Here is a 118,083-nt window from a genome sequence, read left to right as displayed (position 1 = left end):
CAGTCTCTCTCTCTCTCTCTCCTGCCCCTGATCTTCTGTGTGTTGGGGCTGTAGGAGGAGACACTCTGGGCTGTACAGTCTGATCTACAGTCTCTCTCTCTCTCTCTCTCCTGCCCCTGATCTGCTGTGTGTTGGGGCTGTAGGAGGAGACACTCTGGGCTGTACAGTCTGATCTACAGTCTCTCTTTCCTGCCCCTGATCTGCTGTGTGTTGGGGCTGTAGGAGGAGATACTCTGGGCTGTACAGTCTGATCTACAGTCTCTCTCTCTCTCTCTCCTGCCCCTGATCTGCTGTGTGTTGGGGCTGTAGACAGGCGCAAGAATCGCTGCTGTATATTTCTTAATGTTTAGCCTCTTCGACTCTGGGCTGACAAAGTGTCTCTATTGCATACGAAGTGTTTGAGAGTGAAGTACTATATAATTGCAAAGCATTGTTGCTATAGTTTCAGTTAAAATATACATTCTGAAGATAGATTAACAGGACTAAACTCCTGAGACCTGACCTATATTGTCTTGGTGGTTTTATCCAGTGTGATTTCTGAAACGGATGGTGTTGTACTGCCTGTACGAGATGAAATGCTCACATTTCAGAAAAGGCTTGGCAAAGAAAGGGGATTTGAATGGGAAATTACACATTGCAAGAGAAATTTCAATAGGAAAGTGTAAATAGATTAAGCTTGAGAGAAGGATCTGTCAGGCGCAATAACACTCGGATAGTGCCTGAGGTTTCAGAAGGGAAGTACACGGACTCCACAGCGCCAGCAGTACCGCCTGCGGCCACCAGAGGGAGACACTCCTGTCTTCTCTCACAGCGGATCAGCTGTCACACTGCTCACAGACTCCACAGCGCCAGCAGTACCGCCTGCGGCCACAGGAGGGAGACACTCCCGTCTTCTCTCACAGTGGATCAGCTGTCACACTGCTCACAGACTCCACAGCGCCAGCAGTACCGCCTGCGGCCACCAGAGGGAGACACTCCTGTCCGCTCTCAGTGGATCAGCTGTCACACTGCTCACAGACTCCACAGCGCCAGCAGTACCGCCTGCGGCCACCAGAGGGAGACACTCCTGTCTTCTCTCACAGCGGATCAGCTGTCACACTGCTCACAGACTCCACAGCGCCAGCAGTACCGCCTGCGGCCACCAGAGGGAGACACTCCTGTCCGCTCTCAGTGGATCAGCTGTCACACTGCTCACAGACTGCACAGCGCCGGCAGTACCGCCTGCGGCCACCAGAGGGAGACAACGCGCCCGAGATTCCCAGGGCGGCGGCGGCGACGCAGGTATTTCCACGTGCGAATTTGGAATACCTCACGTGGAATTGTCACGCCGGCTCGCAGGTGTTGCTTCTCCACCCCAGAAACGTTTAAGGGGAGAAGGCGAGAAGCAGTCTGGTTTTGACATCAGGAGAAGAGCTGTTTGAAATGATGGAGGAGGTGGGGGGTAGAGTTACAGAGTACGGTGAACTGTTTGAGTAACCTTGTAGTTCTGGGGGTGCTCTTTGCTCTGGCCGGCTTCTGCCCCCTGGTCTTGACCCATCATGGCCTCCTAATCACCCCCCCCCTCTCTGAACTGGCTCCATCCCTCTGCTCTCCTCCCCACTGAGAGCTGCTGTGTGCTGAGCGGACTGGAGCATCATCCAGGTGGGGGCTGCACACTGGGGGGGGCTGGAGGGGATCCCCCTGACCCGGGAAGAGCTATAGAAGAGTGAGGATATCAATATTGGTAGCAGAAAATGCAGAGTGCTTAAAACACCTGCATGCTTTTAAGGTTTGTACTCGGGTTCTTTACATAACAGATATTTAGACATGATGTAAAAATGCCCGTGTAAAATGAGTTTACACACAAATTTTTTGCGTGTAAACTTCTAAGACCCCAAAAGTGACGTTCGTGATGTCGGTAAGTATTCTTAGCTTGAAGCCCTTGTGGGTGCTCTCTGCTCTGGGGCTGTTTAAAGAGACCGGAGGGCTGGAGGAGCAGAGAGGACGTTTCTGCCCCCGCTGGCACGCGGGGGTCTCTGAAGTAAGTGTCTCACGTTTTTATTCACTTTGACCCCTCTTGGTATCGGAACGGTTAAAAACAAGAGGGCATTCGCCCTTATGGCCTGCTTGATAGCTACTACGGTCGTTTCTCTATAATGTGTCTCCTATATGGACACACAGTGGTGAGGTGTGTCTCTGATTCAGAGCAGAGAGACGTCAGTGAGACACTGGAGTGATGGACTGTCCTCTTACCTGTGTTGAGTGACAGTGGTGAAGTGTGTCTCAGGTTTAGAGCAGAGAGACGTCACTGAGATATTTCTCCTATAATTCGTGTTTCCATTGTGCCAATTGGTTATACCTTGACTACTAAACCTCAGATTTGAATTAAGTTGTGCTGATGTCTGTTGGATATGGCACAGTCTCATTCTGTAACGTCTCCCGTCTGTATTGTAAGTATGGGTGACCGAGGCGACACCGATCTGTACTGAAAGCGCAGTGTTAGGAAAATTGCAGGTGGAGATTAAAAAAAGAAAGGCTGTTATTCTCGAGTAAATGTTGATGTAATAAAGCAGTTTGAACGAATTGAAGGCTCATGTGCTATTGTTCATCCAGTAGCTTGTTCCCCACCCCCACCCCCCTCTGTGTACAGTAGAGCCTCCTGTCCTGACAGGAGGAGCTCACCCAGCTGTGTCTGGAGAGATGCCAGGGTATCGGCTTCAACCACAGGGCTGGGGCAGCTTGTTCCCCACCCCCACCCCCCTCTGTGTACAGTAGAGCCTCCTGTCCTGACTGGAGGAGCTCACCCAGCTGTGTCTGGAGAGAAGCCGGGGTATCGGCTTCAACCACAGGGCTGGGCAGCTTGTTCCCCACCCCCACCCCCCTCTGTGTACAGTAGAGCCTCCTGTCCTGACTGGAGGATCTCACCCAGCTGTGTCCTGAGAGAAGCCAGGGTATCGGCTTCAACCACAGGGCTGGGCAGCCTGTTCCCCACCCCCACCCCTCTCTGTGTATAGAAGGGCCTCCTGTCCTGACTGGTCTCCTTCACAGGACCTCTGTTCATCCAGCAGGTTTTAAGTGAAAATACATTCAGTAGATAAATTATAAATGTTATATTTGTATGGGAAAAATTTGTATATTTTGTTCTAGATGGTATAATAATTGCCCCTAGACCTATTTTTCCCATTAAAACAAGCATTTGTATAACTCGGTTTTCTTAAGCGCGATATCACAGGAGCTAAAATATTGTATTATGGCAGAAATTACTCCAGTTGATTGATCCGAGAATCTCGTAGCCTGGTTATTTTCTTGAAACAGCTGGATCAGCTTCAACCACAGGGCCTGGGCAGCTTGTTCCCCACCCCCACCACCCTTTGTGTACAGAAGAGCCTCCTGTCCTGACTGGAGGAGCTCACCCAGCTGTGTCTGGAGAGAAGCCAGGGTATCGGCTTCAACCACAGGGCTGGGCAGCTTGTTCCCCACCCCCACACCCCTCTGTGTACAGTAGAGCCTCCTGTCCTCATTGGTCACAGGGCCTCTCTGACCCCCCCTCTGCTCGCACGGCCCCGGGTACGAGCAGGCGCTCATAGCAGGGCTGTGCTCAACTTCTTCAGACCCCCCCCCCGAGGCTGGCGATGTAACTTAACAGCAGGTTTAGATGATCTTTGCTCTGAGACCATCGGAGGAGCTGAGTCTGTGTGCGGCCCGTCCTGGTGTTTCTCTCCCCCTCTCTCAGCAGGTCCAGAGCTGCCCCAGAGGCCCGGGCGGCGATGAGCCCAGCTCCCCCAGTGTGAGTCTCTAGGAGGCGGCCGCAGGACCTCGGAGAGGGCAGGTCACCCCCCACCCCCCCCAGGGAGGGCGAGACCACCCTTCACTCTGACGCCTGAGCAGGGCAATCGGAGGAGGTGGCGGTGGTGCTGTAGGCGAGTGGAGGCTACATCCAGTCACCACCGGGGGGCGCTGTGTGAGATACCTGAGGGTCATGCAGGAGGGGTAAGAGATGTACACTGAGAAACACAGACGGTTACCCCCTACATACGCACACACACACACACAGACAGACACAGAGTCCTAGACGTGCAATATAAGTTTGTTTCTCATTCAAACGCCCGCACACTGAGGAACACGGACAGTTACCCTCTACCTGGGTCTCTCCACACACCACTAACCGGGTTGACTGAGCTCGGTGGTCTTTCTGTGGTTTAGCACGGGTCGAACTCCAGTTCGTTGTGTGTGTGTGTGTGTGTGAACTGAGAGTTTACTCTATGTGCTGGTCCGTAAGAAGGTGTTTTTAAATGAAAGCAAGGTTATTAACAGCTCATCTGACTCCAGCCGAGTCTCAGCCGCTGTTTTGAAAATCCGGTGACTGCCTTTCTCCAGAATAATTCACAGGGACGGACGAGCCCCGGGTTTTTTGTTTTGTTTGTTTTTTTTCCGTCGTAGGTTCGTTCCCGAAAAGAGCGCCGAATATCGACAATACGTTTAACTCGAGAATCATCTCCCTTTTACAGGACTGTGATGCAGGGAGGAGGGACACGGGCTGGCGAGCTCTTGAAATCGCCCGTGTGAAGGTGAGGGGTGGTGGGGAGGGACGGTCAGGGTGTGTGGTGCCGTTAGAAAGCGGGAATGAGACTTCAGTGTTGTTGTTGTTGTGCTTTTTAAACCTCCCCGAGCGGCCATTTTCATCCACCTGCGAGTCTCGGGAGGGGGAGGAAGAGAAAGCGGAAGTGCGTCACCGAGCAGCGGAAGTCGGAAAGTCTCGTGGAATTAACGGCCGGTCGGACGCCGAGCGCGACCTGGCGAACAAACCACACGACGAGAGAACGGGTACTGCTTTTGTTAGATAATATCATGACCTGGACTGTGGTTTTCCTCAGTAATTATTTTATTACATATTTACTGTACTGGATATCCGGGGAAATGCGTTTATTCGGCGAAATTGTTCGTCGCTTAACCCGACGGTTGTCTTTCCCTCGATACGTGTTGTGTTTGTTCACCGAACTGGTTAGTCACTAAAGCAGACTGTACTTCTCCTAAATAGTTCTGTTATTGGGTATTTACTGTAATGTTTAGTCACTAAAGCAGGCGGTACTTCTCCTAAATAGTTCTGTTATTGGGTATTTGCTGTAATGTTTAGTCACTAAAGCAGGCGGTACTTCTCCTAAATAGTTCTGTTAGTAGTATTATTGGGTATTTGCTGTAATGTTTAGTCACTAAAGCAGACTGTACTTCTCCTAAATAGTTCTGTTATTGGGTATTTGCTGTAATGTTTAGTCACTAAAGCAAACGGTACTGTTTTAAATAGTTCTGTTATTGGGTATTTGCTGTAATGTTTAGTCACTAAAGCAGACTGTACTTCTCCTAAATAGTTCTGTTATTGGGTATTTACTGTAATGTTTAGTCACTAAAGCAGACTACTTCTCCTAAATAGTTCTGTTATTGGGTATTTGCTGTAATGTTTAGTCACTAAAGCAAACGGTACTGTTTTAAATAGTTCTGTTATTGGGTATTTACTGTAATGTTTAGTCACTAAAGCAGACTGTACTTCTCCTAAATAGTTCTGTTATTGGGTATTTGCTGTAATGTTTAGTCACTAAAGCCAACCGTTATTTTCTAAACAGTTCTGTTAGTACTATTATTGGGCATTTACTGTAATGTTTAGGCACTAAACCACTCTCTTTCCTGAATAATTACCGAGTTGGATATTCACCGTGAAGGATGGTCATTGCCAGCAGCCATCTCGCCCTGCAGCTCCCAGCTGGCAGCCTCCTTCCCACTGGAGCCCAGCAGGTGTGAGCCTGGTCAGTACCTGGAGGGGAGACTCCTGGGAAAAACTGAGGCTGCTGCTGCTGGGAGAGGTGTGAGTGGGGCCAGTAGGGGGCGCTCTCACCCTGCGGTCTGTGTGGGTCCTGATGCCCCCAGTATAGTGACGGGGGACACTGGACTGTAAACAGGCGCCGTCCTTCGGATGAGACGTCAAACCGAGGTCCTGACTCTCTGTGCTCATTAACAATCCCGGGGTGTCTCTGGAGAAGAGTAGGGGTGTTACCCCAGTGTCCTGGCCTGATTCCCCCCCCTGGTCTTGACCCATCATGGCCTCCTAATCACCCCCCCCCTCTCTGAACTGGCTCCATCCCTCTGCTCTCCTCCCCACTGAGAGAGACTCCTGACAGGAGATACAGGTGAGGAGCTGGACTGAGAGAGACTCCCCACGGGAGACACAGGGGAGGGACTGGACTCCAGGTAAAGTTCTCCTGGTCTTTCCCTGCAGGCACAGCGCTGTGTTCACCCCTGGGTGGTGATGGCTGCTGCCCTCCAGTCTGCTGGCTTTCATACGGCAGCAGGAGAGCTGCCAGACCGAGACGAGAAGAGGACATGGGAGACAAACACACAGCCAGGAGTCTGAGCTTGACCGGTCTCTGATGTCCAGTGTGCCGAGGGACACCGGAGAGGACCCCCGCCAGTGTCCAGGCAGAATGGACAGAGGTACCCGTGAGACCTGTGTCAGTGTCTGCTGGCTGTCCAGTGAGTCTGGTCTCCTCTCTCTCAGTGCGGTGTTCATGTCCTGTGGTTATCAAAAGTATTCACCCCCCTTGGGATTATTTACATTTTACTGTGTTAGAATATGGAATCAAACCGTTTGGGATTTCTGTGATTGATCAACAGAAAACTCACTCATGTCAAAATGAAAACAACATCCCGCAGGTCCTGCTAAATTAATTATACGTCTAAAATGGGGAAACGATTCATCCCATAGATTTTTTTTACCCTTTTCGATTCTGGGTGGGGCGTGTGCGTCTGGAGCCTGTTGCTGTGGTCCCTCGACACGAGGGCCCAGGAGGTGTCCCTGCCAGTGACAGCGGGCCACCGTGAGGCCGGAAAACCGGAATAAATCCATTGGAGGCAGAGCCAGGACGCGAGGCGTGTCGGGATCGACTGTCTGGTACAGGGAGAAGCAGGAAGTCCTTCGGATGAGACGTCAAACCGAGGTCCTGACTCCCTGTGCTCATTAACAGTCCCGGGGTGTCTCTGGAGAAGAGTAGGGGTGTTACCCCAGTGTCCTGGCCTGATTCCCCACCCTGGTCTTTACCCATCATGGCCTCCTAATCACCCCCCTCTCTGAACTGGCTCCATCCCTCTGCTCTCCTCCCCACTGAGAGCTGCTGTGTGCTGAGCGGACTGGAGCATCATCCAGGTGGGGGCTGCACACTTGGGGGGCTGGAGGGGATCCCCCTGACCTGGGAAGAGCTCTGAGGGGAGGGTCCAGAAAAGAGCTATAGAAGTGTAAGATGATTATTAGGAGTAGTATTATAAGTATTATTTTATTATTATTACTATTGTTGTTAAAACTCTGGGGTGTCAGAATGACGAGGAGGGGACAGAACCCACTTCAGGGGTGAAGTGGGGGTAACACTGTACCAGGACTGGAGAGGGCGCCCCCAGACCTGCAGTTAAGAGGACAAGGGGGTGTGCTTGACTGGTCAGCACAGGAGGGGACAGGGGACCCCATCAGCACCGCAGGGCACGAGGCGCCAGGCAGGTGAGTGCAGACCAGGTGAGTCTCTGCTTCACAACCTTCACAACCCCCCTAGTGAAAGAGGAGCACTGGAAGTATTGAATCAGTACATGATGAAGTATGGTTATGGTTTCATTAACAGTAAGACTGTTTTATTAGAAACACTAGTAATAGAAGCAGTAGGTGCTCTTTTCACTAGTAGCACTAGTAATAGAAACAGTAGTGTTATCAGTAGCAGCACTAGTAATAGAGGCAGTATTATTTTCAGCAAAAGCACTGAGGTTATGAGCAGTGTTGTTATTTTCAGCTGGAGAACTCGTAATAGAAGCAGTAGTGTCGTTAATTTCAGTAGCAGCACTTGAAATGGAGGCAGTAAGGAAACTCACACAGGAAAGCTTTTAGATTTCCATTTTAGTTGTTTTTCTCTCTACAAACATTTCTTTTTTAATTGACCACTTTATTCTTAAGAAGCAAATTTGCCTTGGGAAGAGACAAAAGGAAGTAAGTAAACAGAAGGTGTGAAATGAGCTGGACTTCCTGCGGTAATATTATTTTCAGTAACTGGAATAGAAGCAGTGGTGCTGTTCTTTTCAGTAGCAGCACGAGTAATAGAAGCAGTGGTGCTGTTCTTTTTCAGTCGCAGCACTAGTAATAGAAGCAGTGGTGCTGTTCTTTTCAGTAGCAGCACTAGTAATAGAAGCAGTGGTGCTGTTCTTTTTCAGTCGCAGCACTAGTAATAGAAGCAGTGGTGCTGTTCTTTTTCAGTAGCAGCACTAGTAATAGAAGCAGTGGTGCTGTTCTTTTTCAGTCGCAGCACTAGTAATAGAAGCAGTGGTGCTGTTCTTTTTCAGTCGCAGCACTAGTAATAGAAGCAGTGGTGCTGTTCTTTTTCAGTAGCAGCACTAGTAATAGAAGCAGTGGTGCTGTTCTTTTTCAGTCGCAGCACTAGTAATAGAAGCAGTGGTGCTGTTCTTTTTCAGTAGCAGCACTAGTAATAGAAGCAGTGGTGCTGTTCTTTTTCAGTAGCAGCACTAGTAATAGAAGCAGTGGTGCTGTTCTTTTTCAGTAGCAGCACTAGTAATAGAAGCAGTGGTGCTGTTCTTTTTCAGTCGCAGCACTAGTAATAGAAGCAGTGGTGCTGTTCTTTTTCAGTCGCAGCACTAGTAATAGAAGCAGTGGTGCTGTTCTTTTTCAGTCGCAGCACTAGTAATAGAAGCAGTGGTGCTGTTCTTTTTCAGTAGCAGCACTAGTAATAGAAGCAGTGGTGCTGTTCTTTTTCAGTAGCAGCACTAGTAATAGAAGCAGTGGTGCTGTTCTTTTCAGTAGCAGCACTAGTAATAGAAGCAGTGGTGCTGTTCTTTTCAGTAGCAGCACTAGTAATAGAAGCAGTGGTGCTGTTCTTTTCAGTAGCAGCACTAGTAATAGAAGCAGTGGTGCTGTTCTTTTCAGTAACAGCACTAGTAATAGAAGCAGTGGTGCTGTTCTTTTTCAGTTGCAGCACTAGTAATAGAAGCAGTGGTGCTGTTCTTTTTCAGTTGCAGCACTAGTAATAGAAGCAGTGGTGCTGTTCTTTTCAGTTGCAACACTAGTAATAGAAGCAGTGGTGCTGTTCTTTTTCAGTAACAGCACTAGTAATAGAAGCAGTGGTGCTGTTCTTTTTCAGTAGCAGCACTAGTAATAGAAGCAGTGGTGCTGTTCTTTTTCAGTAGCAGCACTAGTAATAGAAGCAGTGGTGCTGTTCTTTTTCAGTCGCAGCACTAGTAATAGAAGCAGTGGTGCTGTTCTTTTTCAGTCGCAGCACTAGTAATAGAAGCAGTGGTGCTGTTCTTTTTCAGTCGCAGCACTAGTAATAGAAGCAGTGGTGCTGTTCTTTTTCAGTCGCAGCACTAGTAATAGAAGCAGTGGTGCTGTTCTTTTTCAGTTGCAGCACTAGTAATAGAAGCAGTGGTGCTGTTCTTTTTCAGTTGCAGCACTAGTAATAGAAGCAGTGGTGCTGTTCTTTCTCAGTTGCAGCACTAGTAATAGAAGCAGTGGTGCTGTTCTTTTTCAGTAGCAGCACTAGTAATAGAAGCAGTGGTGCTGTTCTTTTCAGTTGCAGCACTAGTAATAGAAGCAGTGGTGCTGTTCTTTTCAGTCGCAGCACTAGTAATAGAAGCAGTGGTGCTGTTCTTTTTCAGTAACAGCACTAGTAATAGAAGCAGTGGTGCTGTTCTTTTCAGTCGCAGCACTAGTAATAGAAGCAGTGGTGCTGTTCTTTTTCAGTAGCAGCACTAGTAATAGAAGCAGTGGTGCTGTTCTTTTTCAGTAACAGCACTAGTAATAGAAGCAGTGGTGCTGTTCTTTTTCAGTAACAACACTAGTAATAGAAGCAGTGGTGCTGTTTTTTTCAGTAGCAGCACTAGTAATAGAAGCAGTGGTGCTGTTCTTTTCAGTAGCAGCACTAGTAATAGAAGCAGTGGTGCTGTTCTTTTCAGTAGCAGCACTAGTAATAGAAGCAGTGGTGCTGTTCTTTTCAGTAGCAGCACTAGTAATAGAAGCAGTGGTGCTGTTCTTTTCAGTAGCAGCACTAGTAATAGAAGCAGTGGTGCTGTTCTTTTCAGTAGCAGCACTAGTAATAGAAGCAGTGGTGCTGTTCTTTTCAGTAGCAGCACTAGTAATAGAAGCAGTGGTGCTGTTCTTTTTCAGTAGCAGCACTAGTAATAGAAGCAGTGGTGCTGTTCTTTTTCAGTCGCAGCACTAGTAATAGAAGCAGTGGTGCTGTTCTTTTCAGTAGCAGCACTAGTAATAGAAGCAGTGGTGCTGTTCTTTTTCAGTAGCAGCACTAGTAATAGAAGCAGTGGTGCTGTTCTTTTTCAGTCGCAGCACTAGTAATAGAAGCAGTGGTGCTGTTCTTTTTCAGTCGCAGCACTAGTAATAGAAGCAGTGGTGCTGTTCTTTTTCAGTCGCAGCACTAGTAATAGAAGCAGTGGTGCTGTTCTTTTTCAGTCGCAGCACTAGTAATAGAAGCAGTGGTGCTGTTCTTTTTCAGTCGCAGCACTAGTAATAGAAGCAGTGGTGCTGTTCTTTTCAGTCGCAGCACTAGTAATAGAAGCAGTGGTGCTGTTCTTTTCAGTCGCAGCACTAGTAATAGAAGCAGTGGTGCTGTTCTTTTCAGTCGCAGCACTAGTAATAGAAGCAGTGGTGCTGTTCTTTTTCAGTCGCAGCACTAGTAAGAGAAGCAGTGGTGCTGTTCTTTTTCAGTAGCAGCACTAGTAAGAGAAGCAGTGGTGCTGTTCTTTTCAGTAACAGCACTAGTAATAAAAGCAGTGGTGCTGTTCTTTTTCAGTCGCAGCACTAGTAATAGAAGCAGTGGTGCTGTTCTTTTTCAGTCGCAGCACTAGTAATAGAAGCAGTGGTGCTGTTCTTTTTCAGTCGCAGCACTAGTAATAGAAGCAGTGGTGCTGTTCTTTTCAGTAGCAGCACTAGTAAGAGAAGCAGTGGTGCTGTTCTTTTCAGTAGCAGCACTAGTAAGAGAAGCAGTGGTGCTGTTCTTTTTCAGTCGCAGCACTAGTAAGAGAAGCAGTGGTGCTGTTCTTTTTCAGTCGCAGCACTAGTAAGAGAAGCAGTGGTGCTGTTCTTTTTCAGTTGCAGCACTAGTAATAGAAGCAGTGGTGCTGTTCTTTTTCAGTAACAGCACTAGTAATAGAAGCAGTGGTGCTGTTCTTTTTCAGTAACAGCACTAGTAATAGAAGCAGTGGTGCTGTTCTTTTTCAGTCGCAGCACTAGTAATAGAAGCAGTGGTGCTGTTCTTTTCAGTCGCAGCACTAGTAATAGAAGCAGTGGTGCTGTTCTTTTTCAGTCGCAGCACTAGTAATAGAAGCAGTGGTGCTGTTCTTTTTCAGTTGCAGCACTAGTAATAGAAGCAGTGGTGCTGTTCTTTTTCAGTTGCAGCACTAGTAATAGAAGCAGTGGTGGTGTTCTTTTCAGTCGCAGCACTAGTAATAGAAGCAGTGGTGGTGTTCTTTTTCAGTAACAGCACTAGTAATAGAAGCAGTGGTGCTGTTCTTTTTCAGTAACAGCACTAGTAATAGAAGCAGTGGTGCTGTTCTTTTTCAGTAACAGCACTAGTAATAGAAGCAGTGGTGCTGTTCTTTTTCAGTAACAGCACTAGTAATAGAAGCAGTGGTGCTGTTCTTTTTCAGTCGCAGCACTAGTAATAGAAGCAGTGGTGCTGTTTTTCAGTCGCAGCACTAGTAATAGAAGCAGTGGTGCTGTTCTTTTTCAGTAACAGCACTAGTAATAGAAGCAGTGGTGCTGTTCTTTTCAGTAGCAGCAGTAGTAATAGAAGCAGTGGTGCTGTTCTTTTCAGTAGCAGCACTAGTAATAGAAGCAGTGGTGCTGTTCTTTTTCAGTAACAGCACTAGTAATAGAAGCAGTGGTGCTGTTCTTTTCAGTAGCAGCACTAGTAATAGAAGCAGTGGTGCTGTTCTTTTTCAGTCGCAGCACTAGTAATAGAAGCAGTGGTGCTGTTCTTTTCAGTCGCAGCACTAGTAATAGAAGCAGTGGTGCTGTTCTTTTTCAGTCGCAGCACTAGTTATAGAAGCAGTGGTGCTGTTCTTTTTCAGTAACAGCACTAGTAATAGAAGCAGTGGTGCTGTTCTTTTCAGTAGCAGCACTAGTAATAGAAGCAGTGGTACTGTTCTTTTCAGTCGCAACACTAGTAATAGAAGCAGTGGTGCTGTTCTTTTTCAGTCGCAGCACTAGTTGTAGAAGCAGTGGTGCTGTTCTTTTTCAGTAACAGCACTAGTAATAGAAGCAGTGGTGCTGTTCTTTTCAGTAGCAGCACTAGTAATAGAAGCAGTGGTGCTGTTCTTTTCAGTCGCAGCACTAGTAATAGAAGCAGTGGTGCTGTTCTTTTTCAGTCGCAGCACTGGTAATAGAAGCAGTGGTGCTGTTCTTTTCAGTAGCAGCACTACTAATAGAAGCAGTGGTGCTGTTCTTTTTCAGTCGCAGCACTAGTAATAGAAGCAGTGGTGCTGTTCTTTTTCAGTAACAGCACTAGTAATAGAAGCAGTGGTGCTGTTCTTTTCCAGTAGCAGCACTAGTAATAGAAGCAGTGGTGCTGTTCTTTTCAGTAGCAGCACTAGTAATAGAAGCAGTGGTGCTGTTCTTTTCAGTCGCAGCACTAGTAATAGAAGCAGTGGTGCTGTTCTTTTTCAGTCGCAGCACTAGTAATAGAAGCAGTGGTGCTGTTCTTTTCAGTAGCAGCACTAGTAATAGAAGCAGTGGTGCTGTTCTTTTCAGTCGCAGCACTAGTAATAGAAGCAGTGGTGCTGTTCTTTTTCAGTCGCAGCACTAGTAATAGAAGCAGTGGTGCTGTTCTTTTCAGTAGCAGCACTAGTAATAGAAGCAGTGGTGCTGTTCTTTTCAGTAGCAGCACTAGTAATAGAAGCAGTGGTGCTGTTCTTTTTCAGTCGCAGCACTAGTAATAGAAGCAGTGGTGCTGTTCTTTTCAGTCGCAGCACTAGTAATAGAAGCAGTGGTGCTGTTCTTTTCAGTCGCAGCACTAGTAATAGAAGCAGTGGTGCTGTTCTTTTTCAGTAGCAGCACTAGTAATAGAAGCAGTGGTGCTGTTCTTTTTCAGCCGCAGCACTAGTAATAGAAGCAGTGGTGCTGTTCTTTTCAGTCGCAGCACTAGTAATAGAAGCAGTGGTGCTGTTCTTTTCAGTCGCAGCACTAGTTGTAGAAGCAGTGGTGCTGTTCTTTTCAGTCGCAGCACTAGTAATAGAAGCAGTGGTGCTGTTCTTTTTCAGTCGCAGCACTAGTAATAGAAGCAGTGGTGCTGTTCTTTTTCAGTCGCAGCACTAGTAATAGAAGCAGTGGTGCTGTTCTTTTCAGTAGCAGCACTAGTAATAGAAGCAGTATTGGTATTTTCAGCAGGAGAACTAGTAATACAAGCAGTAGTGCCGTTAATTTCAGTAGCAGCACTAGAAATAGAAGAAGTAGTGTTACTCGCAGTGGCTACTAGTAATAAAAGCAGTAGTCCTATTTTTTCATTAGCAGCACTAACAGTAGAAGCAGTAGCGTTATATTCGTAAGCAACAGTAGTGTTGTAATTTTCAGTAGCAGCACTAGTAATTCATACAGTAGTGTTATTTTCAGTAACCACTAGTATTAGAAGCAGTCGAGTTATTTTCAGAAGCAGCAGTAGGAAGAGAAGCAGTAGTGTTGATATGTTTAGTAGCAGGACAAGAAATGGAAGCACTAGTGACCTTTTCAAAAGGAACAGTAGTGTGATTTAGATGCAATTGTATTGTCATTTTCTGTAGTTGCAGTAGAAATACAAGCAGTAATGTTATTTTCAGTAACAGTACTAGAATGAGAAGCAGTAGTGTTGATATTTTCAGTAACAGTACTAGAATGAGAAGAAGTAGTGTTGATATTTTCAGTAACAGCGCTAGAATGAGAAGCAGTAGTGTTGATATTTTCAGTAACAGGACTAGCATGAGAAGCAGTAGTGTTGATATTTTCAGTAACAGTACCAGAATGAGAAGCAGTAGTGTTGATATTTTCAGTAACAGTACTAGAGTTAGAAGCAGTAGTGTTGATATTTTCAGTAGCAGCACTAGAAATTGAGGCAGTAGTAGTGTTATGTTTCATAGTTTTGTCCAGTAACAGCACTAGACGTAGAAGCAGTAGTATCGTTATTTTCAGTAACAGTACTAGAATGAGAAGCAGTAGTGTTGATATTTTCAGTAGCAGTAGTAGAGTTAGAAACAGTAGTGTCGTTAATTTCAGTTGGAGCACTAGAAATAGAGGCAGTAGTAGTGTTGTTTCATAGTTGCAGTAGAAATACAAGGAGTAATATTATTTTCAGTAACAGCACTAGAATTAGAAGCAGTAGTGTTGATATTTTCAGTAGCAGCACTAGAATGAGAAGCAGTAGTGTTGATATTTTCAGTAGCAGCACTAGAATGAGAAGCAGTAGTGTTGATATTTTCAGTAGCAGCACTAGAATGAGAAGCAGTAGTGTTGGTTTTTTCAGTAACAGTACTAGAGTTAGAAGCAGTAGTGTTGATATTTTCAGTAGCAGCACTAGTAATAAAAGCAGTGGTGCTGTTCTGTCCAATAACAGCACTACCTGTAGAAGCAGTAGTATCGTTATTTTCAGTAACAACTAGTAAAAGAAGCAGTAGTGTTGATATTTTCAATATATTTTCAATAACAGTTCTAGAGTTAGAAGCAGTAGTGTTGATACTTTCTGTAGTTGCACTAGAAATACAAGCAGTAATATTTTCAGTAACAGTACTAGAATTAGAAGCAGTACTGTTGATATTTTTAGTAACAACTAGTAATAAAAGCAGTAATGTCGCTAATTTCAGTTGCAGCACTAGAAATAGAGGCAGTAGTAGTGTTATGTTTCATAGTTGGAGTAATAATACAAGGAGTAATATTATTTTCAGTAACCGTACTAGAATGGGAAGCAGTAGTGTTGATATTTTCAGTAGCAGCACTAAAATTAGAAGCAGTAGTATTATTTTCTATAGTTGCACTAGAAGTACAACCAGTAATATTATTTTTAGTAACAGTACTAGAGTTAGAAGCAGTAGTGTTGGTATTTTCTGTAGTTGCACTAGAAATACAAGCAGTAATATTGTTTTTAGTAACAGTACTAGAATTAGAAGCAGTAGTGTTGATATTTTCAGTAACTAGTACTACAGTTAGAAGCAGTACTGTTGATATTTTTAGTAACAACTAGTAATAGATGCAGTAGTGTCATTAATTTCAGTTGCAGCACTAGAAATAGAGGCAGTAGTAGTGTTATGTTTCATAGTTGGAGTAATAATACAAGGAGTAATATTATTTTCAGTAACCGTACTAGAATGGGAAGCAGTAGTGTTGATATTTTCAGTAGCAGCACTAAAATTAGAAGCAGCAGTAGTATTATTTTCTGTAGTTGCACTAGAAATACAATGCGTAATGTTATTTTTGGTAACAGGACTAGAATGTGAAGCAGTGGTGTTGATATTTTCAGTAACTTGTACTACTGTTAGAAGCAGTACTGTTGATGTTTTCATTAACAGTACTAGAGTTAGAAGCAGTAGTGTTGTTATTTTCTATAGTTGCACTAGAAATACAACCAGTAATATTTTTAGTAACAGTACTAGAATGAGAAGCAGTAGTGTTGATATTTTCAGTAACAGGGCTAGAGTGAGAAGCAGTAGTGTTGTTATTTTCTGTAGTTGCACTAGAAATACAAGCAGTAATATTTTCAGTAACAGTACTAGAATTAGAAGCAGTAGTGTTGATATTTTCAGTAACTTGTACTACTGTTAGAAGCAGTACTGTTGATATTTTCAGTAACAGGACTAGAATGAGAAGCAGTAGTGTTGATATTTTCAGTAGCAGCACTAAAATTAGAAGCAGTAGTATTATTTTCTGTAGTTGCACTAGAAATACAAGCAGTAATATTTTCAGTAACTAGTACTACTATTAGAAGCAGTAGTGTTGACATTTTCAGTAGCAGCACTAGAAATACAACCAGTAATATTTTTAGTAACAGTACTAGAGTTAGAAGCAGTAGTGTTGATATTTTCTATAGTTGCACTAGAAATACAAGCAGTAATGTTATTTTCAGTAACAGCACTAGAATGAGAAGCAGTAGTGTTGATATTTTCGGTGTCAGTACTAGAATGAGAAGCAGTAGTGTTGATATTTTCAGTAAAAGTACAAGAGTTTGATGCAGTAGTGTTGATATTTTCAGTAACAGTACTAGAAAGAGAAGCAGTAGTGTTGATATTTTCAGTAACAGTACTAGAATGAGAAGCAGTAGTGTTATTTTCTGTAGTTGCACTAGAAATACAAGCAGTAATATTTTCAGTAACTAGTACTATTGTTAGAAGCAGTAGTGTTGATATTTTCAGTAATAGTACTACAGTTAGATGCAGTAGTGTTGATATTTTCAGTAGCAGCAATAGTAATAAAAGCAGTGGTGCTGTTTTGTCCAGTAACAGCACTAGCTGTAGAAGCAGTAGTATCGTTATTTTCAGTAACAACTAGTAAAAGAAGCAGTAGTGTTGATATTTTCAATATATTTTCAATAACAGTTCTAGAGTTAGAAGCAGTAGTGTTGATACTTTCTGTAGTTGCACTAGAAATACAAGCAGTAATATTTTCAGTAACAGTACTAGAATTAGAAGCAGTACTGTTGATATTTTTAGTAACAACTAGTAATAGAAGCAGTAATGTCGCTAATTTCAGTTGCAGCACTAGAAATAGAGGCAGTAGTAGTGTTATGTTTCATAGTTGGAGTAATAATACAAGGAGTAATATTATTTTCAGTAACCGTACTAGAATGGGAAGCAGTAGTGTTGATATTTTCAGTAGCAGCACTAAAATTAGAAGCAGTAGTATTGTTTTTTTCTGTAGTTGCAGTAGAAATACAAGCAGTAATATTTTCAGTAACTAGTACTAGAATGAGAAGCAGTAGTGTTGATTTTTTCGGTTACAGTACTAGAATTAGAAGCAGAAGTATTATTTTCTATAGTTGCACTAGAAGTACAACCAGTAATATTATTTTTAGTAACAGTACTAGAGTTAGAAGCAGTAGTGTTGGTATTTTCTGTAGTTGCACTAGAAATACAAGCAGTAATATTGTTTTTAGTAACAGTACTAGAATTAGAAGCAGTAGTGTTGATATTTTCAGTAACTAGTACTACAGTTAGAAGCAGTACTGTTGATATTTTTAGTAACAACTAGTAATAGATGCAGTAGTGTCATTAATTTCAGTTGCAGCACTAGAAATAGAGGCAGTAGTAGTGTTATGTTTCATAGTTGGAGTAATAATACAAGGAGTAATATTATTTTCAGTAACCGTACTAGAATGGGAAGCAGTAGTGTTGATATTTTCAGTAGCAGCACTAAAATTAGAAGCAGTAGTATTATTTTCTGTAGTTGCACTAGAAATACAAGCAGTAATATTTTCAGTAACTAGTACTACTATTAGAAGCAGTAGTGTTGACATTTTCAGTAGCAGCACTAGAAATACAACCAGTAATACTTTTAGTAACAGTACTAGAATGAGAAGCAATAGTGTTGATATTTTCAGTAACAGTACTAGAAAGAGAAGCAGTTGTGTTGATATTTTCAGTAACAGTACTAGAAAGAGAAGCAGTAGTGTTGATATTTTCAGTAACAGGGCTAGAGTGAGAAGCAGTAGTTATTTTCTGTAGTTGCACTAGAAATACAAGCAGTAATGTTTTTAGTAACAGTACTAGAATTAGAAGCAGTAGTGTTGATGTTTTCAGTAACTAGTACTACAGTTAGAAGTAGTACTGTTGATATTTTTGGTAACAACTAGTAATAGAAGCAGTAGTGTCATTAATTTCAGTTGCAGCACTAGAAATAGAGGCAGTAGTAGTGTTGTTTCATAGTTGCAATAGAAATACAAGGAGTAATATTATTTTCAGTAACAGCACTAGAATTAGAAGCAGTTGTGTTGATATTTTCAGGAACAGTACTAGAATGAGACGCAGTAGTGTAGATATTTTCAGCAGCAGCACTAGTCATAAAAGCAGTGGTGCTATTTTGTTCAGTAACAGCACTAGCTGTTGAAGCAGTAGTATCGTTAATTTCAGTAACAACTAGTAATAGAAGCAGTAGTGTCGTTAATTTCATTTGCAGCACTAGAAATAATGGCAGTAGTAGTGTTGTTTCATAGTTGCAGTAGAAATAAAAGGAGTAATATTATTTTCAATAACAGCACTAGAATTAGAAGCAGTAGTGTTATTTTCTGTAGCTGCACTAGAAATACATGCAGTAATGTTATTTTCAGTAACAGTACTAGAGTTAGAAGCAGTAGTGTTGATATTTTCAGTAACAGGACTAGAGTGAGAAGCAGTGGTGTTGATATTTTCTGTAGTTGCACTAGAAATACAACCAGTAATATTTTTAGTAACAGTACTAGAATGAGAAGCAGTAGTGTTGATATTTTCAGTAACAGTACTAGAAAGAGAAGCAGTAGTGTTGATATTTTCAGTAACAGGGCTAAAGTGAGAAGCAGTAGTGTTGATATTTTCTGTAGTTGCACTAGAAATACAAGCAGTAATATTATTTAAACTAGCAGCACTAGAATGAGAAGCAGTAGTGTTGATATTTTCAGTAACGGGTCTAGAATTAGAAGTAGTAGTGTTATTTTCTGTAGTTCCACTAGAAATACAAGCAGTAATATTATTTTCAGTAACAGTACTAGAATGAGAAGCAGTGGTGTTGATATTTTCAGTAACAGGGCTAGAATTAGAAGCAGTAGTATTATTTTCTGTAGTTGCACTAGAAATACAACCAGTAATATTATTTTTAGTAACAGTATTAGAATTTGAAGCAGTGGTGTTGATATTGTCAGTAACTAGTAGTAGAGTTAGAAGCAGTACTGTTGATATTTTCAGTAACAGTACTAGAGTTAGAAGTAGTAGTATTGTTATTTTCTGTAGTTGCACTAGAAATACAAGCAGTAATATTTAAACTAGCAACACTAGAATGAGAAGCAGTAGTGTTGATATTTTCAGTAACTAGGACTACTGTTAGAAGCAGTACTGTTGATATTTGCATTAACAGTACTAGCGTTAGAAGCAGTAGTATTGTTATTTTCTGTAGTTGCACTAGAAATACAACCAGTAATATTAATTTTCGTACTAGAATTAGAAGCAGTGCTGTTGATATTGTCAGTAACTAGTACTAGAGTTAGAAGCAGTAGTGTTGGTATTTTCAGTAGCAGCACTAGAATGAGAAGCAGTAGTGTTATTTTCTGTAGTTGCACTAGAAATACAAGCTGTAATATTTAAACTAGCAACACTAGAATGAGAAGCAGTAGTGTTGATATTTTCAGTAACTAGGACTACTGTTAGAAGCAGTACTGTTGATATTTGCATTAACAGTACTAGCGTTAGAAGCAGTAGTATTGTTATTTTCTGTAGTTGCACTAGAAATACAACCAGTAATATTAATTTTCGTACTAGAATTAGAAGCAGTGCTGTTGATATTGTCAGTAACTAGTACTAGAGTTAGAAGCAGTAGTGTTGGTATTTTCAGTAGCAGCACTAGAATGAGAAGCAGTAGTGTTATTTTCTGTAGTTGCACTAGAAATACAAGCTGTAATATTAATTTTCGTAACAGTACTAGAATTAGAAGCAGTGGTGTTGATATTGTCAGTAACTAGTACTAGAGTTAGAAGCAGTAGTGTTGGTATTTTTAGTAACAGTACTAGAATGAGAAGCAGTAGTGTTGATATTTTCAGTAACAGGGCTAGAGTGAGAAGCAGTAGTGTTGATATTTTCAATAACAGGGCTAGAGTGAGAAGCAGTGGTGTTGATATTTTCTGTAGTTGCACTAGAAATACAACCAGTAATATTTTCAGTAACAGTACTAGAATGAGAAGCAGTAGTGTTGATATTTTCAGTAACAGTACTAGAAAGAGAAGCAGTAGTGTTGATATTTTCAGTAACAGGGCTAAAGTGAGAAGCAGTAGTGTTGATATTTTCTGTAGTTGCACTAGAAATACAAGCAGTAATATTATTTAAACTAGCAGCACTAGAATGAGAAGCAGTAGTGTTGATATTTTCAGTAACGGGTCTAGAATGAGAAGCAGTAGTGTTATTTTCTGTAGTTGCACTAGAAATACAAGCTGTAATATTAATTTTCGTAACAGTACTAGAATTAGAAGCAGTGGTGTTGATATTGTCAGTAACTAGTACTAGAGTTAGAAGCAGTAGTGTTGGTATTTTTAGTAACAGTACTAGAAAGAGAAGCAGTAGTGTTGATATTTTCAGTAACAGGGCTAAAGTGAGAAGCAGTAGTGTTGATATTTTCTGTAGTTGCACTAGAAATACAAGCAGTAATATTATTTAAACTAGCAGCACTAGAATGAGAAGCAGTAGTGTTGATATTTTCAGTAACGGGTCTAGAATGAGAAGCAGTAGTGTTATTTTCTGTAGTTGCACTAGAAATACAAGCTGTAATATTAATTTTCGTAACAGTACTAGAATTAGAAGCAGTGGTGTTGATATTGTCAGTAACTAGTACTAGAGTTAGAAGCAGTAGTGTTGGTATTTTTAGTAACAGTACTAGAATGAGAAGCAGTAGTGTTGATATTTTCAATAACAGGGCTAGAGTGAGAAGCAGTAGTGTTGATATTTTCAATAACAGGGCTAGAGTGAGAAGCAGTAGTATTGTTTTTTTATGTAGTTGCACTAGAAATACAAGCTGTAATATTATTTTTAGTAACAGCACTAGATTGAGAAGCAGTAGTGTTGATATTTTCTGTAGTTGCACTTGAAATACAACCAGTAATATTTTTAGTAACAGTACTAGAATGAGAAGCAGTAGTGTTGATATTTTCAGTAACAGTACTAGAATGAGAAGCAGTAGTGTTGATATTTTCAGTAACAGGGCTAGAGTGAGAAGCAGTAGTGTTATTTTCTGTAGTTGCACTAGAAATACAAGCAGAAATATTGTTGTTAGTAACAGTACTAGAATTAGAAGCAGTAGTGTTGATATTTTCAGTAATAGTACTAGAGTTAAAAGCAGTAGTGTTGGTTTTTTCATTAACAGTACTAGAGTTTGAAGCAGTAGTGTTGATATTTTCTGTAACAGGGCTAGAATTAAAAGCAGTAGTGTTTTTTTTTCTGTAGTTGCACTAGAATTACAAGCAGTAATGTTATTTTTAGTAACAGTACCAGAAGTAGAAGCAGTAGTGTTGATATTTTCAGTTACAGCACTAAAATTAGAAGCAGTAGTATTATTTTTTGTAGTTGCACTAGAAATACAAGCTGTAATATTATTTTTAGTAACAGCACTAGATTGAGAAGCAGTAGTGTTGATATTTTCTGTAGTTGCACTAGAAAGACAAGCAGAAATATTGTTGTTAGTAACAGTACTAGAGTTAGAAGCAGTAGTGTTGATATTTTCTGTAGTTGCACTAGAAATAGAAGCAGTAATATTATTTTCAGTAACAGCACTAGAATGACAAGCAGTACTGTTGATATTTTCAGTAACAGTACTAGAGTTAGAAGTAGTAGTATTGTTATTTTCTGTAGTTGCACTAGAAATACAACCAGTAATATTTTTAGTAACAGTACTAGAATGAGAAGCAGTAGTGTTGATATTGTCAGTAACTAGTACTAGAGAAGCAGTAGTGTTGATTTTTTCGGTAACAGTACTAGAATGAGAAGCAGTAGTGTTGATATTTTCTTTAACAGGGCTAGAATTAAAAGCAGTAGTGTTTTTTTCTGTAGTTGCACTAGAATTACAAGCAGTAATGTTATTTTCCGTAACAGTACTAGAATGAGAAGCAGTAGTGTTGATATTTTCAGTAGCAGCACTAGTAATAAAAGCAGTGGTGCTATTTTGTTCAGAAACAGCACTAGCTGTAGAAGCAGTAGTAGCGTTATTTTCAGTAACAACTAGTAAAAGAAGCAGAAGTGTCATTAATTTCAGTTGCAGCACTAGAAGTAGAGGCAGTAGTAGTGTTATGTTTCATAGTTGCAGTAAAAATACAAGGTTTAATATTATTTTCAGTAACAGTACTAGAATGAGAAACAGTAGTGTTGATATTTTCGGTAACAACTAGTAATAGAAGCAGTAGTGTAATTAATTTCAGTTGCAGCACTAGAAATAGAGGCAGTAGTATTATGTTTTATAGTTGCAGTAGAAATACAAGCAGTAATGTTATTTTCAGTAACAGTACTAGAGTAAGAAGCAGTAGTGTTGATATTTTCAGTAGCAGCAGTAGAATGAGAAGCAGTAGTGTTGATATTTTCAGTAGCAGCAGTAGTCATAAAAGCAGTGGTGCTATTTTGTTCAGTAGCAGCACTAGCTGTAGAAGCAGTAGTATCGTTTTTTTCAGTTACAACTAGTAATAGAAGTAGTGTCATTAATTTCAGTTGCAGCACTAGAAATAGAGGCAGTAGTAGTGTTATGTTTCATAGTTGCAGTAGAAATACAAGGAGTAATATTTTCAGTAACAGCACTAGAATTAGAAGCAGTAGTGTTGATTTTTTCAGTAACAGGACTAGTAATAAAAGCAGTGGTGCTATTTTCTTCAGTAACAGCACTAGCTGTAGATGCAGTAGTGTCGTTATTTTCAGTAACAAGTAGTAATAGTAGCAGTTGTCGTTAATTTCAGTGACAGCACTAGAAATAGAGGCAGTAGTTTTATATTTCATTGTTGCAGTAGAAATACAAGGAGTAATATTTTCAGTAACAGGACTAGAAAGAGAAGCAGTAGTGTTGATATTTTCAGTAACAGGACTAGAAAGAGAAGCAGTAGTGTTGATATTTTCAGTAACAGGACTAGAAAGAGAAGCAGTAGTGTTGATATTTTCAGTAACAGGACTAGAAAGAGAAGCAGTAGTGTTGATATTTTCAGTAACAGGACTAGTAATAAAAGCAGTGGTGCTATTTTCTTCAGTAACAGCAGTAACTGTTGAAGCAGTAGTGTTATTTTCAGTAACAAGTAGTAATAGAAGCAGTTGTTAATTTCAGTTGCAGCACTAGAAATACTGGCAATAGTAGTGTTGTTTCATAGTTGCAGTAGAAATACAAGGAGTAATATTTTCAGTAACAGCACTAGAATTAGAAGCAGTAGTATAGTTATTTTCAGTGACAGTACTAGAATTAGATGCAGTAGTGTTGATATTTTCAGTAACAACTAGTAATAGATGTAGTAGTGTAATTATTTTCAGTTGCAGCCCTAGAAATAGACACTACAGTAGTAGTGTTATGTTTCATAACTGCAGTAGAAATACAAGGAGTAATATTTTCAGTAAAAGTACTAGTATTAGAAGCAGCAGTGTTGATTTTTTACTAGCAGCACAAGTAAGAGAAGCAGTGGTGTTTGTTTCTGTAAATGGACTAGTAATAGAAGCAGCAGTGGGTTCCTATGAGATGATGACTTGTAGGTGGTACTTGGATGCTTTGGTTGGATTAGGGGTGGTATTTGGTCCAAAAAGTTTGAGAACCACTGGTCTAGACTGAAGGGAGATGCAGCTGTTTTGTGCTGAACTCCACCCCCTGTCACTGTTGGGTCACTGATCCCAGAGATTAGAAACACCAGGCCAAATTCATAAAGATAAAAGTGACCGTGTTCTTCTTAACGACCGTTGTCCCCGAGGTGTCAGTAACGTTAGACTCCTGGTGTCCTGGAGCATCATCCAGGTGGGGCTGGAGGGGATCCCCATGACCTGGGAAGAGCTCTGAGTGGAGGGTCCAGGAAAGAGCTGCAGAAGTGTAAGGAGTTACTACTGTTAGTCGTAGAAGGAAATGTCGAATGCTTCAAATGTCTGTGTGCTTCAAGAGTTTGTGAATTAATTTATCTTGTACTTCTTCAGAGAATCTAAAAATATCTGTTTGAAACTGGTCAGCACAGTCCTGTTGCACATACGGTAAGATCATTATTTTCTGTGACCCCCAGCGTGATATTCGTCATGTTAATAATGTTCCAGCTGTCCTTGTTCTGTTCCCTTATTGGTGTGGTTTCTCTTCTGTTAAATCACCGTATGTTTATGCCCTTAACTATTTTAATTTCTTCTTTACGTAATCCCAGGGTGTTTCTGGAAAAGAGTAGGGGTGTTACCCCAGTGTCCTGGCCTGATTCCCCCCCTGGTCTTGACCCATCATGGCCTCCTAATCACCCCCCCTCTCTGAACTGGCTCCATCCCTCTGCTCTCCTCCCCACTGAGAGCTGCTGTGTGCTGAGCGGACTGGAGCATCATCCAGGTGGGGGCTGCACACTGGGGGGGCTGGAGGGGATCCCCCTGACCTGGGAAGAGCTGGAGAGGGGAGGGTCCAGAAACGCGCTAATATAGGTGCAAGGAATTGTTGTGATTATTAATTAATGTTGAATTCCCACCCAATAAGCATTAAAGGACACGGTAGCCTTAGACCATTTCCTCTCGTGGACGCAATATGGATCCACTCACACAGTAATTAGAAATATATGTGCCGTTCCCATACGGCATCTTATACGAAGTATAAAATCAGATCGGACTCCTTAATTCTGCTGTGTGCTTGATCTCAACTGGGAAGACAGTGGGAAGACGGGTATGGATGGGGTGCTGTGATGGAGGTGGGATTCTCTCACCTGCAGTCTGTTTCCTACTTTTCCTGGATGTCCAGAGGCTGACAGTGGGAAGACGGGTATGGGTGAGGAGTTGTGATGGTGAGAAGTTCTCTCCCAACTTCGTTTCCCTGATTTTCCAGGATCCACAGTCTGACAGTAGGAAGGTGGGTATGGATGGGGAGTTGTGATAGAGGTGGGATTTTCTCACCTGTATTTTTTCAGTCCATCACAGGACACACACACACTCACACACCCTGGACAGGACACCAGTCCATCACAGGACACACACACACTCACACACCCTGGACAGGACACCAGTCCATCACAGGACACACACACACACTCACACACCCTGGACAGGACACCAGTCCATCACAGGACACACACACACACTCACACACCCTGGACAGGACACCAGTCCATCACAGGACACACACACACACTCACACACCCTGGACAGGACACCAGTCCATCACAGGACACACACACACACTCACACACCCTGGACAGGACACCAGTCCATCACAGGACACACACTCACTCACACACCCTGGACAGGACACCAGTCCATCACAGGACACACACACTCACTCACACACCCTGGACAGGACACACACACTCACACACCCTGGACAGGACACACACACTCACACACCCTGGACAGGACACACACACTCACTCACACACCCTGGACAGGACACCAGTCCCTCACAGGACACACACACTCACTCACACACCCTGGACAGGACACCAGTCTGTCACAGGATATTATATGATTTTAAGTTTGTGTCCTTTAGAGGTTGTTAACTTCTTACAGATTCAGTGAAACACGCAATTAATCCCTGATTTTCCTGGATGTCCACAGGCTGACAGTGGGAAGACAGGTATGGGTGGGGTGTCGTGATAGACGTGGGTTTCTCTCACCTGTTTTCTTTTCCCTGATTTTCCAGGATGTCCAGATGCGGTCAGTGGCAAGACAGGGGAGCCCAAAGCTTTTCACAGACCTGTGTGTTTGTGACCTTTCAGATTACTGTGGCTGCAAGTGACACAGCTGCTGGTACTGTTCTCTTACAGGACACTTTGTTATTTTCCAAGCAAGTTGAATAATAATAATCATTGTTTACACTTCTACATCTCTTCCCAGGTCAGGGGGATCCCCTCCAGCCCCCCCAGGATGATGCGCCGGCAGCCAGAGTGCGCCAGTACAGCCTCAACGTTAATGTTGAACAGGCATCAGAAAAATGACTCTCTTATAGAAAAGGAAAGGCTTACTTTAACACTGGCGTTGCCTCATTGTGAAGTTTTTGTCTCTCCATCTTGGACAGTTGACACTGACCGTGACCCTCTCGTGTCTCTCCACTGAGGACTGAGGAATTCAGACCAGAGACTGAAGCGCCGGAGTTTCTTTTCACAGATGTACAGTCCTGCTGTCTGTCGTGGCCGGGGGAGAGACAGCACTGTGGCAGAAGCTTTGTCCCGAATGTAAGTCAGGGTGTGGTCACTGATGGTGGAGGTTTATTCTTTAAAAGAAAAGGTTGTTTCACAGCTTAGAACAATAAATAAGAAACGTACCTTTGAGGATACTGTTCACATGGTTGTTTTTGTTTTAAAGGGTGAGGGCGTGATGTTTCTCTCTCCGATTGCTTTAAATGGGACAGATCCCAGCCTGAGCCGGAGCAGGTGTGGTCTGGACGGTCCATCTGCAGGGCACAGAGAGCGGTCAGACCACCATGAGGCGGCCTGGCACTGTCCCACACAGCCCCCTGACTGCTCGAGTGCCTTCATAGACCCGCTCTGTTGTTCACGACGTCCTCACAGGGCTTGCGTGTCCATTTTTCTCTTCTGATCAGGTGTGATGTTTTTATGTAGATGGCACTAGGAATATAACCAGTAGTGTCATAATTTCAAGTAGCAGCACTAGTAATAGAAGTACTAGTGTCATTATTTCAGTAGCAGCACTAGGAAGAGAAGCAGTGTTATTTTCAGGAGAAGCACTAGAAATACAAGCAGTAGTGTCATTTATTTCAGGAGAAGCACTAGGAATATAACCAGTAGTGTCGTTATTTTCAGGAGCAGCACTAGTAATGGAAACAATGTTATTTTCAGTAGGATTACTAGTAATAGAAGCAGTAGTGTCGTCAGGTTTAGTAGCAGAATTAGTTATTTTTAACAGCAGCACAATCATAGAAGAAGAAGTGTTAATGTTTTCAGAAGCAGCACTAGGAATACAAGCAGTATTGTTGGTATTTTCAGGAGAAGCACTAGAAATACAAGCAGTAGTGTCATTTGTGTTAGTAGCAGCACTGGAACTAGAAGCAGTAGTGTTGATATCTTTAGAAGCGGCACTAGTAATAGTGATCGAGTTGTGAAGCTCTCTCCCTAATTTTGCAGGATGGCCAGAGGCTGACGGTGAGAAGAGAGAGGTATGGATGATAGAGGTGGGATTCTCTCACCTGTATTCTTCTCCTTAATTTTCCTGGATGTCCAGATGCTGATAGTGGGAAGACGGGTATGGATGGGGAGTTGTAATAGAGGTGGGATTTTTTCACCTGTATTATTTTCTAGGAAGGAGAAGTATTAGTGTTGTTATTTTTAGAGGCAGCAGTAGTAATAGTGATCGAGTTGTGACACGCTCTAATTTTCCAGGATGTCCAGAGGCTGACAGTGGGAAGACGGGTATGGATGGATTGTGATAGAGGTGAGAAGATCTCTCCAGACTTTTTCCCTCTTTTTCTAGGATTCAGAGTCTTAACAGTGGGAAGATGGGTGTGGATCAGGACGTGTGATAGAGCTGGGAAGTTCTCTTCCAACCCTCTTTTCCATTGTTTTCCAGGATGTCCAGATGTTGAGAGAGGGAAGACAGGTGTGGATGAGGAGTTTGGATTGAGGTAGGAGACCCTCCTGTCCTCTCCTTGATTTCTTTCCTTTGCTTGTCTCTGTGGAGTCTCTCTCTCTCTCAGTCCAGCTGCCTGTGGGCTGTGAAACTCCACAGTTTCACAGTGCTTACCTGGGCTTAGTTACCTGTAGGTTGCAGGTTTGATTCCTGAGGGGGGACACAGCTCACTGTGCTCAGATACTGTTCTGATATAATGGTCCTCATCGAGGCTGTACTGTAGGGAGTGTGGTGTTGACAGTGGTGTGCAGAATTCTCACAAATACTGTACCTGAACACTCACACTGACACACCTGTGTGCTGAGCTCTCACCTGGACTGTGCTTTAGTATTTGAACAAGTGCTGAACTCTCATCTCTTTTGAGCTTTTATACTCAAACCTGTGTACTGAACTCACATGTACTGCAGTGTAATACTCAAACACATCTGTGTACTGAACTCTCGACTGGACTGTTCTTTAATCCTCAATGTGCTGAAGTCTCACCTGTACTGTGCCGTAATAGTGACACTGACACACCTGTGTGCTGAGCTCTCACCTGTACTGTGCTTTAGTATACAACCCTGAGTATTGAGCTTTAAAACTCAAACCTGTGTGCTGAACGTTTGCCTGTACTGCGTTGTTATACTCAACAGTGGTGTGCTGAATTCTCACAAATACTGTATCTACAATACACTGACACACCAGTCTACTGAATTCTCAACTGTACTGAGCTTTAATACTCACAGTGACACACGTGTAATGAACTCTGCTGTTGACTGTTGTTATACTGAAACCTGTATACTGATCTCTCACCGGTACTGCGCTGTAATACTCAAGGACACATCTGTGTTCTGAATTCTCGACTGTACTGCGCTTTAATAATCACTGACAGATCAGCTGAAGTCTCACCTGTACTGTGCTGTAATAGTGACGCACTGAACTCACCAGTACTGTACTATAATACACCAACACATCTGTTCTGTATCTGTAAAGCCGACTGTAATGGGCTTTTATACTCAAACCCGTGTACTGGACCCACCTGCACTGTAGTATAATACTCAAACTCATGTGTGTACTGAAATCTCAACTGGACTGACCTTTAATCAATGACAGATCATTGTGCCCAAGTCTCACCTGTACTGTAGCAGCGATACTGACACACCTGTGTGCTGAAGTCTAACCTGTATCTGTGCTTTAATATTCAGTGACACCCTTGTGTGAGAAAATTCCTTGTACTGTAGTAATACTCCAACCTGGGTGCTTAACTCTTGACTGTACTGTGCTTTAGTATTTCAAAACGGGGTGCTGAGCTCTTGCCTGCTCTGTGCTTTACTAACCCACAACAGATGAGCTGACAGATCATCTCAAGTCTCACCTGTACTGTGCCATAGAAGTGACCCCCTGACACACCTGTGTGCTGAAGTCTCTTCGGTACTGTGCTTTAGTACTCAAACCTGTGTATTGAACCCGCCTGCGCTGCACTTTAACACTCAAACACACCTGTGTACTGAAGTCTTGACTGTGATCTGTTTTAGTAATCAGACATATCATTGTGCTGAGCTCTCACCTGTACTGTGCTGTAATAGAACAGCCTTTACTTTAATACTTAGATCTGTGTCCTGAAGTATTACCTGTACTGTAGTATAACACTCAAACACACCTGTGTCCTGCAATCTTGACTGGACTGCTCTTTAGTAGTCATGACAGACCACTGTGCTGAGCTCTGAGCTGTACTGTGCTTTAATAGTGATGCACTGAGACACCCATGTGTTGAACCTCTGCCTTTACTGTGCTTTACTGCCTTTACAAACCAGGGTGCGTAATTCTTGCCTGTACTGTGCTGTAATGCACAGTGACACTCCTGCATAAAGAACTCTCACCCCTTACTCTTGTAATACTCAAACCTGTGTAGTGAATTCTTGCCTGTACTGTGCTGTAATATTTACACACTGACGCTCCTGTGTAACTGTGCTGAACTCTCTTGTCTTGTGTTTTAATACTCAAACCTGTGTACTGAACCCACCTGTACTGTAATACTCAAACACATCTGTGTACTGAAATCTCAACTGTAATGCTCTGTACTAATCACTGACTGATCTTTGTGCTGATGTCTCACCTGTGTTGTGCTGTAATACTGAGACACTTGTGTGCTAAACTGTTTTGTACTGTTTTATATTCAAACCTGTGTATTGAATTTTTGCTGTAATATCTACACTCACACACCTGTGTGCTGAACTCTGTTCTGTTTTGTGTTTTAATACTCAAACCTGTGTACTGAACCCACCTGTACTGTAATACTCAAACACATCTGTGTACTGAAATCTCAACTGTATTGCTCTGTACTAATCAATGACTGATCATTGTGTTGAATGAACTGCACTGTAATAGTCACACACCTGTCTGCTGAACCTCTGTCTGTACTGTGCTTTACCACGGAGTGTCATTGCTCTGTGAAGAACTCACCCCTTACTCTTGTAATACTCCAACCTGTGTAGGAATTGTTGCCTGTATTGTGCTGAACTCTCCTCTGTATAGTCTTAATACTCCAACCTGTACCGTACTGTAATACTCAAACACATCTGTCCTGAAATTGTGACTGTGATGCACTGTAATAACGACAGATCATTGTTCTGAAATGTTACCTGTACTGTACTATGCTGTAATAGAGACAGTGATAACTGTGTACTGAACTCTTCTGTACTGTATGATAATACTCCACACACGTGTATTGAGATTTCAACTGTCCAGTAATAGTCACTAACTGACCATTGTGCTAAATTCTGAACGGTACTGTGCTGTAACAGTGACACACCTGTGTGCTGAACTGCTGCCTGTACTGTGTTTTACTACTCAGTGATACTGTGAAGAGCTCTTGCCTCTACCCTTGTAATACTCAGCCCTGTGTATGAATTGTTGCCTGTTACTGTGCTGTAATATTCACACACTGACCTCTCTCTCTGTCTTGGGCTCCATCACCCTGCCCCCCTGTTGTATCAGACCTGCCTGTTTCCTGAATGACCTGCTCTCCTCTGGGGTAGGGTTAGTGAATCCCCTGTGTCTGTGTGTTAATCCACCTCTGTCTCTGTGCTCCAGGCCAGAGCTGCTGTTCTTGGTGTCTCTGTGGAGAAGCAGACTGCAGGGACCAGGAGCTGTGTACAAACACGCCGACCGCAAGAGGCAGATGCGTCTGGAGCACAGCAGCACCTCCTGCGCTGTGAGGACAGTGAGAGAGAGAGATTACTGCGCTGTCGCCTGGCCGCTGTCACTCAGGCCAGTGTCTGAGCTGCACTTGTGAGCCGATAAAGAGCAAAGAGCTGGACTCTGTAACCCGGGATCCCAACAGGACCAGTCTCCACTTCCCGGAGTTCTGTGGCCGTCTGCTCTGCTGTCGGTATAACCTCCTGCCCGCTTGTCTGGGGTTAAGACTGTTGTTTGGTTTTTTTACCCTTTTCCCTATGATTGGTGTCCCTGTTTCAGGTTTAATTTTCTCAAGAAGGGTTGGGGGAGGGGAGGTGCAGTACTGGCCTTTCTCCACTGGAGGGCAGGGTGGGAGATCCTCTCTCTCTTCCTGTCATCCCTGATCCTCTCCTTGTGCTGTAGGGGCTGTACCCCATTACCAATACCCTGTCCTTCTGCCATCGCACTTCTCTACACCCTCCATCAGCAGCTGGAGCTGGGGTTTGTCTCCTCTGTTTATCAGTGCCTTTTCATTTTGAACAGTGTCATGTTCCCTCTTCCTATAATGGAGGGTGGGTGTCTCTCTTCTTCCCCCCCCCCCCCCCAACAGCAGCCGCCTCAGCTGTCCCAGGAATCTCCCCTCCAGGTACAGGTCAGGCTCACAGTTGTGGTGCTCTGGTGGGGCTGCAGTCCAGCTCCTATTCATTTATATCATCTGGTGGGGTTCAGTCTCCACCCTCTGGGCCTTCCTCACTGGAGCTGGCCTACTGCAGGGCCACATGAACTACATTTCCCAGCATGCCATGGGGGAGACCAGGGGCCAATGGGCTGCCTCCCCTGGGTTAATGAGGCTCAGCTGCTGTATATAAGGAGGCTGGCAGTAGATGGCTTGTTTTGGGGAAGGAAACATCTTCCCTGCAGGGAGACTGGCACCAGCAGCTGTAAGAAAGGAAGAGAATGGGGGGTGGGGACAAGCGGGGTGGTTCTCCCTGAGTCAGGAGCTGCCCTGCTGGGGTCCAGATTTGATTTATCTTCCTTATTCAGAGCTCTCCAGGGGGAGCAGGATCCGTGTTCCTGCTGCTTGATAGACCAGCAGGGAGGGGGGCTCTGGTGTGAACTGCAGCCCCCCCTTCTCTCCCCCAGGCAGGGCCAGCGGCTCTTTCCTCTCCCGGGAGGCTCAGCAGGAGCCCTCCTGAACCTCTAGAACTAGACTGGGCAGGGGCCCTTATTTCTTCCTGGGCTTGTTTCTCAGGGACCTGGCACGGCCGTGGGCTGGGGACCCTCTATCACTTGACACCCACCCCACTGTAGTCGGACCCTTAGCAACAGGGATCAGCCAGAGACTCATCACTGGTTTTTCTCCTCCATCTTTTCTAGCTGGGAGGGGTGGAGGGGCTCACCTGGGCCCAGTCCTCCAGTGCAGCAGCCTCTTCCGACGACGACACAGCAGCAGCTCTGAAGCTCCGCTCAGCACAACCGCCCTCTTCCCCAGCCAAGGCCGGACTGAAGGGCTCCGCTGCCTGCTTTTTAAATGACTCCCGACCAATGGGCTTCCACCAGTTAGCCAGGTAATTGTGCTTCGGCACGGCCTGCTGGGAAATGGAGTCGACATCTTGCTGCCCCTCACAGCGTCCAGAGTGAGTGGCACAGAAGCTGTTCCTGAAGTAGCTGAGCCGGCGAGGGAAATAAATCCAATTCAAATAAAAAAGAGCAAGTAGTCTTCTGGGATGAGTAAAATAATCATTGTTAACGTTTGTGAGAATTAAATGTGAAACACTTGTCCTGTGGAGGATTTGAACCTGCAGGCTGGAGGGGAGCAGGCGAGAGCTCTTCCACAGAGCCACCGTGTCTCTCTGCAGGCTGGGGCTCCTGTGGGCTCTTGCTCTTCCCGGCTCAGGGTTCCAGACTGAGCAGTAAAAGGCAGAGCGATGGCGTCTCCTCTCAGGGCGGGAGCAGGTGGAGGAGTGGAGATGGTGCTGCGCTCGTGACTGGGAGGTTGTGAGTTCGAATCCCAGGTGGGACCTGAGGTTGGTAAGAAAAGTACATTTATTAACATGTCTCTGTTTTCAAGAATTAAATTGAATAAAACAAGCAGCTAGTTTCTCCCTGGACTTGAACCCACAACCTCTCTGGTACAGAGGCAGAGCTCTTCCACAGAGCCACCGTGTCCCTGTTGGTCTGGGGCTCCTGTGGGCTCTTGGTCTTCTTCCCAGGTCAGGGCTGAAACGGAGGGATAAGAGCCGGACCGAATCCCTCTCCCCTTGGGCCTGGAGCAGGTGGAGGAGTGGAGACGGTGCTGCGCTCATGACCAGGAGGTTGTGGGTTCAAGGCCTGGCTGATCCCTGGTAAGTAAACCGAGGTGAGTATGTGGGCAGGATGATGGGGAGGGGCTATTACTGGGGGGTAGTGGGGGGGTGGAGGAGGCAGAGCAGGGCCAGGAACAGGTAGTGGGGTGGGCTAGGAAAGTGGGGGTGGAGGAGGCAGAGCAGGGCTAGGGGGAGAGGCAGAGCAGGGCTAGGGTAGATGGGGGGGTGAGGCAGAGCAGGGCTAGGGGGAGAGGCAGAGCAGGGCTAGGGTAGATGGGGGGGTGAGGCAGAGGTAGGGCTAGGGTAGATGGGGGGGTGAGGCAGAGGTAGGGCTAGGGTAGATGGGGGGGTGAGGCAGAGGTAGGGCTAGGGTAGATGGGGGGGTGGGTGAGGCAGAGGTAGGGCTAGGGTAGATGGGGGGGTGGCAGAGGTAGGGCTAGGGTAGATGGGGGGGTGGGTAAGGCAGGGCTAGGGTAGACAGGGAGGCAGTGGGGGGTGGCAGAGGTAGGGCAGGTGGAGGAGAGGTGGCAGGTGAGAGAGGAGGAGTGGAAGGTGGCCTGGGCCTGAGGGGTGGCAGGAGAAGCTGAGAGGGGGGCCCAGGCCAAGGTGGGGGAGGAGAGTGGGGGCAGGACAGGTGTGGAGGAGAGGAGGGGGCAGAGAGGGCAGGCGGGCAGGCAGGGAGGAGAGTAGGGGGCAGGACAGGTGCGGAGGAGAGGGGAGGCAGGGGGCAGGTGGGCAGGTGGGGAGGAGAGTGGGGGGGGGCAGGCAACTCAAATTTTGCTGATAGTTCCCCCCCTGGCACATGAGCACATGAGGCTTGAGGCTCATTGGGGAGATAGGGAGGAATGCCTATCAGCAAAATTTGAATTTGAATTTGAGTTGCCTGCCCCCCCCCTACTCTCCCCACCCACCAGCCTGTCCTGTCCTCTCCTGCCTGCCCCCTACTCTCCTCCCCACCTGCCCCCTACTCTCCTCCCTGCCTCCCCTCTCCTCTGCACCTGTCCTGCCCCCTACTCTCCTCCCTGCCTGCCTGCCCGCCTGCCCTCTCTGCCCCGCACCTGTCCTGCCCCCTACTCTCCTCCCTGCCTGCCCGCCTGCCCTCTCTGCCCCCTCCTCTCCTCTGCACCTGTCCTGCCCCCACTCTCCTCCCCCACCTTGGCCTGGGCCCCCCTCTCAGCTTCTCCTGCCACTCCTCAGGCCCAGGCCACCTTCCACTCCTCCTCTCTCACCTGCCACCTCTCCTCCACCTGCCCTAGCCCTGCCTTACCCACCCCCCCATCTACCCTAGCCCTACCTTACCCACCCCCCCCGTCTACCCTAGCCCTACCTCTGCCTCACCCCCCCACCACTGCCCCTCTGTCTAACCCAGCAACTGCCCTGCCCCTCCCCCTAGCCCTGCTCTGCCTCCTCCACCCCCACTTTCCTAGCCCACCCCACTACCTGTTCCTGGCCCTGCTCTGCCTCCTCCACCCCCCCACTACCCCCCAGTAATAGCCCCTCCCCATCATCCTGCCCACATACTCACCTCGGTTTACTTACCAGGGATCAGCCAGGCCTTGAACCCACAACCTCCTGGTCATGAGCGCAGCACCGTCTCCACTCCTCCACCTGCTCCAGGCCCAAGGGGAGAGGGATTCGGTCCGGCTCTTATCCCTCCGTTTCAGCCCTGACCTGGGAAGAAGACCAAGAGCCCACAGGAGCCCCAGACCAACAGGGACACGGTGGCTCTGTGGAAGAGCTCTGCCTCTGTACCAGAGAGGTTGTGGGTTCAAGTCCAGGGAGAAACTAGCTGCTTGTTTTATTCAATTTAATTCTTGAAAACAGAGACATGTTAATAAATGTACTTTTCTTACCAACCTCAGGTCCCACCTGGGATTCGAACTCACAACCTCCCAGTCACGAGCGCAGCACCATCTCCACTCCTCCACCTGCTCCCGCCCTGAGAGGAGACGCCATCGCTCTGCCTTTTACTGCTCAGTCTGGAACCCTGAGCCGGGAAGAGCAAGAGCCCACAGGAGCCCCAGCCTGCAGAGAGACACGGTGGCTCTGTGGAAGAGCTCTCGCCTGCTCCCCTCCAGCCTGCAGGTTCAAATCCTCCACAGGACAAGTGTTTCACATTTAATTCTCACAAACGTTAACAATGATTATTTTACTCATCCCAGAAGACTACTTGCTCTTTTTTATTTGAATTGGATTTATTTCCCTCGCCGGCTCAGCTACTTCAGGAACAGCTTCTGTGCCACTCACTCTGGACGCTGTGAGGGGCAGCAAGATGTCGACTCCATTTCCCAGCAGGCCGTGCCGAAGCACAATTACCTGGCTAACTGGTGGAAGCCCATTGGTCGGGAGACATTTAAAAAGCAGGCAGCGGAGCCCTTCAGTCCGGCCTTGGCTGGGGAAGAGGGCGGTTGTGCTGAGCGGAGCTTCAGAGCTGCTGCTGTGTCGTCGTCGGAAGAGGCTGCTGCACTGGAGGACTGGGCCCAGGTGAGCCCCTCCACCCCTCCCAGCTAGAAAAGATGGAGGAGAAAAACCAGTGATGAGTCTCTGGCTGATCCCTGTTGCTAAGGGTCCGACTACAGTGGGGTGGGTGTCAAGTGATAGAGGGTCCCCAGCCCACGGCCGTGCCAGGTCCCTGAGAAACAAGCCCAGGAAGAAATAAGGGCCCCTGCCCAGTCTAGTTCTAGAGGTTCAGGAGGGCTCCTGCTGAGCCTCCCGGGAGAGGAAAGAGCCGCTGGCCCTGCCTGGGGGAGAGAAGGGGGGGCTGCAGTTCACACCAGAGCCCCCCTCCCTGCTGGTCTATCAAGCAGCAGGAACACGGATCCTGCTCCCCCTGGAGAGCTCTGAATAAGGAAGATAAATCAAATCTGGACCCCAGCAGGGCAGCTCCTGACTCAGGGAGAACCACCCCGCTTGTCCCCACCCCCCATTCTCTTCCTTTCTTACAGCTGCTGGTGCCAGTCTCCCTGCAGGGAAGATGTTTCCTTCCCCAAAACAAGCCATCTACTGCCAGCCTCCTTATATACAGCAGCTGAGCCTCATTAACCCAGGGGAGGCAGCCCATTGGCCCCTGGTCTCCCCCATGGCATGCTGGGAAATGTAGTTCATGTGGCCCTGCAGCAGGCCAGCTCCAGTGAGGAAGGCCCAGAGGGTGGAGACTGAACCCCACCAGATGATATAAATGAATAGGAGCTGGACTGCAGCCCCACCAGAGCACCACAACTGTGAGCCTGACCTGTACCTGGAGGGGAGATTCCTGGGACAGCTGAGGCTGCTGCTGGTGGGGGGGGGAGAAGAGAGACACCCACCCTCCATTATAGGAAGAGGGAACATGACACTGTTCAAAATGAAAAGGCACTGATAAACAGAGGAGACAAACCCCAGCTCCAGCTGCTGATGGAGGGTGTAGAGAAGTGCGATGGCAGAAGGACAGGGTATTGGTAATGGGGTACAGCCCCTACAGCACAAGGAGAGGATCAGGGATGACAGGAAGAGAGAGAGGATCTCCCACCCTGCCCTCCAGTGGAGAAAGGCCAGTACTGCACCTCCCCTCCCCCAACCCTTCTTGAGAAAATTAAACCTGAAACAGGGACACCAATCATAGGGAAAAGGGTAAAAAAACCAAACAACAGTCTTAACCCCAGACAAGCGGGCAGGAGGTTATACCGACAGCAGAGCAGACGGCCACAGAACTCCGGGAAGTGGAGACTGGTCCTGTTGGGATCCCGGGTTACAGAGTCCAGCTCTTTGCTCTTTATCGGCTCACAAGTGCAGCTCAGACACTGGCCTGAGTGACAGCGGCCAGGCGACAGCGCAGTAATCTCTCTCTCTCACTGTCCTCACAGCGCAGGAGGTGCTGCTGTGCTCCAGACGCATCTGCCTCTTGCGGTCGGCGTGTTTGTACACAGCTCCTGGTCCCTGCAGTCTGCTTCTCCACAGAGACACCAAGAACAGCAGCTCTGGCCTGGAGCACAGAGACAGAGGAGGATTAACACACAGACACAGGGGATTCACTAACCCTACCCCAGAGGAGAGCAGGTCATTCAGGAAACAGGCAGGTCTGATACAACAGGGGGGCAGGGTGATGGAGCCCAAGACAGAGAGAGAGGTCAGTGTGTGAATATTACAGCACAGTAACAGGCAACAATTCATACACAGGGCTGAGTATTACAAGGGTAGAGGCAAGAGCTCTTCACAGTATCACTGAGTAGTAAAACACAGTACAGGCAGCAGTTCAGCACACAGGTGTGTCACTGTTACAGCACAGTACCGTTCAGAATTTAGCACAATGGTCAGTTAGTGACTATTACTGGACAGTTGAAATCTCAATACACGTGTGTGGAGTATTATCATACAGTACAGAAGAGTTCAGTACACAGTTATCACTGTCTCTATTACAGCATAGTACAGTACAGGTAACATTTCAGAACAATGATCTGTCGTTATTACAGTGCATCACAGTCACAATTTCAGGACAGATGTGTTTGAGTATTACAGTACGGTACAGGTTGGAGTATTAAGACTATACAGAGGAGAGTTCAGCACAATACAGGCAACAATTCCTACACAGGTTGGAGTATTACAAGAGTAAGGGGTGAGTTCTTCACAGAGCAATGACACTCCGTGGTAAAGCACAGTACAGACAGAGGTTCAGCAGACAGGTGTGTGACTATTACAGTGCAGTTCATTCAACACAATGATCAGTCATTGATTAGTACAGAGCAATACAGTTGAGATTTCAGTACACAGATGTGTTTGAGTATTACAGTACAGGTGGGTTCAGTACACAGGTTTGAGTATTAAAACACAAAACAGAACAGAGTTCAGCACACAGGTGTGTGAGTGTAGATATTACAGCAAAAATTCAATACACAGGTTTGAATATAAAACAGTACAAAACAGTTTAGCACACAAGTGTCTCAGTATTACAGCACAACACAGGTGAGACGTCAGCACAAAGATCAGTCATTGATTAGTACAGAGCATTACAGTTGAGATTTCAGTACACAGATGTGTAACAGTATTACAGTACAGGTACGTTCAGTACACAGGTTTGAGTATTAAAACACAAAACAGAACAGAGTTCAGCACACAGGTGTCAGTGTGTAGATATTACAGCAAAAATTCAATACACAGGTTTGAATATAAAACAGTACAAAACAGTTCAGCACACTAGTGTCTCAATATTACAGCACAACACAGGTGAGACGTCAGCACAAAGATCAGTCAGTGATTATTAAAGCACATTACAGTCGAGATTTCAGAACACAGATGTGTTTGAGTATTACAGTACAGGTGGGTTCAGTACACAGGTTTGAGTATTAAAACACAAGACAAGAGAGTTCAGCACAGTTACACAGGAGCGTCAGTGTGTAAATATTACAGCACAGTACAGGCAAGAATTCACTACACAGGTTTGAGTATTACAAGAGTAAGGGGTGAGAGTTCTTTATGCAGGAGTGTCACTGTGCATTACAGCACAGTACAGGCAAGAATTACGCACCCTGGTTTGTAAAGGCAGTAAAGCACAGTAAAGGCAGAGGTTCAACACATGGGTGTCTCAGTGCATCACTATTAAAGCACAGTACAGCTCAGAGCTCAGCACAGTGGTCTGTCATGACTACTAAAGAGCAGTCCAGTCAAGATTGCAGGACACAGGTGTGTTTGAGTGTTATACTACAGTACAGGTAATACTTCAGGACACAGATCTAAGTATTAAAGTAAAGGCTGTTCTATTACAGCACAGTACAGGTGAGAGCTCAGAACAATGATATGTCTGATTACTAAAACAGATCACAGTCAAGACTTCAGTACACAGGTGTGTTTGAGTGTTAAAGTGCAGCGCAGGCGGGTTCAATACACAGGTTTGAGTACTAAAGCACAGTACCGAAGAGACTTCAGCACACAGGTGTGTCAGGGGGTCACTTCTATGGCACAGTACAGGTGAGACTTGAGATGATCTGTCAGCTCATCTGTTGTGGGTTAGTAAAGCACAGAGCAGGCAAGAGCTCAGCACCCAGTTTTGAAGTACTAAAGCACAGTACAGTCAAGAGTTAAGCACCCAGGTTGGAGTATTACTACAGTACAAGGAAGTTTCTCACACAAGGGTGTCACTGAATATTAAAGCACAGTACAGGTGAGACTTCTGCACACAGGTGTGTCAGTATCGCTGCTACAGTACAGGTGAGACTTGGGCACAACGATCTGTCATTGATTAAAGGTCAGTCCAGTTGAGATTTCAGTACACATGAGTTTGAGTATTATACTACAGTGCAGGTGGGTCCAGTACACGGCTTTGAGTATTAAAGCCCATTACAGTCGGCTTTACAGATACAGAACAGATGTGTTGGTGTATTATAGTACAGCACTGGTGAGTTCAGTGCGTCACTATTACAGCACAGTACAGGTGAGACTTCAGCTGATCTGTCAGTGAGTATTAAAGCGCAGTACAGTCGAGAATTCAGTACGCAGAAGTGTCCTTGAGTATTACAGCGCAGTACCGGTGAGAGATCAGTATACAGGTTTCAGTATAACAACAGTAAACAGCAGAGTTCATTACACGTGTGTCACTGTGAGTATTAAAGCTCAGTACAGCTGAGAATTCAGTAGACTGGTGTGTCAGTGTATTGTAGACAGAGTATTAAGGTACAGTATTTGTGAGAATTCAGCACACCACTGTTGAGTATAACAACCCAGTACAGGAAAACGTTCAGCACACAGGTTTGAGTTTTAAAGCTCAATGGAGGTGAGAGTTTAATACTAAAGCACAGTACAGGTGAGAGCACAGCACCCAGGTGTCAGTGTGTCACTATTACGGCACAGTACAGGTGAGACTTCAGCACATTGAGGATTAGAGAACAGTCCAGTCGAGAGTTCAGTACACAGATGTGTTTGAGTATTACACTGCAGTACATGCGAGTTCAGTACACAGGTTTGAGTATAAAAGCTCAAAAAGAGATGAGAGTTCAGCACTTGTTCAAATACTAAAGCACAGTCCAGGTGACGGCTCAGCGTCCAGGTGTCAGTGTGAGTGTTCAGGTACAGTACTTGTGACAATTCTGCACACCACTGTCAACACCACAGTGTTGTCAACACTCCCTACAGTACAGCCTCAATGAGGACCATTATATCAGAACAGTATCTGAGCACAGTGAGCTGTGTCCCCCCTCAGGAATCAAACCTGCAACCTACAGTTACTAAGCCCAGGTAAGCACTGTGAAACTGTGGAGTGTCACAGTCCACATGCAACTGGACTGAGAGAGAGACGCCCAGCTGGAGAGATGCCACAGAGACTGACACAAGGAGGAAGAAATAAAGACAGGAGACAGTGTCCTACCTCAATCCAAACTGTCCCTTAATATAAGTCAAATCAGGGAAAAGTTGGGAGAGAGAATCCCACCTCTATCACAACTCCCGATCCATACCTGTCTTACCACTGTCAGCCACTGGAATATCCTGGAAAATAAAGGAAAAGAAAGTTAGGAGAGAGAATCCCACCTCTATCTCAACTCCCCATTCATACCTGTCTTCCTGCTGTCGGCCACGAAATATCCTGGAAAATAAAGGAAAAAGTTAGGAGAGAGTATCTGATCTCTAGCACAACTCCCCATCCATACCTGACTTTTCACTCTCAGCCTCTGGTCCTCCCGGAAAATCAAGGAAAAGCAAGTTAGGAAACAGTATCCGACCTCTATCACAACTCCCAATCCACACCTGTCTTTTCACTGTCAGCCTCTGGTCCTCCTGGAAAATCAGGGAATAGAAATTTAAGAGATTACCCCACCTCTATCACAACGCCCCATCCATACCTGTCTTCCCACTGTCAGACTCTGGACTTCCTGGAAAATTAAGGAAAACAGTTACTAGAGAGTATCCAATTTCCATCACAACTCCCCATCCATACCCGTCTTCCCACTGATGGAGTCTGCTAGCAGAATCTGTGTGTTACTCTGTACCCAGATAGTGGCAGGAGCTTTGAACTCCTGCTGTATTCACATGCTAAACTCTAACCTTCACGCTGGCTTGAGCTCAGACGCTCCTCCCTCCCTGGACTGAACTGCCATCCTCTGTACTGAACTCCCCGATGGTGAGGGAATGTTTATACCAAACTCCCTGATAAGGAAGGAGTGTTTAAAGTGCTTCCCGAGTCCTGGAGTGTCCTGAGAAAGCTACCTCAAAGACAGGAGGGGGAGGGTGTAGAGAAACATGTATATATAAGCGATGTAGAGCCACGTCCCCTCTGAGCAATACAACAACAAGCCTGAAATGTGTGGTCCCTTGTACGCCTACAATACAGCTTGGCTTGACGAACGGACACTTCAGGCTCGAATCTCTCGGCTCCTACACCACTGTCAGCCACTGTGCACAGCTCAACTGTCTCCTGAGCCCGAAGACCGCAGTCTGCCTCTGACTCCTCTCTGCGCCTTGTTGTCTGAGACTGAACCCCATCTTCACTCGTCTCTTAAAGATGACCACAACGATTAAAACTGTACGATAACTATTGCAACTGAGAATAACTATATCATCATTTGGCACAGAGGAGCCGTGTTGATTCTTTCACAGCTAACAAAGCAGAGACGTCCGAATGCTCTCTTACACTCCTGATGGTGGTTTGCACGTTTAGTACCGATAAGAACAAAGTTACTTTGGGTACGACTGCTCCTACTTACTGTATATTAACAATACCAGTCCTGCAGCTGAAAGTAACACGACTGCATCAATGCTAGAGCTGCTAATATCATAACTATCTACTAATAGTTACTTACTGTTAATAAAACAATAACCATGCTTCATCAAGTAGCGATATCAACAGTGATAAAATACTACCAGGGCTCCTCTCTCACTAGTATGGTTCTGGACTCCAGTCCTGGGTTTGACACCAGATTGAAGAGACCAACCACAGACCAGCGAGGGACAGCCAGTGAAGGAGAGACTCACCTGGTCTGCCCCCGTGCCCTGCGGTGCTGATGGGGTCCCCTGTCCCCTCCTGTGCTGACCAGTCAAGCACAGCCCCTTGTCCTCTAACAGCAGGTCTGGGGGCGCCCTCTCCAGTCCTGGTACAGTGTTACCCCCACTTCACCCCTGGCTGCCTGGCCCTGTTTCCAAACACGGGGGGCAGCTCCCACAATCCCATTCCGTCCCCACCTGTCCCTGACCTCTCCCTGCCTGTGGGGGGCCAAAACAACAAAAAGCGCGTCTCTGTCCAAGTACTTACGGCCTGCACTGTGAACGGCGGGTTCTGACACCTCAGGGTGTCCAGGCGCTGGGCTCCCCCCTCCAGCCACCGTCTCCACACTGCCTGTGATCACTAATAAATACCAATCATAATCCTCACACTTCTATAGCGCCTGGCTGGATCCTCCCCTCAGAGCTCTTCACAGGTCAGGGGGATCCCCTCCAGCCCCCCCAGTGTGCAGCCCCCACCTGGGTGATGCTCCAGTCCGCTCAGCACACAGCAGCTCTCAGTGGGGAGGAGAGCAGAGGGATGGAGCCAGTTCAGAGAGGGGGGGGTGATTAGGAGGCCATGATGGGTCAAGACCAGGGGGGGAATCAGGCCAGGACACTGGGGTAACACCCCTACTCTTCTCCAGAGACACCCCGGGATTGTTAATGAGCACAGAGAGTCAGGACCTCAGTTTTACCTCTCCCAGCAGCAGCCTCAGCTCTCCCAGGAGTCTCCCCTCCAGGTACTGGCCAGGCTCACACCTGCTGGGCTGCAGTGGGGCTGCCAGCTGGGAGCTGCAGGGTGAAACAGCTGCTGGATTCTGCAGAGCTGGGATGAGTTAACCTGCTCCACAGCGCCGCCCTGCAGGCAGCCTCCTGCACAGTCCTTCACACTAACTTACTGTTGTCACTGCTGGCCCACAGGCGAGGACGCTGAAGCCCCTCGGTTCCTCTGCTGCCTGGTCTGAGCTCACTGGGGAACACAACACACACATCATGAATACGAATGTGAAAAATCTGATTTCATCTTCTTTAAAAGCTCCACAGTAGTGCTGGACTGGGAGCACCGGCAGACGCCACTGTCCCACATCTGGACACCGTGTATCAGCAGAGAGGAGTCCAGCGACACCTCCCCCACCACTCTCCCAGAGACGAGGCTCCAGGATCACAGACTTCCCAGCGTCGTGTCTCCTGAAGAGCCACACCACATCCCACTACGGTCTGGTACAGTCTGTCCTCCGAAAATTCCCCATAATCCTCCTGGAGCAGCAGTTTCTCTCTCCTCCCCTGATCTGTGTGCACAACGATCCCTGTGTCTCCCAGGTGGGGTTACTGGTGCAGAACGATCGCTGGGTCTCCCAGGTGGGGTTACTGGTGCAGAACGATCGCTGGGTCTCCCAGGTGGGGTTACTGGTGCAGGACGATCACTGGGTCTCCCAGGTGGGGTTACTGGTGCAGAATGATCGCTGTGCGTCTCCCAGCGACGGGGACCAGGGCTCGACTCCTGACCCAAGACTCACCTCCCACAGCGAATCCCAGAGTCCAGGCCAGGACTGGGAGCAGACCGGTCAGGGGGGAGTCCAGGAGATCCACTTCAGACCTCTGCCGGCTCTCTTCCTGAAGAGCTCCTGAGCGTCTGGAGAAGCGACGGAGGCGCACACGTCCGGCGTGGCTTCAGGTCGATGTCTCGCAGGGGCACCCAAAGAAAAACACCAACTTGTTCACACCGACAGGACATTCTGAAACACCCGTCCACAGAGGAACACATGAGCCCAGGCACACAGACCCACACACAATCCTCACCGATCCACTGCCCACTGGAGCACTGAGAGACGCAGCCACTCACAGAGAGTTAGTTCTCCGTACCTCAGCGCGGCAGGAGGGTGATTCACTGGCCAGAGACGATCGACAGGTGACGCTTCTGGTGCGCTCGTTAGACGCTGGCGAAACGACTGCTTCATTCGTTCCGTTTCCTGCTGTTCATCATCTTTCAATCCACTTCATATGGAATGTTAATATAGGATTTTGCAACTAAAGGGAAATTGTGGTAGCAGACAATTAAGTTAACAGAAGGATAACATCTCTGAACATCAAAAACTACATTAATTTATGAATATAAATATATTATACAGACTATAAATACCTGGTAGTGGTAGCTAAGAATAATAAAGCACCCCACAATACTCCACCTTCATGAACATCTTCTGCATCAAGGTCTTGAACTCGGTCACTTCCTGTGGTTATATGGAAAACCTGACGTGCTCGTTCTAACTATATAAACTTTACTTACTTTCTAAAACGCTACAAGATTCTAACATTTTCTCTGAATTCTCGCTGTCATCATTGTAAAGAAAAGTTTCTAGTAGTTTTCTATGTCAATTTGACGTTCAATATTAATAATGGAATCAGGGAACTAAAGAAACTGTTAGCTGAAAATAAAAATAGTTTCTGAACTTAATGATGCTAATTTCCGGATCTAAATATATCTGTAGAGCTGGTAGTGGTACCGTACTCCCCTTTCTTGCAACCATCTGTGTTGATTTCACTAATTCGTTCACTTGTGGATATTCGGGAAGCATTTAGTCCAAGTTTCAATTCCTGGTCCAAGCACAAGTTTTACTTTTCAGAATGAAAGTAGGGCCGTTTCACAAACCTGAATTACTCAGCTGGATCGACAAAAAAAAACAAAATAAATCTGAAGAAGGCTCCGCGGCCGAAACGATGTTTTCTTTCTTCTCTTTTCAGCACAGGAATAAACCTACTACTTGTTCCCATACAAAAAAATAGACCATAGGATGTAAAATTAGGTTTACATCCACGTTAAAACAGTCCATATTTTCTCTTAATACGGATTTCAGTTCCAACAAGGAGAGGATTTTACTTCAGGTTCATCATGAGAAGCCGATTTCACACGCACTGGACTGCAGTGGCTTTAAAACCCTGTGCTGTGGTTTCGGCACATCTGTGGAAGGGACTTCATGCGATCTGCCTGTGGCGCGTTGGGCAAGGGTAACTCGGAGGCGTGGTACAACTGGAAACTACACGTGCCGCAGATACGCGGTGATCCTGCAGCCCTGAGGCTAAGCGCTCCCGAGAGGTGATGAAGTCACGAAGCAGCTGATTTATCACACAGCTGCGGGCGCAAGTCTGGGCACCCCTGGGGTCCAACTGCAGGGACCACAGCAGCTCGAAGTGAAAAGACGTCAACACAACCCCCTGCAGGGTACAGACGTACACCTGACGTATTCCTGCACGTTTTAAGGCACGCCTAAACAAAACGGTAAATGTGGCATAGTAGTGTGGGCACCCGGTCAGTCAGTACTTTGTAGCACCTCTTTCAGTTTACAAACATTTCTCTTAGCCATCTAGGAGTCTTTCTGTTCTTGCTTAAGGAGTTTTCTCCCCACTCTTCCACCTCAGAAATAGCCTCAGGTCTTCTTGCAGGCACGGCGTGTTGGAGATCTCCCCACAGATTTTCAATAACATTCGGGTCTGGGGACTGTGAAGGCCACTCCACAACCCTCATCTGGCGTTCCTGTGAGAACGTCACGGTTGGTTTTGAGGTATGTTTTGGATCGCGGTCTTGCTGAAATATCCAGACTCTTCTCAGCCTCAATTCCTTCTCTGACTCTGGGACATCAGCTTCCAGGATTTGCTGGGATGGAGTTGAATCCTTTCTTCCTTCCTCCCGAACAGTATTCCCTGTGCCACTGGCTGCCACACCGCCCCAGAGCACAACAGATCCACCCCCATGCTGAACGCTTGGCAAGCTGCTCTCTTCTGCAGATGCCTCACCTGTTTTCCTCCAAGTGAATCTTTTCTGGTTGTGGCTGAAAAGCTCAATTTTTGTTTCATCAGCCCACAGCACTCTGTTCCAGAGGGTTTCTGGCTCGTCTAAGTATGGCTCTGCACTGTGAGGAGGTCGTAGGGAAGGTTTCCTGCTGACAGCTCTCCCATGCGGTGAGCAGCACTGTACTGGGGACCTGTGGACCACTACTCCAGTCTCAGCTGAACCCCTCTGCAGGTGCTCTGCAGGGATCGGTGGGATCTGACCAGTTTACCAGCAGCTCTATCAGAGCATTTTAAGCTTGGACACCCCTGCTCTAGAAAGAAGCCGCACAAACGTTACTCCCTACAGCACATTGTCTGTGCAATTCAAGGTGATCCAGGTACATTATCCTCACGAGACGGCACACGATCTTTAAAACGGCATGTATTTGCTTCACAGTGCGTCGTGTAGTTTTAAAATCAACTAACAAGGACTCCGATTCCTGACGTACCACACAACCGGACCACATGAATATCCGCAGACACGCGGAAACAACGCTGTAGGGTTTTAAAGCCACTACAGTACGGTGTGCGTGAACATATTCATGTGTTCTCATCATCAAAATCTCACTTTCCTCACTACTTCCTGCTGAAATCAGCATGAACACAAAACATGGATAGTCCTCATACCGCATACAGATGCAGCCATTCAAAGTGCGCGGTACAGACACGTACCGGAGGTAAGTGGCTACAGCGTCCCGCATCGTGACGCGCGGTACGTGATTGGTTGACCGACAGGGGGCACTCGTGGTCCGTTGGTCGGACGTAGAAAGATTTACAGTAAATGTCTTTACTCTGCCCGTTTTAGCATTGAATATTCATATGGAATTTTACCACTGAAGGGAAATCTTAGTAGCTGAGCATAAAAAGAATAGGAGCATACTGTAACGCGTGTGAAGGCCATAAACAATATTAATTTTGGAACATAAACATACAGTATATGGCTGGTCTTGGTACTTTAAATAAAAAATACACACCAGTATTCCATTTCTCCTTAAACATTTTAATCTTCGAAGTCTTTAAGAAATGTGATACCGGAGTCAACAAGCATACTTTTAGAATTGGATTTAAAGGGAATATAATATGGAATCGCGTATCTAAAGAAATTAATAACGATATAATTATATTCATGTACCGCAACACAAGAATAGTACACGCTGTACGATGTCTGTTGATAATGTTTCTGTAGTGCTTTTTCAGCACTCTGCATGTGACCTCGCCGGTGGCGCTGTGGGTTAGGTTCCTGACTCCTGCGTCACACGGTGAGTGTTTGAATCCAGCTGAAGCCATGACTTTTTTTTTAACAAACATTTCTTTGGAAAAAATGAAACGTTTCCCTTGGTCAGAGATTAAATAAAACCTCACTCGCACCAAACATTTATATTTCTAAATATCACAACATGATCGAATTTAAGTCATTTTTATAACAATAGTCACCTATGCGATACAATATAAACATTTATATTGATTTAAATCGCGTTTTGATTTAAATCGCAAACGCGGGTTTAAATGTGTTTTTTGATTCACAGTCAGACAAATGCAACATAAATTGATATCTTTGTCTTCTAAGTATCTTAAACAACTTTCAGCATAGCTTTCTCCCCGTTTAGATTTATTTTTCTTGGGATTAAACGTGGAAAGATTAGATTGTAATCGTTTTTATTTTTTAAATACATTTTATAAAAGTGTAATCTATGCTAAAAAGCTGTACACCACCTGCTATAAAGATACATATTGTAATACTCTCGGGTTCGGATAGGACAGACACAAGACTTCAAGACTTGCGGAGTTAAAGCAAGTTAAAGCCTTGATTTTATAGATCACCTTTAAAAGTGGCATCTCAAAGCAAAGTAAATACCCAACACTGATTGTACCCATCTGTCATGCTACTAAAGCACCTTGAATTGAATTGAATTGAGGGAGAGAGGGGGGGAGGGCGAGCGAGATAACCAGGACAGACAGGCAAATAAGATACACTCCACAGACATTCACAACAGCGACATATCATAAAACGTTTGCACATATAGTTAAGTTATTACTTGGTTTTCAAAGTGCAATGAAATACAATATTGTTGTTGTTGCTGTTATTGTTGTTTTTATCCTGTAAAGCGTTTTGAGAAGCCACCTTTAAAGGCGATATATAAAAGCGCTGATTCTTATGTAATGTGTTCCGCCGGGGATTCAAATTTTTTTTAAATAAAAATCCTTTGTGTAAGGATAGTATCAAAAAGTAATCCAAGTGGTGAGAAAGCTGTGCTCAATGTATTTAAGGGACTTAAAAGTAAAAGGAGATGCTTCATATTGCTTGACTAATTTTAAAAACGAAGTTATGAATGCAGACGCTCCCTCGGTGCCGCGCCGGGTGTGAATATCTAAATATGCATTCGCCCCGGGCAGAGGCCGAAGAGCGCCCGGCTGGGGTGCGCGGGGAAGAGCAGGACAGGAGTGAAAGTGGTCAGGGCGGGGCTTAGGAAGGCCGCCGACCAGTGCGGCTGTCCCACAGTGAAGCGGGCGTACAGTCTGGACAGGTATCCGTTTTCCTTGTAAATAGTTCCCTGCTTCCGCACCCCTCGGTCTTACTCTCTCTCTGGCGCGCGGGCGGTGTGTTGACTCGCGCTGTTGGCGGGCGGGGGCGCGGGAGAGCAGGGCTAGCAGGCGGTGACGGAGAAGAAAAATAAAGGCTTTAACTTGCTTTAACTCCGCAAGTCTTGAGTTGTTGGGTCTGTCAAACCGAACCCGAGAGTAGTACAATATGTATCGGTATAGCAGGTGGTGTACAGCTTTTTAGTATAGATTACACTTTTCTAAAACGTATTTGAAAAATAAAAACGATTACAATCTAATCCTAACACGTTTGATCCCAAAATCCCAAGAAAAATCAATCTAAACGGGGAGAAAGCTATGCTGAAAGTTTAAGATACTTAGAAGACAAAGATACTGTATCAATTTATGTTGCATTTGTCTGATTATGATTAAAAAAACACATTTGTGTACGATTAAAAAAAAACACATATAAAACACCCCCCCCACACGCACGCAATAGAAGCAGGGACCGTTGTCAGAAGGGAAGAAGGTGACTACTCATTGTTATCAAAAATGACAGATTCGATCATGTTGTGATATTTTGAAATATAAAAGTCCATTGATTGTCCATAATATCGCTATTCTATTTTTTCGAAGAAATGTTTGTTAAAAGAAAAGTCACAGCGCCAGCTGGATTTGAACACACAACCCATTGTTGGTAATCAGGCACGTAGACCAGTGGGCTACAAGGGAAGTCGCATGAAGAGAGAGGCGAAACAGCCCCACACAGCCCTGTCCCAGTACACGAATATAATCATATCGTTATTAATTTCTTTAGATACGCGATTCCATATTATATTAGTAGAAAAGCTTAAAACTACCACTTTTTTACACGCTATTTCACATGTGAGTTAAATACTTCGATGCTTAAAATGTTTAGGGAGAAATGGAATACCGGTGTGTATTTTTTCTTTAAAGTACCGATTCCTGGAATCTGACTGGCTGACACCCTTCTGAAGTGGTTCCATAATATCTGGTATACGGAAAAGAAAGCGTCGACAAAAAAGCCTGGATTCTCATGTATCTGCTACAAGTATCTTTTAATACAGTCTTTGCTGTGCTCTTGAGGATCCTTGTGATATTTTGAGTTGATATTTCTAGTTGAATGATAAGTGTCGCATTTTAAATCATTTTCGTAGTTAGAAATTATGAAACGCCCTGTTAAAAGCAAGGGAGTTTTTATGTCCATTGCAGTAAAAGAAAATGCCTGACAAAGTAGGGCTTGGACAGATTCCAAGTGCTTGTACAAATGTACAAATGCTTGTAAAAATTGTACTAAAGAAATTATACTTTGAGTTTACAGCTTGTCCAAAGTCATTATTAATACTATTAGTAATATCTTCTATAAAGGGCTTGATGCATAAATATTTCTGATAAAGGTAGGTTGTGTACTTTTGTCCAACTGAGCAATCTTGCTTTCATAAAATATACCAACATTTTAATGACTGATGATTAACATGCTGTAATACACAGTTTAAATGGAAAAGCTCAAATGCTGTACATGAGAGGTGAAGCTTTATTGGCTCCTCCTGGCGGTTTTACAAGGTGATGCCGGATACTTTCCTGCATGACGTCAAATGACGCGATTAACCCCGTGATACTGCGTGATACTGCGACACGCCCACCGGGGTATACCGCGAAATACCCCACCCGTTTGGAATGGCTGCATCTGTATATTATGTATTTTTCACATGTAAGATATAATGATGTGTTCCCGCTTACACATTGCACGACTTTCAAAGCTAGAAAAACAAGTTTCGATTCACATTATCTGGCGAGCCTTGTTTTGTCAAAGGACAGCACAAAAAAAAACAGACAATACACGGAGGGGGAGGGCAAGCGAGAGAGAGAGATTTTTACCCCCTGTCAAAAAAAAACAAATCACCCGGGGCAGAGACTCTGGGGGGATCATTGTGTGGTACAGAGCGGAGCTCAGTCAATCCAAACAAGTACAGTAGTAAAGAGAGAAAAGTCAACAATTGATTTAAGGACGATCTGTCAAAGTGCAATGAAATAAAATATTGTTGTTGTTGTTATTGTTTTTATCCTGTAAAACATTTTGAGAAGCCACCTTTAAAGGCGATACATAAAAGCGCTGATTCTTAAAGAATGTGTATTCTTTCTTCTTTTTTTCAGCATGGAATAAACCTATTACTTGATTCTTAGGGATGCCCGGTTCCGCCGGGGATTCAAACATTTTTTTTATTATTTTAATCGCATATCTAAGGAAATAGCAGTATAACCTTGTTCATGCACAGTGGCATGTTACATTATTAATTTGCGTGTCCCCTCTTGCCAGAAAGCTCTAAATTGCATTTTGAGTGCGGTTTTTGACTTTTTTAAAATTGCAACCCATAAATAAAGGTGATACCGTTTAGACTTTGAATAATTTTAAACTGTATTACAGCAGCACAATGCACAATGCAACGTAAATTGCAAAACTGCACTTGGAATCTGTCCAAGCCCTACTTTGTCAGGCATTTTCTTTTACTGCAACGGACACAAAAACTCCCTTGCTTTTAACAGAGCGTTTCATAATTTCCAACTACAAAAATTATTTAAACTGCGACACTTATCATTCAACCTGAGCTCGAAATATCACAAGGATCCTCAAGGGCACAGCAAAGACTGTATTAAAAGAATCGCGTATCTAAAGAAATGAATAAGATATAATTATATTCGTGTACTGCGACAGGGCTGTGTTGGGCTGTTTCACCTCTCTCTTCACGTGACTCTATTCAAAAGCCATTTAGCAAAGAGGGGATGAGAAGAGTGACAAACTATTATACTTTAGATCTTTTTTTCTGAACCGGGGAAAATCTGATCATGTTTCTCTATAACAATAATAAAAAACATTTTACATATCACCTTTAAAAGTGGCATCTCAAAGCAATGCAGTAGAGCGTTTCATAATTTCCAACTACGAAAATTATTTAAACTGCGACACTTATCATCCAACCAGAGCTCGAAATATCACAAGGATCCTCAAGAGCACAGCAAAGACTGTATTAAAAGTATACTAGTGACAAACTAGTATACTTTAGATCTTTTTTTCTGAACCGGGGAAAATCTGATCATGTTTCTCTATAACAATAATAAAAAACATTATTTTACATATCACCTTTATGCGATATCACCTTAAGGACAGCACATACAACGGTTAATTGCACAATGGACCACGCAAAGAAATTTAAAATAGTCTTCTTTAGGTGTGAGGGTAGGAGTGGATCACAGAAGGCATAATCAGCAAATTAGGAAAACAAAGAACAGGACAGGTGAGACGTGTTTCCAGAGAGCGGGTGATCAGAAAAAGGAACAGCTGTTACGCCCAGGTTTTACGCTCTCTCTCTGCTGAATGAATAAAAGCATTTTATTAAAAACGCGTTTGCGTTTGTAGGGGTATTTACAGATGCAGCCATTCAAAATGCGCGGGCGATACCGTATTATTTTGCGGTGCGCTGTACGCAGTCTACCGCGAGTTACCGGTAAATACCGCTAGTTACCGGAAATTCTCCTATAATACCGCAAGCAAAATAATAGTATCCGGAATTTCCGCAAGGTGGAGCTAATGAAGCTCAACCTCTCATGTTTGAGCTGTCGCCATCAAAGTCTTTAACGAAGATATAACTAATAGTATTAATAACGAATGACCTTGGACAAGCTGTAAACTCAAAGTATTGCCCTGGTCAACATTCTTTTTTTCATTGACCGTCTTTGTAAAAGTAACACCACAGCATTTCACAATCACGCATTTGTTTCCAATCATGCAAAGTACAGTAATTTTTGAGAATCGATTCACCATGCCTTTCACATGCTCATAAAAGAGATTGATTTAGGAACATAAACATATTACCATATGCAAACTGTACTGTATACAGTATGTATATGTATATTTAATGTCTTAACTGTGCCCGTTTAAGTATTGAATATTTATATGGAATTTTACCACTGAAGGGAAATCTTAGTACCTGAGCATAAAAAGAATAGGAGCATATTGGAACGCGTGTGAAGGCCATAAACGATATTAATTTTGGAACATAAACATACAGTATATGGCTGCTCTCGGCACTTTAAATAAAAAATACACACCAGTATTCCATTTCTCCCTAAACATTTTAAGCTTCGAAGTCTTTAAGTAATGTGATACCGGAGTCAACAAGCATACTTTTAAGAATTTGATTCAAAGGGAATATAATATGGAGTCGCATATCTAAAGAAATTAATAACGATATAATTATATTCATGTACCGCAACACAAGAATAGTACACGCTGTACACTGTCTGTTGATAATGTTTCTGTAGTGCTTTTTCAGCACTCTGCATGTGACCTCGCCGGTGGCGCTGTGGGTTAGGTTCCTGACTCCTGCGTCACACGGTGAGTGTTGGAATCCAGCCGAAGCCATGACTTTTTTTTTAACAAACATTTCTTTGGAAAAAATGAAACGTTTCCCTTGGTCAGAGATTAAATAAAACCTCACTCGCACCAAACAAATTTATATTTCTAAATATCACAACATGATCGAATTTAAGTCATTTTTATAACGATGAATAGTCACCTATGCGATACAATATAAACATTTATATTGATTTAAATCGCGTTTTGATTTAAATCGCAAACGCGGGTTTAAATATGTGTTTTTTGATTCACAGTCAGACAAATGCAACAGAAATTGATATCTTTGTCTTCTAAGTATCTTAATAAACTTTCAGCATAGCTTTCTCCCCGTTTAGATTTATTTTTCTTGGGATCTTGGGATCAAACATGGAAAGATTAGATTGTAATCATTTTTATTTTTTAAATACATTTTACTCCGCAAGTCTTGAGTTCTTGTGTCTGTCCTATCCGAACCCAAGAGTATTACAATATGCATCTGTATAGCAGGTGGTGTACAGCTTTTTAGTATAGATTACATTTTTCTACAACGTATTTGAAAAATAAAAACAATTACAATCTAATCCTAACACGTTTGATCCCAAAATCCCAAGAAAAATCAATCTAAACGGGGAGAAAGCTATGCTGAAAGTTTAAGATACTTAGAAGACAAAGATACTGTATCAATTTATGTTGCATTTGTCTGATTATGATTAAAAAAACACATTTGTGTACGATTAAAAAAACACATATAAAACACCCCCCCCACACGCACGCAATAGAAGCAGGGACCGTTGTCAGAAGGGAAGAAGGTGACTACTCATTGTTATCAAAAATGACTTAGATTCGATCATGTTGTGATATTTTGAAATATAAAAGTCCATTGATTGTCCATAATATCGCTATTCTATTTTTTCGAAGAAATGTTTGTTAAAAGAAAAGTCACAGCGCCAGCTGGATTTGAACACACAACCCATTGTTGGTAATCAGGCACGTAGACCAGTGGGCTACAAGGGAAGTCGCATGAAGAGAGAGGCGAAACAGCCCCACACAGCCCTGTCCCAGTACACGAATATAATCATATCGTTATTAATTTCTTTAGATACGCGATTCCATATTATATTAGCAGAAAAGCTTAAAACTACCACTTTTTTACACGCTATTTCACATGTGAGTTAAATACTTCGATGCTTAAAATCGTTAGGGAGAAATGGAATACCGGTGTGTATTTTTTCTTTAAAGTACCGATTCCTGGAATCTGACTGGCTGACACCCTTCTGAAGTGGTTCTATAATATCTGGTATACGGAAAAGAAAGCGTCGATAAAAAAGCCTGGATTCTCATGTATCTGCTACAAGTATCTTTTAATACAGTCTTTGCTGTGCTCTTGAGGATCCTTGTGATATTTTGAGCTCTAGTTGAATGATAAGTGTCGCATTTTAAATCATTTTCGTAGTTAGAAATTATGAAACGCCCTGTTAAAAGCAAGGGAGTTTTTATGTCCGTTGCAGTAAAAGAAAATGCCTGACAAAGTAGGGCTTGGACAGATTCCAAGTGCTTGTACAAATGTGCTAAAGAAATTATACTTTGAGTATACAGCTTGTCCAAAGTCATCCATTATTAATACTATTAGTAATATCTTCGGTAAAGGCTTTGATGTATAAATATTTCTGATAAAGGTAGGTTGTGTACTTTTGTCCAACTGAGCAATCACCGGGGTATACCGCGAAATACCCCACCCATTTTGAATGGCTGCATCTGTACATCGCCAGCTATAAAACTATTTTCTTATATATATCCGCCGAAGTCATTTTGTTTTGTGAAACAAATTTCTTTTTAAATACGTAACATACCGTCATGCACGACATGAAGGTAACAAACGTGAAAAGAGTAAACGAATTCAATTCTATAATCGGAAGAACACTGTCCCTGCGGAGCCGAGCACTGACCGGGATGAGAAACCAGGTGTTCCCAGGTGCAGCCCAGAAGCTTTCACTGCGCCACCCGGTGGTTTTCTAAGGTAGTGCAGTCCTGCAACGGAGTATTAAAAAAAACACATTGTAGTGCACCATGTACATATTATACAGTATTATTATATTATTATACATATTATGCATGGAGAATTATGCATTTCCCGTCATGCATTCTGAACAGCTGGGTGTGAACGGTCACGGCTGGCTCAACTCCTGATCCAAGACTCACCTCCCACAGCGAATCCCAGAGTCCAGGCCAGGACTGGGAGCAGACCGGTCAGGGGGGAGTCCAGGAGATCCACTTCAGACCTCTGCCGGCTCTCTTCCTGAAGAGCTCCTGAGCGTCTGGAGAAGCGACGGAGGCGCACACGTCCGGCGTGGCTTCAGGTCGATGTCTCGCAGGGGCACCCAGAGAAAAACACCCACTCGTTCACACCGGCAGGACATTCTGAAACACCCGTCCACAGAGGAACACGTGAGCCCAGGCACACAGACCCACACACAATCCTCACCAATCCACTGCCCACTGCTGGACTTACAGCCGCTGCTGAAAGACAGAAGGATCAAGCACAACACAAACCCGGGCATCTGGGGAGTCTGTCCACCAGTCTGACCGCAGCTGGGACTGACCGGTCCCCCAGCAAAACACCCCTGTGAGGAAAGAGCCAGCTGGACACAGAGCAGGACATTCTGTCCAAGTACAGTGAGGAGGGGGAGCTGGAGGCTATCCCAGCAATCAAAGGGGGTTCAACCTGGACAGGACACCAGTCCCTCACAGGACACACACACACCCTGGACAGGACACCAGTCCCTCACAGGACACACACACACCCTGGACAGGACACCAGTCCCTCACAGGACAGTCACACACACCCTGGACAGGACACCAGTCCCTCACAGGACAGTCACACACACCCTGGACAGGACACCAGTCCCTCACAGGACAGTCACACACACCCTGGACAGGACACCAGTCCCTCACAGGACAGTCACACACACAGTCACACACCCTGGACAGGACACCAGTCCATCACAGGACACAGAAAGACACACACACCCTAGACAGGACACCCGTCCATCACAGGACACAGAAAGACACACACACCCTAGACAGGACACCCGTCCATCACAGGACACAGAAAGACACACACACCCTGGACAGGACACCAGTCCATCACAGGACACACACACACCCTGGACAGGACACCAGTCTATAACAGGACATGCACACACTGTAGACAGCATACCAGTCCATCACAAAACACACACACACCCTAGACAGGACACCAGTCCATCACAGGACACACACAGTCACACAAGGGCCAGTTTTCCCAGAAGCCTGTTCATCCACAAGTGACAGACCAGCGAGGGACAGCCAGTGAAGGAGAGACTTACCTGGTCTGCACTCACCTGCCTGGCGCCTTGTGCCCTTCAGTGCTGATGGGGTACCCTGTCCCCTCCTGCGCTGACCAGTCAAGCACACCCCCTTGTCCTCTAACTGCAGGTCTGGGGGCGCCCTCTCCAGCCCTGGCTGCCTGGTCCTGTTCCTTAACATGGGGGGCAGCTCCCACATTCCCATTCCCTGCCCACCTGTCCCAGAGCTTCCCGGACGACCCACAGGAACCATGTCCGTTGGAAATAAAACAAAACTGAATGACCTTTTCTGTGATTTCAGATCAGACTGACTGCAGGATGGGATGTTCTCAGTCATTAGTAACTCTCGAGTTGGTGACCAAGCAAACCAAAAGGTAAAGAGATCAGATCATCTTGGCAGGTCTGGGCCCTCCCTCCAGTCTCCATCTCCACACTGCATCTCATTCTCATAAACACAATAATAATCCTCACACTTATATAGCGCCTTGCTGGACCCTCCACTCCAAGCTCCTCACAGGTCAAAGCTACGCAGACTCCAGCACAATGATCGCCGTGCGTCTCCCAGGTGGGGCCGCTGGTGCAGAACGATCGCTGTGCGTCTCCCAGGTAAGGTTACTGCTGCAGAATGATCACTGTGCGTCTCCCAGGTGGGGTTACTGCTGCAGAACGATCAATGGGCGTCTCCCAGGTGGGGCCGCTGGTGCAGAACGATCGCTGTGCGTCTCCCAGGTGGGGTTACTGCTGCAGAATGATCACTGTGCGTCTCCCAGGTGGGGTTACTGCTGCAGAACGATCCCCGTGCGACTCCCAGGTACGGTTACTGGTGCAGAATGATCACTGGGCGTCTCCCAGGTGGGGTTACTGGTGCAGAACGATCGCCGTGCGACTCCCAGGTACGGTTACTGGTGCAGAATGATCACTGGGCGTCTCCCAGGTACGGTTACTGGTGCAGAATGATCACTGGGCGTCTCCCAGGTACGGTTACTGGTGCAGAATGATCACTGGGCGTCTCCCAGGTGGGGTTACCGCTGCAGAATGATCACTGGGCGTCTCCCAGGTGGGGTTACCGCTGCAGAATGATCACTGGGCGTCTCCCAGGTGGGGTTACCGCTGCAGAATGATCACTGGGCGTCTCCCAGGTGGGGTTACCGCTTCAGAATGATCGCCGTGCGTCTCCCAGGTATAGTTACTGGCACAGAATGATCACAGTGCATCTCCCAGGTGGGGTTACTGCTGCAGAACAATCACTGGGCGTCTCCCAGGTACGGTTACTGGTGCAGAACAATCACTGGGCGTCTCCCAGGTAGGGTTACTGGTGCAGGATGATCAGAGTGCGTCTCCCAGGTGGGGCTGCTGCTGCAGGATGATCACTGTGTGTCTCCCAGGTGGCTTTGAGATTCTCAATAGAGGCTCTGGCTCACCTTACGCCAAGAAGGGAGAAACAGACCCTGACTCCCCCCCACCATCACCCAGCAACAGGGACCAGGGCTCGACTCCTGATCCAAGACTCGCCTCCGACAGCAAATCCCAGAGTCCAGGCCAGGACTGGGAGCAGACCGGTCAGGGGGGAGTCCAGGAGATCCACTTCAGACCTCTGCCGGCTCTCTTCCTGAAGACCTCCTGAGAGCCTGTGACACAGCGGAGACAAAAACAAATCGCAACACCGGAGGTGGAACTCCGCTGGAAGAGAAGGGAGAACCCCGGATCAGGTCCAGGTGAGGAGGCAGTGGAGAAAGGCATCACCTGCAGCCGGTGCTCCTGAGCTGGCAGGTACATCGGCAGCTCCCAGCAGCGTCCAGGCCTCCGAGCCCCAGCCTCCACCACAGCGAGAGACAGAGGACAGGAAAACCCAGCCCTTACCCTCTTCCAGCAAAAAAAGATCCTTACTCGGCTCATCATCTGACTCACTCAGATAACTATTTCTAGGAGATACCGACTGCTTTAGTGTCCAACCAATACAGACCATGACTGTGAATTCACAAACAGCCCCGCACCGATCAGTGTGTGCCTTCAGCCCAGGGGGCCTGTTCCCAGCTGGTCAACACGCCGCCGGACCTGGGCAGCGTCTTCTCCCGCGAGGAGGCCGTGTCGCTGGCTCCAGCTCCGACTCTGCCGGGAGAGCAGCGGCGGCGGCGGCCAGGGACCACGAAGCCGTTCCCTGGGGACGCTCCCCTGTCCCTACACGACCCCGTTGGTCGGTCCCAGGATCGAGTCGAACGCCCCTCCCCCACCCCCGATCCGTAGGGCGCCGAGCCTCCGTGGGAAGTCCCGGAAAGGAGGGTGCGGAGCCGGTTCCCAGCTCACCGGCCTCTCGGGAGTCCTCCTCTATCCCAGGGTGCTGTGCCCCCTCCTCCAGCCGAGTGCGGGTGGCGTCGGGAGGGCCACGGGGGGGGCGATCCGGCCCAGCGCTGGTTTCGGAGGCCGCTGTGGGTGTGGTGGGTCTCGGCTCCTCTGCCGCTACGCGCCCGTCTGTCCCCGCTGGCGACGACCGCGGCTCTTTCCTGGTGCCGGTCTCCCTCGGGATCTTCCACACTGCGCCCCTGCACACGGCGAGTAGTTCTGCCGGCGATTCGGAGAGACGGACCACCCCTGCGATCCCGGGTCCCGAGTACCTGACCTCTTCCAACGTCTGTCAGGTCCGTCACGCAGCTTCAAACGCTCACATACTCAGCTGCAGATCTGAACGTGTCTTTTTAGGGCAGAAACATCAGCAGACAGTATTGACATGAATACACAAGAGTCCTTTCCAAGTGCGATTCACACACTGAGAAACATATCGTCCTTCTTCGTGAGGCGTGCCCATTACTCTGTCCGTCCCCGGCGCCCCGTGCAGCGACCAGCCCCTGCAGTCATTGTCCAGTGCAGCAGTTCCTCAGGACAGGGGCCGAGACAGCGAGCATGCAGTAAAATACACAACGGGCCGTCACACCAACCAGTGTCGAGACGGACCTTTCCAGTGAACGACCCGTGAGGGGAATGACCGGCTTGACCGTGACTGTGGAAATCAAGTCCAGTGAACATTCATACAGCAGCTCCTGTGGACAGAGACCGAGACAGTGGACATTCAATAAAATAACTGACAAGCAGTGACACTGGCTACTGTAGCGACTGTCCTGTCCAGTGACTGTCTCATAAAGAGAATGACTGCTTTAGCAATTAACCGTGACTGTGGAAATCAAGTACAGTGAACATTCATACAGCAGGTCTTCAGGACAGAGACTTACTGACCATTACAGTGACCACTGAGTACAGAGAACATTCATACAGCAGGTCCTCAGGACAGAGACTGACTGACCATTACAGTGACCACCGAGTACAGTGAACATTAATACAGCAGGTCCTCGGGACAGAGACCGAGACAGTGGACATTCAATAAAATAACTGACAAGCAGTGACATTGGCTACTGTAGCGACTGTCCTGTCCAGTGACTGTCTCATAAAGAGAATGACTGCTTTAACAATTAACCGTGACTGTGGAAGTCAAGTACAGTGAACATTCATACAGCGGGTCTTCAGGACAGAGACGGACTGACCATTACAGTGAACATTCACACAGCAGGTCTTCAGGACAGAGACGGACTGACCATTACAGTGACCACCGAGTAGAGTGAACATTCATACAGCGGGTCTTCAGGACAGAGACGGACTGACCATTACAGTGACCACTGAGTACAGTGAACATTCATACAGCGGGTCTTCAGGACAGAGACGGACTGACCATTACAGTGACCACCGAGTACAGTGAACATTCATACAGCAGGTCTTCAGGACAGAGACGGACTGACCATTACAGTGACCACCGAGTACAGTGAACACGCAATAACATCATCACTCAGGAAAGAAACCAACTGGTCTGGACACTTTCCCTCCAGTGGACATCCAGAAAGCGGCTGGTTTTGTAACTGACAGTTAAAATGAATCTCCAGTACAGTTAATATTCAATTCACAAATGATTCAGGACAGAGCGAGTCTGAAGTGGTGACCAGCAAGGGGGTGACTCCCAGTACAGGGACGATCCAATTCAATAATTAATTGGGGAAAACCACTGGTTTGGAACTTACAAAATCACAGTGACTATCCAATACAATAATCAATCAAAAAGATTGTAGTGTATACCCAATACAGTGAACACCCAGTGTGGTGAATATTCCATTAAATAATTAACATGAAATATCAGATATTTCCCAAGGATATCAGAGAGTCACCTTCTCCAAACTCCTTCAAATCCAGAGTCCAAACCCTCTTCTTCAGAAGAGCCTTTACTGAACTGGTTCTGTTCTTCACCCCTCTGCTTCTATTAGTACCACCACCCTCAGTCTCCTGTGTGTTGTCATTGTGTTTTATCTGGTGTATTCTCCTTATTTATTGTTATTGTCATCCCGTAAAGCACTTTGAGAAGCCACCTTTAAAGGCGCTATATAAAATAGTTTATTATTATTGAATAACTATTGAAGGGACTTACCTTTCCAGTGAACATCTCACAAAGAGAATGACTGGTTTCGTAATTAACCACGACAGTGTATATCAAGGACAGTAAATATTCAAACATTCTTCAGGACAGAGAGTGGCCGATGTAGAAACTAGCACTAGCACAGTACAGTGAATATCCAATACAATACAATAATTTTGGGGAAAAATGCCAGTTTAGTGACTAACGACTATGGCAACAACCCAGTACAGAGTTTGATTGGTTGAGTGAAAAACAGAACGAACATCCTTCACGATAAACATCCAAATCGGTCAATGTTCAGGAAAGACACCCGGCTGGTTCAGCGACTCAACAGGACTGTGATCACCCAATACTACTGCTACTAACGAGAGCCAATTTGGAAAAGTACCGTTCGCTTTACTGACTAGCCCAGTACCGAAACAACACAACACTCACTCGGAGAAGAACCCAGGCTGTCCGCCCTCCGCTCGCGGTCTGGGGACGCCGAAGGTCACCAGGTCAGCAGGTCACCAGCATGAGGCGACATCCCGTTCCTTCACGTCCGGCGGGGCTCGGCTCAAGCGGGGCATGTCGGCTGAAGAAGACTCGGCAGCACCGCGCTCCTCTTCCTCACAGCTCTGTGCCAGAATGTTGTCGACGGATATGAGTGCCAGTTATTTCACTGAAGTTCTGTTTTCTCCTCCCCAGACGGCGAAGGATCGTAAGGCAACTGTTAGAAACTTTGATATTGATGCTTCTTGTCACGGTAACCCATGTCATTAATTCGTAGTAAACTTGTCAAAGTCGTCGACAGCATTCTGACTCAGCCTGTACATCTCACCTGGTCTGTCCCAGGGCAAACATTATGACACTACGAGGAAAACGAACACAGCACTCAAGGACTGCACTGACACTCTGCCGACACGGGTGACAGACACACAGGGACAACAGAGAAGACGACAGCATCTCCACTGCTGAACACCAACAGGCGAGACACACACACACCTGGTGCGTGACAAACACGGGTGTGCAGAAGGGGGCGTGGTGCCGTCTGCATAGCAAAACCCCAAAAAAACACACAAATACTCTCAGACACCTGGAACAGGAGAGGAAGTCAGACACCTGCAGTTTTAATGAGAAACAAACTTATTTTGCATGTCTAGGACTCTGTGTCTGTCTGTGTGTGTGTGTGCGTATGTAGGGGGTAACTGTCCGTGTTTCTCAGTGTACATCTCTTACCCCTCCTGCATGACCCTCAGGTATCTCACACAGCGCCCCCCGGTGGTGACTGGATGTAGCCTCCACTCGCCTACAGCACCCCCACCACCTCCTCCGATTGCCCTGCTCAGGCGTCCGAGTGAAGGGTGGTCTCGCCCTCCCTGGGGGGGGTGGGGGTTGACCTGCCCTCTCCGAGGTCCTGCGGCAGCCTCCTAGAGACTCACACTGGGGGAGCTGAGCTCATCGCCACCCGGGCCTCTGGGGGCAGCTCTGGACCTGCTGAGAGAGGGGGAGAGAAACACCAGGACAGGCCGCACACAGACACAGCTCTTCCAATGGTCTCAGCAAAGGGTCCCTGATGTAAATCCGCTCTCAGTTAAATCGCCAGCGTCTGGAGAAGCTTAATAAGCTGTACTACAGAGAACTGAATAAACCCAAGCTGCAGCACAAGACCCGCAGAGCAGCCACTGCCTGTCCTCTGAGTGAAAGAGACCGAGATCGCAAACCACAACTACAACTCGGTCACCACTGCAGTAAGAAGCCAAGCAGGTTTATTCATCAGTGTGTGGAGTTACAAAGAGAAAACTCTGACTTCAGACATGACCCGACGCTCAGGTGTCAAATACTGAGTGTTTAAAACGTCTCCATTCCCAGATCATAAATCTTGCCGTCTTGTCTGTAAAAGTTTAAACTACTGCCATGAAAGGTCACCTCTGAGTAATAAACAATCACAGTGATGAAAAAGAATCACTCACTAACAAGCTAAGACCACTGCAAAACATTATTACATGAAATAAAATTCCAAGTCCCTTCACCAAAACAGTTCTAATGAACTGAATCTGTGAGATGAGAACAGAGCCTGCAGAGCCACTCGGGCAGAGACAGAGACATCACTAAGCAGTTACCAGGCTCGTTAATTACAGAAAAACATTCCTGTACTGAGCTCTGGAGCTGGGGTAGAGGGGCTGAGCTCTGGAGCTGGGGTAGAGGGGGCTGAGCTCTGGAGCTGGGGTAGAGGGGGCTGAGCTCTGGAGCTGGGGTAGAGGGGGCTGAGCTCTGGAGCTGGGGTAGAGGGGGCTGAGCTCTGGAGCTGGGGTAGAGGGGGCTGAGCTCTGGAGCTGGGGTAGAGGGGGCTGAGCTCTGGAGCTGGGGTAGAGGGGGCTGAGTTCTGGAGCTGGGGTAGAGGGGGCTGAGTTCTGGAGCTGGGGTAGAGGGGCTGAGCTCTGGAGCTGGGGTAGAGGGGCTGAGCTCTGGAGCTGGGGTAGAGGGGGCTGAGCTCTGGAGCTGGGGTAGAGGGGGCTGAGCTCTGGAGCTGGGGTAGAGGGGGCTGAGCTCTGGAGCTGGGGTAGAGGGGGCTGAGCTCTGGAGCTGGGGTAGAGGGGGCTGAGCTCTGGAGCTGGGGTAGAGGGGCTGAGCTCTGGAGCTGGGGTAGAGGGGCTGAGCTCTGGAGCTGGGGTAGAGGGGGCTGAGCTCTGGAGCTGGGGTAGAGGGGGCTGAGCTCTGGAGCTGGGGTAGAGGGGGCTGAGCTCTGGAGCTGGGGTAGAGGGGGCTGAGCTCTGTGGGGCTCCAGAGCAGGAGGGATCTGTGTCAGTCCTGTGTTTTCTATGGGCTTCACAGACACACCCTTGTCCGAGCTGTGAGCTATGAGCTGGAGCCACGTGATCGCTCTCCCATTTCCATACCGGCTGTATCAGCGAGGCAGAGAGCGATACCAGCGCAGGCAGACAGACAGAGAGCTCGTCTCCCACCCAGCCAGGCGCCGAGACGGAGGGACACCCAGAGGAGCAGAGGTAAGTGTGGGAGAGCAGCGTCCCAGGGCACTGGACTCACCCCTGAGGGGCAATTAAAACACAGGGAGAGCACCAGTTAATACAGAAAGAGCACCCCCATTAATACAGGGAGAGCACAAGTTAATATAGCATACAGTGAGCACACCAATAAACACAGGGAGAGCACCAGTTAACACAGGGAGAGCACCAGTTAACACAGGGAGAGCACCAGTTAACACAGGGAGAGCACCAGTTAACACAGAGATCTAATGTGTTTAAATGTGACTGTTTGAACCCTATGCTCCTGGCGGGGCGCTGGAAGAGTCTGGGGCGCAGGACCGGGGGCGATGACACACTCTGACGGACTCTCCCCCTCGCACAGGAGTCTGAAGGGGGGGGTTTCATGACAACAGGTCTCAGTGTCCTGCTCCTGCTTTGTTTAGAACACAATCCGTAGCTGATGCCCCAGAAAGAGACTGTTTTGCCTAGTTAATAAATAACTGGTATTTTATTGTAACTGCACCACGAACACAGGGAACTGAGACAAAGAGACAATGGAAATTGGGACAGGTCAGTTTTTCCTTCTTTACAGACTTAACTTACTGTACAGACACACCCTTGTCCGAGTTGTGAGCTGGAGCCACGTGATCGCTCTCCCATTTCCATACCGGCTGTATCAGTGAGGCAGAGAGCGATACCAGCGCAGGCAGACAGACAGACAGAGAGCTCGTCTCCCACCCAGCCAGGCGCCGAGACAGAGGGACACCCCGAGGAGCAGAGGTAAGTGTGGGAGAGCAGTGTCCCAGGGCACTGCACTCACCCCTGAGGGGCAATTAAAACACAGGGAGAGCACCAGTTAATACAGCATACAGCGAGCACACCACTTAACACGGGGAGAGCACCACTTAACACGGGGAGAGCACCACTTAACACGGGGAGAGCACCACTTAACACGGGGAGAGCACCACTTAACACGGGGAGAGCACCACTTAACACGGGGAGAGCACCACTTAACACGGGGAGAGCACCACTTAACACAGCATACAGGGAGAGCACCAATAAACACAGGGAGAACACCAGTTGATACAGCATACAGCGAGCACACCAATAAACACAGGGAGAACACCAGTTGATACAGTGATCTAATGTGTTTAAATGTGACTCTGTCACTCTGTCTGTGCTCCTGGTGGGGCTCTGGAAGAGTCTGGGGCGCAGGACCGGGGGCGATAAAAGACTCAGTGACTCTGTGTTTGAACCCTGTGCTCCTGGTGGGGCTCTGGCCTGTGTCAGGCTCTCCTCTCACCTGACGGACTCTCCCTCTTGCGCAGGAGTCTGAAGGGGGGGGTTCATGACACAATAGGTCTCAGTGTCCTGCTCCTGCTTTGTTTAGAACAGGATCCCCAGCGGACACCTGATAAACTTTCCTGATTTGCCTAGTTAATCAATAGCTGGTATTTTATTCTAACTGGTACCAGGAACACAGGGCAGAGGGAGAGAGACAGGTAGAGAGGGAGAGAGAGGAGAGGAGAGAAAGGGACAGGGTCAGGTACAGAGAGAGAGGGGAGAAGGAGAGATAGAGGGACAGAGACCGGTACAGAGAGAGAGGGGAGAAGGAGAGATAGAGGGAGAGAGACAGGTACAGAGAGAGAGGGGAGAAAGAGAGATAGAGGGACAGAGACCGGTACAGAGAGAGAGGGGAGAAAGAGAGATAGAGGGACAGAGACCGGTGCAGAGAGAGAGGGGAGAAGGAGAGACAGTGAGACAGAGACCGGTGCAGAGAGAGAGGGGAGAAGGAGAGACAGTGAGACAAGTACAGAGCGAATGAGAGGAAAGACAGAGGGAGACAGCTGTCCCTTCTCCTGCTGCTCCTGATGTCTGTCTGACACGCTGACCGACGGCGCACCCAGCTGATCACCTGACTGACTTCCTGTCCGGCTCCCAGCTCTGCTGTCTGAGGGGCTGGCCAGCGGACTCACCCCACTGCCTGTCCAGGGAAGGGCTTGGACACGCGCTGCCTGACCTCCCAGCGGCGCCGCAGAGATGGAGAGGGAGGGGCTGGCCTGTCTGCTGCTGGCCGTGGCCGGTGAGTGACCTCTGCCTCAATCTCGTCCCAGCACTCGGGCCGCAGGTATCAGGCGAATCCTGGACACGACAGGCAAGGTTACAGGTGACTCCCTGGGCCCCGGTTTCTCTGGAAAAGAGGGAGAGGAGGAGGGAGGGGAGCTCTGTCTCCTGTGTATCTGTACAGACCCCCTCCCCAGTGATATCCTTCTCTCTCAGGGGACTGGGGTCGCGGGGAGTAGCCTGAGGTTATTAACTACTTTTTAAAGCACAGCTGCTGCTGCTCGCCAGAACTCCACCTGCTTGGTTTTCTGTCCCCAGTGCTCTGTCCTCCTGGATCCGGCCACATCAGGAAGTTCTACTTTGTGGACTCACCCCTGAACTGGACCGACGCTCAGAGACACTGCAGAGACAACTACACTGACCTGGCCTCCATCAACAGCACAGCAGACATGGACACAGTCCTCAACACCACTAACCTGCCCAATGTCGCAGCCTGGATAGGCCTGTACCGAGACTGCAGAGAGAACTGGCGGTGGTCTGGCGGAGAGGTCGTGACCTTCACCCACTGGAGGAGTCGGCTCCCCTGCGCTGTTCTCAACACAGCGGGATTCTGGGAGGAGAGAGACTGCAGCGAGGAAAACTACTTCATATGTGAGAGTCAAGGTGAGACAACACTGCACACAGGGCTCAATCCGAGAGTAAGAGCTGTTGTGAAAAGGAGACCTGCAGTCCCAATTTCTCAGACTGGTTATAAATTCATTGATGGTGATACTCTGTACGCAGAGTTGACTAACAAGAAAGTAGTAGTTGTGGGTAAAACCGTCGAAGTGGAGAGCAGTATTTTCCACTGGATCAGAAGAGCTGTGCTCACAGGCCTGCTTGTTTCCAGCGTCACACGGCTGTGACACCTCACCGGGAGATTTGTGGCCTCGTTCTGAACCACAGAACACGGCTCTGCGCAGACCTGGAAATTTCACCCATTCTGCGAAATAAATTGGAGGTTTTTAAGTCAGGGTGTACATTTTACTTTAATTGTGGTCTGAAGTGCACCGGTCAGTGCCGATTCTAACAACGAAATCTGAAAATAGCGGCACAGATCAGGATAGACTGCTGTGCAGAGCATTGTGGGACCTGTAGTCTTAAAACACTTTGCTGTTACTAATGCCAAGGGAAGGAGCACCTTACCTGAGGTACTACAGTTTCACTCCTGATCTTTGTCTTCACAGGTGGGGGACAGCAGTACAGGCTGATCAGGGAAAACAAGACCTTCGCTGACGCCCAGAGACACTGCAGAGAGAGCTGCTCCGACCTGCCCAGGGTGGACAGTGTGGGAGAGTCTGAACAGATCAGGACGACGGCGCAGGGACACGCTGTCTGGATCGCTCTGCTCCAGGACGGTTGGGAGTGGTCTGACGGGAGGCGCTCTGGGTTTCGCAACTGGAGTCCTAGGCAGCCCAGTGGAGGAGGAGGAGCCCTGTACACGGAGATCTATTTAAAAGATGGTGTATATGATAATAATAAAAGAGGTGAATGGAACGACGCAACTCAAGTCCAAGGCAGGCCCTTCTTCTGCTACACTGGTGAGTCCAGCCCTGACAGTGTCCCAGAGCCCCAGGCAGTAGCTCAGGGGGCTGAGTTTGTCTCAGGAGAATCCAGTTTGAGAGAACAGCAGCAGAGAGCTGTATCTCCCTCGTCTGACCTCAGTCTCCCAGCAGCAGCACAGAACTACATCAAGAGCAAATCATGAATTTAGAGACAGAACATCAAGTAAACGACAGTTTCAGAATGTACAGAAATCTTATTTCTATCTATTTTATTTACAGCAACAAACACCTCTGAGCAGTACCACTTCATACGTTATAAACTGTCATGGGTTGAAGCTCAGAAATACTGCCGGGACAGTCACACAGACCTGGTCACTGTGTTCACTGAGGAGCAGCAGAGACAACTTCTCAACCTCACAAACACTGGTGATGAAGGAGGAGCCTGGATTGGTCTGTATAACAACACACAGAGTGACCTGGGGTCTGGGGGAGCTGCAGGGAGCCCCTACACTCAAACCCAGGGGCGCGTCTGTGTGCTGATGGACTCTGAGGGAGGATGGGAAGAGAGAGACTGTCAGGAGAGAAACTACTTCATGTGTCTCAACAAGACAGGTAAGAGGACAGTCCATCACACCAGTGTCTCACTGACATCTCTCTGCTCTGAATCAGAGACACGCTTCACCACTGTCACTCAACACAGGTAAGAGGACAGTCCATCACTCCAGTGTCTCACTGACATCTCTCTGCTCTGAATCAGAGACACACTTCACCACTGTCACTCAACACAGGTAAGAAGACAGTCCATCACTCCAGTATCTCACTGACGTCTCTCTGCTCTGAATCAGAGACACGCTTCACCACTGTCACTCAACACAGGTAAGAAGACAGTCCATCACTCCAGTATCTCACTGACGTCTCTCTGGTCTAAATCAGAGAGACACTTCACCACTGTCACTCAACACAGGTAAGAGGACAGTCCATCACTCCAGTGTCTCACTGACATTTTGACTCACTGATACATTTTCTTGTCTGCTCAGAGCGCAGTAACGTCACCCTGATTGAACTCAACCAGACCTGGACTGAAGCCCAGAGTCTCTGCAGACAGAATCACACAGAGCTGGTCAGTGTGAGGAACCAGAGTGAGAATGAGGCGGTTCGGAGGTCAGCGCAGGGTCACAGGGTGTGGATCGGCCTGTTCAATGAGCCCTGGAAGTGGTCAGACCAGGGAGCGTCCAGCTTCAGGAACTGGGCAGGAGGGCAGCCTGGGTCAGCAGGTGGACAGAGATGTGCGCAGGTGGACCTGCAGGGCAGCCCGAGAGGTGGATGGACAGAGACAGACTGCAGTGAGATCAGACCCTTCTTCTGTCACTGGGGTGAGGACGGCTCTGTTTTCCACTTGGGTTCGTGTCCTGATGGGGCATCTGGGGACCCTACAGAGACACAGATTCAGCTTTAATTTGTGTCTCTCTCTTGCAGACAGCAGAGAGCTCGTCCTGGTGAGAGAGGAGAAGTCCTGGGCTGAGGCCCTGGATCACTGTCAGACTCACCACACTGGCCTGGCGGATATCCAGTCACACCAGGAGCAGAGCTACGCTGCTGAAGAGGCCCAGTCTGCTGAGTCCACTCTGGTCTGGCTGGGCCTACGACAGAACCGAGTCTCGGGGGCCTGGTTCTGGGCGAACGAGGCTCCCCTGGTCTATCAGAATTGGGGCGCAGGGGGAGCCCCGGGCCGGCCTGCTCCCAGCCCCTGTGGAGCCCTGGACAGAGACAGAGGGGGCAGCTGGACCAACCGCAGCTGTGAGGAGCAGCTGAGCTTCCTCTGCTCCAGAGGTACTGAGGGCGACTCCCTGTTCTGCACGTGTTTGACCAGCAGGTGGCGACAGCAGAGCCATCTGCTCTCAGACCAGGCCTCTCGCCTGACCGCTGAGCGAGGAGAGATCTGCGCTCGATCTCGCACTCCAGTGTAGAACCAGGAGACTGTCGGCCTTGTTAGTGACCCCACACCCCCCGATTGCAGGCGGCCCCCCTCCTCTCCCCCTCTCACACCTGCATCAGGGGTGAACCAGTGGGCACAGCTGGTAAACACCAGTGTTGAGGGACCGCTCTGGACTGCAAGTCAAATGTGGCGGCAAACGTTGATTCAATTTTCAAACTGGGGCAACAGCATTCATTCTGTCTCCCTCTCTCGGGTGTCTCTCTGACCTGCGACGCCTGTCGCCCCAGATCCACAGAGGAGGACGGGGAAGAGGACCATCCTGAGGCTGAAGATCGCCGGGAGCAGAGAGCAGATTCAGAACGCCGCCGAGACGAAACAAAAACTCCTGGAGCAGGTAGGCGGGAGCCCCTTCTGGGAGCTGAGTGTGTCTGGTGCGTGACTGGGGTTCCTCCAGGAAGGGAGCGTTTCAGACTCCGAGGAGGGCGTCCGCGACGAGCCGGACTGTTCCAGATGTCGACAGGTGGGCTATAAAGGGAAACTTCCTGTCCCTGATCCTCAGGGATTCAGATCAGGGGCTCAGCAGGAGAGACGGAGCAGATCTGCTCTGCGACACGATGTTTCCAGGGGTGTTAGCGCTGTGTCTGAGGCGCCCGCTGGCGCCGTGTGAGCTGTCCGTCTGTGTCTTCAGATGCAGGACCTGCTGGCCCAGCGGGGTCTCCTGGGGAACCACACTCTGCGCTGGAGAGAGCAGCCGGACGGACGAGTTTTCTACCCAGCAGAAGAGGGTGGAGGTGAGTCTGAGACCCGCTGCCTGAGACAGGATACACTGTTGGGTGTGACTGAGAGGAACAGTAGTGGATTAAGCATTGAACCATGAGCTCCAGCACAGACCCCTGTGGCCTATATAGGGTGTGTATATTGTGTCCAGCTCTGGCAGTCCAGTCTGTGTGCCTGTATGGTGTCCAGCTCTGGCAGTCCAGTGTGTGTCTGTGTGGTGTCCAGCTCTGGCAGTCCAGTCTGTGTGTGTGTGTTGTCCAGCTCTGGCAGTCCAGTCTGTGTGTGTGTGTGTGTGTGTGTGTGTGTGTGTGTGTGTGTGTGTGTGTGTGTGTGTCCAGCTCTGTCTCTGGTCTGAGTGTCTCACTCTGCTGTCGTGTGTTTTGTCCACAGACCAGTGTGTGTCCAGTTTGGACTCGGAGCCAGTCTGACAGCAGAGTGTCCAGTCCGGGCAGTGTGGGACAGCTCGGAGACTCTGGCTTTCTTCACACAGCTCTCCCATCTGGATTATTCACATTTATTATGCAGCATGTAGAAAAACTGTAGCATTGCAGCAGCACAAACATGTCATTATATCAACTTCGATAGACATGGGGTTGAAGCCCCTCGCTTTCTGTACTACACAAGCAGCTCTGTAAGGTCCAGAATTCACTGTTTAAAAACACGACACGTTGTGATCCAAGTTTTCTTCTTTCTAATAAAAGCATCTGCCAATCAGAGAAGGACTGAGCACGGGTTATGTTCTGAATTGTGTTCGTATTCCCCCAACCTACCATACAAACGGCACATTTCTAGTCAAACGATTGCTACGTATTATATAAAGGTATATATTTTTACAGGATTTTATAACTATGTAACTTATGCAATTTTCTATGCTCCTCTTAACGTACATCACCCCAAATAAATACACAGAAATGTCCAGAAGCACAGACTACGCTGGTAGAGAAGTTAAAAAAGAACTTCTTTCCATCTAAACAGTGTCGGATTTCCCTGCAGGGTGACACAGCTGCTAGTTATGAATAATTTTATACCAGCGGGTTACAGAACGGATATATTGCTTGCCTGCCCGGTTTTAATATATATATTTTAAGTACCTCAGGCAGTGAGTCCCCTGTAGTTATTGCAAAGTCATTATTGGCAGGGGCCTCTACTGAATACATTTATAATAATGCATTGAAACTTTGGGGAAAAAACTTTTAAAAAGCTTACATACAAGTCAAGAATTATTAGTAACCACAGCAAAATAGATTCTTCTTAGGAAAGATTTGCATGATGTCTCTATATCAGATTCATTATTTGTCCTTTATTGCACAATTCTTTCTTGTCCTTCATATTTGACCTCTCTGGGGGACAGAGGGTGATCAGATGGGTGAAATATTTTCTCAGTTTAGGTTCCCGAGTCGTTTTCTGCACGTTTCTTGCTTAACTTCGCAGGTTACAGGTTGTCACACAATTATAAATCTATTAAGAACAGCCTTACTTGTAGGTAAACGGGAATAAACTTAATATTCCGAGGCAAAAAAATAAACTGAATATTTAATTTTCAACTGAATACATTTTAAAATGAACACAATTCTAAAACCTTTGTACCGTTACACAAAAAAACCAGACTACATGAGAAAAAGGGACTAAAATTGATCGTTTTAGTCAACTTAAAGACTAATTAAAAGGTTAAAATTGAGGGCATTATATTTAAAAGTCAGTAAAACACATTGTAGTCGACTATGACTAAGGCAAAACCCTGTAACTTAATACTTTAATAATGAATAATGATGAATAATTAACGACTTGAAGCGCTGAAACGATAAGTTAGAGGATGATTTCTAACAGTTTTACTTGTATTCATATTAATTTGGGTTTCCAACGGTTGTGATAGAGACTTGGACGCCGTGAACCCGACACGAGCATTTTCTTTCAAGACAAACTCACCGGAGGGGGACGTGACTTTCCGTGAAGTTAGTTTTCGCTCACTCAGGGAATGGTTTCTGACACGGTTTAACGCGAATTATTATTTTAATTGACCGGTTTTGACAAAAAAAACGCCAGTGCCGCGAACCTGACGAGAGCATTTTCTCAGCTCCTTTCCGCACAGGGGCAATATGTCGTCCACTAAAGCACGTTTCTGCACACCGAGGGAATGGTTTCCAACACTTTCTATTGATAATTATTACAATAGTTATAATAATTCTTATTTTAACGGACGGGTTCTGGCGGAGACGCCGACGCCGCGCACCTGTCGCGAGCGCTCTCTCTCGAGCCCACACGCGCAGTAACGGTCGCGTCTAACGGCACCGTAGTCACGAGCGGCAAACTCTCGCCAAGCAGAAATAAATCACTTTTCTCTTTCTGAAATCGCTTTGTCGTCTCTAAATTCTGCCGTTTTACTCTACCAACACACTCCGCCTTACCCGAGTCCGCCGCCGTCGCCGTCGCCGCGCTCACTCGCTCCTGCGGGTCGAGGGGGTGGAAGAAGAAGGAGGAGGGGCGACAACCGGAAGTCCCGCCAACTTGCGCCCGGAGTTTCCGGGGGAAGTGACGTCATACGGGCGGACGCAAGAGGGGGAGGAGTCACATAAACTCATCGCTCATATCTTCTAGGGCGCTGTGGGTCGGCGCAAACCTTCTCCTAGTGTGAATCTAGGGGCCACCGTACCCCCCTGTCTCATCCACCGCTGTGGTCATCCCAGCTTCAAGGTGATAATAAACACACATTGTCCATCTTCATCCTCATCCCAAAACTGGATCGTAATTTCATGTCCTCCCACTTAGGACAGCGCTGTGTTTCTTCCTCGGGGGCCCTGGGGTTCTGTGTCTCGGCCCAGATACACCCCGTGCGACACTTCAGCGCCACATGACCGAAAAACAGGGGCTCAGAAATGACGGGGGGGGGGATCGCTCTCCTCAGGAAGAGCGCACGACGTCGCAATGAGAGCGAGTTCACCTTGGAGGGGACCTGAACTCCGACACAGTAAAGCAACAAGAGAACACCGATCGCACTCCTCTCTACACCAGTGGGACGGCCGCGGAGGGGGTCAGCAGTTTTAGGTTCCTGGGGGCTCACATCTCAGAGGACTTCACCTGGACGCCCCACACCAACACCGTGTTCAGACCAGCGCGGCGGCGCCTGTTCTCTCTCCCCGCGGGCGAAAGAGGTTCGGCACGCCGTCACCCCTCCAGGCCAGCCTCTGCAGGGGCGCTGTTGAGAGCACCCCGCCTGGCTGCATCCCTGCCTGCTGGGGGCGCAGAGTCCTGCAGAGGGGGGCGCAGTCAGGGCGGCTCATCGCCGGCTGTGAGCTACCAGGCATCCAGGAGATAATAATAATAATGGCTTACTCTTATATAGCGCTTTTCTGGACACTCCACTCAAAGCGCTTTACAGGTAATGGGGATCCCCTCCACCACCACCAGTGTGCAGCCCCACCTGGATGATGCGACGGCAGCCATAGTGCGCCAGAACGCTCCCCAGACACCAGCTCTCAGTGGGGAGGAGAGCAGAGGGATGAAGCCAGTCCAGAGAGGGGGATTATTAAGAGGCCATGATTGATGAGGGCCAATGGGAAATTTGGCCAGGACACTGGGGTAACACCCCTACTCTTCTCCAGAGACACCCCGGGATTGTTAATGACCACAGAGAGTCAGGACCTCGGTTTGACGTCTCATCCGAAGGACGGCGCCTGTTTACAGTCCAGTGTCCCCCGTCACTATACTGGGGCATCAGGACCCACACAGACCGCAGGGTGAGAGCGCCCCCTGCTGGCCCCACTCACACCTCTCCCAGCAGCAACCTTAGTTTTCCCCAGGAGTCTCCCCTCCAGGTACTGACCAGGCTCACACCTGCTGGGCTTCAGTGGGCTGCCAGTTGTGAGTTGCAGAGCGATATGGCTGCTGAGATCTACTCAGCGAGATGTCTGAGGAAGGCCAGGTCCATCCTCCAGGACCCCAGTCATCCCAGTCACAGACTGGTTTCCCTCCTACCGGCCGGTAAACGGTACCGAAGCATCCGGTCCGAGTCCAACAGACTCCAGAACAGCTCCTACCTCCAGACAGTCAGACTGCTGAACAGCCCACCTGCAGCTCCTTCAGCAGATCACCTGTGGTGACTACAGGGACACCCAGTTTTCACTGCATTCAGCATCACTGCACTACTTGGATATACTGCACACACCCTGGACACACAACAGCTCCACTCATATTGAGTTTGATTCCGTTTCTCTTACAGCTATTATCGTGTAACCTGATTTTCATAACCTCAGTGTTGTGATTTTTGTGTTTTTGTGATTGTTGGGACTTCTGGGATTCTTGTGAGCTCGCGGAAAAGACCTTTCATTGCCAGCAACTGCTGCTGCTCGCTGCACTGTGGCGCGTTTGAGAAATAAACTTTGACTTGATGTGATCTGATTTGCTTTGACTCGATACAACCTGACGTCTGGCGGGCGTGTGCGTGTGCCCGCAGTACCGCCCGCAGACACAGGAGGGGCTCAGACCGGGAGGCGGGTTCAGTGCTCCGGGATCGGGAGTCCGGACAGACCGGGGCTCTTTCCCGTCCGGTCCGCGGGGGTGGCTTTGTGTCGCTCTAGTCTGTGAAATAAACTGCTTCCGCTCTGACATGAATGTCACCTCCCGGTCTGCTGCTCTCTCTCTCTCTCTCTCTCTCTCTGTCGCCTGCCAGCCCGCTCGGCCCGGGGGTCTTCCTGGGGTGATTTCTCTGAGAAACAACCCCCCCCCCGTCCCGTCTTCCCCCCCCATCCCAGTCCCCGGACAGGCGTCTGCGCTGCGTCACAACCACCGCTGTGACGTCACAGAGCCCGACCGGCGTCAGAGAGCGCCGGGGTCAGAGCGCCAGAGCGCGAGACCGCACGGGCAGTCGCACGGCGGGGAGGTATCGATCGCTTCGTCTATCGACAACCAATCGCTTCAGCGGAAGACCCGACTGGATAATTGATCAGCTGGACAACCGACTCCATCGATCGGTGAGCCCCGCGGCGGGTCCCGCTATCGGCGCCGCACCCGGTCCGGACGGGCGGCGGGGGTATCGATCCTGGATCGGGCGCGTTTCGTGTCACTCGCGTTCGTGTCAGAGCGTGATTCTTCAATAAGTGTCTCCGGGGGCTCGGGCAGCAGCTCTCCAGCGGACAGAGCTGTGGGGGCAACAGTCCGAATCCGTTTTAGCGCTCGAAAGAGAAAGTGTACTCATAATAATGATAATAACGACTGCTCACACTTATATAGCGCCTGGCCGGACCCTCCCCTCGGAGCTCTTCCCGGGTCAGGGGGATCCCCTCCAGCCCCCCCAGTGTGTACCCCCACCTGGATGATGCTCCAGTCCGCTCAGCACACAGCAGCTCTCAGTGGGACAGCAGGCGCTTCTGTACACAGAGGGGGGTGGGGGCGGGGAACAAGCCGCCCAGCCATGTGGTTGAAGCCGATACCCTGGCCGATACCCTCAATAATAATAATCTTTATCACCATCTTGACACTCTCTATATAGCGCCTTGCTGGACCCTCCCCTCAGAGCTCTTCCCAGGTCAGGGGGATCCCCTCCAGCCCCCCCCAGTGTGCAGCCCCCACCTGGATGATGCTCCAGTCCGCTCAGCACACAGCAGCTCTCAGTGGGGAGGAGAGCAGAGGGATGGAGCCAGTTCAGAGAGGGGGGTGATGAGGAGGACAGGCGGGGGGTGTTTGACTAGCTGGGGGGGTATTAAGGGGGCAGTTTTGGGGGGACCGGAGTGCTGCGGCCCCGAGAGGAGCTCAGTCCGCACAGCCCCTGCTCTCCCGCTCGGTGTCCCGGGGTTTTTAATGCCCTCAGGGACCGTGACGGGGGCGGACGCGGGGTTAACGTCTCCGGACCGCGGCTCCAGAGGGCAGCGCGCCCCCCTCTTGCCTCATGAACCACAGCCCCCCGTCTGCTCCAGTTTAAACCCTCTCGGAGTAACGGGACTGTTATCCGGGGTGTCGCGACTGGGCCGTTTCTGCTGTGACGTTTCCCGCCGCTCCGCGTTACCATGGCGGCGGCCGGCCCGGCCCGTCGCGCAGAGCGGCGTGACGTCACGCGTAGCAACCGGGCGGCGCGTCCGAGGCGTCAGGGCGGCGGCGCTTTGAAGAGCCGAAGAGACCAGCGAGCAACACTGACGTATATATATCCTGTATATACCGTAGACACCGCCTGTCTCACATATATATATACTGTATATACCGTAGACACCGCCTGTCTCACATATATATATACTGTATATACCGTAGACACCGCCTGTCTCACATATATATATACTGTATATACCGTAGACACCGCCTGTCTCACATATATATACTGTATATACCGTAGACACCGTCTGTCTCACATATATATACTGTATATACTGTAGACACCGCCTGTCTCACACATATATATACTGTATATACCGTAGACACCGCCTGTCTCATATATATATATACTGTATATACCGTAGACACCGTCTGTCTCACATATATATACTGTATATACCGTAGACACCGCCTGTCACACATATATATATACTGTATATACTGTAGACACCGTCTGTCTCACACATATATATACTGTATATACCGTAGACACCGCCTGTCTCACATATATATATACTGTATATACTGTAGACACCGTCTGTCTCACATATATATATACTGTATATACCGTAGACACCGTCTGTCTCACATATATATACTGTATATACCGTAGACACCGCCTGTCTCACATATATATATACTGTATATACTGTAGACACCGCCTGTCTCACATATATATATCCTGTATATATTGTAGACACCGCCTGTCTCACATATATATATACTGTATATACTGTAGACACCGCCTGTCTCACATATATATATATACTGTATATACTGTAGACACACCGTCTGTCTCACACACACATATCCTGTATATACTGCAGACACACATGGAAAGTGATTCCGAACGAGTGTCATTTTAAAACCGTGATTTTTTATATATTTTTTTGATCAAACGTCCCTTTTTACAGTTTTATTAGGTGTCATTGGCTACCGACCCATCCGAGCCGGAATGGATCAGAACCGCCGGCGAGAGATCACGGGTTCTGGTGCCAGGCCCCTATCCCGGAGAGCTGGAAGTCACCCAGTAGTAAGCTCATCTTAATATGAATTTCTGTTCATGCTTTCTTGACAATATTAGTGCTAGTTTTAGTATGAACTGTAGTATTGATGTTATTACTACTGATAGTGTTAGTGATGGTAGCATTACTAAGAGTTACTGTTAGTTTCAGTATTAATATTCATTTCTATTCATCCTTTCTTGACAATATTAGTGTTAGTTTTAGTATGAACTGTAGTATTGATGTTATTACTACTGATAGTGTTAGTGATGGTAGCTTTACTGAGAGTTACTGTTAGTTTCAGCATTAATATTCATTTATATTCATGTTTTCTTGACCATTACAGTGTTAGTTTTAGTATGAATTGTAGTATTGATGTTATTACTGATAGTGTTGGTGATAATATTCATGTATTAGTGGTAGTGTTACTGTGAGAATATTTATACTATTATTCATATAGTCTGTGTGCTTCTGTGAGTGTGTGTGGTATCTGTGTCATGTGTCTGTGTGGGTTTGTGGTGTGTGGTATCTGGGAGTGTGTGTATTTGAGTGTGTGTCTTTCTGTGAGTTTATATCTTTTTGTGTATATATCGTATCTGTGTGTGTGTGTATCTGTGTGTGTGCTGTATATCTGTGTGTGTGGGTGTGTGTTTGTATCTGTGTGTGTGCTGTGTATCTGTGTGTGTGCATCTATGTGTGTGTATCTGTGTGTGAGTGTGTGTGTGTCTGTGTGTGGCTGTGTGTATGTATCTGTGTGTGTGTGTTTGTATCTCTGTGTGTGTGGGTGTATGTGTATCTGTACGTGAGTGTGTTTGTATCTGTGTGTGTGCGCTGTATATCTGTGTGTGAATGTGTGTGTGTATCTGTGTGTGTGTATCTATGTGTGTGTATCTGTGTGTGTGTATCTGTGTGTGTGTGCTGTATCTGTGTGTGTGTGGGTGTATGTGTATCTGTGTGTGTGTGGGTGTATGTGTATCTGTGTGTGTGTATCTATGTGTGTGTATCTGTGTGTGGGTGTGTGTGTATCTATGTGTGTGTATCTGTGTGTGAGTGTGTGTGTGTGTATCTGTGTGTGTGTGTGCTGTATATCTGTATGTGAGTGTGTTTGTATCTGTGTGTGTGCTGTCTATCTGTGTGTGGGTGTATGTGTATCTATGTGTGTGTATCTGTGTGTGAGTGTGTGTGTGTATCTGTGTGTGTGTGCTGTATATCAGTGTGTGAGTGTGTGTGTGTATCTGTGTGTGTGTGCTGTATATCAGTGTGTGAGGGGAGCTCGGGCTCCGCTGGTGTCTCTGTTCTGACAGAACTGACCCATCAACAGGTGCCGACAGAGATGGCTGTGGTCCAGAGCCGCCGGCGAGTGGGACCAGAGTCTAGAGTCCAGGCCAGCGTCCAGAGAGCTGTGAGTCCCCTGGTACTCCTGTCAGCTGTAATATTAATATTAATTCATTAATAGTAATATTAGTATCAGCTGTAAGAGCAGCAGTAGTAATAGAAGCAGTAGTATTAGTAGTAATAGCAGCAGTAGTAAAAATAGTATTAGCAGTAATAGCAGCAGTAGTGATAATAGTAGTATCAGTAGTAATAGCAGCAGTAGTAATAGCAGTAGTATCAGTAGTAGTAGCAGCAGTAACAGTAGTAGTATCAGCAGTAGTAACAGCAGTAGTAACAGTAGTAGTATCAGTAGTAGTATCAGCAGTAGTAACAGTAGTAGTATCAGTAGTAGTATCAGCAGTAGTAACAGCAGTAGTAACAGTAGTAGTATCAGTAGTAGTATCAGCAGTAGTATCAGTAGTAGTATCAGCAGTAGTAACAGCAGTAGTAACAGTAGTAGTATCAGTAGTAGTATCAGCAGTAGTATCAGTAGTAGTATCAGCAGTAGTAATAGTAGTAGTGTTAGCTGTAATAGCAGCAGTAGTAATAGCTGTAATAGCAGCAGTAGTAACAGTAGTAGTATCAGCAGTAGTAACAGTAGTAGTATCAGCAGTAGTAACAGCAGTAATAGCAGCAGTAGTATCAGCAGTAGTAACAGCAGTAGTAACAGTAGTAGAATCAGCAGTAGTATCAGTAGTAGTATCAGCAGTAGTAACAGCAGTAGTAACAGTAGTAGTATCAGTAGTAGTATCAGCAGTAGTAACAGTAGTAGTATCAGCAGTAGTAATAGTAGTAGTGTTAGCTGTAATAGCAGCAGTAGTAATAGCAGTAGTAACAGTAGTAGTAGCAGCTGTAGTAATAATAGTCGTAATAGCTGTAATAGCAGCAGGAGTATCAGTAGTAGTATCAGCAGTAGTAATAATAGTCGTAATAGCTGTAATAGCAGCAGTAGTATCAGTAGTAGTATCAGCAGTAGTAATAGTAGTAGTGTTAACTGTAATAGCAGCAGGAGTATCAGCAGGAGTATCAGCAGGAGTAATAGTAGTAGTGTTAGCTGTAATAGCAGCAGGAGTATCAGCAGGAGTAATAGTAGTAGTGTTAGCTGTAATAGCAGCAGTAGTAATAGCAGTAGTAGTATCAGTAGTAGTATCAGCAGTAGTAATAGTAGTAGTGTTAACTGTAATAGCAGCAGGAGTATCAGCAGGAGTATCAGCAGTAGTAATAGTAGTAGTGTTAGCTGTAATAGCAGCAGTAGTAATAGCAGTAGTATCAGCAGTAGTAATAGTAGTGCTGGCAGCAGCAGTAGCAGTCAGTAATTCACAGCAGGGGGACTCAGAGGGGTTGTGTGTGTCTGTCTCTAGCAGAACCGGGTCCGACACCCCCAGGTCTGGCAGGAGGTGCCTGGAGACTCGGCCCAGAGCCGGCAGGGAGTGGCCAGAGGTTCTGGAGTCCGGTCCGAGGCCCAGCGAGCGGTGAGCTGTCTCCTCCCCGTCAGCAGCCCTTAGAGCTGCTTGTCCAGAGCCGAGCGCCGCGGCGAGGCGCCAGCTCGTTAATCTGCTCGTTAATCTGCTCGTTAATCTCGGGGCAGGGCTGAGTGACGGAGGTCTCGTTCGCTCACTTTCCCACTGGTGTGTGAGGGTGAGGGAGTGAGTGTGAGGGTGAGAGGGTGAGGAGTGTGAGGGTGAGAGAGTGACTAACGCAGTCGACCCTCCGGCAGGTCACGACAGAGACGGGTGGGACCCCGAACGTCCAGAGAGGGGCGACAAGCACTGAGGCGCTGGACAAGGAGTATAGAAGAGTAAGAGACAAGAGTGTGTCCTGCTGCTGCTGCTGATGATGATGATGATGAAGGTGGTGAGGGTGATGACGATGATAAAGAAAGTGGTGATGATGAGGATGGTAATGCTGTGAGGATGATGAAAGTTGTGATGGAGATGATGATGATGATGAAGGTGGTGATGTTGACGATCAAGATGAAGGTGGTGAAGATCATGATAAAGGTATCAGTGATGATGATGATGTGGTTGATGAAGATCACACTGCGTGTGTGTGTGTCCAGCTCCTGAAGGAGGTGATCCTGGAATGCCGTCAGATCCGGGCGAGGAACTTCGCTGCCACCAGCCCCAGGCCCCGGACAGACGTGAGTCCCGCCGCTCGGCTGCTCGTTAGCGCGCTCGTTAGCCGTGAGGACGACTGCGAGGGGGGTCTCAGACCGCCGGGGCCGCGGTCGCTCCCTCGCTCCCTCGCTCCGGAGCTGTGAGAAGGTGGAGGGGCGGAGGGACTGAAACTATGGGTCTGCCCACAGATCCCGTCTCGGGACCTGGTCATCAGAAAGATCCGGCAGCGCACGGCAAGAGAGGAGTGTCTGCATGTGAGTCTCCAGCGGCGAGGAGGGGGGGATGGGTGGAGATAGAGATCGCAACGGTGATGACTGTGATGATGGTGGTGGTGGTGGAGATGATGATGGTCATGATGAAGAAGCTGGTGATGATGGTGGTGGTGTTGGAGATGATGATGGTCATGATGGAGAAGCTGGTGATGATGGTGGTGGTGTTGGAGATGATGATGGTCATGATGGAGAAGCTGGTGATGATGGTGGTGGTGTTGGAGATGATGATGGTCATGATGGAGAAGCTGGTGATGATGGTGGTGGTGTTGGAGATGATGATGGTCATGATGGAGAAGCTGGTGATGATGGTGGTGGTGTTGGAGATGATGATGGTCATGATGGAGAAGCTGGTGATGATGGTGGTGGTGTTGGAGATGATGATGGTCATGATGGAGAAGCTGGTGATGATGGTGGTGGTGTTGGAGATGATGATGGTCATGATGGAGAAGCTGGTGATGATGGTGGTGGTGTTGGAGATGATGATGGTCATGATTGAGAAGCTGGTGATGATGGTGGTGAAGATGATGATGGTCATGATGGAGAAGGTGGCGAAAATGATGATGATTGTGACGGAGATGATGATGGTGGTAGTGGAGATGATAAAGAAGGTTTTAGTGATGATGTCGGAGATGATGATGGTCATGATGGAGAAGCTGGTGATGATGGTGGACATGATGATGGTGATGGAGATGGTCATGATGGAGAAGGTGGTGGAGATGATGATGGTGGTAGTGGAGATGATGAAGAAGGTTTTAGTGATGATGTTGGAGATGATGATGGTCATGATGGAGAAGCTGGTGATGAGGGTGGAGAAGCTGTTGATGGTGATGATGATGGTCCTGATGGTGAAGCTGGTGATGGTGATGATTGATGGTGAAGCTGGTGATGGTGATGATCGTGACGGAGGTGATGACGGTCATGATGGGGAAGCTGGTGACGATGATGATAGTGTTGGAGATGATGATGATGATGGTGGTGGAGATGAGGAAGGACTGGAGAGGTGGGGTGGGGTCGGTCCGCTGTCCTGTCTGACGGGACGGTTCTCTCCTCCTGCAGATCCTTCGGGAGATGATCGCGGACTGTCGCAGGAGGGGTGAGCAGACTGTCCCTGCGGCTCCGCCCAGGCTGCCCGGAGCTGTGAGTCTGTCGGCCTGGCCGATTGTGGTGCAGGGCCACTGGCCAGACCCCTCCTGGAGAATGCCCCCTCTGTGGCCTCATGCCCCCTCTGTGCCCTCTTGCCCCTTCTCTCCTCTCTCTGTGCCCTCAATGCCCCTCTCTCCCCTCTCTCTCTCCTCTCTCTGTGCCTCATCCCTCTCTCTCTCCTCTCTCTGTGCCCTCATGCCCTCTCCTCTCCTCATCCTCTCTCTCTCTCTCTCTCTCTCCCTCTCTCTCTCCTCTCTCTCTCCTCTCTCTCTCCTCTATCTCTCTCTCTCCTCTCTCTCTCCTCTCTCTCTCTCTCTCTCTCTCTCTCCTCTCTCTCCTCTCTCTCCTCTCTCTCTCTCTCTCTCTCTCTCTCTCTCTCTCTCTCACCTCTCCCCTCTCTCTCTCCTCTCTCTCTCCTCTCTCTCCTTTCTCCTCTCTCTCACCTCTCTCACCTCTCTCTCACCTCTCTCCTCTCTCTCTCCTCTCTCTCTCCTCTCATGCCCTCTCTCTCTCCTCTCTCTCCTCTCTCTCACCTCTCTCCTCTCTCTCACCTCTCTCTCCTCTCTCTCCTCTCTCTCCTCTCTCTCTCCTCTCTCTCTCACCTCTCTCCTCTCTCTCCTCTCTCTCTCCTCTCTCTCTCACCTCTCTCCTCTCTCTCACCTCTCTCCTCTCTCTCACCTCTCTCTCCTCTCTCTCCTCTCTCTCTCCTCTCTCTCTCCTCTCTCTCCTCTCTCTCTCCTCTCCGCTCTCTCACCTCTCTCTCCTCTCTCTCTCTCACCTCTCTCTCCTCTCTCTCTCCTCTCTCTCTCCTCTCTCTCTCACCTCTCTCTCCTCTCTCTCTCATCTCATGCCCTCTCTCTCTCTCCTCTCTCTCTCCTCTCTCTCACCTCTCTCCTCTCTCTCTCCTCTCTCTCTCCTCTCATGCCCTCTCTCTCTCCTCTCTCTCTCTCTCCTCTCTCTCCTCTCTCTCACCTCTCTCCTCTCTCTCTCACCTCTCTCCTCTCTCTCTCCTCTCTCTCTCCTCTCTCTCTCCTCAGACCAGCCAGCTGATCGTCAGGCGGGAGCCCGAGGCCCAAGCCTGGCGGGAGCAGCTGAGCCCCCCGGCGCTGGTCGGCCCGCGGGGGGCGGTGGTGTGGGCCCCGTGGGAGGCGGTGGCGTGGGCCTGCCCCCCGGCGGCGCAGTGGCGCCTGCGGGAGGGCCTGCGTGTGGAGCTGGAGGCGCTGGTGCAGCGGGTGGAGGGGCGCCTGGGCGCCTGGGCTCGGGGCAGCCTGTCCGGCCTGCAGCTGGGCTGCCTGGCGCTGTACGACCAGCTGCTGCCCGAGTTCGGGCCGTGGGCCGCGCTCGCCGGCCCGGTGAGTTGTTCGGGACCGAGCGGTGGGTGGGGGTCAGGGGTCGTCGTCGACGGCGACGGGAGCTGGGGCCCCTCCCCCCCTCTCTCTCTGATGATGTCGCGGGGGTGTCACGATGATGTCGTCTCGCCTGATTCGCCCCCCCCAGGACCTGCCCTTCCGGGGCCTGGGACACGCCAGGCTGGACGCCTACCGGGAGGCCAGGGAGAGGCTGAGGTCCTACTTCGAGCGCACGAAGGTCCGCTGCGACTTCTCCGCGGTGGACGCCTGCTTCCGCCGGGCCGCGGCCGAGCTGCGGCGCATCCTGCGGGCGTACCTGGGGGACGCGGCGGCCCAGGTCGGGGGGTGGCGGGGGCCGGCGGGGCGGTCCGATCCCCCCCGGGGGGCAGGAGTCGGGCAGCAGCTGACAGCTCTGCTGTGTGTCTCCAGTCCCCACAGCCCAGCAGGCGCATGATCCAGGGGGGCGAGGCGTTCGGCCAGAACGGGCTGTCCACCCCTCCCTCTCCTGGCCCCCGGCGCCCCCGGCACCCCCCTCCTCCATCGCCCGGGTCCCTGTCCCGCTCGGAGAAGCCCCAGGCAACGGCGCCGGGTCGCCCCCATCAGAGCCCTGAGGAGCCCCCCCCTCTGAGGACCTTCAGAGCCCCTGAGGCTCAGCAGCAGGTGAGGAGAGAACAAGAACCTGTCCTTGTGTGGAGACACCTGTCCACACTCTCACTGGACACACTGTACACACTCACCTGTCCACACTCTCACTGGACACACTGGACACACTCACCTGTCCACACTCTCACTGGACACACTGGACACACTCACCTGTCCACACTCTCACTGGACACACTGTACACACTCACCTGTCCAGACTCTTACTGGACACACTGTACACACTCACCTGTCCACACTCTCACTGGACACACTGTACACACTCACCTGTCCACACTCTCACTGGACACACTGGACACACTCACCTGTCCACACTCTCACTGGACACACTGGACACACTCACCTGTCCACACTCTCACTGGACACACTGGACACACTCACCTGTCCACACTCTCACTGGACACACTGTACACACTCACCTGTCCACACTCTCACTGGACACACTGTACACACTCACCTGTCCACACTCTCACTGGACACACTCACCTGTCCACACTCTCACTGGACACACTGGACACACTCACCTGTCCACACTCTCACTGGACACACTGTACACACTCACCTGTCCACACTCTCACTGGACACACTCACCTGTCCAGACTCTCACTGGACACACTGTACACACTCACCTGTCCACACTCTCACTGGACACACTCACCTGTCCACACTCTCACTGGACACACTGGACACACTCACCTGTCCACATTCTCACTGGACACACTGGACACACTCGCCTGTCCACACTCTCACTGGACACACTGTACACACTCACCTGTCCAGACTCTTACTGGACACACTGTACACACTCACCTGTCCACACTCTCACTGGACACACTCACCTGTCCACACTCTCACTGGACACACTGTACACACTCACCTGTCCACACTCTCACTGGACACACTGTACACACTCACCTGTCCAGACTCTTACTGGACACACTGTACACACTCACCTGTCCACACTCTCACTGGACACACTCACCTGTCCACACTCTCACTGGACACACTGTACACACTCACCTGTCCACACTCTCACTGGACACACTCACCTGTCCACACTCTCACTGGACACACTGTACACACTCACCTGTCCACACTCTCACTGGACACACTGTACACACTCACCTGTCCAGACTCTTACTGGACACACTGTACACACTCACCTGTCCACACTCTCACTGGACACACTCACCTGTCCACACTCTCACTGGACACACTGGACACACTCACCTGTCCACACTCTCACTGGACACACTGTACACACTCACCTGTCCAAACTCTCACTGGACACACTCACCTGTCCACACTCTCACTGGACACACTGGACACACTCACCTGTCCACACTCTCACTGGACACACTGTACACACTCACCTGTCCAGACTCTTACTGGACACACTGTACACACTCACCTGTCCACACTCTCACTGGACACACTCACCTGTCCACACTCTCACTGGACACACTGTACACACTCACCTGTCCAGACTCTCACTGGACACAATGTAGAGACACACCCACCTGTCCAGACTCTCACTGGACACACTGTACACACTCACCTGTCCAGACTCTTACTGGACACACTGTACACACTCACCTGTCCAGACTCTCACTGGACACACTGTAGAGACACACCCACCTGTCCACACTCTTACTGGAGATGCTGTCCAGACTCGCCTGGTGTCCAGAGATGTATCAGAGGCTCAGTACAGGGGATCTAGAGCACATACAGAATCAGGAGTGGAGAGGGGCCCCACTATCAAGCTCTGCTGTGTGTCTCCCACAGCCCAGCAGGCACATGATCCAGGTGGGCGAGGCGTTCGTCCAGAACAAGGTGTCCATCCCTCCCTCTCCTGGCCCCCGGCGCCCCCGGCACCCTCCTCCTCCATCGCCCGGGTCCCTGTCCCGCTCGGAGAAGCCCCAGGCAACGGCGCCGGGTCGCCCCCATCAGAGCCCTGAGGAGCCCCCCCCTCTGAGGACCTTCAGAGCCCCTGAGGCTCAGCAGCAGGTGAGGAGAGAACAAGAACCTGTCCTTGTGTGGAGACACCTGTCCACACTCTCACTGGACACACTCACCTGTCCACACTCTCACTGGACACACTCACCTGTCCACACTCTCACTGTACACACTCACCTGTCCACACTCTCACTGGACACACTGGACACACTCACCTGTCCAGACTCTCACTGGACACACTGTACACACTCACCTGTCCAGACTCTTACTGGACACACTGTACACACTCACCTGTCCAGACTCTTTCTGGACACACTGTACACACTCACCTGTCCAGACTTTCACTGGACACACTCACCTGTCCACACTCTCACTGGACACACTGTACACACTCACCTGTCCACACTCTCACTGGACACACTCACCTGTCCACACTCTCACTGGACACACTGTACACACTCACCTGTCCAGACTCTTACTGGACACACTGTACACACTCACCTGTCCACACTCTCACTGGACACACTCACCTGTCCACACTCTCACTGGACACACTGGACACACTCACCTGTCCACATTCTCACTGGACACACTGGACACACTCACCTGTCCACACTCTCACTGGACACACTGTACACACTCACCTGTCCAGACTCTTACTGGACACACTGTCCACACTCACCTGTCCACACTCTCACTGGACACACTGTACACACTCACCTGTCCAGACTCTTACTGGACACACTGTCCACACTCACCTGTCCACACTCTCACTGGACACACTCACCTGTCCACACTCTCACTGGACACACTGTACACACTCACCTGTCCAGACTCTCACTGGACACACTGGACACACTCACCTGTCCAGACTCTTACTGGACACACTGTCCACACTCACCTGTCCACACTCTCACTGGACACACTCACCTGTCCACACTCTCACTGGACACACTGTACACACTCACCTGTCCAGACTCTCACTGGACACACTGGACACACTCACCTGTCCAGACTCTTACTGGACACACTGTACACACTCACCTGTCCACACTCTCACTGGACACACTCACCTGTCCACACTCTCACTGGACACACTGGACACACTCACCTGTCCACACTCTCACTGGACACACTCACCTGTCCACACTCTCACTGGACACACTGGACACACTCACCTGTCCACACTCTCACTGGACACACTCACCTGTCCACACTCTCACTGGACACACTGGACACACTCACCTGTCCACACTCTCACTGGACACACTCACCTGTCCACACTCTCACTGGACACACTGGACACACTCACCTGTCCAAACTCTCACTGGACACACTCGCCTGTCCACACTCTTACTGGACACACTGTACACACTCACCTGTCCACACTCTCACTGGACACACTGTACACACTCACCTGTCCAAACTCTCACTGGACACACTCACCTGTCCACACTCTTACTGGACACACTGTACACACTCACCTGTCCACACTCTCACTGGACACACTGTACACACTCACCTGTCCACACTCTCACTGGACACACTGTACACACTCACCTGTCCAGACTCTTACTGGACACACTGTACACACTCACCTGTCCACACTCTCACTGGACACACTCACCTGTCCACACTCTCACTGGACACACTGTACACACTCACCTGTCCAGACTCTTACTGGACACACTGTAAACACTCACCTGTCCAGACTCTCACTGGACACACTGGACACACTCACCTGTCCAGACTCTTACTGGACACACTGTACACACTCGCCTGTCCAGACTCTCACTGGACACACTGTAGAGACACACCCACCTGTCCAGACTCTCACTGGACACACTGTAGAGACACACCCACCTGTCCAGACTCTTACTGGAGATGCTGTCCAGACTCGCCTGGTGTCCAGAGATGTATCAGGGGCTCAGTACAGGGGATCTAGAGCACATACAGAATCAGGAGTGGAGAGGGGCCCCACTATCAAGCTCTGCTGTGTGTCTCCAGTCCCCACAGCCCAGCAGGCACATGATCCAGGTGGGCGAGGCGTTCGGCCAGAACAGGCTGTCCACCCCTCCCTCTCCTGGCCCCCGGCGCCCCCGGCACCCCCCTCCTCCATCGCCCGGGTCCCTGTCCAGCTCGGAGAAGCCCCAGGCAACGGCGCCGGGTCGGAGAGAACAGGTGAGGAGAGAACAAGCCTCTGTCCTTGTGTGGAGACACCTGTCCACACTCTCACTGGACACACTGGACACACTCACCTGTCCAGACTCTTACTGGACACACTGTTCACACTCACCTGTCCACACTCTCACTGGACACACTCACCTGTCCACACTCTCACTGGACACACTGTACACACTCACCTGTCCACACTCTCACTGGACACACTCACCTGTCCACACTCTCACTGGACACACTGTACACACTCACCTGTCCAGACTCTTACTGGACACACTGTACACACTCGCCTGTCCACACTCTTTCTGGACACACTGTACACACTCAGACTGTTTCTGGACACACTGTACACACTGTCCAGACTCTTACTGGACACACTGTACACACTCGCCTGTCCACACTCTTTCTGGACACACTGTACACACTCAGACTGTTTCTGGACACACTGTACACACTGTCCAGACTCTTACTGGACACACTGTACACACTCACCTGTCCACACTCTCACTGGACACACTGTAGAGACACACCCACCTGTCCAGACTCTTACTGGAGATGCTGTCCAGACTCGCCTGGTGTCCAGAGATGTATCAGAGGCTCAGTACAGGGGATCTAGAGCACATACAGAATCAGGAGTGGAGAGGGGCCCCACTATCAAGCTCTGCTGTGTGTCTCCCACAGCCCAGCAGGCGCATGATCCAGGGGGGCGAGGCGTTCGGCCAGAACGGGCTGTCCACCCCTCCCTCTCCTGGCCCCCGGCGCCCCCGGCACCCCCCTCCTCCATCGCCCGGGTCCCTGTCCCGCTCAGAGAAGCCCCAGGCAACGGCGCCGGGTCGCCCCCATCAGAGCCCTGAGGAGCCCCCCCCTCTGAGGACCTTCAGAGCCCCTGAGGCTCAGCAGCAGGTGAGGAGAGAACAAGAACCTGTCCTTGTGTGGAGACACCTGTCCACACTCTCACTGTACACACTCACCTGTCCAGACTCTCACTGGACACACTGTAGAGACTCACCTGTCCACACTCTCACTGGACACACTGTACACACTCACCTGTCCAGACTCTTACTGGACACACTGTACACACTCACCTGTCCACACTCTCACTGGACACACTCACCTGTCCAGACTCTCACTGGACACACTGTACACACTCACCTGTCCAGACTCTCACTGGACACACTGGACACACTCACCTGTCCACACTCTCACTGGACACACTGTACACACTCACCTGTCCAGACTCTCACTGGACACACTGTACACACTCACCTGTCCACACTCTCACTGGACACACTGTACACACTCACCTGTCCAGACTCTTTCTGGACACACTGTACACACTGGCCAGACTCTTACTGGACACACTGGGTAGATTAAGAACAGGAACTCAAGAGCTCACAGTATCACTGAGGTCCTGTGTCTGTCTTCAGTGTCCAGTTGTGAAGAGGCGTGTTTTCCAAGTCAGCGCGTCCAGCTCCTCTCCGGACCCTGATCCGGCCCGGATCACGCCCCGCCGCCCCCGACGCCTCCCCCCCCTCCCACCCCGCCCCTCCCCAGAGAAGCCCCCGCTGAAGAAGACGACGAGGAGGAAGGGGCAGAGGAGGCAGGAGAGCCAGGAAGACACGACCCCGGAGCTGCTGAAGGTCCAAATAGAGGTGCTGAGACACCCAGAGGACCCCGAGACCCCCACGATTCTAGATGAGGTGAGGAGACAACCTGCCTCTCAGTGCAGCATCAGTGTGTGTATGAACCCCTCTCTCTCTCTCAGTGCAGTGTTCATGTCCTGGAGTGTCCAGTCAGTGTGTGTGTGTGTATGAACCCCTCTCTCTCTCAGTGCAGTGTTCATGTACTGGAGTGTCCAGTCAGTGTGTGTGTATGAATCCCTCTCTCTCTCAGTGCAGTGTTCATGTACTGGAGTGTCCAGTCAGTGTGTCTGTATGAACCCCTCTCTCTCTCAGTGCAGTGTTCATGTCCTGGAGTGTCCAGTCAGTGTGTCTGTATGAACCCCTCTCTCTCTCAGTGCAGTGTTCATGTCCTGGAGTGTCCAGTCAGTGTGTGTGTATGAACCCCTCTCTCTCTCAGTGCAGTGTTCATGTACTGGAGTGTCCAGTCAGGGTGTTAACTCCTCTCTCTCTGTGCAGGACACCTCCTCTACTTTATACTCCAGGATCCTGGATTTCTCCAGTTCCAAGGAGGACGAGAGTGACGCCTCCGAGCCAGAGAGAGCGAGGGAGGAGGAGGAAGAGGAGGAGGAGGAGGAGGAGGAAGAGGAGGAGGAGGAAGAAGAGGAGGAGGAGGAAGGGAGGGGAGCTCAGGGCGAGGAGAGTAGGAAGATGCTGAGCAAGAAGGAGAAGAAACGAGCAAAAAAAGAGGAGAAAAAGAGGAAAATCCTGGAAAAGAAGGAGAAGAAAAAGAGGAAAATCCTGGAAAAGGAGGAGGAGAAAAAGAGGAAAGTCTTGGAAAAGGAGGAGGAGAAAAGGTTGAAGAAAGAGGAGAAAAAGAGGAAAAACTTGGAAAAGAAGGAGAAGAAAAAGAGGAAAATCCTGGAAAAGGAGGAGGAGAAAAAGAGGAAAGTCTTGGAAAAGGAGGAGGAGAAAAGGTTGAAGAAAGAGGAGAAAAAGAGGAAAATCTTGGAAAAGAAGGAGAAGAAAAAAAGGAAAATCCTGGAAAAGGAGGAGGAGAAAAAGAGGAAAATCTTGGAAAAGGAGGAGGAGAAAAGGTTGAAGAAAGAGGAGAAAAAGAGGAAAATCTTGGAAAAGAAGGAGAAGAAAAAGAGGAAAATCCTGGAAAAGGAGGAGGAGAAAAAAAGGAAAACCTTGGAAAAGGAGGAGGAGAAAAAGAGGAAAATCTTGGAAAAGGAGGAGGAGAAAAGGTTGAAGAAAGAGGAGAAGGAGAGGAAAATCATGGAAAAGGAGGAGAAGAAACAGCAGAAGAAGGAGGAGAAAGAGCTGAAGAAAGAGGAGAAGAAGAGGAGACTCTTGGAAAAGAAAGAGGAGAAGGAGAGGAAAATCATGGAAAAGGAGGAGAAGAAACAGCAGAAAGAGAAGGAGAAACAGCTGAAGAAGGAGGAGAAGAAGAGGAGAATCTTGGAAAAGGAGGAGAAGAAACAGCTGAAGAAAGAGGATAAGAAGAGGAGAATCTTGGAAAAGGAGGAGAAGAGGAGGAGACGGGAGACAGAGAGAGAGGAACAGACCAGCTTCTAGGTGAGTCCAGACTGCTTGAGTATTATTATTATTATTATTATTATTATTATTATCCTTGGTGTTTCAGAAAGCAGGAGCTGCTTGTTTATTATGATGATGATGATGATTATTATTATTATTGGTGTTTCAGAAAGCAGGAGCTGCTTGTTTATTATTATGATGATGATGATGATTATTATTATTGGTGTTTCAGAAAGCAGAAGCTGCTTGTGTATTATGATGATGATGATGATGATGATTATTGGTGTTTCAGAAAGCAGGAGCTGCTTGTGTATTATGATGATGATGATGATGATGATGATGATGATGATTATTATTGGTGTTTCAGAAAGCAGGAGCTGCTTGTGTATTATGATGATGATGATGATGATTATTGGTGTTTCAGAAAGCAGGAGCTGCTCAAGGTGCTGTTTGAAGCCAGACCTCCCCCAGACCAGACACCGGAGAGGACAGAGGCTCAGGCATCATCTCGAGTTAAAAAGATGTTAAGAAGATGTCAAGTTAAAAAGATGTCAAGTTAAAAAGATGTCAAGTTAAAATGATGTTAAGTTAAAAAGATGTCAAATTAAAAAGATGTCAAGTTAAAAAGATGTCAAGTTAAAAAGATGTTTAGTTAAAAAGATGTCAAGTTAAAAAGATGTTAAGTTAAAAAGATGTTAAGTTAAAAAGATGTTAAGTTAAAAAGATGTCGTTAAAAAAATGTCAAGTTAAAAAGATGTTTAGTTAAAAAGATGTCAAGTTAAAAAGTTAAGTTAAAAAGATGTCAAGTTAAAAAGATGTCAAGTTAAAAAGATGTCAAGTTAAAATGATGTTAAGTTAAAAAGATGTCAAATTAAAAAGATGTCAAGTTAAAAAGATGTTAAGTTAAAAAGATGTCAAGTTAAAAAAAATGTCAAGTTAAAAAGATGTTTAGTTAAAAAGATGTCAAGTTAAAATGATGTTAAGTTAAAAAGTTAAGTTAAAAAGATGTCAAGTTAAAAAGATGTCAAGTTAAAAAGATGTCAAGTTAAAATGATGTCAAGTTAAAAATATGTCAAGTTAAAAAGATGTCAAGTTAAAAACAATGTTAAGTTAAAAAGATGTCAAGTTAAAAACAATGTCAAGTTAAAAAGATGTCAAGTTAAAAAGATGTCAAGTTAAAAAGATGTTATGTTTAAAAGATGTCAAGTTAAAATGATGTCAAGTTAAAAAGATGTCAAGTTAAAAAGATGTTAAGTTAATAAGATGTTAAGTTTAAAAGATGTTAAGTTAAAAAGATGTTTAGTTAAAATGATGTTAAGTTAATAAGATGTTAAGTTAAAAAGATGTTAAGTTAAAAAGATGTTAAGTTAAAAAGATGTTGAGTTAAAATGATGTTAAGTTTATAAGATGTTAAGTTAATAAGATGTTAAGTTAAAAAGATGTTAAGTTAAAATGATGTTAAGTTAATAAGATGTTAAGTTAAAAAGATGTTTAGTTAAAAAGATGTCAAGTTAAAAAGATGTCAGGTTCCCTTCTTTCTAATAAAGGCGCCTGTCACACTGAGCGAGAGGACGTCCTGGGTGGTTTTCTGACTTGAAGCTTGTTAAAAGTCCAGCAGTGAAGTGTCTGGATGCCATTCCACTCGAGTTTGCGTCTGTGGAAACGTGAGCGTTGGGGTGTGTTCAGCTGCAGGTTGTTCTCCAGCAGGGTCAATGGCTCTGCGGTGTTGTGAACTGACACGCAGCCCCGGATCCTGCAGCAGCGCCCAGCGGAGTGGAAAGGGGTCGATCCTCCAGGAAGAGAGAACTGATCCCTCAGAGAAGACCAGAAATAAAGGGTGGAGAGAGGACACCCGGACTTGTCTCGAGTTTTGCTCAACAGGGTGTCTCTGCGGGCGCAGTGGTGCAGCACTGCTGACACACAGCGCTGGGGCCCCAGGTTCAATTCCAGTGTGTTCTCCCTGTGTTCCCATGGGTACCCTCCCACTGTCCAGAGACAGGCTGGGGGGTTCACTGGCTTCTGGGAAAACTGGGAGTGTCCTGTGATGGACTGGTGTCCTGTCCAGGGTGTGTGTGTGTCCTGTGATGGACTGGTGTCCTGTCCAGGGTGTGTGAGTATGTGTGTGTGTCCTGTGATGGACTGGTGTCCTGTCCAGGGTGTGTGAGTGTGTGTGTGTGTCTTGTGATGCAGAGAGTAACTCATACACACAGAGACACACATACAGAGAGCAACAAACACACACTGAAAGAACTGCATCTCTTTAGTCTGAAGGGAGCGTCCCACACTGACAGGCTGCAGGAACTGAGTCTCTTTAGTCTGAAGGGAGGGTCCCGCACTGACAGGCCGGAGGAACTGAGTCTCTTTAGTCTGAAGGGAGTGCCCCACACTGACAGGCTGCAGGAACGGAGTCTCTTTAGTCTGAAGGGAGCGTCCCACAACGACAGGCTGGAGGAACTGAGTCTCTTTAGTCTGAAGGGAGTGCCCCACACTGACAGGCTGCAGGAACTGAGTCTCTTTAGTCTGAAGGGAGGGTCCCCCACTGACAGGCCGGAGGAACTGAGTCTCTTCAGTCTGAAGGGAGGGTCCCGCACTGACAGGCCGGAGGAACTGAGTCTCTTTAGTCTGAAGGGAGTCCCCCACACTGACAGGCTGCAGGAACTGAGTCTCTTTAGTCTGAAGGGAGGGTCCCCCACTGACAGGCTGGAGGAACTGAGTCTCTTTAGTCTGAAGGGAGGGACCCGCACTGACAGGCTGGAGGAACTGAGTCTCTTCAGTCTGAAGGGAGGGTCCCGCACTGACAGGCTGGAGGAACTGAGTCCCTTTAGTCCGAAGGGCGTGTCCCGTACCGACTGGGGTGTCACCACGTCTCTTGAACCCAGAAACGCTGCGTCACGCTCCTGTCCCGTCAGGCACCCCGCGGGCTTTCAGCCAGCACCGCGCGCTCACGGCACGGAAGTGAAGTGAGTGCCCGCCCCCTCCCCCGCCTCCGCCAATCACCGGCCCCTGAGGAAGAAGCTCGGCCCCTCCCACGTCTAACGGTCGCCGCCGGAGCCGCCCGCTCTGACCCGGTTCGGGTCCGCAAGGCGCCCCCAGCGGGTCACAGGGGAAAAGCGAGCGGTCCCGGACTGTCGCCGTGTTGGTGGTCGTGAGGGGGAGCTGGCTGGCTTGGCGGGACCGTTACCGGTCTGGACGAACCGAGCCGGACTTGTCTGGACAGACCGCGGACGAGCGTCGGGAACAGGTGGGGACCATTTTTTTTTTAAAAAAAACAAAACATATTTCGACTTTTAATCGCCGTGCTTGGCGGGTTAAAGGGCGGTTTTTTTTTTTATTTGAAGGCTCGTTGGGAGGGCTCAGTTCAGGCCCGGTGTTTTCGTACAGTTCGTCCGCCGCGGGTTTCTAACGACCGACGAGCAGAAACCGAGCGGTCTTCTTCAGACACCTCGGACGGGAAGAAAACCTCGTGTCGAAGGGATATTTCAGCGCCGCGTTGAAGAAAAACGGACGATGATGACGGGGGAATCACACTTTCTAGGATGAACTGAGCCCAGCAGGTGTGAGCCTGGCCAGTACCTGGAGGGGAGACCCCTGGGAAAAACTGAGGTTGCTGCTGGGAGAGGTGTGAGTGTATTAATATGATTATTATCCAACATGGCGCTATATAAGCGTAAGGAGTTGTTATTAGCATTATTATTAATATGATTATTATCCAACATGGCGCTATATAGGTGTAAGGTGTTGTTATTATCATTATTATCAATATTATTATCCAACATGGCGCTATATAAGTGTAAGGAGTTGTTATTATCATTATTATCAATATTATTAATCTACACGATGGCACTATATAGGTGTAAGGAGTTGTTATTAGCATTGCTATTAATATTATTATTATCCAACATGGAGCTATATAAATGTAAGGTGTTGTTATTATCATTGTCATCAATATTATTATCCAACATGGCGCTATATAAGTGTAAGGAGGTGTTATTATCATCATTATAAATGTTATCAGTATTGCCCCTGTGCTGTTTGCGTCAGATCAGGCCAGTAGTTCCGTCGGCAGCCACAAGAGGGCGACAGAGGTCCACAGAGTTTCTGTCCGGACAGCAGTGAGCAGAAGTCACCTGGAAATCGTTTTACAGTTTGGGTTCTCCGCCAGACCAGTCTCTCAAGGTTTTCAGCCTGGCTTAATTTTTTTCTTTCAGTAGAAGTACAGTTTCCGCGTCCTCGCCCCCTTGTGCGTGGTGCCGAGCGGCCCAGACGTCACACGCCGATCGCGGCGAAGGCGAGGGCGAGGGCGGTGACGGCCGTGACGATGTTCAGGAGTGCCGAGCCTCTGATGGGAGAAACGGCGATGAAGACGACGGCGGCGGTGAGCGACGGTGTGGATAATCGCGACGATGAAGAACAGAAGGGGGACTGTGATAAAGATCGTGATGGCGATGAGGACGGCGATGAAGGTGACTGCTGCTATAAGCACATCAGCAGGTGCAGGTGAATTCAAGTCAGATAAACCCAGGCTGTCGGACAGAGACCCGCAGAGCAGCCACTGTCTGTCCTCTCAGTGAAAGAGACCACAAACCACAACTACAACTCGGTCACCACTGCAGCAAGAAGCCAAGCAGGTTTATTTATCAGGGTGTGGAGTTACAAAGAGAAAACTCTGACTTCAGACAAAACCCGACGCTCAGGTGTCAGATACTGAGTGTTGAAAACGTGTCCCCATTCCCAGATCACAAATTACAAGTCTCACCGTCTCACAGTGATAAGGAATCACTCACTAACAACATAAGACCACTGCAAAATATTATATGAAATAAAATTCCAAGTCCCCCCACCAAAAAAATCAGTTATAATATTTTTCACATCACATGAGGAACCATGACTTAGGAGATGCCAGGCTGCTGGTCTTCCAGATGTGTCGCTGGTGTGACAATCAGGACTCACTGTTCATCCTACAAGAGAAACACTGAGAGTCAGACAGGGGCGTGTCGCTGGTGTGTGAGAGTCAGGACTCACGCTGAGAGTCAGACAGGGGCCTGTCGCTGGTGTGTGACAGTCAGGACTCACTGTGAGAGTCAGACAGGGGCGTGTCGCTGGTGTGTGACAGTCAGGACTCACACTGAGTGTCAGACAGGGGCGTGTCGCTGGTGTGTGGGAGTCAGGACTCACACTGAGAGTCAGACAGGGGCGTGTCGCTGGTGTGTGACAGTCAGGATTAACACTGTTCACCCTACAAGAGACACACTGAGAGTCAGACAGGGGCGTGTCGCCAGTGTGTGACAGTCAGGACTCACTCTGAGAGTCAGACAGGCGTGTCGCTGGTGTGCGACAGTCAGGACTCACACTGAGAGTCAGATAGGGGCGTGTCGCTGGTGTGCGACAGTCAGGACTCACTCTGAGAGTCAGACAGGGGCGTGTCACTGGTGTGTGACAGTCAGGACTCACTCTGAGAGTCAGACAGGGGCGTGTCGCTGGTGTGTGACAGTCAGGACTCACACTGAGAGTCAGACAGGGGCGTGTCGCTGGTGTGTGACAGTCAGGACTCACTCTGAGAGTCAGGGGCGTGTCGCTGGTGTGTGACAGTCAGGACTCACACTGAGAGTCAGACAGGGGCGTGTCGCTGGTGTGTGACAGTCAGGACTCACTCTGAGAGTCAGACAGGGGCGTGTCGCTGGTGTGTGACAGTCAGGACTCACTCTGAGAGTCAGACAGGGGCGTGTCGCTGGTGTGTGACAGTCAGGACTCACACTGAGAGTCAGACAGGGGCGTGTCGCTGGTGTGTGACGGTCAGGACTCACGCTGAGAGTCAGACAGGGGCGTGTCGCTGGTGTGTGACAGTCAGGACTCACACTGAGAGTCAGACAGGGGCGTGTCGCTGGTGTGTGACAGTCAGGACTCACACTGAGAGTCAGACAGGGGCGTGTCGCTGGTGTGTGACAGTCAGGACTCACACTGAGAGTCAGACAGGGGCGTGTCGCTGGTGTGTCACAGTCAGGACTCACGCTGAGAGTTAGACAGGGGCGTGTCGCTGGTGTGTGACAGTCAGGACTCACTCTGAGAGTCAGACAGGGGCGTGTCGCTGGTGTGTGACAGTCAGGACTCACGCTGAGAGTCAGACAGGGGCGTGTCGCTGGTGTGTGACAGTCAGGACTCACACTGAGAGTCAGACAGGGGCATGTCGCTGGTGTGTGACAGTCAGGACTCACTGAGAGTCAGACAGGGGCGTGTCGCTGGTGTGTGACAGTCAGGACTCACACTGAGAGTCAGGGAGGGGCGTGTCGCTGGTGTGTGACAGTCAGGACTCACTCTGAGAGTCAGGGGCGTGTCGCTGGTGTGCGACAGTCAGGACTCACGCTGAGAGTCAGACAGGGGCGTGTCGCTGGTGTGTGACAGTCAGGACTCACACTGAGAGTCAGGGAGGGGCGTGTCGCTGGTGTGTGACAGTCAGGACTCACTCTGAGAGTCAGGGGCGTGTCGCTGGTGTGCGACAGTCAGGACTCACTCTGAGAGTCAGACAGGGGCGTGTCGCTGGTGTGTGAGATTCAGGACTCACTCTGAGAGTCAGGGAGGGGCGTGTCGCTGGTGTGTGACAGTCAGGACTCACTCTGAGAGTCAGGGGCGTGTCGCTGGTGTGCGACAGTCAGGACTCACTCTGAGAGTCAGACAGGGGCGTGTCGCTGGTGTGTGACAGTCAGGACTCACACTGAGAGTCAGGGAGGGGCGTGTCGCTGGTGTGTGACAGTCAGGACTCACTCTGAGAGTCAGGGGCGTGTCGCTGGTGTGCGACAGTCAGGACTCACTCTGAGAGTCAGACAGGGGCGTGTCGCTGGTGTGTGACAGTCAGGACTCACACTGAGAGTCAGACAGGGGCGTGTCGCTGGTGTGTGACAGTCAGGACTCACACTGAGAGTCAGACAGGGGCGTGTCACTGGTGTGTGACAGTCAGGACTCACACTGAGAGTCAGACAGGGGCGTGTCACTGGTGTGTGACTGTCAGGACTCACACTGAGAGTCAGACAGGGGCGTGTCGCTGGTGTGTGACAGTCAGGACTCACACTGAGAGTCAGACAGGGGCGTGTCGCTGGTGTGTGACAGTCAGGACTCACACTGAGAGTCAGACAGGCGTGTCACTGGTGTGTGACAGTCAGGACTCACACTGAGAGTCAGCCAGGGGCGTGTCGCTGGTGTGTGAGAGTCAGGACTCACACTGAGAGTCAGACAGGGGCGTGTCGCTGGTGTGTGACAGTCAGGACTCACTCTGAGAGTCAGGGAGGGGCGTGTCGCTGGTGTGCGACAGTCAGGACTCACTCTGAGAGTCAGACAGGGGCGTGTCGCTGGTGTGTGACAGTCAGGACTCACACTGAGAGTCAGGGAGGGGCGTGTCGCTGGTGTGTGACAGTCAGGACTCACTCTGAGAGTCAGGGGCGTGTCGCTGGTGTGCGACAGTCAGGACTCACTCTGAGAGTCAGACAGGGGCGTGTCGCTGGTGTGTGAGATTCAGGACTCACTCTGAGAGTCAGGGAGGGGCGTGTCGCTGGTGTGTGACAGTCAGGACTCACTCTGAGAGTCAGGGGCGTGTCGCTGGTGTGCGACAGTCAGGACTCACTCTGAGAGTCAGACAGGGGCGTGTCGCTGGTGTGTGACAGTCAGGACTCACACTGAGAGTCAGACAGGGGCGTGTCGCTGGTGTGTGAGAGTCAGGACTCACACTGAGAGTCAGGGAGGGGCGTGTCGCTGGTGTGTGACAGTCAGGACTCACTCTGAGAGTCAGGGGCGTGTCGCTGGTGTGCGACAGTCAGGACTCACTCTGAGAGTCAGACAGGGGCGTGTCGCTGGTGTGTGACAGTCAGGACTCACACTGAGAGTCAGACAGGGGCGTGTCGCTGGTGTGTGACAGTCAGGACTCACACTGAGAGTCAGACAGGGGCGTGTCACTGGTGTGTGACAGTCAGGACTCACACTGAGAGTCAGAAAGGGGCATGTCGCTGGTGTGTGACAGTCAGGACTCACACTGAGAGTCAGACAGGCGTGTCACTGGTGTGTGACAGTCAGGACTCACACTGAGAGTCAGCCAGGGGCGTGTCGCTGGTGTGTGAGAGTCAGGACTCACACTGAGAGTCAGACAGGGGCGTGTCGCTGGTGTGTGACAGTCAGGACTCACTCTGAGAGTCAGGGAGGGGCGTGTCGCTGGTGTGCGACAGTCAGGACTCACTCTGAGAGTCAGACAGGGGCGTCTCGCTGGTGTGTGACGGTCAGGACTCACTCTGAGAGTCAGACAGGGGCGTGTCGCTGGTGTGTGACAGTCAGGACTCACACTGAGAGTCAGGGGCGTGTCGCTGGTGTGTGACAGTCAGGACTCACACTGAGAGTCAGACAGGGGCGTGTCGCTGGTGTGTGACAGTCAGGACTCACTCTGAGAGTCAGACAGGGGCAGTAAAGGAGTCTCAGTACCTCTGTAGCAGATGAAGCTGAGCTTCTCCTCACAGTCACGGTTGGTCCAGCTGCCCCCTCTGTCTCTGTCCAGGGCCCCACAGTAGCTCGTATTGCACTGATGGTGTCCTCCTGTACTCCAGTTCTGATAATTAAGCGGTTGTCCGTTCACCCAGAACCAGAACCAGAGGTTCCGGCTCAGACGCAGGCCCAGCCAGACCAGAGTGGACTCAGCTGCCCTGGCCTCTTCAGCAGCGTAGCTCTGCTCCTGGTGTGACTGGATATCCGCCAGGCCAGTGTGGTGAGTCTGACAGTGATCCAGGGCCTCAGCCCAGGACTTCTCCTCTCTCACCAGGACGAGCTCTCTGCTGTCTGCAAGAGAGAGACACAAATTAAAGCTGAATCTGTGTCTCTGTAGGGTCCCCAGACGCCCCATCAGGACACGAACCCAAGTGGAAAACAGAGCCGTCCTCACCCCAGTGACAGAAGAAGGGTCTGATCTCACTGCAGTTTGTCTCTGTCCATTCGCCTCTCGGGCTGCCCTGCAGGTCCACCTGCGCACATCTCTGTCCACCTGCTGACCCAGACTGCCCTCCTGCCCGGTTCCAGGGCTCATTGTACAGGCCGATCCACACCCTGTGACCCTGCGCTGACCTCCGAACCTCCTCATTCTCACTCTGGTTCCTCACACTGACCAGCTCTGTGTGCTTCTGTCTGCAGAGACTCTGGGCTTCAGTCCAGCTCTGGTTGAGTTCAATCAGGGTGACGTTACTGCGCTCTGAGCAGACAAGACAATGTATCAGTGAGTCAAAATGTCAGTGAGACACTGGAGTGATGGACTGTCCTCTTACCCGTGTCGAGTGACAGTGGTGAAGTGTGTCTCTGATTCAGAGCAGAGAGACGTCAGTGAGACACTGGAGTGATGGACTGTCCTCTTACCTGTGTTGAGTGACAGTGGTGAAGTGTCTCTCTGATTTAGACCAGAGAGACGTCAGTGAGACACTGGAGTGATGGACTGTCCTCTTACCTGTGTTGAGTGACAGTGGTGAAGTGTGTCTCTGATTCAGAGCAGAGAGATATCAGTGAGACACTGGAGTGATGGACTGTCCTCTTACCTGTCTTGTTGAGACACATGAAGTAGTTCCTCTCCTCACAGTCTCTCTCTTCCCATCCTCCCTCAGAGTCCATCAGCACACAGACGCGCCCCTGGGTTTGAGTGTAGGGGCTCCCTGCAGCTCCCCCAGACCCCGGGACTCTCTGTGTGTTCTTATACAGACCAATCCAGGCTCCTACTTCATCACCAGTGTTTGTGAGGTTGAGAAGTTTATTCTGCTGCTCCTCAGTGAACACAGTGACCAGGTCTGTGTGATTGTGCCGGCAGTATTTCTGAGCTTCAACCCATGACTTTTTGTCACATATGAAGTGGTACTGCTCAGAGGAGTTTGTAGCTGTAAATAAAATACAGATAGAAATAACATTTCTGTAGTGAAGTGTACCAGATCTATTAAATCTTGTATTTAATATTCTATCTCTTGATATTTCTCTTCACTCTTGATGTAGTTCTGTGCTGCTGCTGGGAGACCGAGGTCAGACGAGGGCGATACAGCACGAGAGATACAGAGAGATACAGACGAGGGAGATACAGCTGGATTCTCCTGAGACAAACTCAGCCCCCTGAGCTACTGCCTGGGGCTCTGGGACACTGTCAGGGCTGGACTCACCAGTGTAGCAGAAGAAGGGGCTGCCTCGGACTTGAGTTGCGTAGTTCCATTCACCTCTTTTATTATTTTTATTATTATTATTATTATTATTATTATTATTATTATTATTATTCTGTACACCATCTTTTAAAGAGATCAGAGTGTACAAGGCTCCTCCTTCACTGGGCTGCCCAGGACTCCAGTTGCGAAACCCAGAGCGCCTCCCGTCAGACCACTCCCAGCTGTCCTGGAGCAGAGCGATCCAGACAGCGTGTCCCTGCGCCGTCGTCCTGATCTGTTGAGACTCTCCCACACTGTCCACCCGGGGCAGGTCGGAGCAGCTCTCTCTGCAGTGTCTCTGGGCGTCAGCGAAGGTCTTGTTTTCCCTGATCAGCCTGTACTGCTGTCCCCCACCTGTGAAGACAAAGATCAGGAGTGACGGTGTGTACAGCTGTGAGACTACACATAGTTGTAACTATTTATAATTATACAGTCATGTTTTTATTAAAAGTGTATAAGCCCACATATTTGCAAAAAGATAGAGATTGGTTTTGATTTGAAACAAAATTCATAGCGTGAACAGCTTTTGACCATTTCTGGGCCTCTGTTTGTATCAGGACAATATCATTCTCACCGACACAGAGGTCCCTGGGGGGTGTTTATGCTCTCTGATTCCACAAGTTTGTGACCAGTGACTGCTCTGTGATACTGAGAGTCATTTATGTTAAGTGGTAGTTAACTGAAATAAGGAAAATAAAATCTAAGGAAGAGGGCCTGGATAGGCACGACAAGACAGGAATGTCCCAGGGGAAGACATCTGTGTTGAACTCTGTGCATTTCAAAACTGGTATGTATAGGAGCACCTGTACTTTAGGACTACACTTCCCCTGATGCATTGCAAAGAGACTGCAAATTGTGGAGGAGACTACAGATACCAGAATGCACTGCACCTGAGCCCTTCCTGTTTCCTGTTCCTTCCTGTCTAAAGTTAAACTGAGCTCTCACTCTCAGATTGGGTGTCGTCTCACCTTGACTCTCACATATGAAGAAGTTCTCCTCGCTGCAGTTTCTCTCCTCCCAGAATCCCGTTGCGTTGAGAACAGCGCAGGGGAGCCGACTCCTCCAGTGGGTGAAGGTCACGTCCTCTCCGCCAGACCACCGCCAGCTCTCTCTGCAGTCTCGGTACAGGCCTATCCAGGCTGTGCCATTGGGCAGGTTAGTGGTGTTGAGGACTGTGTCCATGTCTGCTGTGCTGTTGATGGAGGCCAGGTCAGTGTAGTTGTCTCTGCAGTGTCTCTGAGCGTCGGTCCAGTTCAGGGGTGAGTCCACAAAGTAGAACTTCCTGATGAGGCCGGATCCAGGAGGACAGAGCACTGGGAACACAGAATTATGGGTTGTGTAAGTTTCTCAAATCCATCAGTATTGCAGTTCAAAGGGTCTGTACGCTCCAGAGTCAGGTTGTTTAAATACATTGTGAGACACAGTAACACCACAGTCCTGCTGTCCTCCACCTGAAACTCACTTGTCACCCTGGCGATGAGACAGGTGACCCCCCCTGTCTGTGTGTGACTCTGACAGCCTGGCTGTGCTGTCCCTGAGCCCTGTGGACACTGTGACACTGCAGCTGGATCTGCTGAGTGAGACACACTGGACACTGTCCATCTTACCATCACGCCCTGGGGGCACCAGGTCCGGATGAGATGTAAAACCGAGGTCCTGACTCTCTGTGGTCATTAACAATCCCAGGGCGTCTCTCGAAAAGAGTAGGGGTGTAACCCTGGAGTCCTGGCCAAATTTCCCATTGGCCCTCATCAATCATGGCCTCCTAATCACCCCCCCTCTCTGGACTGGCTTCATCCCTCTGCTCTCCTCCCCACTGAGAGCTGCTGTGTGGGGAGCGTTCTGGCGCACTATGGCTGCCGTCGCATCATCCAGGTGGGGCTGCACACTGGTGGTGGTGGAGGGGATCCCTATTCCCTGAGCAGCGCTTTGAGTGGAGTGTCCAGAAAAGCGCTCTAGAAGTGTGAGCAATTGTTATTATACCCTGTTTCTGTGTGACTGGTGTCGCTGCCTGCGGGTGATCTCCCCCTCTGTGTCTGTCTGTGTATCTCAGTCTGGGTCCTTGTGTCTGGATCTGCTGGACCCGAGTGTGAGGAAGAACTGGGCAGCCTTGTGGAAACGTGTCCGAGGGCCCTTGGGTGCTGATCACCACCTCTCAGTCTCGCGTTCTGTGTGAAGCAAAACCCCTCTGTGACGATCCTTCACCCCTTGTTTAACAGATTCCTGTTACTCCCCTCAGAACACAGATACCCCCCCCAGCTCCAAAAGCAGCTGATCTAAGATCTCATTCGTACCTGCAGTCATATCCTTACTCAGCTCTCGATCATCTATGCAAATGTGCGTGCATGTCGGTGTTGTGGTGTTTGTTCTGTCTGTCTCTCTGGACGCCCACACTGCTGCTGTGAAACGTGCTGCCCCCTCAGGGGTGACAGAGGCTCTCTCTCTCTCTCTCTCTGCAGCGGGTGGGAGCTGAGGGGCTGACGGGAGACCTGTGTCCAGGGGCTGCTGGACTCCCCCAGTCCTGCACAAGAGCCCAGCTGCCCGCCCTGGGAGCAGAGACGCAGGCCCACCTGTCAGGAAGAGAAGCACCAGCCCCTTCCTCTCCATCCCGGCAGATCCGCTCAGAGGCGCAGGCGCGGCGTGGCTCCCGGCTCCGGGTTCGAATCCTCCTGCGTGACACAGCACAGGCGCGTCTGACACAGCTCCTACAGGTCACGGGCGGAGCTCGGGTCTCGCTCATGGGCTCAGTCAGATCTGAATGAACTCAGCCCTGCTGGGCTGCTACCGATCCCCCTGGCTGGTGTGGATCGGTCACCAGTGGAGACTGGGGGAGACTCAGGACTCTGGAGAGGGGCAGGACCCCCCTCTCCCACTCAGAAAGGCGGGATCCGGACTGTTTCTCTCCTCTCTCTTGTGTCTCCTCTCTCTGCTCTCCCCTCTCTCTCTCCTCTCTCCCCTCTCTCCAGTCTCTCCCCTCTCTCTCTCCCCTCTCTCCTGTCTCTCTCCCTCCTCTCTCTCTTCTCCACTCCCTCCTCTCTCTCCTCTCTCTCCACTCCACTCTCTCCCCTCTCCCCTCTCTCCTCTCTCTCTATGATCCACAGTATCTCTCCTCTCTTTCTCCTGTCTCCTCTCTCTCCCCCCTCTCTCCTCTCTCCCCTCTCTCCAGTCTCTCCCCTCTCTCTCCCCTCTCTCTCTCCACTCCCTCCCCTCTCTCTCTCCCCTCTCTCCTGTCTCTCTCCCTCCTCTCTCTCCTCTCTCTCCACTCCACTCTCTCCCCTCTCCCCTCTCTCCTCTCTCTCTATGATCCACAGTATCTTTCCTCTCTTTCTCCTGTCTCCTCTCTCTCCCTCCTCTCTCTCCTCTCCACTCCCTCCTGTTTTGCCTACAGACACAGGCTGATTGTCTATCTTCTGTTTCCACTATAAATAAACTCTAGAAGGAAGTACATTTTATTAAAATAATAAACCCATCCAACATAACCATCCAACACAGCTACTGTATAGACACAATAGTCAAGTCTTATTTTAAATCCTGTTTTTGTAAAAAAACAACAGATCATATCAACCAGTAAATGAATGACAAGTGTTTCAGAGGTCTTGTCACGGTATTGACCCCAGAGGGGAGAGCACTCCCGAAGACCAGAGACAGGCAGTGTACAACTGATGCCTCGACTCTATAGGTACCCCAACACCTCCATCTCTAACCTGTCTCTCTCTCCTCTTTCACCCCCATCTCTAACCTCTCTCTCTCCTCTCTCACCCCCATTTCTAACCTGTCTCTCTCTCTCCTCTCTCACCCCCATTTCTAACCTGTCTCTCTCTCTCCTCTCACCCCCATCTCTAACCTGTCTCTCTCTCACCCCCATCTCTAACCTGTCTCTCTCTCCTCTCTCACCCCCATCTCTAACCTGTCTCTCTCCCTAACTTTCTCTAACTAACTGCAGAGGGATGCACCTTGAACTGAAACCGCAGTGAGGAATAACCAGCTTCCTAAGTAAACAGCTTTCCTACGAGACTCAGACTTAGCAGAACTAAGGACAAGGAACACGGATCTTCTCCTGCGCTGCTGGGTAGATAAAAACACGCAGACTGCTACAGAAATGAGAGCAGCCTGTGGACCTGCTCTCCAGACAGTATCTGTTGATCCCGTCAGAGACACCTGTGCTCGTTGAAATCTCTTGCAGGGCAGCAGGCAGCTGCTGTCTCAATAACAGGAGGTCCTACACTGAGGGGCCACTGTGCCCTGAGACTTACCTGCTCGGCGCTGTGTGTCGGTGGGTCAGGACGTCTCTCCAGGTGAGCTGTCTGTGCAATGTGTCTGTCTGTCTGTGTTCTTTATTCCTGACTCTCTCTCCTCCTCTCCCCTGGGACACAGACACGGCTGGGATTCAAATGAGTGCGATCGCTGATCTCGGTGGTGTGTCTCGTCACTGTTTCAGTCAATGTGCACGTCTGGGTTTATGGTCTGTTTCTGAGTTCCCACTAAAAATGCCTTTGTGCTCAGCAAGAGCCCTGATTGGCGTCCTGGTTGTGTCCACGTCCTGGGAAACAGCAATTAAGAAGTTAGGTTATTTCTTAGGAGTTTAATAATAGTGATTTGGCCAGCAGCCATATCACCCTGCAACTCACAACTGGCAGCCCCACTGGAGCCCAGCAGGTGTGAGCCTGGCCAGTACCTGGAGGGGAGACTCCTGGGAGAGCTGAGGCTGCTGCTGGGAGAGGTGTGAGTGGGGCCAGCAGGGGGCGCTCTCACCCTGCGGTCTGTGTGGGTCCTGATGCCCCAGTATAGTGACGGGGGACACTGGACTGTAAACAGGCGCCGTCAAACCGAGGTCCTGACTCTCTGTGCTCATTAACAATCCCGGGGTGTCTCTGGAGAAGAGTAGGGGTGTTACCCCAGTGTCCTGGCCTGATCCCCCCCTGGTCTTGACCCATCATGGCCTCCTAATCACCCCCCCCTCTGAACTGGCTCCATCCCTCTGCTCTCCTCCCCACTGAGAGCTGCTGTGTGCTGAGCGGACTGGAGCATCATCCAGGTGGGGGCTGCACACTGGGGGGGGGGTGGAGGGGATCCCCCTGACCTGGGAAGAGCTCTGAGGGGAGGGTCCAGCCAGGTGCTATATAAGTGTAAGCAATTATTATTATTATTATTATTATTATAATTCCCTAATTAGGAATTAAATGTGAACCTATTTACAAACAACAGAGACCCCAACACCCTCAGGTGAGCTGATATTATTCGGAGTAAAAAAAAAATAACTGTCCCTCCTCGTGTACAAACCGAGATTTAAGAGACGTGGCTTCAAACGTCTCTTTGTGGGCGGTGAAACGTCTTACGCAGAGCTGAAAAACATATTTAAGTTGACTGTCCTGTCAGTAACAGCCCCACTGTGTTTTTACAGAGAGCAGTGATCCCACACAGCAGGAGATTCTGCCTGGTTCAAGGACGGTCAAGAAGCAGCTCAGAGACACTGCAGGGAGGAGCACACAGACCTGGTCAGTGTGAGGAGCTGCAGGGAGAGTGAAGAGGTCAGGGAGGTGATGAAGAACGAGTCCGTGTGGACCGTGTGGAGTCAACATCACCATCCTCGTCATTATAATACTCACTGTCATTAATGCCTTTATCACCCTCCTCACAGGGCACAACGTATGCTGTGTGCGTCAGACCAGGCCAGCAGTACCGCCTGCGGCCGCCAGAGGGAGACACTCCTGTCTTCTCTCACAGCGGATCAGCTGTCACACTGCTCACAGACTCCACAGCGCCAGCAGTACCGCCTGCGGCCACCAGAGGGAGACACTCCTGTCTTCTCTCACAGCGGATCAGCTGTCACACTGCTCACAGACTCCACAGCGCCAGCAGTACCGCCTGCGGCCACCAGAGGGAGACACTCCTGTCTTCTCTCACAGTGGATCAGCTGTCACACTGCTCACAGACTCAACAGCGCCAGCAGTACCGCCTGCGGCCACAGGAGGGAGACAACGCGCCCAGGAGTCCAAGTCTGGTGGAGATGCAGGTGTTTCCACGTGAGGTTTTCACAAGACGAAAAACTTTAAGAATTATTCCAAATGCTGATTCCCATAACAACTTAAAGTCACTTACTGGACCGTACTTATTGTTGAAGGACAGTCCTAGCAGCTCCACATGACATTACAGAGAGATAAAAGTAAAATAAGACCATGGAGCTCAAACTGCAGACGTTTTATTTTAATATACTATGCAAACTGCGTGGAGCAAAGCTCATCCGATTAAACAAAACAAAAAGATGTGAAAATACAAGAAATCTTTGGATTTATACAGAGCTTTTCTCTGTAAGTTCGGCTCCTCTCCCAAATTGTACAGCCCCACCTGGGAGACACACAGTGATCACTCTGCACCAGTAGCCCCACCTGGGAGATGCACAGCGATCATCCTGCAGCAGTAACCCCACCTGGGAGACGCACAGCGATCATCCTGCAGCAGTAACCCCACCTGGGAGACGCACAGCGATCACTCTGCACCAGTAACCCCACCTGGGAGACGCACAGCGATCACTCTGCACCAGTAACCCCACCTGGGAGACGCACAGCGATCACTCTGCACCAGTAGCCCCACCTGGGAGACGCACAGTGATCATCCTGCAGCAGTAACCCCACCTGGGAGACGCACAGCGATCACTCTGCACCAGTAACCCCACCTGGGAGACGCACAGCAGTCACTCTGCACCAGTAACCCCACCTGGGAGACGCACAGCGATCATCCTGCAGTAGTAACCCCACCTGGGAGACGCACAGTGATCATCCTGCAGCAGTTACCCCACCTGGGAGATGCACAGTGATCATTCTGCACCAGTAACCCCAGCTGGGAGACGCACAGCGATCATCCTGCAGCAGTAACCCCACCTGGGAGACGCACAGTGATCATCCTGCAGCAGTAACCTCACCTGGGAGACGCACAGCAATCATTCTGCACCAGTAACCCCACCTGGGAGACGCACAGTGGTGATTCTGCAGCAGTAGAATATGAGGAGGAGAAACTGTCTCTCCAGGTGCAGTAGGAAGGACAGATCACGAGGACGTCCACCGCACTGAAAACGAACTCATCTGAACACAGCTCTAGAGTACGCAGCCCTTTCAAATGAGCTCTTCAGCGGGGGTGCAGTGGGGGTGCTGTCTGTACAGCCCTCGGTTTGATGTCTCCCCTGGAGGACGGCGCCCCCTACAGCACGGTGTCAGTACGGCCGGGCGGCGGTGTGCGCGACCTGGCGCAGAGATAACAGCGCCTCCTACTGGTCCACCGAGTAACCACCTTGTTGACGTCAAGCCGGAGCTCATCTTCAAGATGACAGAATATCTGACGCCGACCCAGCAACCACCAGCGCCGCCGTGTGGAAGAGCTGGGGACGGCGGCTTGACACAGAACACAGCAGCAGTGGGCGCAGCCGTCACTCGAACCCTCAGCCCCCTAGTTATTCCAACGCTAACCCTACAGGAGCCCCTTGATCAAGAGCTCCACTGTCTGAGCGAGAAGAGAAGACAGCGCGGTGTGTGTGAGTGTGTGAGTGAGAGACTGTGTGAGTGTGTGAGAGAGTGTGTGTGTGAGAGTGAGTGTGTGTGTGTGTAAGAGTGAGTGTGTGTGTGTGAGAGAGTGTGAGAGTGTGTGTGTGTGAGTGTGAGTGTGTGAGAGAGTGTGTGTTTGTGAGTGTGTGAGAGAGTGTGTGTGTAAGTGTGAGAGTGTGTGAGAGTGTGTGAGAGTGTGTTTGTGAGTGTGTGTGTTTGTGAGTGTGTGTGTGTGTGAGTGAGAGAGTGAGTGAGTGTGTGTGTGAGTGTGTGAATGAGAGACTGTGTGAGTGTGTGAGAGACTGTGGGTGTGTGAGAGTGAGAGTGTGTGTGAGTGTGAGTGTGTGTGAGTGTGAGTGAGAGAGTGTGTGAGTGTGAGTGGGAGTGTGTGAGTGGGAGTGTGTGTGTCTGAGTGTGTGAATGTGTGTGTCCATCCGTCCTCCAGCCTGGTTTGTGCTTCCTGCACTGTTCCCACTGAAACCCCCTGATTTGCATCCCGGCTGCGTCTGTGTTTGTGTCTGAGAGGAGAGGAGGAGAGAGAGTCAGGAATAAAGAACACAGACAGACAGACACATCGCACAGACAGCTCACCTGGAGAGACGTCCTGACCCACCGACACACAGCGCCGAGCAGGTAAGTCTCAGGGCACAGTGGCCCCTCAGTGTAGGACCTCCTGTTATTGAGACAGCAGCTGCCTGCTGCCCTGCAAGAGATTTCAACGAGCACAGGTGTCTCTGACGGGATCAACAGATACTGTCTGGAGAGCAGGTCCACAGGCTGCTCTCATTTCTGTAGCAGTCTGCGTGTTTTTATCTACCCAGCAGCGCAGAAGAAGATCCGTGTTCCTTGTCCTTAGTTCTGCTAAGTCTGAGTCTCGTAGGAAAGCTGTTTACTTAGGAAGCTGGTTATTCCTCACTGCGGTTTCAGTTCAAGGTTCCACAGTACATTTTTTTGAAACTGCATTTTTATATATTTAGTCGCTGTGTTGGTTTCTTATCTGTGTATTGTTTTTTTTAAGAAATGTACTTCCTTCTCGAGGTTATTAACATCACTTTATTAACCCTTTACAATTTCTTGCATTAGGAATTATCTTTTCGCAGACCCCAGCTGGCTCTCCATGAGACACACAGACACACAGATAGAGAGAGAGAGAAGCTGGGGGTCAGAGGGCAGGGTCAGCCATTGTACGGCGCCCCTGGAGCAGCTGGGGTTCAGGGCCTCGCTCAGGGGCCCAACTGAGTAGGATTCCTCTGCCGGCTGCGGGATTTGAACCTTCCAGCCACAGGCGCAGATCCTGAGCCACAGAGCTTCTCTTTGTTAGAGACCAACAGGAAATGAGAAATATTCCGTCTCTCATAGTGTCAGACGGTGTTTGATCAAGGCCTGACCCCTCCACTCCTGCATCAATGGCTCCATTCACTCCCACAGACAGACACAGCCACAGACAGCAGCAGCGTTTCCTTGATGCTATCAGCAGAGAGAGGAGACACAAGAGAGAGGAGAGAAACTGTGGATCATATGGAGAGGAGAAAGGAGAGAGGGGAGAGAGTGGAGAGGGGAGAGAGGACACAGGACAGATACTGTGGATCATAGAGAGAGGAGAGAGAGAGGGGAGAGGGTAGAGAGGGTGGAGAGGAGAGAGCAGAGAGAGGAGACACAAGAGAGAGGAGAGAAACTGTGAATGGGAGAAGGAGAGGAGAAAGGAGAGTGGAGAGAGAGTAGAGAGGGGAGAAGGAGAGGAAGAGCCACAGACAGCAGGAGTGTTTCCTTGATGCTATCAGCAGGGAGAGGAGACACAAGAGAGAGGAGAAAAACTGTGAATGGGAGAAGGAGAGGAGAAAGGAGAGTGGAGAGAGAGAAGAGAGGGGAGAAGGAGAGGAAGAGCCACAGACAGCAGGAGTGTTTCCTTGATGCTATCAGCAGGGAGAGGAGACACAAGAGAGAGGAGAGAAACTGTGAATGGGAGAAGGAGAGGAGAAAGGAGAGTGGAGAGAGAGTAGAGAGGGGAGAAGGAGAGGAAGAGCCACAGACAGCAGGAGTGTTTCCTTGATGCTATCAGCAGGGAGAGCAGGACAGCAGGAGGAGACTGATGGATCCAGTCGGGAATCTCTCCCAGCAGTCCGGATCCCGCCTTTCTGAGTGGGAGAGGGGGGTCCCGCCCCTCTTCAGATTCCTGCGTCTCCCCCGGGCTCCACCGGTGACCGATCCACACCAGCCAGGGGGATCGGTAGCAGCCCAGCAGGGCTGAGTTCATTCAGATCTGACTGAGCCCATGAGCGAGACCCGAGCTCCGCCCATGACCTGTAGGAGCTGTGTCAGACGCGCCTGTGCTGTGTCACGCAGGAGGATTCGAACCCGGAGCCGGGAGCCACGCCGCGCCTGCGCCTCTGAGCGGATCTGCCGGGATGGAGAGGAAGGGGCTGGTGCTTCTCTTCCTGACAGGTGGGCCTGCGTCTCTGCTCCCAGGGCGGGCAGCTGGGCTCTTGTGCAGGACTGGGGGAGTCCAGCAGCCCCTGGACACAGGTCTCCCGTCAGCCCCTCAGCTCCCACCCGCTGCAGAGAGAGAGAGAGAGAGAGCCTCTGTCACCCCTGAGGGGGCAGCACGTTTCACAGCAGCAGTGTGGGCGTCCAGAGAGACAGACAGAACAAACACCACAACACCAACATGCACGCACATTTGCATAGATGATCAAGAGCTGAGTAAGGATATGACTGCAGGTACGAATGAGATCTTAGATCAGCTGCTTTTGGAGCTGGGGGGGAGGGTATCTGCGTTCTGAGGGGAGTAACAGGAATCTGTTAAACAAGGGGTGAAGGATCGTCACAGAGGGGTTTTGCTTCACACAGAACGCGAGACTGAGAGGTGGTGATCAGCACCCAAGGGCCCTCGGACACGTTTCCACAAGGCTGCCCAGTTCTTCCTCACACTCGGGTCCAGCAGATCCAGACACAAGGACCCAGACTGAGATACACAGACAGACACAGAGGGGGAGATCACCCGCAGGCAGCGACACCAGTCACGCAGAAACAGGGTATAATAACAATTGCTCATACTTATAGAGCGCTTTTCTGGACACTCCACTCAAAGCGCTGCACAGGGAATAGGGATCCCCTCCACCACCACCAGTGTGCAGCCCCACCTGGATGATGCGACGGCAGCCATAGTGCGCCAGAACGCTCCCCACACAGCAGCTCTCAGTGGGGAGGAGAGCAGAGGGATGAAGCCAGTCCAGAGAGAGGGATTATTAAGAGGCCATGATTGATGAGGGCCAATGGGAAATTTGGCCAGGACTCCAGGGTTACACCCCTACTCTTTTCGAGAGACGCCCTGGGATTGTTAATGACCACAGAGAGTCAGGACCTCGGTTTTACATCTCATCCGGACCTGGTGCCCCCAGGGCGTGATGGTAAGATGGACAGTGTCCAGTGTGTCTCACTCAGCAGATCCAGCTGCAGTGTCACAGTGTCCACAGGGCTCAGGGACAGCACAGCCAGGCTGTCAGAGTCACACACAGACAGGGGGGGTCACCTGTCTCATCGCCAGGGTGACGGGTGAGTTTCAGGTGGAGGACAGCAGGACTGTGGTGTTACTGTGTCTCACAAAAGATTTAAACAACCTGACTCTGGAGCGTACAGACCCTTTGAATTGCAATACAGATGGTTTTGAGAAACTAACACAACCCATAATTCTGTGTTCCCAGTGCTCTGTCCTCCTGGATCCGGCCTCATCAGGAAGTTCTACTTTGTGGACTCACCCCTGAACTGGACCGACGCTCGGAGACACTGCAGAGACAACTACACTGACCTGGCCTCCATCAACAGCACAGCAGACATGGACACAGTCCTCAACACCACTAACCTGCCCAATGTCACAGCCTGGATGGGCCTGTACCAAGACTGCAGAGAGAGCTGGCGGTGGTCTGGCGGAGAGGTCGTGACCTTCACCCACTGGAGGAGTCGGCTCCCCTGCGCTGTTCTCAACGCAACGGGATTCTGGGAGGAGAGAAACTGCAGCAAGGAGAACTACTTCATATGTGAGAGTCAAGGTGAGACGACACCCAATCTGAGAGTGAGTGCCGAGTTTAACTTTAGAACACAAGAATGAGCAGGAAACGGGAAGAGCTCTGGTGCAGTGCATTCTGGTATCTGTAGTCTTGTCACACTTTGCTGTCTATTTGCAATGCATCAGGGGAAATGTAGTCCTAAGGTACAAGATCACCTATATACACCAGGTTAGAAACGCAGATTTTAATACAGAATTTTTCACCTGGGATCATCCTGTCGTGTCAAAAGCCCTATCCGGGCCTTTTACCTATAGATTTTTAATCTATACATTAATCTTATTTCTTTATTTCAGGAAACTGTCACTTAACACAAACAACTCAGTATCACTCAGTATCGGTATAAACAACTCAGTATCACAGAGCAGTCGTTAGTCGTGAACATCTTGTGGTATCAGAGGGGGTAAACACAACACAGGGAGCTCTGTATCACAGTGAGGAATTTATTGTCCTGAGGCAAATAGAGGCACAAAAACAATGGAAAACTGTTTATGCTGTAAATTTAGTTTTAAATAAAAACAAATCTCTTCCTTCCAGCTAGCATGTTGGCTTTGGAAAGCATGTTTACACTGTTTCAATTAAAACACTTCTCTATAATTATAGACGGTTAAAACAAGCTTTGCTCAAGCAAAATATATTGAGATATACAATAGTAAAAGGGATTGAAACTGCAAATTATTTTGTTTGAAGCTTGTCTTAACAGATCACCTAATCTTTTAGATAAGAGAAAGGAATCAAAATTAATCTTTAGCTTGTTCATTCTTTATTGATCTGATAGTGTGTATCAGGGGGTCTTCACTCTGATTGCTAGAAAAAAATAATAATACTGAGAGCTTGTTCTCAATTGATTCATGTGACTCAAAGGTTCAATAAAGAGAAATATTCACAAAATATTATTGGTTACAAATACTTTTTCTAAGGTGGTCTGACACCTCTAGGCTATAAAGTAATGTATCCTAATCAGGATGACTGTGGAACTGTTGTCCACTCTGTGCTTAACCAAGTTTTACAAAGGGCACAATCTGAGATTGAGAGCTGTTTAACTATAGACCGGAATGAACAGGAAACAGGAAATGGCGGTGTGCAAAGCACTGTGGGAGTTGTAGTCTCACAGCTGTACACACCTTCACTCCTGATCTTTGTCTTCACAGGTGGGGGACAGCAGTACAGGCTGATCAGGGAAAACAAGACCTTCGCTGACGCCCAGAGACACTGCAGAGAGAGCTGCTCCGACCTGCCCCGGGTGGACAGTGTGGGAGAGTCTGAACAGATCAGGACGACGGCGCAGGGACACGCTGTCTGGATCGCTCTGCTCCAGGACGGCTGGGAGTGGTCTGACGGGAGGCGCTCTGGGTTTCGCAACTGGAGTCCTGGGGAGCCCAATGGAGGACAACCCCCGAATGAAGAGATATACACCGAGATCTATTTAAAAGATGGTGTATATAATAATATTAATAATAATAATAAAAGAGGTGGCTGGAACGACGCAACTCAAGTCCAAGGCAGGGCCTTCTTCTGCTACAATGGTGAGTCCAGCCCTGACAGTGTCCCAGAGCCCCAGGCAGTAGCTCAGGGGGCTGAGTTTGTCTCAGGAGAATCCAGCTTGAGAGAACAGCAGCAGAGAGCTGTATCTCCCTCGTCTGATCTCAGTCTCCCAGCAGCAGCACAGAACTACATCAAGAGCCAATAATGAATTTAGAGACAGAACATCAAGTAAACGACAGTTTCAGAATGTACAGAAATCTTATTTCTATATGTATTTTATTTACAGCTACAAACTCCTCTGAGCAGTACCACTTCATATGTGACAAAAAGTCATGGGTTGAAGCTCAGAAATACTGCCGGTACAATCACACAGACCTGGTCACTGTGTTCACTGAGGAGCAGCAGAATAAACTTCTCAGCCTCACAAACACTGGTGAAGCAGACGGAGCCTGGATTGGTCTGTATAACAACACACAGAGTGACCTGGGGTCTGGGGGAGCTGCAGGGAGCCCCTACACTCAAACCCAGGGGCGCGTCTGTGTGCTGATGGACTCTGCGGGAGGATGGGAAGAGAGAGACTGTCAGGAGAGAAACTACTTCATGTGTCTCAACAAGACAGGTAAGAGGACAGTCCATCACACCAGTGTCTCACTGACGTCTCTCTGCTCTGAATCAGAGACACACTTCACCACTGTCACTCGACACAGGTAAGAGGACAGTCCATCACACCAGTGTCTCACTGACGTCTCTCTGCTCTGAATCAGAGACACACTTCACCAGTGTCACTCAACACAGGTAAGAGGACAGTCCATCACACCAGTATCTCACTGACGTCTCTCTGCTCTGAATCAGAGACACACTTCACCAGTGTCACTCAACACAGGTAAGAGGACAGTCCATCACTCCAGTGTCTCACTGACGTCCCTCTGCTCTGAATCAGAGACACACTTCACCACTGTCACTCAACACAGGTAAGAGGACAGTCCATCACTCCAGTGTCTCACTGACGTCTCTCTGCTCTGAATCAGAGACACACTTCACCAGTGTCACTCAACACAGGTAAGAGGACAGTCCATCACACCAGTATCTCACTGACGTCTCTCTGCTCTGAATCAGAGACACACTTCACCACTGTCACTCAACACAGGTAAGAGGACAGTCCATCACTCCAGTATCTCACTGACATTTTGACTGATACATTATCTTGTCTGCTCAGAGCGCAGTAACGTCACCCTGATTGAACTCAACCAGACCTGGACTGAAGCCCAGAGTCTCTGCAGACAGAATCACACAGAGCTGGTCAGTGTGAGGAGCCAGAGTGAGAATGAGGAGGTTCGGAGGTCAGCGCGGCGTCACAGGGTGTGGATCGGCCTGTACAACGAGCCCTGGAAGTGGTCAGACCAGGGGGCGTCCAGCTTCAGGAACTGGGCAGGAGGGCAGCCTGGGTCAGCAGGTGGACAGAGATGTGCGCAGGTGGACCTGCAGGGCAGCCCGAGAGGAGGATGGACAGAGACAAACTGCAGTGAGATCAGACCCTTCTTCTGTCACTGGGGTGAGGACGGCTCTCTCGTCTTGTTGGGGGGTCTGGATGATCCCCACGCTGTAGAAACATGTCCGCAGTCTCCTCTGGCTCTGGGATCAACACACTGGACCCCTGGAGCCCCAGAATCACTGCGATGCTGCTTTGAATTCCTGGGACTCATTCATCAGTTGCTGTGGTAACAAGACAAGACTGGGGCCCAGTGTGTCTTCTCTTCAGGGTTAATTCAGCCGCAGGTTTCATCCTGGTGGTCAGGGCAAACCCCAGGTCTTCTCTTTCAGCTCCTCCAAGGGTTCCAGCTCAAATCCCTGGACTTCACTGGCGTGACTGGAGAAGCACAGGGCTCAGGACTCCCGAGACAAAGTGTGTGACCTGTAACAAGTCAATTACAAGGGTGACTCCCGTCTCTCTCTTGCAGACAACAGAAACCTTGTCCTGGTCAGAGAGAAGAAGTCCTGGGCTGAGGCCCTGGATCACTGCCGGAGAAATAGCTCCTACCTGCTGGCCATCACATCTGACGAAGAGCAGAGCTACGCTGTTGAAGAGGCCCGGTCTGCTGAGTCCAGCCTGGTCTGGCTGGGCCTGCGGCAGAGTCGGATCTTCGGGTTCTGGTTCTGGGTGAATGGACAACCCCTTAATTATCAGAAGTGGGGTACAGGGGGAGGCAATCAGAGCACATCTAACAGCTACTGTGGAGCCCTGGACAGAGACGGAGGGGGCAGCTGGACCAACCGTGACTGTGAGAAGAAGCTCAGCTTCATCTGCTACAGAGGTACTGAGACTCCTTTACTGCCCCTGTCTGACTCTCAGAGTGAGTCCTGACCGTCACACACCAGCGACACGCCCCTGTCTGACTCTCAGAGTGAGTCCTGACTGTCACACACCCGCGACACGCCCCTGTCTGACTCTCAGCGTGAGTCCTGACTCTCACACACCAGCGACACGCCCCTGTCTGACTCTCAGTGAGTCCTGACTGTCACACACCAGCGACACGCCCCTGTCTGACTCTCAGAGTGAGTCCTGACTGTCACACACCCGCGACACGCCCCTGTCTGACTCTCAGCGTGAGTCCTGACTCTCACACACCAGCAACACGCCCCTGTCTGACTCTCAGAGTGAGTCCTGACTCTCACACACCAGCGACACGCCCCTGTCTGACTCTCAGCGTGAGTCCTGACTGTCACACACCAGCGACACGCCCCTGTCTGACTCTCAGCGTGAGTCCTGACTCTCACACACCAGCGACACGCCCCTGTCTGACTCTCAGTGTTTCTCTTGTAGGCTGAGCACTGTGAGTCCTGATTGTCACACCAGCGACACATCTGGAAGACCAGCAGCCTGGCATCTCCTAAGTCATGGTTCCTCATGTGATGTGAAAAATATTATAACTGATTTTTTTGGTGGGGGGACTTGGAATTTTATTTCATATAATATTTTGCAGTGGTCTTATGTTGTTAGTGAGTGATTCCTTATCACTGTGAGACTGTGAGACTTGTAATTTGTGATCTGGGAATGGAGACACGTTTTCAACACTCAGTATCTGACACCTGAGCGTCGGGTCTTGTCTGAAGTCAGAGTTTTCTCTTTGTAACCCCACACCCTGATGAATAAACCTGCTTGGCTTCTTACTGCAGTGGTGACCGAGTTGTAGTTGTGGTTTGTGGTCTCTTTCACTGAGAGGACAGGCAGTGGCTGGTCTGCGGGTCTCTGTCCTACAGCCTGGGTTTATCTGACTTGAATTCACCTGCACCTGCTGATGTGCTTATAGCATCACCTTCGTCAAAGTTGGAATAAATAATTCCCATCATAGACTGTATTTCTGATGCAGGGATCATTCAACTGTGTTTATGTAGGTGTGATCGTACATGTAGGGCAAAGTTTGAATAAATAATAACCGTTAATAGACTGTATTTCTGATGGAGGGACTGTGATTTTTGTTCAACACCGGTATCATTTGTGTGCAGTGAGCTTCATTTGGTCGGCGTTGTTTTGAGACAAAGATTCTCCGTACTTTGTTTTCACCCACCAACCAAACAAACAAGCTTTTGTCTAATTTTCCCCAGAAATCGGTCGTTTTCGTGTGGTCTCTACAACAGACAGCCGCTGTTTTGAATATCCAGCGACTCTCGTTCTCAAGAATATTCACACGACGGACGAGCACCGGGTTTTTTTTTTCATGGTTTTCGTCGTAGGTTTGTTCCCGAAAAGAGCGACGGAAAGCGAAAAAA

The 118,083-nt window shown here is 48.8% G+C and overlaps 4 protein-coding genes and 6 long non-coding RNA genes across 44 annotated transcripts; 5 read left to right on the top strand and 5 right to left on the bottom strand.

The window, feature by feature from the left end:
- Positions 1–37,310: 37,310 nt before the first annotated feature.
- On the bottom strand, positions 37,311–46,420 carry LOC138242454 (uncharacterized). 11 transcript variants are annotated; one of them, XR_011191597.1, is made up of 5 exons: positions 44,533–46,420; positions 43,746–43,910; positions 43,400–43,618; positions 40,947–42,852; positions 37,311–40,774 (listed from the first exon to the last, which is right to left on the bottom strand). It is a non-coding gene; the product is annotated as an uncharacterized lncRNA (long non-coding RNA). The 11 variants fall into 11 exon arrangements; XR_011191601.1 differs by having other exon boundaries at positions 37,311–41,396; positions 41,874–42,852; XR_011191605.1 differs by having other exon boundaries at positions 37,311–41,104; positions 41,874–42,852.
- Positions 46,421–54,480: 8,060 nt separating this feature from the next.
- Positions 54,481–62,729, bottom strand: LOC138242453 (uncharacterized). Of its 5 annotated transcripts, none has more exons than XR_011191593.1 (5): positions 61,678–62,729; positions 60,895–61,076; positions 56,031–59,044; positions 54,865–55,083; positions 54,481–54,693 (listed from the first exon to the last, which is right to left on the bottom strand). It is a non-coding gene; the product is annotated as an uncharacterized lncRNA (long non-coding RNA). The 5 variants fall into 5 exon arrangements; XR_011191592.1 differs by having other exon boundaries at positions 54,482–54,693; positions 56,031–57,637; positions 57,753–59,044; positions 60,895–62,729; XR_011191590.1 differs by having other exon boundaries at positions 60,895–62,729.
- A 668-nt stretch (positions 62,730–63,397) lies between these two features.
- On the bottom strand, positions 63,398–74,433 carry LOC138242446 (uncharacterized). 8 transcript variants are annotated; one of them, XR_011191580.1, is made up of 10 exons: positions 72,152–74,433; positions 69,080–69,808; positions 68,581–68,790; positions 68,108–68,463; positions 67,402–67,579; positions 66,675–67,214; positions 65,966–66,471; positions 65,341–65,616; positions 64,029–64,247; positions 63,398–63,488 (listed from the first exon to the last, which is right to left on the bottom strand). It is a non-coding gene; the product is annotated as an uncharacterized lncRNA (long non-coding RNA). The 8 variants fall into 8 exon arrangements; XR_011191578.1 differs by having other exon boundaries at positions 68,035–68,463; positions 68,581–69,808; XR_011191576.1 differs by having other exon boundaries at positions 68,047–68,463; positions 68,581–69,808.
- Positions 64,117–70,687, top strand: LOC138242433 (C-type mannose receptor 2-like). Of its 2 annotated transcripts, XM_069197918.1 has the most exons (10): positions 64,117–64,205; positions 65,368–65,508; positions 65,808–66,152; positions 66,716–67,069; positions 67,313–67,645; positions 68,071–68,406; positions 68,510–68,863; positions 69,257–69,363; positions 69,658–69,760; positions 70,137–70,687. In XM_069197918.1, the coding sequence occupies exons 2-10, from the start codon at positions 65,466–65,468 to the stop codon at positions 70,172–70,174; spliced, it is 2,013 nt and encodes a 670-aa protein (XP_069054019.1). In that variant the 5' UTR covers positions 64,117–64,205; positions 65,368–65,465; the 3' UTR covers positions 70,175–70,687. The 2 variants fall into 2 exon arrangements, with proteins under 2 accessions (XP_069054019.1, XP_069054018.1); XM_069197917.1 differs by lacking the exon at positions 70,137–70,687 and having other exon boundaries at positions 69,658–69,852.
- A 171-nt stretch (positions 74,434–74,604) lies between the features above and the next one.
- LOC138242431 (apical junction molecule-like) lies at positions 74,605–91,668 on the top strand. Of its 4 annotated transcripts, none has more exons than XM_069197915.1 (16): positions 74,605–74,713; positions 76,739–76,857; positions 78,150–78,230; positions 79,564–79,674; positions 79,920–80,000; positions 80,262–80,342; positions 80,508–80,573; positions 81,648–81,728; positions 82,772–83,086; positions 83,232–83,420; positions 83,513–83,743; positions 85,529–85,750; positions 87,716–87,880; positions 89,305–89,577; positions 90,016–91,077; positions 91,463–91,668. In XM_069197915.1, exons 2-15 carry the CDS (start codon positions 76,780–76,782, stop codon positions 91,075–91,077), a joined length of 3,036 nt encoding a protein of 1,011 aa, XP_069054016.1. In that variant the 5' UTR covers positions 74,605–74,713; positions 76,739–76,779; the 3' UTR covers positions 91,463–91,668. The 4 variants fall into 4 exon arrangements, with proteins under 4 accessions (XP_069054016.1, XP_069054013.1, XP_069054015.1 ...); XM_069197912.1 differs by having other exon boundaries at positions 87,707–87,880; XM_069197914.1 differs by having other exon boundaries at positions 74,606–74,713; positions 79,567–79,674; positions 87,707–87,880.
- A 795-nt stretch (positions 91,669–92,463) lies between these two features.
- On the top strand, positions 92,464–94,524 carry LOC138242448 (uncharacterized). The gene is made up of 2 exons (XR_011191584.1): positions 92,464–94,279; positions 94,377–94,524. It is a non-coding gene; the product is annotated as an uncharacterized lncRNA (long non-coding RNA).
- Positions 94,525–95,033: 509 nt separating this feature from the next.
- Positions 95,034–101,271, top strand: LOC138242447 (uncharacterized). 3 transcript variants are annotated; one of them, XR_011191582.1, is made up of 5 exons: positions 95,048–95,535; positions 99,651–99,775; positions 99,893–100,276; positions 100,656–100,833; positions 101,035–101,270. It is a non-coding gene; the product is annotated as an uncharacterized lncRNA (long non-coding RNA). The 3 variants fall into 3 exon arrangements; XR_011191583.1 differs by having other exon boundaries at positions 95,055–95,535; positions 99,893–100,022; positions 101,035–101,268; XR_011191581.1 differs by having other exon boundaries at positions 95,034–95,535; positions 99,893–100,833; positions 101,035–101,271.
- LOC102696743 (macrophage mannose receptor 1-like) lies at positions 95,550–103,889 on the bottom strand. 2 transcript variants are annotated; one of them, XM_069197929.1, is made up of 7 exons: positions 102,842–102,986; positions 102,203–102,547; positions 101,196–101,588; positions 100,590–100,922; positions 99,950–100,252; positions 99,496–99,846; positions 95,550–95,996 (listed from the first exon to the last, which is right to left on the bottom strand). In XM_069197929.1, exons 1-7 carry the CDS (start codon positions 102,984–102,986, stop codon positions 95,992–95,994), a joined length of 1,875 nt encoding a protein of 624 aa, XP_069054030.1. In that variant the 3' UTR covers positions 95,550–95,991. The 2 variants fall into 2 exon arrangements, with proteins under 2 accessions (XP_069054030.1, XP_069054031.1); XM_069197930.1 differs by lacking the exon at positions 102,842–102,986 and adding an exon at positions 103,805–103,889 and having other exon boundaries at positions 95,553–95,996.
- A 248-nt stretch (positions 103,890–104,137) lies between these two features.
- LOC102696546 (macrophage mannose receptor 1-like) lies at positions 104,138–117,495 on the top strand. Of its 7 annotated transcripts, none has more exons than XM_069197927.1 (10): positions 104,138–105,529; positions 106,636–106,762; positions 106,873–109,402; positions 111,113–111,211; positions 112,471–112,815; positions 113,982–114,356; positions 114,602–114,934; positions 115,532–115,867; positions 116,274–116,627; positions 117,137–117,495. In XM_069197927.1, the coding sequence occupies exons 4-10, from the start codon at positions 111,175–111,177 to the stop codon at positions 117,139–117,141; spliced, it is 1,785 nt and encodes a 594-aa protein (XP_069054028.1). In that variant the 5' UTR covers positions 104,138–105,529; positions 106,636–106,762; positions 106,873–109,402; positions 111,113–111,174; the 3' UTR covers positions 117,142–117,495. The 7 variants fall into 7 exon arrangements, with proteins under 7 accessions (XP_069054028.1, XP_069054027.1, XP_069054029.1 ...); XM_069197926.1 differs by having other exon boundaries at positions 109,853–111,211; XM_069197928.1 differs by lacking the exon at positions 111,113–111,211.
- Positions 114,315–115,654, bottom strand: LOC138242450 (uncharacterized). Its single transcript, XR_011191587.1, has 3 exons — positions 115,569–115,654; positions 114,691–114,868; positions 114,315–114,501 (listed from the first exon to the last, which is right to left on the bottom strand). It is a non-coding gene; the product is annotated as an uncharacterized lncRNA (long non-coding RNA).
- Positions 117,496–118,083: the final 588 nt, after the last annotated feature.

This window comes from Lepisosteus oculatus, chromosome 14 (assembly GCF_040954835.1).
Source record: "Lepisosteus oculatus isolate fLepOcu1 chromosome 14, fLepOcu1.hap2, whole genome shotgun sequence".
Lineage (NCBI taxonomy): Eukaryota > Metazoa > Chordata > Actinopteri > Semionotiformes > Lepisosteidae > Lepisosteus > Lepisosteus oculatus.
Note: the sequence above shows the minus strand (reverse complement) of the source record. Positions and strands in the feature narration are given on the sequence as shown.

Coding starts and splice junctions, on each gene's coding strand:
- LOC102696743 (XM_069197929.1), bottom strand. CDS start 102,986: ATGAGGGCCAATGGGAAATTTGGCCAGGACTCCAGGGTTACACCCCTA. Junction 101,589..102,202: donor CTTCATATGTGAGAGTCAAG/GTGAGACGACAC, acceptor TTGTCTTCACAG/GTGGGGGACAGCAGTACAGG. Junction 99,847..99,949: donor ACCCTTCTTCTGTCACTGGG/GTGAGGACGGCT, acceptor TCTCTCTTGCAG/ACAGCAGAGAGCTCGTCCTG.
- LOC138242431 (XM_069197912.1), top strand. CDS start 76,780: ATGGATCAGAACCGCCGGCGAGAGATCACGGGTTCTGGTGCCAGGCCC. Junction 79,675..79,919: donor GGTCCGAGGCCCAGCGAGCG/GTGAGCTGTCTC, acceptor ACCCTCCGGCAG/GTCACGACAGAGACGGGTGG. Junction 80,001..80,261: donor TGGACAAGGAGTATAGAAGA/GTAAGAGACAAG, acceptor GTGTGTGTCCAG/CTCCTGAAGGAGGTGATCCT.
- LOC102696546 (XM_069197924.1), top strand. CDS start 112,174: ATGGTAAGATGGACAGTGTCCAGTGTGTCTCACTCAGCAGATCCAGCT. Junction 112,322..112,470: donor TCTCATCGCCAGGGTGACGG/GTGAGTTTCAGG, acceptor CTGTGTTCCCAG/TGCTCTGTCCTCCTGGATCC. Junction 112,816..113,981: donor CTTCATATGTGAGAGTCAAG/GTGAGACGACAC, acceptor TTGTCTTCACAG/GTGGGGGACAGCAGTACAGG.
- LOC138242433 (XM_069197917.1), top strand. CDS start 65,466: ATGGAGAGGGAGGGGCTGGCCTGTCTGCTGCTGGCCGTGGCCG. Junction 66,153..66,715: donor CTTCATATGTGAGAGTCAAG/GTGAGACAACAC, acceptor TTGTCTTCACAG/GTGGGGGACAGCAGTACAGG. Junction 68,407..68,509: donor ACCCTTCTTCTGTCACTGGG/GTGAGGACGGCT, acceptor TCTCTCTTGCAG/ACAGCAGAGAGCTCGTCCTG.